This window comes from Abramis brama, assembly GCF_963993115.1.
Source record: "Abramis brama genome assembly, chromosome: 19".
In the NCBI taxonomy this organism is placed as follows: domain Eukaryota; kingdom Metazoa; phylum Chordata; class Actinopteri; order Cypriniformes; family Leuciscidae; genus Abramis; species Abramis brama.
This window is the reverse complement of record NC_139981.1, coordinates 4,210,539-4,354,717: the sequence shown is the minus strand read 5'-3', so window position 1 is coordinate 4,354,717 and position 144,179 is coordinate 4,210,539. Positions and strand designations below refer to the sequence as shown.

Below are 144,179 nucleotides of genomic sequence, written 5' to 3'. Positions count from 1 at the left end.
GTGGCAGTGCACTAAGATCACTGAATGCGGAAGTACTACGTATCAGCGTGATAATGGCCTATAGAGCTTAATAGGGAGTGGGCAGGCTCTCTGTAGACGGGCTCTGATATCACACTGAAGGCTGTTTTAAAATTAACATTTATTTAAAATAAAAGTTCTTCTTTTGGCAAAATTACACTTCCTTAATAGCCTAAACCTTCAAACCTTCAAACCTCCACCAGTTCGAATCCCTTCAAACTTAAATAGTTAATGTTTCATTATATCACTGTTTGAAAACACTAATTTTTTATACCTTTATAAAGGGCATTTTCCCCCTAATTTTATTAGCCTAAATGTATGCTCCATCTTTCATTTCAAATTCTTAAATTTGATCAATATATTCAATTCAAATAATAAGACACTAGGCTGTTACCAGTCAAATTAAATAATTTACATTGAAAAAGTATAACTGTATTAATTTGGATTATTTTAAATATTTTTGAATGTACAAAAATAAGGAATGTTGAAAAGAATGATACTTTATGAAACTAAACCGCCAGTAGGAGGCGGCAGGCGACCATCTTAATGAGCGAGTCATTGAGTCATTCATTCAAACGATTCGTTCAAACGGCTGAATTATTCAGAATGAGGCAGTTTATGAATGAGTAATTGAATCTTTGACTCAACCGATTCGTTCAAAACGCTGAATCATTCAGTAATGCAACAAGTGTTGCTGTGAGATGCGCTATGGTTCTGCTGTGATCTTTGTTTGGGACTATTTTCGCTGCTGAAACAGAACAAAAACAGTCATTGCGTCTAAAATGTAAGTAACTTAATTTTAACTATTTGTTTATTGAACTGTTATGAAACCAGTCATGGTTTCAATCTTGATGGCATTCAGGAAAACAGCTGGTAGTGTGTAGCCTAGGCTATATATTGTTTCTTAACTAAAATATGTTATAACTGCGCGAGCCTCAACAGCGCACATTAGGCCTATATTATTATCAACTATGGGCTATCAATCGCCACTTACATCAAATTAAATAAAACAGAATTATCCTCACGGTTTCAGTGATTCCCTGGTTATTTTTTATTTTTATATTAAAAATTGTTTTAATCAGGGCATTTGTCCGGTTGGGCAAGTAGTAGGCCTACAATTCTCTCTCACTTTTCCCTTAAAAAAAAACCCCACATGTGTTCCGGACACACTCTATGGTCCATACGGGTTCTGTTGTCGTACACGTCTTACTCATAGACAGTCTTAAGCCTGTTTTATGCTTCTGCGTCGAGTCGACGGCGTACCTCCGCGGACCCCTCTGCGTCGACGCGAACCCCTCTCCAACCCCTCCGCCGCAGCTCGACGCGCACCTCCAAAAAATTGTAACTACGCGTCGAGGCGACGCAGACCCCAAGGGCTGTGATTGGTCAGATTATACATCATTTCCGGAGTGTAGCTTTTCCGGTTTCCCCCTCCCGCTATAGCGACATTTTTAGCCTTTAATCACTGTTAAAAAAGGACAAAACTTAAGGTGTCATTTTGACCCCAAACTTTTAAAGAGCAATTGCATAAGGAAATATAATTTTTTTTATATGGAAAACTATATATCTTTTTTTTTTATTTACTTCTAAACTATCCATTTATGCTTTTTTTTTTTACCTATTTACTGCACAAATACATAACTAGGCCATAAATTGGCTCATGAAAAATGATTTTTAAAAGAAAAAAATCACTTAAATGATGATCATAATTAAATCTAAATAGTTTTTGGACATTGCTCTATGTGTTAGGGATATAACACTGCCATCTAAAGGTTAGTTGAAAAACTTTATTTCTTATAGGAAAGGAATTAAAGTGCAATGGCCAAAGATATCCAATAGAGGGCCATAGAGAATCATTCATTCATTCAATTATTCAACCTCCCCTCAGAACTTATATATTTTGTGATGAATATTTATGTAAACATTTTGCAATGCATAAAAAATCTGTATTTTTGTCAGAGTTAGAATTTGTTGTGGTTTTCTGATATATTTTGAATTATCTGCTTTTGCAAATTATTATATATTTTGTTATTATTATTATTATTATTATTATCTACAAGTTACCACTATGACATGACTGTAGTGTGTGTGTGTGTGTGTGTGTGTGTGTGTGTGTGTGTGTGTGTGTGTGTGTGTGTGTGTGTGTGGGAACAAGCTTGTTCCATGTTGCATATGTGACATTTTATAGATTTATGCCAGTTTAGTTGATTTTATTTGGCAATTTCTATAAAAATGCTCTCTGTTGCAGTGACATACATGTGTGTGTTTGTGTGTGTGTGTGTGTATGAGATAGAAAGTTCGTTCCACTTTGGGTTTATGCTCTAGGACCAGACCTTGATTTAAATGTATTTTTTTTTTTAGATTTATGCCAGTTTTGTTTATTTTATTTGCCAATTTCTATAAAAATACTCTCTGTTGCAGTGACATACATGTGTGTGTTTGTGTGTGTGTATGAGATATAAAGTTTGTTCCACTTTGGGTTTATGCTCTAGGACCAGACCTTGATTTAAATGTAATTTTTTTTTAGATTTATGCCAGTTTTGTTTATTTTATTTGCCAATTTCTATAAAAATACTCTCTGTTGCAGTGACATACATGTGTGTGTTTGTGTGTGTGTGTGTATGAGATAGAAAGTTCGTTCCACTTTGGGTTTATGCTCTAGGACCAGACCTTGATTTAAATGTAATTTTTTTTAGATTTATGCCAGTTTTGTTTATTTTATTTGCCAATTTCTGTAAAAATGCTCTCTGTTGCAAACACATACATTTGTGTGTTTGTTTATGTGTTTGTGTGTGTGTGTGTGTGTGTGTGTGTGTGTGTGTGTGTGTGTGTGTGTATGAGATAGAAAGTTTGCTCTACTTTTTATTTATGCTCTAGGACCAGACCTTGGTTTCTATGTAGAAATTTTCAGATTTATAATGTATTTACTTTTATTTTTTTGACAAATAAAATAAAAAAAAGTCATTTTTTTTCATTTCCCCATTCATTTTCAATGTGGGGTCATTTTGACCCCAAACACCTTAAAAGGTAATTTTTTTTTTACACACCTTTAGAACAACCAAATCAAGCCCAGTTTTTTTGTGCATGTTTAGATAGATTATTTAGGAAAAGTCACAGAGTTTCATGCCCCTGAGATGAAGTTAACACTTTTAAAAAATGAAGGAAAAATCCATTGGGGTCTGTATGACCCCAAACACTAATTAAAGTGAACACTGCACTGTTTGTGTTCAACGATGGATCAAGTTTTTTTAATATATTTTTTATATACTAAAGTTATTTATATTTTTAATTGTACTTAAAACTTTGCCCTTTGTTCTTATTCTCTTATTCTTCTATGTTCTTATTTATTGTATAGAAATTTGGGGCAATAATTATAAAAGTTCACTACTCCAAAAACGAGCAGTTAGAATTATACACAAGGTGAGATATTTTGACCACACAAATATATTATTTCTGCAATCTAAAATTTAGATTTTTATACTGCTCAATTCTTGTATAAAGCCCACAAAAATATATGCATATGTATGGGTGATAAACTGTTGTTTTTTTTATTATTTTTTATTGTGTTAATATATATGCATATATTTACATATTCATTTATCTTTTTTTTTATCAATCAATAAATAAATCAACGTTTGTTTTGCAAAAAAGATTGTTGTTTATTTACAATACAATGTTCATGGTTACATCATGGATATACAGTAATTAACCAAAGTCTGCCACTGGACACTACATTATCCTGCCATGGCACAGTTCCATGTGGAGACTTCTTTTTCTTCTGCGATTAAACATTTGCAATAAAATCATTTGTTAAAATACATATAAGGCTTCTATGATGTTTATCATGGATCGCAGTGGAACACGCACTGTGAATCCGAAATATAACGTTAGATGAGGAACACGCTCATCGCTCTGTGAGGAGAATATTCATTCTTATATGGTTATTTTTATTACTGCAGTATAATTTCGTTAAGCTCTCTGGCTGATACACACACATATAGCTTTGAAAGACGCTGGAACATTGTTGTTCAACGTCGATTAGCTCCAGCTGCAACAACACTCTCTCTCTCTTTCGCTCGCCATCGGAAATGAACAAGCGGAACCGGCGCACTGAACCAAAACAAACTAGCAAAGAGATTCGCGAACCCCACACCCCCCTAGCGTTCTGGCGGTGAAATGCAACGCAACCCGACGCAGAACTATAAACGGCCACGACGCCGTAGGAGTGACGGCGTAGCTACGCCGTCGAGTTGACGCAGAAGCATAAAACAGGCTTTATACTCTGCGTTACAGTTGGTTCAATCAACAAGGAAATAACTTTACGCGTGATTCATGTCATCGCGACATACATACTTACAGTGCGGGTTTGAAAAAAGGATGCAATCGTCCTCTGCTTTTTTCTGGGGTTCATTTTACCCCAGACGGCCAAACAGCCAAACAGCAAAGTAACTAAACACAACGAACGAAAATTCGCAAGAGCAACAAGAGATTTGAAGCTCATGGCAGACACGCCCAAGAGATGATTCGCGCTGTGATTGGCTGAATGTTTGTTCACTCAAGTCTAAGTGACAAATCAGAGAACACGGGCAGAAATATTGGCGCTGGGGCAAAAAAAAAAAATGCGGGGGACAGAATCACCTGTTTCTAAAAGTGAGGGGGACGTGTCCCCCCCGTCCCCCCCGGTTGCTACGCCCCTGCAGTTTGATCATCATTCAGACAGCAGACTTGTAGGCTATTAATAAATAATGGATACATACAAGCAGATGACAAATACGTTATAATAACCGTAATTAAACTACTAAACTATACCTGTTTCATCTCTATACAGCACTCTGACTCTGTAGGCATTATTGTCCGACTCGAAATGAACACCGTTACTGAGAGTTTCTGATATTATCATCATTCCGTGAGATGAAATTGTCCTGAGAGACTGAGCGCGAGCTCATGAAGCTCCGCCCCCTGGGTCGTCCAGCAGGAGCTTATTTGCATTTAAAGGGCACACACTAAAACAGTGCGTTTTTCTGTGCCCCAAAAAATGACAATTTAAACATGCTGTAAAAAAATATCTGTTGGGTATTTTGAGCTGAAACTTCACATACACACTCTGGGGACATCAGAGACTTATTTTACATCTTGTGAAAAGGGGCATAATACGGGACCTTTAAAAACAAAATAATTCCACCTCGTCTTCAGCGGCTGCCTCAGATTTCGGGAGTAAATAGAGAGAGCTATGTGGATTAATGCATTCAGCCACATTCTCATCTATGGCTGTGAACTCGATCAGGGCGGGTCTATGTTGAAACGGCAGTGTCTGTCAACACTCGTGGGCGGGGCCTGTGCTTAGTGACGTCACTAAAACAGCATTCTGAAAACAGGTTGTTGGGAGACAGTGCTGATGATTTATGGGGATTAATAAAAAAGGAGTGAGTGGATTTTTATCACTATTGGCTGGTTGTGTGCACACACTGCCAACACATATTTATGTCCAAACAGCATGCAAAAGTGAATTTTGCATAATAGGTTTTTAGGTAATTTGTCAATTTCTATTATTATTATTTTTCTATTTTTTCTGTTTTATTTTTATTCATTAATTTTAGTACTTCAACTTAATTAATTCGGTAAGTTTTTTTAAGTATGCATCTAATATTTATTTTTTATTTCAACTTTATTTCAATTAGCAAAAATTATTTTTAATAGTTTTAGTAACAACACTGAGCTTCAATGTAAGTCAAATCTGACTGTCTCTACAAAGAGTTACATGATTAATATCACAAATTTGTCTAGAAATTGTTCAGAATCTTAAATATTTCTCATTCACTTCATTATAACTTTGTTTGAATTATTTCAACTTTATTGATTTCCAGGTTTATCTGGTATTTTAAATGTGGTTTCAGACATTTGAACCCCAGTGTATGTCCTCAATTTAGTTGCTTACTACAGATGTACTTTACTATAAAAGCCTTCATCACCATTGGATAGCAGAATGTGGATCATGCCATTTGAAAAGGGTAAAGAGAAAGCCAGATAAAGAAGCAAGGCTCAATGTTTTCGAGTTTAAAGGGCATCTATTATGACTCTTTTCACAAGATGTAAAATAAGTCTCTGATGTCCCCAGAGTATGTATGTGGAGTTTTAGCTCAAAATACCCAACAGATCATTTTTTACAGCATGTTTAAATTGAAATTTTTTAGGGCTCAGAAAAACGCGCTGTTTTAGTGTGTGCCCTTTAAATGCAAATTAACTGCTGCTGCACGACACAGGGGGCGGAGCCTCACGAGCTCGCGCTTCAGTCAGGACAATCTCATCTGATAATATCAAAACAGAAACTCTCAGTTGCGGTGTTCATTTCGACTCGGAGTCGGACAATATTGCCCACAGAGCCAGAGAATATATGCTGTATGGACATAGAACAGGTATAGTTTAGTTTAATTATGGTTATAAGTTATAACTTATTTGTCATCTGCTTTTATCCACTAATACAAGCCTGCTGTAGCAAAACCCGTCCGAATGATGACCAAAATATACTGACGAGTTCAGTGAAGTTTATTGTACATCACACAAAAGATGAGCGTTAGTTTTACTCCAGAGAATCTCTGTAAGAGCTGAATAAACATAGTATAAGTGCGCATTAAAGTCTTATCCATAAATTCTCTCTCTCTCTCTCTCTCCCCCTTTCATTATCAACAACATACACAGCGAGTACACAAAACACTTGTTACAACTAACAGTAAACAAATATACACACCTTTTCAGTGGGTGCTAAATAAACTGGTAAACCTTATATCCGTAAAATGACTCGAAGAGCTGTCATAAAGAGCGCGCTCGCACTTTCATTCGTGTCCAGTCACGTTAGGCCTGTTGCTCCGGAGAGTGTAAGCTTGATCACAAACAGTACAGATCCATCCTCGAGTAACAACGAGAGTAAATGAAGACTGCTATGTTCATTCTTACATCCGTCAACAACACACCTCAATCGCTTAGGAGACATTCTTGTCTACAGCTGCTCAAGCGTCGAACAATGGCGGACTCTGTGTCCAGCTCACTCAGGGCGGGTCTGGGCTCAAACTGAAGTGTCACTCAACAGTCGTGGGAGGGGCCTGCTCAATTCTACATCACATTGCGCGAATCTGATAACAGCTCATTCTGAGACAGTGCTTATGATTTATTGAGATTGTAAAAAAAACACTGGGTGGATTTTTATCATTCTAGGGTGGTTTTGCTCACACACTGCCAACACACATTTATGTTCAAACACCATGTAAAAGTGAATTTTGCATAATAGGTGCCCTTTAAAAGAGAGTGGTTCTGAATGGGTGCGCATCTCAGTTGTTTGTAAAGTGATAAAGAGAGGATCTTTTCCCCCTGCTTTTCTTTCAGAGGCTTTTCTCCTGTCCTCGAACAGCCTCACATTTGGCCTTGTCTCCGAACTGCTGGAGAAAAAAGTTCACCTTTCAGGCGCTCGCTGTGCCCGCAGGATTATTCCAGCTGTCATCAGGAATCTTCCCAAATTCCTGGTTTCTGTTTTGAGGATGAGCACATACGCCGTTCTGTAGCCCCATGGTAAAAGCAGAATCCTTTAAAACTCATAACAATTCCTGTCACACTTTGATAATGTTCACAGATGGCGTTCGGTTATTGTTGTTCTTGGGGAACTGTGGAGATGGAAGCAGATGTCTAATGTTAGTGAGAGGATTCGAGCGTTCAACACAGAACATGGTGGAGTAATGGTGAAAGAGGCGAAGGGATGGCAACATAATTAAACCCTATTCCATGATAATTATTTTTCCGTTTATGAAGGAAAAGTCCTGGCTCAGGCTCAGTCCTGACATCCTTCTACAGGTGTGTGGTGGAGAGCGTCCTGTGCTCCTGCATCACTGTGTGGCACGGCAGCTGCTCTTCAGCAGAGAAGAAGGCTCTGCAGAGGGTGGTGAAAGCTGCACAGAGGACTGTGGGACACAGTCTACCCACCACCACGGACATCTACACCTCCAGATGCAGGAGAAGGGCCAACTGCATCAGGAAAGACCCCACCCACCCTGCACACACACTGTTTGTCCCCCTCCCCTCAGGCAGGAGGCTACGGAGTATCAAAAGCAGGACCACCAGACTGAGGAACAGCTTCTTCCCAGAGGCTGTGAGACTGTCAAACGCTGGAGGATCTTTGTAGCCCTCCCCAAATAGTGAATAATAGTCACCTGACTGCATTTGCACTGCACTGTCACCTTAACTGCATTTGTACATTACCTCATTTGGCTAATTTAAGCTAATTTTATTTTCTATATTTATACTTATATATATTCTTTATATTTATACATGTCTTTTTGTTTTTTGTCTTTTTTTTTTTTTTTTTTACTTATGGCTTGAAAGGGACCAGAGAAACCATTTTCGTTCCTCCATATGTACCAACATGTGTAGAAATGACAATAAAGAATCCTTGAACCTTGAACCGTATCATATTTAGTCCAATCCCATGCAAGACGATTGTTAATTATAATTTTTTTATTTATAATTCAATATTGAAGTGTTGATTTTAAAAAATACAACAGTTTAGTCTTTTATAGTTATATTGTGTGATGTGATGTTATTGTAACCCTTTTCACCATAGGCTTGTGATGAGGCAAGTACATTATACAGCAACATATAAAGTATTAAACCCTCTTAATCCTAATGCTTGGTAAAATGGTGAAAGAGATTGTATGACAAACCTGTCTAGGAACACTATGATTCTCACTATCTCTCTGCTGAGTACCTGAAGGAATAATCTTGGGTTTAAAACATATAGGATATTACCACAGAAAACACTGAGCTACACAAATACATGGCATGTGATGGAACAAACAACAAGAACGCCATAGCTCAGTTTCCTCCTTTTGTATTATGCAAAAATCACATAACATTTGAACAACAAACATGAAAAATAAAAAACCCAATTTGAAGAAAACCCCCCCCCCGGGTAATAAAGTCAATGGTCTGTGATAACCTGAGTGCACTCTTTTGTTTGTTTTGTTCTTTTAGCAGGCCTGCATTAGTTTTTTGGCGCGCTTAATGTTGGAGCTCATAGAGTGAAGAAAGCAACAATACCTCCTGGCGTGTAATGAAAAGCTCAGATCCTACCGCGTCTGTCACTCTCTCTCTTGTCAGGCGAACTCCGTTTGCAAGCGGCACAATGAGGGTTAAACAGCTTCATTCGCCCAGCACCGACAGCCAAACAGTCCCCAATGAAGAAAACATCTGCGTCAGCCAGGGAATCTTTTCTCGATATCGTCTCCTCTCGTCCTGCAGGCAAACGATGTGTCTGCGGTCACTCCCACGACCGTGTCACAGTACCGCAAAACCACGAGCTAATTTAGCCAGAGAGGCTAACAGGTCTAAGCTCGCGTCACAGTCCAAAAACACACACCTCCGGTGGTATTTCACTTTCCCTCAGTCACAAACTCCTACGCAGAGAGCGCGGTTTCTGATAAAACAAATTATAGTCCAACTTAAAGCGTTAAGCCCACAAACTCTGTGTTAATAGCAGACTAGCCCTCGTGCTCAGTTTTACTTTTCTTCTCCCTTCCCGTTTTCGTTCTCGTCCTCTTCTCTCGCGGGATTTCACATAGTTCAACAGGATACTTTATTAATCACTAAATCTCTAACATTAACAGATTGATTAGTGAGCTTTTCCTATGTGATGAACCATCCTTAAAACATTTTGAAGAAAACACAACTTAACTCAGTAGCGGTTTTTGGCACGGGCGAACCGGGCAATCGCCCGGGGCGGCATTTTTGGGGGGGCGGCGCTGCCGGCACGAGCAGAAAAAATAAATAAATAAATAAATCTGCGTCGCGAAGCGGTTTTCTATTATCTATCATTTCACTGTGTGGGGAATTGGCAAATTTGCGCCCTCTGCAGCTGCAGGCGCCCCTGCTTGCTGAGAAGATGCCGTGCACAGAAGCTGTTTGTTTGAGAAGGGGAAAGGGGAGGGGCGCGGAGGCGCGGGCGCGGATGACAGTTCACCTCTGGGTCTCTCCCAAATGGAACGGACAAGGGAGGGGGAGGGGGAGGGGGAGGGGGAGGGGGAGGGGGGAGGGGGGGGGATCCATATAGTTATCTAAGTCAGTCACACCTCGACTTTCTTCCAAATAACGCACATTTCATTCAGAATATTATAAATACAGGCCTCTATATTTCCTGCACATTTTTGTTTTTCTGAATTGTCTGAATGGCTAATAAAAATAGGTAATACAAAACGATTACTTGGTCACCACCACCAAGGTGAATTGGTTTAGTCTTGACTTCTGGTCGTGACTCGTGAGTGACAGTTGGTATGGGGGGGGATCAGGGGAAATCTGTTGATTGTCGATGTCGAGTGCCAAATAAGAGATGGACAAGAAAGGTCAAAGCCATCAGGTGCCCAATTTAGAAACGAGCGAAAGATAAAGGTATGCAACTATGTTTTCTCTGTATGATTACGGTATCCATGTCATGAATGAAGGGGCAATATTAATTGGTGGGTATAACTCTTATTTGTTTGCCTTTTTGCTATGATTCTTGCTATGCTTAACAATAATTCGGTTTTAACTCAAACACGAGATCTAATTTCACCATAATATTGTGCTTTTCAACAAAACTGTTACAAGTTCAGTTATTACACTGCAAAAAATGCTTTTCTTACTTAGTATTTTTGTCTTGTTTCCAGTCCAAATATCAAACATTTCTTAAATAAAGATGCATAACGTTATATTACTAAAGTAGTAAAATGACATAAGATATTAAGTCTTGTTTTCTGGGGAATAAATAAAAATTGAGTTTTTGCTTAAAACAAGCAAAACATGATCTGCCAATGGGGTAAGAAAAATGGGGGGGGCGCTTGAAGGGGGTCTCGCCCAGGGTGTAATTCAATGTAGAACCGCCACTGACTTAACTGTTAAATTACCAGGGCACATCTGAACAGCGCAGAGATAATTAAATGATAAATATTATTGCATATGCATTAAACACTTTATCAACCCAACAAAATACAATAACCCACATATTTCAGAAATAAGTGACTGATAGTGACTAATATTGGCTGATATTGATCAGGTCATTACATTATGTTAGGTGATGTGATGCTCTATTGAAATCAAATGTACTGTAAAACGTAGGTTACACTTTATTTCGATAGTCCACTTTAGACATTCTACTAATGCTGCCTTCTTGTGCATTCAGGAAATGTCCTTCCTCCCGCTTCTGAAGCTAAGATTACGACCTGATCGCATTCAAGTTCTTTGTTGTCGGTAAGAATAGGAATCATGGACGACATCTGGCTTATTCTTGGGAAAATCTTAAAGCCATAATTATATTTAGTGCTCCACATTCATTGACAACCATACAAACAATCACCGCGCTATAGTCATAGTCAGCTAAAGTATAGCTATAGTCAGCTTGCTGACAATTCTGGAATTTTGGTCAAATACAGGCAATTTTCTCTGTGTATGAAACATACAATATGCACCACAAAACATATCAACATGCTCACAAATGATTATTCATATATGTAAATATGCACTATTTGGTAACACTTTATTTTACAGTGTCCTTGTTACATATGTAGCACCCCCTACTTGCCTTTCTTGTAATTAAGTAGGATAAGCAGCGCTCCAGATTCAGTAACTATATGCCTACAGATGTTGAAGTTAGGCCCCTCTGGTGTCACTAAATGAATTAATGTTCTTGTAGAAAATTATAATAATAATCTATAGGCTACTCAATTATGCTTAAAATGACTGCTATAACCTCTTCTGAAAGAATAAAAGTCTTTGAAAGTGACCAAATGTAACATTTGTATAAAATTAAATTAAATCAAATTAGTTCATATAACAAAGTAAACAGTGTGTGAGTAATTCACACAGTCAATTTTTATCTCAATTCACAACTAGACACAATATCACACCCAACAGACAATAGGCTATATTATATGTCTCGGAGGAGTTTCCAACGAATTGGGATCACGCTAGAGAGACCAGCCTTCGAGTGAAATAAAACGAGCCAATGAACATTGGCATGCAACATTTGCATTCCGCAGCCCGCCTACGAGAGCGGGTATAAAGGCGGAAGCAAGTGCATACACAAACGCTTTTAGCTTCGGAGCTGACCGGTTGTGTCCTCTCTGAGTGAATGAGCTTTAAGATTGTATCTATCTTACGCATACGAGTCTGCTGTTTCGGGAAGGGATCTCTCTGTGTTGGTGGGACGGCGTTTCAGCGACCGCGCGATTTCCTGTCTGCCGGCTGCGTCTACACACTGTTAATTCAAAAGCTGTTTTCACAGCTGGTAAACGGTTGAGTGCGCACAGCGGGCTTGTAGTTTCCCCGCTGTGTTGCCGCGTTGGGTCCCTGTGTAAATAAAGAGAGTACTTTCTTCCTGAAAGAGCAACACGAGTGAAGATCGCGTCCTTTTCAGGATGACGTTTCACTCGTGTGTTTCTGGATGCGATCGTTTCCTGTCCTCATTTGATGGCCACGTTCATTGTTTCACATGCCTAATCAGTGTGTGAGACTATGTTCGTGGGTGCTTCATGTTCTCTCAGGAGTGCATGACCACGTCGGCACGTTGTTCGTCTCCCTTTTTTAAAGGCTCGAGCCGCTCAGCGTGCCGTGTGCCGTCAAGCGCCGGTTGACAGCGCGGGTTGTCACGGCAACCCAGCGCGCGTCATTCGGCGCTCAAGATGCGCGAAGATCAAGACTCGCGTGCCTCTATGAGGTGAGTCCCTTTGCTTATTTCCTGATCTAGTTTCTCTTCTGGTGCTCCAGAAGAGGGCTACTTTGGCGAATAACATTGGTGATCTGAGGGTTACAGTGAGCACGAACCACTCACTCCTCTAGCGCATCGCAAACATGCTGAGACTGTGTTTGTGGGTGGTTTGTGCTCTCTACATGAGAGCATGACCACGTCGGCACGTTGTTCGTCCTGCCTGAGGGCTTGAACGATCAGCGTGCCGTGTGTCATCGAGGCGATGGCCACGTTCACTGTCTTGCATGCCTGGTTGCCTTTCACATGCCTAATCAGTGTGTTGAGACTGCGTTCATGGGTGGTTCATGTTCTCTCATGAGTGCATGACCACGTCGGCACGTTGTTCGTCTCCCCTTTCTCGTAAAGGCTTGAGCCGCTCAGCATGCCGTGTGCCGTCGAGGCTTTGAATGGGATTTTGGTCCTTCTCATGAGGGACCAAGCATTTCACTCGGGGCCCCAGGGGAGGACAGACGTCGATCGCTACATCGGAGAGAGGGCTGTTGTACTCTGAAAATGATGCTGAGTTCCTACTGTAATGGTGTGTTCTCGTGCTGAAGATTCAGACTTGACAGCCACACTTCCTGGGTCTAAAGTGCCTGGATGCATGTGAAAAATTTTGGCAGTATGGAAGCATTTTGGTGAGGCATTATTGCCTCGCTGCTCTCATTCTCCTCATTCCAGTGCTCAGATGACAGTGATGCTGCCTTGGCCTCATCACTCTCATCTCCCACTGGGCAGGGAGGTGCGGATACTTGGACTCGATCCCCTCGGGTGTCGTTCCTTGTTTCCCCTCCCTCCTTCGCCTTGCGGCAACGAACAGCCGAACGCCTCCGTGCCTTGCCTGTCGATTGCCCCCGCGTGGAAGCAGGTTGGTGCTGCATGTCACACCCAGACTCCACTTCCGGCCACCTCAGGGCTTCCAGAGTCGAGTCCCTGCCTTCCACCTCGCTGCCCCAACCCGGGTACGCCGGTGGTCCGGGACGGCTCACTGGTACGGTTCTTCGAAGCCTGAATAGCGCTCCCAGGCCGTCTCGGTGGCTCGCCCGTACCATCCGGCTCGGCAATGCAATTCAGTTTGCTCGCCGGCCTCCCAGGTTCAGGGGCGTCCACTTTACCCGTGTGTGGTCAGAGGATGCCCCTGTCTTGCGGAAAGAAATCGACGTCCTGCTGGCGAAGGACGCAATCGAGCCGGTCCCTCCAGCCGAGATGAGGTCTGGGTTCTACAGCCCTTACTTCATTGTACCCAAGAAAGGCGGTGGGTTACGGCCAATCCTGGACCTGCGAGTTTTGAATCGGGCCCTTCACAAGCTCCCGTTCAAAATGCTTACCCAGAAACGCATCTTCGAATGCATCCGTCCCCGGGATTGGTTTGCAGCGATCGACCTGAAGGACGCGTACTTTCATGTCTCGATTCTTCCTCGTCACAGAACGGTTTGCGTTTGAGGGTTGGGCATATCAGTACAAAGTCCTACCCTTCGGACTGGCCCTGTCCCCCCGTGTCTTCACGAAAGTCGCGGAGGCGGCCATTGTTCCCATGAGAGAACGTGGCATTCGCATTCTCAACTATCCCGACGACTGGCTTATAATAACTCACTCGCAAGACCTGTTGTGCGAACACAGGGATATGGTGCTTCAACATCTCAGTCGGTTGGGACTTCAGGTCAACTGGGACAAGAGCAAACTCTGCCCTACGCAGAGGATCTCTTATCTCGGTATGGAGCTGGACTCGGTCGGCCAGACTGCGCGCCTCACGGAGGAGCGCGTCCAGTCAGTGCTCAACTGCCTCGAGTCCTTTCAAGGCAGGTCAGCGGTCCCACTGAAACAATTTCAGAGGCTCCTGGGGCATATGGCAGCCGCGGTAACGCCGCTCGGCTTGCTGCATATGAGGCCGCTTCAGCGCTGGCTTCACGATCGAGTCCCGAGATGGGTGTGGCAGAGCGGCACGTTCCGGGTGAGTATCACTCCGCACTGTCACCAAACTTTCAGTCCTTGGTTGGACCCTGCATTTCTACGGGCCGGAGTGCCTCTAGTCCAGGTGTCCAGGCATGCTGTGGTCTTCACAGATGCCTCTGCCAACGGCTGGGGGGCCACGTACAACGGGCATGCAGTTTCAGGTCTGTGGACGGGGCCCCAACTGCATTGGCACATCAACTGCCTAGAGTTGCAAGCAGTACATGCCTAGTTTTGTGTCGCCTCAAGGGGTTTCTCAAGCACAAGCACGTACTGGTCCATATGGACAGCACTGCGACCGTTGCGTACATCAACCATCAAGGTGGTCTACGCTCCCGTCGTATGTCGCGACTCGTATATCTCCTCCTTTGGAGTCAGAAGCATCTGAGGTCGCTTCGAGCCATTCATATCTCTGGTGCGCTCAATCGTGCGGCCGACGAGCTCTCACGACAACCGCCACTTCCGGGAGAATGGCGACTCCATCCCCAGGTGGCCCAGCTGATATGGGGGATCTTCGTAGCCGCTCAGATAGATCTGTTTGCCTCTCCGGATACGACCCATTGCCAGTTGTTTTATTCCCTGACCGAAGGAACACTTGGCACGGATGCACTGGCGCACAGCTGGCCCCAGGATCTGCGTAAATATGCGTTTCCCCCAGTGAGCCTTCTCGCACAGACACTGTGCAAAGTCAGGGAGGACGAGGAACAGGTCCTGCTAGTTGCGCTGTATTGGCCCAACTGGACTTGGTTTGCAGAACTCATGCTCCTCGCGACAGCCCCTCCTTGGCCCATTCCTCTGAGGAAAGACCTTCTCTCTCAGAGACGGGGCACTCTATGGCACCCGCATCCAGACCTCTGGAAACTTCATGTCTGGTCCCTGGACGGGACGCGGAGGTTCTAGGTTGCCTACCACAGGCTGTGGTAGACACCATCACTTCCGCTAGAGCCCCCTCTACAAGGCGCCTCTATGCGTTGAAGTGGAACCTATTCGTCGATTGGTGCTCTTCCCGCCGGGAAGACCCCCGAACTTGCCCGATCAGTGTCGTGCTTTCATTCCTGCAAGATGAGTTGGAGCGAAGGCTGTCTCCCTCCACCCTCAAAGTGTATGTTGCCGCAATAGCCGCACATCACGATGCAGTAGAAGGTAAGTCCTTGGGAAAGCATGACCTGGTCCTCAGGTTCCTCAGGAGTGCTAGGAGATTGAATCCTCCTCGTAATCAGCACCCTGTACCCTCTTGGGATCTGACTTTAGTGCTCAGAGCACTCCAGAATCCACCTTTGAGCCCTTGCATGCAGTCGATTTAAATATCCTGTCAATGAAGACAGCTCTCCTGCTCGCTTTGGCGTCCATAAAGAGGGTAGGGGACCTGCAGGCATTTTCGGTCGACGAATCGTGCCTGGAGTTCGCGCCGGATTTCTCTCACGTTGTTCTGAGACCCCGGCCCGGATATGTGCCCAAGGTTCCTACCACTCCGTTTAGAGATCAGGTATTGAACCTGCAAACGCTGCCCCTGGAGGAGGCAGACCCAGCCCTGGCTTTGCTATGTCCTGTTCGCGCTCTGTGCTGTTACATTGACAGGATGCAAAGCTTAGGCCAGCAGAAGGGGAAGGCTGTCTCCAAGCAGAGGTTAGCCCACTGGCTAGTGGATGCTATCGTCCGGGCTTATGAGTCCCAGGACGTGCCTTGTCCACCTAGGTTGAGGGCACACTCTACTAGGAGTGTTGCCTCCTCCTGGGCTTTGGCTCAAGGTGCCTCGCTGACAGATATTTGTAGAGCTGCGGGCTGGGCGACACCTAACACGTTCGCTAGGTTTTATAGCCATCGTGTAGAACCTGTTTCCTCCCGTGTACTCGCTTCGGCCAGTAGCGCGAGGAATTAGGTTAGTGTCGGCTTGCTACGCCATTCTCGCCCCATGGGACAGATACGTGCGTTATTCTGCTCCGTTGGTTTCCCAACAAACGGCTAACCTCGTGAGTTCCTCCATCACCCCCTCTGGCGACAGGCGAGGCGGATCGCCGGTCGCCAGGCCTTTCCTCTATGTTGAGCTGAGTTAAGGCTGGGTCCTATGTAGTGGTCCCTACGGTGACCCCATAGGTGTTTTCCACGTTAGGTTACCCTTGGCCTCATCACTCTCATCTCCCACTGGGCAGGGAGGTGCGGATACTTGGACTCGATCCCCTCGGGTGTCGCCAGTGTCGCTAGCCATTGTCTTCCCCTTGACAGATTCTATCTGTCGTCTCTGCTGAGTACGCTCCCACACTCCGGGCTGGGACTACCTCAGAGACTGCCATGTGTTCACTACCCTACAGGCTAGTGCACATGTGTTTTCCTAGTGCCTCCCTTCAGGCAGGCTTGGGCTCCGCAGTGTTCCCTTCTACATCTTGGGCACGCTTTCCCAGTGTTATCCAGTGTCCACTGAGCGGGTCTTGCGGAACAGCAGTGTGACTCTTCCAAACTAAGCTTCCGCACATAAGAGATAAGTTTCAAGAAACTGCTGCTGAAGCTTAGGCAGGGCGCTGGAAGGGGCCAGCATCATGGCGTTTTATTAGGGATCCCAATTCGTTGGAAACTCCTCCGACGAGACGTAGGAGTTCCCGAACGAAAGGCAACGTCTCGGTTACGTATGGTAACCCTCGTTCCCTGAGTAGGGAACGGAGACGTCTCGTCCCGTCGCCATGCTGCTGTACCTTAGCGGAGGACTGGACACCGTTCGGCTCCTCAGCGAAAAGAGTTTGTGTATGCACTTGCTTCAACCTTTATACCCGCTCTCGTAGGCGGGCTGCGGAATGCAAATGTTGCATGCCAATGTTCATTGGCTCGTTTTATTTCACTCGAAGGCAATTGGTCTCTCTAGCGTGATCCCAATTCGTTGGAAACTCCTCCGACGAGACGTCTCCGTTCCCTACTCAGGGAACGAGGGTTACCATACGTAACCGAGACGTTTAAGTGCACTGAAATACCACATTAAAAATGATAACGAAAAACACAAGAATGAACCTCACTGGTTCTTGCTGAAGCTCAAACGTGCTGCGTAACACAAAAGTGAACCTCATTGGTTCTTGCTGAAGCTCAAACGTGCTGTGTAACATGAGAGTGAACCTCATTGGTTCTTGCTTAAGCTCAAACGTGCTGCTTAACACAAGAATGAACCTCATTGGTTCTTGCTGAAGCTCAAACATTATGCCTAACACAAGAATGAATCTTAATGGTTCTCGCACATCAAGTGAACCTTTGAGCTTCTGTTTAACTGATGTGAGTTGATGAATATTTATATGTGAAATAAAAGCCTAAATTCAATCTATTTATCAAATGAAGTGATCATGTCTCTTCAGAAAATTTAGACTAAACTGCTCAATTCATATGGATTAGTTTTACAATCTCTTTATGAACTTTAAGTATTGAAGTGGTAGATGTGTAGCTGTCAATGGAAGGACAGAAATCTCTCAGATTTCATCAAACACATCTTCATTTGTGTTCCGAAGATGAATGAAAGTCTTACGGGTTTGGAACGACATGAGGAAGAGTAATTAATGAGTAAAGAAATCTCTTTAAAGTGACTTTGAATCTTGGTTTGAATCTTAAGGATCGTATGTTTACCTTCTTGATTTAGTCTTTGTAGCCAGATTTATTTATTATCATTTCTTATATAGTCTTACCAACATATTCTTGCCAAGAAGTGCCCACTTAGACAGGAAGAGACCATCTGATGTAAAGTACATGTTAAGTGACCAGCCTCAGTTCATTTTGTTTTTGTCTATTAATGCAGTCCCTCCACTAGAGGGAGCCTTCAAACTGCTAAAATGTGCAACCAGAGGCTGTTCTATTTGAATGGAAATCAATAGAGAAGCGCCATATTTCATTTTTGTCAGGAATAAAAATGCGGCTGTGATGTATAGAAATTTCAGGAAAAACTCTAAAATAATAAACTTTTATTATAGAAGTTAATAGTTCAAACAATCAAGGGATTATGGAAATGTGTGTAAACTTGGTGATTAGAATTTCTGTCCATCCATGACTAATGACTCGCAGGTGATATCTCACAGAAAGAAATCAAAGCAGCATATACAGTTCTGCTTATGAATATTTAGTTAGTTGTAGGTGGAGTGAAACCTGCATTTTCCCAATTCTACAGTCTTCCTTCAGTCATTGTTGTGTGCTTTTTTTCTTCTCCATTTGTTTGTAGGAATTTCTGTAAGTCGCGTCTCAAAGGTCCATCAGTCTCTCTTGACGAGTGGCAGAAAAGAAACCGCCTTGCCTATTGACGCTTTTTTAATGTGCCAGACATTTTCCGCAGAAGCCCAATGCTCTGATTTATTTATTTGTTTTTATTGTTATATATATTTGTTGTCATTTCATATATTTGCTCTTTGTCATTGTTATAAAGAGGATCATTGGTTCATGCTGCTGGTTAGTTGCTCACTGAGAAGTCTGATCTGCTTTTGTGTGTTTGTTTCTTCACTGTGTGTGGTGTGCGTTTGTACTGCATGTTTCATCTGGTGTTGGGCTAATTATCTATCTATATATATTGATATAAGTGTGTGTGAGAATTTGCATGATCTGTATTCTCAGTTGAGTTTAGTCCTTTACCTCAACCAGCGCTTATTCACCTAGTACTTACAGCTAATATAGTTTTAGTTTCAATAGCTAGACAAATTTGTCTAATTTACTAAAGTTGAATGTTTGATTCGTTTCCTTTCCACTCCCTTGTACAGTACATTCAGTTATATGGTTGTACATAATTCATTTTTCTTTGTCGAGGGAAAACATTTCTTTGGCTTTTCTGTGAAGAATTGCAATTCCATTTTTTTTAACATTAAATGCATATAAATGGGCACATAGATAAAAGATTTTATATTTTGTAAGCAGGAAAATGTCCTTCCTTAGAGAAACTGATGTTCGACTGAATGTTGTGATCTTTCAATTGGTTTTGTTCATTTGTTACATTGCTTACAGTTTTATAACCTTTATACATTTAAATAAAAAACAAATTACTTTATTTGTCTGTCTCTCGATCTCTCTCTTAGCATTATTCCTGCTCATTTGCAGGGTCCGCTTTACACACGCAATTCAAATCTATAAACACTGGTAAATGTAAAATATAAATCTTATCTATAAATCAATGCTTCTGATAGTCAATGACATGATCATTTAAATTGATTTAGATTTTTGTTCTTAAACTTACTTTCCAAGTCAGACATTTCTGAATGTTTATCATTTATTTTTAAAAACTCAGTCATGCAAGCTATTTATCAACAGAACTGTTAGCAATACAAGCTTTACTTTTTGTTCTTTTTTCTTTGGTTTATAATCCGTGTCCTGTACAGGTCATAAGTAAAAATTATCGTAATATAAAAGAAAAAAATGGAAATAAAATGTGTGGGAATGTCAAAAATATCACTTCAGTTCCCGTTTGTTTTCGGTCTGCCTTTACAAACGAGTAAATCTATAGATACCATACAGCATTCATTGGGAAAAAGGCATGTTTCTGCTTTGAAAAACACACATCTGGCATCAACAATCATTCCAATATAGAAGTCCCAATTTATACACTGAAAAATGTATATTATGAATCTAAAAAATATTTTCTACAACCCCAAATCAGAAAAAGTTGGGACACTGTACAAATTGTGAATAAAAACAGAATGCAATGATGTGGAAGTTTCAAATTTCAATATTTTATTCAGAATACAACATAGATGACATATCAAATGTTTAAACTGAGAAAATGTATAATTTTAAGGGAAAAATAAGTTGATTTTAAATTTCATGGCATCTACACATCTCAAAAAAGTTGGGACAAGGCCATGTTTACCACTGTGTGGCATCCCCTCTTCTTTTTATAACAGTCTGCAAACATCTTGGGACTGAGGAGACAAGTTGCTCAAGTTTAGGAATAGGAATGTTGTCCCATTCTTGTCTAATACAGGCTTCTAGTTGCTCAACTGTCTTAGGTCTTCTTTGCCGCATCTTCCTCTTTATGATGCACCAAATGTTTCTATGGGTGAAAGATCTGGACTGCAGGCTGGCCATTTCAGTACCCGGATCCTTCTTCTACGCAGCCATGATATTGTAATTGATGCAGTATGTGGTCTGGCATTGTCATGTTGGAAAATGCAAGGTCTTCCCTGAAAGAGACGACGTCTGGATGGGAGCATATGTTGTTCTAGAACTTGGATATACCTTTCAGCATTGATGGTGCCTTTCCAGCTGTGTAAGCTGCCCATGCCACACGCACTCATGCAACCCCATACCATCAGAGATGCAGGCTTCTGAACTGAGCGCTGATAACAACTTGGGTTGGGTTGTCCCAGTTTTCCAAAAAGAACTTCAAATTTTGATTCGTCTGACCACAGAACAGTTTTCCACTTTGCCACAGTCCATTTTAAATGAGCCTTGGCCCAGAGAAAACGCCTGCGCTTCTGGATCCTGTTTAGATATGGCTTCTTTTTTGACCCATAGAGTTTTAGCCGGCAACGGTGAATGGCACGGTGGATTGTGTTCACGACAATGTTTTCTGGAAGTATTCCTGAGCCCATGTTGTGATTTCCATTACAGTAGCATTCCTGTATGTGATGCAGTGCCGTCTAAGGGCCCGAAGATCACAGGCATCCAGTATGGTTTTCCGGCCTTGACCCGGCCTTACGCACAGAGATTGTTCAAGATTCTCTGAATCTTTGGATGATATTATGCACTGTAGATGATGATAACTTCAAACTCTTTGCAATTTTTCTCTGAGAAACTCCTTTCTGATATTGCTCCACTATTTTTCGCCGCAGCATTGGGGGAACTGGTGATCCTCTGCCCATCTTGACTTCTGAGAGACACTGCCACTCTGAGAGGCTCTTTTTATACCCAATCATGTTGCCAATTGACCTAATAAGTTGCAGATTGGTCCTCCAGCTGTTCCTTACATGTACATTTAACTTTTCCGGCCTCTTATTGCTACCTGTCCCAACTTTTTTGTAATGTGTAGCTCTCATGAAATCCAAAATGAGCTAATATTTGGCATGACATTTCAAAATGTCTCACTTTCAACATTTGATATGTTATCTATATTCTATTGTGAATAAAATTTAAGTTTATGAGATTTGTAAATTATTCCATTCCTTTTTTACTCACAATTTGTACAGTGTCCCAACTTTTTCTGATTTGGGGTTGTATTAAGTTGTGTGTGTGTGTAGCCTATGTATGTGTGTGTATATATACACAAATTACTCAACTTTTTGTTGTACTTATATTTTCACTGTATTTATTTATTACAGTTTTTCTCAATTGCTAAAACAATTTCTGAAACCTTGCTCCATTTTCTGAAAACATTAAACACAAACATTAAACCTCTGACCTCTGAAACTTTCACCTCAAAACAGTTTTACCTGCGTTCAAAATCAAACACTGCTCTCAAATCATAAGCAAAGTGATCAAAATGATATACACTATCAAGCAGTCAGTAAACAATACACCAAAAAATAAAAAACATTGTTCAAAACATATAGTTCTCATGGAGATGTATATTTTTAATCTCAAAACAAATTTCATATGTTTCCGTCATTGTCTTTTGATGAACGAAAACATGTTCTATCATAGTAGCTCAAAAGTAATCAGAAATTACTACTCTGCTTTGCTCTTTGCAATTTTTTGGTTCTTCCTCCTCCTTGTACCCTATTTTTACAGTACTGTACCCTGCATCTCACAAACTTGTCCTTTATCTCTGTAATTCTTGTTCTTTGTTGATATGAACCTGCAACCAGTCAAAATCTATTGAGCAGTCAGTGCTGTTAACAAATGGAAAGCACAATGTTCAGGGCCATACAATTTGTTCATTGTACAGTATACAGCCTACAATGCACTGTACTACAGTATACAATACTAAAAGGGACAAAAATCAAAGGAGTAAACGTGATCAGTGTGCTGCTTCTTGTCTTTGGGCATCATTTGAAACAGGTTAAATCAGTTTTGAGTGGTTGTGTTCAATTAATGACATGTGTTCTCTATTTGTATTTGATTGTTGCCGCTTTTGTTTACCAGTATGGATGACATGTGCATTAGAGTGCAGAATGTGTTTTGAGAATGAGAATGTGTTTAGAGTTTTGCTGAAAAGTGAGATCTGCAAATTGTGTTTTACCATGTGAAATGGTTTAAGGCATTGACAACAGATTTTAGCACAATTAGCTAAATGAGTTCAGGCAACTGAGAACTTTGTTCAGCCAATGGGTTTTAGTGTTTTAGCAATTGAGAAAAGCTGTAAATTTTGCCTTTTTGAATTGAAAATATGCTATAATTTCCTTGATTCATTTAGAGAGAATGCATGCATAATTAAAAATAAAATATTATTTGCAAATAGTTACAATTATTTCACTAATACAATAAGCCTTTCTTTCTTTTTCTTTATTCCCTTAAATCGCTTTTATAATTAATTAATTCCTTTAAATAATAATACCCAATTTTAGTTTGGGCTAAAGCCCCGAATATCCACTGACCTTAGAACCGCCCCTGCCAACAACCCAATGAGAATATATCCTTGTTGTGTAAAACATCCAGAGGTGGACAGTAACAGAGTACTGTACTTAAAGGGATACTCCACTTTTTTTGGAAATAGGCTCATTGTACAACTCCCCCAGATTTAAACAGTTGAGTTTTACCGTTTTCGAATCCATTCAGCCAATCTCCGGGTCTGGCGGTACCACTTTTAGCATAGCTTAGCATAGATTATTGAATCGGACAAGACCATTAGCATCTCTCTCAAAAAAATGACCAAAGAGTTTCGATATTTTTCCTATTTAAAACTTGACTCTTCTGTAGTTACATCGTGTACTAAGACCGACGGAAAATGTAAAGTTGCGATTTTCTAGGTCTTCTAAATGCGAATTTTGTCATTGTTTTGGTGCACACTAGCTTATAGATAACAGTAAGGCAAACATATTCATACTAAAAGCCAAAAAACTTTAAATATGGCACTATTTGAGGGAACAGCCATTTGGGGGTCCAAAACCATTGTGGACGTTATTGAGTGCACTTATTCAATCTCACATTCAATCCCACTACTGGAACTGTGTTCTAGAAATAAATTTGATATTGATATGAGGGTAGGAAGGCAGACATAGATTCAGAGGCATAAGGTACTGTAAGTATTACACACAACAATGCAACAATAATAAAACAATGCATTGACATTTACTTTTGATACTTAAGTATTTTTAAAAGCGAGTACTTCTGTACTTTTACTTAAGTAAAAATCAGTCTTTACAACTTTTACTTGTAACGGAGTAATATTTGACCAGTAGTATCTGTACTTTCACTCAAGTAAGGAAGTTGTGTACTTTGTCCACCTCTGAAAACATCTGTTCATAATCTGTGATTACAATTCCAATATTGTCTGACGTCTGGAATAACTCTGCACTGATCAATCCGCATTTTTAAGACAGCTAATTTTACAGTAGGCTCATATTCAAAATGTCCTTCTCATATAACGCCAACGACCGCACAAATGGGCTGCCTTTGTGAAATATAGCAGACCACCGTTTTAAATAACAGTTTTAAAAAGGTGGCCTGCTATTTTTCACAAAGGAAGCTCAGTCAGTCAGATAGATAGATAAAATAAAAGTAAAAAATAATCCTGTAAAAAAACGGTAAACTACTGGCAGCTGTGGTTGCCAGCATCATACTGTGAAAATACGGTGTGTTACTGTTTTTGAAATTAACAGCTAAATACCATTTTGACAACTACAGTATAAAATTGTAATTTTACAGCACGGTATTTAACAGCTATATGCTGTAAAATCAGTTTTATACTGTAGCTGTCAAAACAGTATTTAGCTGTTAATTTCAAAAACATTAACACACCATATTTTTATGGTATGATGCTGGCAACCACAGCTGCCAGTAGTTTACTGTTTTTTTTACAGTATTATTTTTTACAATGACACCCCAATAATTTCAATTATACATGCTATTATAACCCTGCACTTTATTTTTGTCATGGATTACAAAAAAGGAATAAAGCCAAGTTAGGATTTTTATTTTTTTATTCTGATACAACACCAGATAAATTATGCTCAATTATTGTGAACTAAAACAGGCAAATAAAAAAATACAAGTAGTCAAGTAATATTCAGTGCATACAAATAAGCACCCATCAAAATGCAAAAATGGCTTAAGAAAAAGCAAACAAATACACAATATATAGAATTGACTTACCTGTATATGAAATACAAATCTAGTCTCAAATGAGGCTTCAGCAAACATTAGCCCAAAAACAGTTGCACTAAAACGAGGTAATTATTTAAAATAATTAAATAATAAATAAAAAAATCTTAAATCAGGCTATAAAAAACACTAGCTTCAGCAAACATTAGCCCAAAAACAGTTGCACTAAAATGAAGTAATTATTTTAAATAAATAAAAAAACCATGGCCACCATGTTTCTGAAAACAAACCGCATGTGTGGGGAGTGTCAGCTACATTTTAAATGAAGTGCCACTCAAAGTCCATAAGTCTTTTTAAAAGATTTGATACTTTGGTACAGACGGTTATGGTCTTCTTCTGCACGGTTTTCCCATATTTTTTTGGACATCACTTTACCCCTTGCAGCTTTGGTCCCCTTTTCTGGATTAATTCCAACAAAACGTCTGAAAAATAAGAGGAGAATATCTTCAGTGAACAATGATTTAAAAGGAATAGTTCACCCAAAACATTAATTTATCCCATAATTTACTCACCCTCAAACCATCCTAAGTGTATATGGCTTTCTTCTTCCAGCCAAACACAATCAGAGTTATATTAAATAATATCCTTCCCAGCTTTGTAATGGCACTGAACAGTGTCAAGTTTTTGAAGCTCCAATAAACGCATCAATCAGTCATAAAAGTAATCGATATGAATCCAGTGGGGTTAATAAATGTCTTCTGAAGAAAAGCCATGCGTTTTTGTAAGAAAGATATCTGTATTTTATAACTTTATAAAATATAATCACTGGCTTCTGGCATGGCCGTATGTGTGTTCATGATTGAGTTGAGTTCTGGCGGAAGGGTGACCTCTGACCGGACGCATGACGTAGAACGTATGGCGAAGACGTAGCGAAAGCTTAGGTTAGAATTGATGAACGTGGAAGTGCAGAGGATAGAGCAAAACACAAAATGCCGGTCATGAATTAGAAGTCTAAAAAGAGACGTTTTGAAAGAAAAGGACTTTGATATAAGATTTCATATGTCGGGTCAGAGGTCATTCTTCCGCCGGAACTCGACTCTCTCATGAACTCGCATACGGCTGTTGCCGGAAGCCAGTGATTATAGTTTATTAAAGTTATAAACAGAGATATTTTTCTTACAAAAACCCATCGCTTCGCTTCATTAACCCCCTGGAGTCGTATGGATTTTATGATGGATGGATGCGGTTTTTGGAGCTTCAAAAACTCGGGATCTATTCAATGCCATTGCAAAGTTTGGAAGCCAGTAAATTATTTTATATAACTCCGACTGTGTTCGGCTCAAAGAAGAAAGTAATATACACCTAGGATGGCTTGAGGGTGGATAAATTTATTCCATTGTCACCATACTAAAACTAACATATTAATTAGAAATAAAGCCAAACTTGTTACCTTTGAAGGAATTCCAGTGTGGATGCTGCTTCCTCTTGGTACTGCAAATTAAAGATGTAATACAAAGAGAACAATGCAGCAAGTCCAGAGAGAAAAGTTGGCTGCACACCCTCGCAGATTATTCGGCCTTCCAGGCTGATCATCCATCGTTTCATCCATTGCCCCGGATTATCACCTGGACCATAAAGGAATGGATAAATTAATGTTTATTCTATGATCTCTGGAGAGCTTGGTGTAGAAAAGGTAGTGAGAAATTAATACATTATTTTATAACCTGAAAAAAGGCACACAATGTCATGTCTTACAAGATAACAAGACCTACAATATCTCTATAAAAATAAAAAAAGGAAAAGGAAAGCTTGTTTTAGTATGTTTTTAAGCTTCCGAAAGGGAAAAAAAGTTTACAATACAATAAAGTGTAGTGATTGTGTTGTAAAGACTCAGCTGTGATGAATAAAAATGTCCTCAAATTCAAACCAGCACAGTGCAATAAAACATGATTCAAAGACAGTAAACTCTAGAGTGAAGCACATAAATGTGAATCCTCTCATAATAGTAAAACTTGTGTGAGCCTTGTTTTAGTGAAACAAATTGCAGACATGTCTAATATCACAGGTAGACAGGTCACCTGATGGAGTTTTAGGACACCATTAGGTCACTTGATGGAGTTTTTTCGGTTTCTTGCCACTGTTGCCTTTGGCTTGCTCAGTTGGGGATATTTTGGGGATATTTAATTTTATTCTATCAATCAATAAATTCCACTAGAAACAAACTTTGTTGTATTATTTTATTTTAATTTAATACTGTGAAGCTGCTTTGATACAATCTGTATTGTGAAAAGCGCTATACAAATATACCTGATTTGATTTGATTTGATTTGATTTGATTTAATATGATATACTTACCCGTCTTTTCGAGGTCAGCAGGAGTGGCAGACATCTATTATCAAAGATAACAATTTAAGACAACTGACAAATCTTAATGTGATACTTGCTGATGTGATAGAAATATTTTATGTAATGGGTATTTTCAAGATTAAATGTACAGAGAAACGCAGACTAAGGATGCTCAGGTCAAAGGCCATATATACTTAACAAAAAGTGCTTAACAGAGTAGAACTAACAGTCATATGACTAGCTCAGATCATTACAAACCAATCACCAGAACAAATCACAGTGAAGAAGATTTGAGTGACATTGATTTTTACTCAACTGTATGATATAAATGAACATGTATCTTTCTATTCAGAAGATTCACTTGGTTGTTGTGACCAGTGATCTTCCGGCCGTGAATAAAACTTCATTTCTACAAAGAGCAACTTGGGAGTCGTGTCAGGTATTTGCTGCGCAGCTGAGAAACAGATTCTACGCTCAAAAGAAAACAAAAGAACATCAAAGTGTGATTGAGGTAGTAATAGAAGTACTAAAGATTCTACGCTTAAAAGAAAACAAAAGAACATCAAAGTGTGATTGAGGTAGTGATAGCAGCTTCATCGACGGGACGCCGTCACCTTACTTCAGGGAAGTATTGTATTGTATTGTATTGTATTTTTAACAACTGCAAGTTGTTTAAATTGTCCGTGGTAAAGAAGTTCGTATTAAGTATTTCCACGACAGTTTTGGCGAGCCTAAGCCAGGAGGCCTGAGGATCTGCTCCCTTCATCGGCGGGAAATGGAAGTTCTCTTACGAGAGGTTCTCTCGTATTGCGTAAGTAGCTTACGCTTCGGGAAAGTTCTCTTTCTTCGAGATCTGAAGCCAAAAAATTATTATACATATAATTTTATTCCTGAGATCTCAGTTCTGATTATTATTATTATTATTACTATTATTATTATTACTATTTCATTCAAACAAAGAGCAAGATGTAGTCTGTCTTACCTTACAAGTTCTTCGAGGCCGTGAAAGGATTTGTCCCTCCTCCGGCGGGTTTTGGTCAATTTGAAACGGGAGAAAAATGTCCCCTCTTGTGATTTTATCAATAATAAAAAGGAAAGAAAAAACGTACTCGGTTACCTAATGTAATCTCGGTTCTCTCTAGAAGAGGGAACGAGTATTGCGTAAGTAGCTTACGCTTCGGGAAAGTTCTCTTTCTTCGAGATCTGAAGCCAAAAAATTATCCTTAATTTTGCATTTATTGTCAACGCAGTGCAGCGGCAGGCAGACCAAAGCAAGCTGTATAAGCGTGCTCATTGGCTGCCAGGCGGCAACTGCTTAAGCCTACCAGTGAGCCCGGCGTGACGTCACCAGTGAGCCCGGCTTCGCGCCCTCCACACCCTTCTAACCGTCAAGAAGGGTGTGGCCAGTGTGTATATATTGAGAGCTCACAGGCTGAACTCTGATTTTCTTGTCTTCAGCGAAGCTCTTCGGATCGCTGGATCTTGAGAAGCCGCCGCCGTCGAAACCAGCGACCAGCAAGCTTAGGACAGCGCCTGAGGAAGCCGGCCGCCTTCGCCGCCTTCAGCCATCCATGCCTGCTACGCTATCCGGCGACATATCCTTTTATTACTGCTGTGTGTGTTTGCCCTGCGACACACACTCTCTCTCACTGTTCTAAAAGAGCACGAGGCGTTTTTGTCAAAATGCCTCGTTTTTCCTGCGGCTCGTGCCGCGCCCCGCTCAGCAACGGAGACCGCCACCTCTTCTGCGCTCTCTGCCTGGGCCGCGAGCACGCCGCCACCGCACTCTCTACGGGCGGCTGCCCCGAGTGCGAGGAACTTTCAATGTCGACCCTGCGGGCTCGACTTGAAGTTTTCGACCAAGCTGTCGCTCCGCCTGTCCCTGCCGGGCCGCACAAGAAGAAGCGCCGCTCGCAGAGACCACCGGAGACTGTTGTGACTGAGGAGCTCGCCGGAACCTCTCCCTCGAGCTTCTCTCTCGCCCTCTCCGCCCCCCCCTCCCGGCCGCTCAACCGCTGGCTCTCGTCCGCGCCGCCGCCGCGTCAGAGGATGAGGCGAATGAGATAGACACTCTCCCTCTGTTCGAGCCGCGCTACTGCGCCGCTCACAAAGGATGGCAGAAGCGGATGGTCTCGCAGCGAGCTTCCTCTCCCTCTGTTCGAGCCGCGCAAACTGCGCCGCTCACAAGGGATGGCAGAAGCGGACGGTCTTGGAGCTCTCTTTACTTTACAAGAAAGCTACTCCGTCCTCGCGCGTCACTCACCGGCGAAAAGGAGAACAGAGTGTTTTCGTCCCGCTGTGGCCGGACCTACCTCCATTTCTCAGTCCCCTCTTAAGTTCAGGCGACTGGAATTGTTCATATCGCAGTGTACGAGCCTGTTATAAATAGCCTGTCAATCAACCTCTTTTCTGGGTTTGGATCTGGACATTGTGGCAATGACGGCCCGCCTGTCGACACAGCGCGCGCGCTGCATTCGACACCTGGCCGCGTCCTTCCAGCCGGGCAGCACCGCACCTCTCAAGACATTTCAGAGGATGCTGGGTTGTATGGCTTCAGCTGCAGCAGTGCTTCAGCTGGGTCTGTTACGTATGCGCCCGCTACAACGCTGGCTGAATGCCCGAGTGCCTCACAGAGCCTGGGCTTCCGGCATCCCCATCCGGAGCGATGGTCTCTGCATGCATGGGTAATCAACGGATACCCGTTGACCTGCCAGAAGGAGTCGTGAACACGATCACGCAGTCTAGAGCTCCCTCCACGAGACAGCTCTATGCGTCCAAGTGGTCTGTGTTCTCTAAATGGTGCGCTACTAAGGGCTTTGATCCACGCACATGTGGGGTTCCGCAAGTGCTCTCCTTCCTACAGGAGCTGTTGGAAAAGGGCAGGTCCCCTTCCACGCTCAAAGTGTATGTGGCAGCTATTGCAGCGTTCGCTGAGACGACGCGCAGCCGGGCAATCGGAAGGAATGAGTTTATTATCCATTTCCTCAGAGGAGCCAGGCAGATGAATCCCCCGCGGCCCCCCTCGGTTCCTATTTGGGATCTGTCCTTGGTCCTGGAGGCCCTGAAGGCTTTTCCTTTTGAACCGCTTGAATCTGTGGATCCTAAGTACCTTTCGCTCAAAACCGTTTTTCTGATAGCTCTGTCTTCAGTAAAACGCGTGGGGGATCTGCACGCGCTATCTATTAGCCCTGCATGTCTTGAGTTCGGACCGAATGACTCTAAAGTCATTCTCAGACCGAGACACAGGTATATTCCCAAAGCGATTGGTACCCCCTTTAGGGCACAAATCATCTCCCTCTCGGCTCTGCCAATATCCGATAACGGGGACAGTGATAACCTCCTATGCCCTGTTAGGGCGCTGAGAGTTTACATCACGTGTTCCGCCGCTTTCAGGCGGTCCGAGCAGCTCTTTGTTTCTATTGGCGGACGCACCAAGGGTCTCGCCGCCTCGAAACAGAGCTTGCCCAGGTGGATAGTGGACGCGATTGCAGCAGCTTACGCCTCCAAACACCTGCAGTGTCCTTTGGGTGTCAGAGCCCACTCCACTAGAGGCATGGCCTCTTCGTGGGCCTGGTCCAGCGGAATTTCTATTCACAATATTTGTATGGCGGCGGGCTGGGCCTCCCCATCTACATTCGTGGGTTTTTTTAACCTGGAAGTTCCCGCCCTGCAGGCTAAACTGTTATCAGTATAAGTGGCATGTATGCTGCCCAGTCGCTTATGCGCAGACTATGTCCACATACTGGTTAATTTTCTGGTTGGCACCAGGGGAAGGATTCTTTTCCACAAATAGACCAGTGTTTCTGCTCTATTCCCTTTCCCTATACGTGTTTATGCACTGTGTGGGCCCGCGCTGCCGGCCACACCATTTCCACTGACGTATACAGACCGGCTATGCCGCTCTATCATTTATGTGAAGTGAAGTGAAGTGCTTAGTACAGGTGTGGGCCCGACCGGCCACCTGTTTCAACGTTATGTTTTTCCCCGGTCTCCCTGGGATTCATGTGTTGGATGCTCGGCGTGCACGGCGTTGACAATGGGTTCCCGAAGCGTAAGCTACTTACGGAATACGAGAGAACCTCTCGTAAGAGAACGTACTCGGTTACCTAATGTAACCTCGGTTCTCTCTAGAAGAGGGAACGAGTATTGCGTAACCTGTCGTGACGCGCCACGAGCTTTTGCGCTTCAGACTATGAAAACCAGAGTTCAGCCTGTGAGCCCTCAATATATACACACTGGCCACACCCTTCTTGACGGTTAGAAGGGTGTGGAGGGCGCGAAGCCGGGCTCACTGGTAGGCTTAAGCAGTTGCCGCCTGGCAGCCAATGAGCATGCTTATACAGCTTGCTTTGGTCTGCCTGCCGCTGCACTGCGTTGACAATAAATGCAAAATTAAGGATAATTTTTTGGCTTCAGATCTCGAAGAAAGAGAACTTTCCCGAAGCGTAAGCTACTTACGCAATACTCGTTCCCTCTTCTAGAGAGAACCGAGATTACATTAGGTAACCGAGTACGTTTTTTCTTTCCTTTTTATTATTGATAAAATCACAAGAGGGGACATTTTTCTCCCGTTTCAAATTGACCAAAACCCGCCGGAGGAGGGACAAATCCTTTCACGGCCTCGAAGAACTTGTAAGGTAAGACAGACTACATCTTGCTCTTTGTTTGAATGAAATAGTAATAATAATAATAGTAATAATAATAATAATAATCAGAACTGAGATCTCAGGAATAAAATTATATGTATTAAATAGAGTAAGAAATATCCCGCATCCTAAGAAAATATTAACAAAATCATAGTAATGCTGTGTTCTCCCAACAAAATCACCTGTGAAATCGATATGCGCGCATTACTGGATTTTAGCAGACAATGGGCACAAAGTGTCAAAACTACAGTTAATACCGCAGGAAGCTAGGTACCTTGGTCACCTCATTTCAGCAACTGGTCACACGCTAGTATTTGAACCAACTGAAGAAGTTCCGAAAATTTCGAAATCCGTCACAAAATCCCAAATGATGTTATTTCTGGGAGTTACGGGATATTGTAGGCCAGGGATCCAAGATAAAGCAGAAATTTCAAATCCTTTACTAACAGCACCTCAGGAGCAGAAAGCTCTAACTGACAAATAGGTATGGACTGACAGGACTGGACTGAAAAGGAATGACAGGTTGCACTTGCATAAAAAAAAAAAATTCAATTGGCTTTCTCAAATGCACCATTCTAACACAACCCCACGGTGATCGCCGTCGACCGATCGCATATTACTCCAAACGATAAGACACTGTTGTAAGTGGAATGCCACAGTGCCTTCGTTCGGTAGCGGCCGCAGATTAAGTTGTTTTAGCGTACTCGGTTTTGGTGACATTCCACCTTTTAACTGTGTTTATTCCACATGCAGTGCACGCTCTGCTAATGCAGTCACGAACGGCTCATTTAACTGCCACCCGTTCACTGCACTGGCAGAACGTCTCACTGATAATATTCAGTGTCACACTGAAATGGTGCACCATACTAAATCCATCCACATTGCTACAGTACTGAGGATGACGGAGATCCTCATGACTGTACAACGCATTCAAAATTAATTATGTTGCTCAAAACCTACAAATTCCTTCAGAAATTAAAATTGTATCCAAATTTCACAAAGTGGTCTCACGAGGCAGACCACATCTCAATTGGCAATGAATGATCAAACTGGAACTTCCTGGGAGGCCTCATGATTTACAGTTGTGGCAGAGAAACTGTTAGAACTGTTACATCTGCGCAGCGAATAACGTGGAAAGATGAAGTAAGCCACATACTTACTCCGCCTACCCCACAAAAGAACTTCTTTTTCAGCACATCATGATGGATTTCTTCGAGTTGACACCATGACAAAGTTGTATATATTGTCTTGTAATTGTTAACATGTTTTCAAAGTGGGTTGAGTGTTTCCCCAAATAGAAAAGCTGATGCTACGGCTGACAAAATTGGCAAGCGGACTGAGAATAAATAAAAAAAAACTCATCCACAAAAGTTGAGGCTCAGTGGAAAGGGCAAATCAGACTGTAAAAACCAAATGGACTTGATGGCCATAAGAGCCCGAAAGCGGCCCGGGACAGACCTCACCCCACAATAAAATTCTTGCAGGTTGGCCTATGGGAGTGGGAATCAAGCCTCCTCCCCAGGAGGACCTTGCGGCAGTCGATAAACAATTGAGAAAGTATATGATGTCTTAAACTAAAACTTTCAAATATACCCAATCGCAGGTGAAAGCTTCTTTGCCGGTTTTAGGTGACAAACCCCAACATTCCTACGAGCCAGGACAGTGGATCTGGGTCAAAGACTTCCTGAGGAAGGCATGGCATTGTCCAAGGTGGTTGGGGCAATGAGATCATCCTGACAACCAACACTGCCATCAAGGATGCCGAGCGTAATACCTGAATTCACGTGTCGCACTGCAAACCTCCCCAACCTGATGGCATGCAAACTGAATCGAAGAAATACACCAGCCGAAAAGAAATCGCAACATCTTGGAGGAAGAAAATGCTGAAGAAGAAGATGCCAGACAAGCATGGGGTCTGAGATCAACCGTGGGCCAGCAAATGATTCTGATTAGTGTGACAACAATAGTCTCTATTCAAGTAATTTTGATTATCTAAATTTTTAGGATTAATTCTAAAGTTCGTTTTATGCCTTTGTTACTTACTCTGCTTAGTACTGAGAACGGGCGCGCTCAACTCCCAAGCCGTTTATGGGTGCGAGTTATAAAGAATTTATCAAATAAAGATGAAAAACCGCACTCTCTAGTCAAATCTCATATATTTATTTATACCATGTCCACACAGACGCGTTTCAGCCTAAGCCATCATCAGTGTGTGGTGAAGATGGCTTAGGCTGAAACGTGTCTGTGTGGACATGGTATAAATAAATATATGAGATTTGACTAGAGAGTGCGGTTTTTCATCTTTATTTACTTACTCTGCTTATCATAGCACTTGTGGTTTTATATAGGCTACTGCCAGATGTATTCATGCACAAATGAGAAAGTTAAGAAGTGTTAAGCAAGAAAGAAGGACAGTGTGTGTGTACAAATGATTAAGTTGGAGAAAAATGTCTTTGATATTTGGAGAGCAGAGAGAAATGTTGACGTCGAGAATTTTAGAAAGAAACTATAAGTAGGGGAAGATGAAGGTTAAAAGCAGGTCATTATATTGAGAATGTGATCGTGTAAAAAATGATCAGATGGGGGAATGTGATAGAAATATTTTATGTAATGGGTAAGTTCGTTTTACTATGCCTTTGTTACTTACTCTGCTTATCATAGCACTTGTGGTTTTATATAGGCTACTGCCAGATGTATTCATGCACAAATGAGAAAGTTAAGAAGTGTTAAGCAAGAAAGAAGGACAGTGTGTGTGTACAAATGATTAAGTTGGAGAAAAATGTCTTTGATATTTGGAGAGCAGAGAGAAATGTTGACGTCAAAATTTTAGAAAGAAACTATAAGTAGGGGAAGATGAAGGTCAAAAGAAGGTCATTATATTGAGAATGTGATCGTGTAAAAAACGATCAGGGGGGAATGTGATAGAAATATTTTATGTAATGGGTATTTTCAACATTAAATGTACAGAGAAACGCAGACTAAGGATGCTCAGGTCAAAGGCCATATATACTTAACAAAAAGTGCTTAACACAGTATAACTAACAGTCATATGACTAGCTCAGATCATTACAAACCAATCACCAGAACAAATCACAGTGAAGAAGATTTGAGTGACATTGATTTTTACTCAACTGTATGATATAAATGAACATGTATCTTTCTATTCAGAAGATTCACTTGGTTGTTGTGACCAGTGATCTCCCGACCGTGAATAAAACTTCATTTCTACAAAGAGCAACTTGGGAGTCGTGTCAGGTATTTGCTGCGCAGCTGAGAAACAGATTCTACGCTTAAAAGAAAACAAAAGAACATCAAAGTGTGATTGAGGTAGTGATAGCAGCTTCATCGACGGGACGCCGTCACCTTACTTCAGGGAAGTATTGTATTGTATTGTATTGTATTGTATTGTATTGTATTGTATTGTATTTTTAACAACTGCAAGTTGTTTAAATTGTCCGTGGTAAAGAAGTTCGTATTAAGTATTTCCACGACACTGATAACGTTGATAATATTCTACAGAGGTAAAAGGCTTTTTGTACTCATAGTTTATCCAAAATGATCATTCTCTCATCATTTACTCACCTTTATGTTGATTCAAACTTGTATGACAAAAAATATGATATTTTGATGGGAGTAAATGATGAGAGGACTATCGTGTTTGGTTGAACCATTCCTATACAGGTGTTCGTTGTAAGAACTAAAGATAAACTTACATTTTCTTGAAGAATGAGTCCTTCTTGCTTTTCCATGAAGTGAGCCATTAGGAGTTGAACAATGTGGTAAGATGAATCAATGGGTTCATCTTTGGAAAGGATTGACTTGACTTCGGTAGGCTTGCTTTTAAAAAAACTCAACTTAAATGAAGCTGATCCGCAAAGCTCTGGGGATATTTTGATGGACAATCGCTTTACAAATGGTAAGACACTGTGCACGTGTTGGGGTTGGCTCAAATTTTCTCATTTCATCTGCAAGCACCCTGACCATTTGTCGTCTTGCTGGTGGTGAAGGTCTCTTCTCAGAGGAGATAGCAGACTGAATTTCTGCAGGCATGAGCTGCCATGGTACCTGAAAGGTATTTGACCACGATTTCCTAAAATGGGATGTAGATGGCTGACTGTCTTCAAGACAGCTTGATTCTCCATCAGTAGTTACCGACATATTAGAAGAGCATGGCTGTGGTGAGGAGCTCTCAGCTGATAAGGAAGGAGTGTGCTGCATGCTGGTGAGATCCAAAGTGACAGTTTCTGACTCTATGAGAAATACAAAATATCAAACATGTAGTTAAAATCCACTTGATCTGTACAGACACAACTTGATATATACAGAATAAAATTGATACAATTCCACACACGGTAACAATGGCCGGTTTTCTAGAAATGTAGACAAAACTATTCACATGTTACTACTGGGGTGAGTGCGCAAGCAAGCAAACAAATTGTTTAAGTGAAACTGAGTAACAACGCTCATATCTGATGAATTGAAAATTATAACCCCATTAACATCTCTCAACAACCCACTTTTACATCTTCAGCCATTTTAAAATGAATAGAAATATAGATGAAGATGTGAGATTATAATTACCCATTTTAAAAGCATTGAGAAGTTTTCTGAGTTTTATAGTTGGTAGTATGTCACTGATGTCTTGTTGTTAAACAAACTGAAGATCATCTTTGGATTCCAATCCAGAGTCTACAAGTTTGTCAATCAAAAGCTGTGTGGTGTTCTCATCATTTGACAGCAAAGCCCAGCAAGCTTTTCTGCTACAATAGCAGGAGGGAAGAGCTCACCAGCACGAAGAAACGCCTGCAGAAGCTGATGTCTTTCTGAGAGAGTAAAGCACAGATTTTTAAAGTTATGTAGTTTTCTTACACACTGTTTGAAATACATGTGCTTACTTTCGAATCTTAATGTCCACAAACGGATGATTGGTCCAAAATGAATAATGAGCTCTAGGTAGTGGCTAATGTAATGATGTTTAGGTCTGAGAGAGTAAGTGGGAAACATGTGTTTCCTAAAATGTAGGTACTCATCAATCAAAACTCTCAAATACCCTATCTTACCATTGTAAATGGCTGGTGCGCAAACAAGTGCAACAATTTCCCTTAACAGTAAAATTAGTTGCCAAACTTCATTCACACCAGGTGATTCAATTTTGTCACCAATTAACATTGGCAGCATCCTCAAAAAACACCAGTTCTGTACAGCATGCCCACTTAGCTTCTCACTTCCTGGGTTAATCTCACACGGTCTGTCACAGTTGTCATTACCTAGAAACTTGAACTGACTAATCCTTCGATTCAATTCCAGGTATGTAAACTGTCTGTCAACCTTTACAAGATGTTGTATACATAAAGCAAGGTCATACGACACGACCAGGGCTGGACTGGGACAAAAAATCGGCCCTGGCATTTTGGCCCAGACTGGCCCATATGATCATAAACACCACCCATCTTTGCACGCCCTTAAATATATGCATACCAACTCCTATTCCTTAAAACCACGTAATGAGTGAGTATAGGAACAAGTGAGAGTTAACCGATGAAATAAGTAAAAATTTGACATTTATTAATACAGTTGAACTATACTCCACAGTGATGAATCCTAAAACAAGCTATAAACTGCACTGGCATAGCAATACCAGTGTTTCTTACAGGATTTTTGGTAAAACTGTGGTGGGTGGACCTCGGCATGAACCCCCCCCCCCCCCCCCCCCCCCCGTAAGAAAAGTTTGTGCATTTTAATGTTAAATTCATCAATCTGGTGCACTTTGAGAGTTCAAAATTAAAATCTCCAACCCATATTCAGTGTGCAAATTAAACAAAGAAAAACTGAAACCTCTTTTAGTTACAGTGTCTATTTACATTACACTACATAATAATAGTTATAATATTAATCCTAATAGCCATATTTTGTAAAACAAATGCACTAAAAAATAAAGGAAACTTTCATAATTAGTTTTGTACCAATTTCTATACTTGAAAGAGAAAAGCACATGATCTTTTATTTTGACGCAAACTGCATCAAGCTTTTATTTTGGCGGAAAACATGGTTTACAAACGCCTCTCATTAAATTTCTAGTGAATTGCGGTAATCGTCAACTATGCAGATGTGGAAATAATCTGTAACTGGGTTATGGGTAGTGGTGGGCAGATCGAGGCTTCGTGAAGCAATGAAACAGTTGAAGCAAATGTGCCATATTGTTTCGAGGCTTCGAATCAATCCGACACTCGTCTCAACGGTGACACCTAGTGGTCACTTGCAGGTGTTGATCTGAAACAACCTTGACGAGCCATTAAAAAAATGTGGTGTTTTTTATTATTGTATTTTTCTAATATGTGAAGCTTGTAACCTATAGGCTCCTCACTGTGCATAATGTTATTTTGGTCCTGAAAAATGAATATTAATAAAAGAAATCAAGCCACAATGTCTCACTTTTTTAGAGATTTTTATTCAAAAATATTAATTTCTCTGCTGTGGAAGGACTTAGCCTACTTTTTTTTTACAGATAATTTCTCCAGCCTTTGAAAAAATCCTCTCACAAGGGGCACTTGTTGCTGGCATGCAAAGATATTTTTTAGCTTGGACATACAAATGAGGATTAGCCTACTGCTCTCTCTTTCCAGTTTAATTTAAATTCCAGTTAAATTTAAATGTAAGCCTAAATAGCCTATAACTAAATCAAATCGCACTATGTCACTATATCACCAAAAATCCGCTATCTCAAAATCAAACTCCTCTCAAAAAAACCCAAGGGTCAATATGCGTTGATTTGACTTTTATACAGATGTGTGATTGTGTGGTCTGTTCCCGACCGTGTCAATCAAACGCTGATTCGGCGGACCACACCTGATGAAACACTTAGTGAAACACTTCGAGGCTTCGTTTGGCCATAGTCACGTGACATGGGTGTTTTGAATCACGCTTCGGATCAGTGTTTCGAAACATTGCTTCGGGATCTCGCAAAGCTTCGGAACGACTATTTTGCGTCAGCCATCCCTAGTTATGGGTTCCTACACTCATGACATGGCCTAAGTGTTTTGAAAGTAGTTCTGCTTACCGCAGGCTCTACACTTTCTCATCTCTCTCCTGATCCTCCTCACTATCATCATCTGCCACAGGAGCTGATGAAGGTCAGAAAACATTATTTTGACACAGTTTACAGTTTCTGCTTTAAGGGCCTGTTTCTATTTTTTCACACTATTTCTCTGCACATTCCTTGCGTTTCTTCTCCATCTCGCTGACTATTTTGACAGATACACACTGACACTGCTGCACGCTCGCTCACTCGTTTAAAGTTGTGATTGGGCCAGCCCAGTGTCAATCAAGAAAAGAACAAATGGGCCGCTGATCTACGTGTTTCATGGGCTGGTCTGTCAGAAAAAAAAAAACTAACGCTGACTTTTTTTGACCAATGCATTACACCGGCACAAACCCAGCGCCGCCAATTAAGCAAAACAAAACAAAACAAAACGAATGGGCCGCCGATGTACACATTTTATGGGCTGTAAAAAATAAAATAAATAATAATAATAATAAAAATTATGTATGAGTATGAGATGTATTGGCCCAAAAAGCACGTCGGCCCTCCGGGAAAGTGCCCGGTATGCCCGATGGCCAGTCCAGCCCTGGACACGACACCTTCAAACAAATCATGTCCAAGGCACGGGGGCAACCCTCGCTGAGAGACATGATAGAAGGAGAGCTCATTGAACAAAGAGTCAAATTTGATGCCTCCACTATGGGCCAAACCCTTATCAAGGTTCTCAACATGATGTTTGTAAGACTCCGCTGTATGAAATGTGGCTCTGGAAAGTGGATCTTCCTGAAAAGTATATTTGTCAATTTCACAATATCTGCAAAAGTATCTACTTCTGCTGAAATTCTCCAGAAACCCACCAATGCTATGTGAGCCTAAATTGTTACCAGCTATTGCCTGCAAGATTCCTTTAACGTTCAGTCCGTCTGGAAGATCTATGCCTGTAGTCTCAAGGTCTTTAAGGTCATTGACTAAGTACCTCATGACCAATTCTTGACCAAAGTACTTTAAGTCTTGTTTCCTGCAGAGAAACACCAGTTGCATTTGGTCAGTACTTGACCTATTATGAGGAAATAGATCTGCTAATGTGAGGTACATAGCTAGAATTTTATGCTTTTTCTTCCCAGACCCAAGAGGGTTCGCAACCTCAAAAGCATCTTGATTTAAGACCAAGCCTAATGCAGATTCATCTGCGTGATGCAGGTTTGCAGTTATGTTTTCACCATCCCACATCCTTTAAAATGTCCTTCAACTGGACACGACTGTGCACATCATTGTACTGTTCTCTTACAGACTTGCAGTGAAGAAGAGATTCAATTGTTTTTTTTTACTGGTACATTCTGCACAAAACACTCTTTACCTGCTTCATTCTCTCCTAGGCGAATAGGCACAGGCTCAACATAATGAAAGCTTTTCTTGAAAAATGTTTTTCTTCGCTGATCTGATCTTAATGTATGGATATTACAGGATGTAAAAAGATCTTCAGCTTTAAGATCGTCAAGTACCATTTTTATCATTGCTTCTGGAACATTAAGTGAGATTAAATTTTCCTGAAGTCTGAAAAGCAAATATGGGACTGATTGATTTCATGTATTGACTGCATGTCTTCAATGATTGTCTGAATGACTGAGGCTGGAACCAATTTCAAGAGAACAGAGCAAGATTCCTTAAAAACAAAGTGTTGTCAACATTTTCATGACTAACATCTGGTTCCTCATAATTTTTACCAGCATCAGTCTGTGAATCAGACTGAACATCAATGTCCTGAATCTGAGAGCAGCTGGCTTCAGGGTTTGCTGTAATGGAGTCAATTAGGCCTCCTATATTTTCGTTATGTTTTCTGGACAAATGAGAGGTAAATGTTGATTTAACAGTAAATGTTTTACCACACTGCTTGAAAGGGCATGTGACTTTTCGTCCCTCTTTAATGTGCATTTTGACATGAGAAATAAACTCAGATAAAGAAGAACTTTTGGCCCTACACAAACCAACATGACATTCCAAGGAAATGCCCTATATCCTTTATGGTGTCTGTACACGTGAGATTTCAAACCAGCATGTTTTTTAAACTTCCTATTACAGTTAAGTAGCCTATGCAGCAACGAAATACAATATTTGAGACATTGCTGTGTATTTTCATATGTTTCACATAGATCACAGGGGTATCACATGTTTTCCCGCAGAGCTGACAAGGAAACATGTTGTAAAGAACAGATAGATTCTCTAGTTAATAACTACCGAAGCCATCGATTCTCGTTAAAATACGTTATAAAATGGCTGAAACAGATGCAATGCAAGACTCTGTCATGCTGCTAATTTCTGCGATCAAGCCAGCAGCGGTTTGCATCATAGACTGTAAAAAAATATGGACGTAGTGTCCGTGACGTCACCCGTAGGTTTCTGAAGACCGTTTTTGAAGCCTAAAGTGGGCGTGGCCGACCGTCGCCATCTTGGTAGCGCGTCACTCCCGAATTTATTTATTTTTACAGTCAAACAATGAGCTGAGGTAACGTGACGGCTAACAGACAGCAGACAAACGGCTAATAATGACTAATGACCACAGCAACGGGAATCCACCTGTCACTCAAAAGAGGACACCCTAAATTTCACCCAGAAATTTTAAGGCTTAATATAATTTAAACGGATGAGTTATAAAAAAATTCACCCCCCCTCACAGTTGTCATGAAGGGGAAAATAAGCTATATAGACCAAAGCCACTTTTTGCACCAGGCTGTAAAGGTGTTTTTTCTGCTGTAAAGTTGGCCATTTTAACATGGGGGAGATACAGATTTGACTCACTTCTGCACCCAGCCTCAAGCGGCCAGTCGATGAATTGCCGTTGAATTCACTTCCGTGTTGGTTTCAAGAGAGAGACAGGGAGGTTGCCTTGGTTTGCATAGGCACGTTTACAGTAATTAGACAAGAATTAATTTTTTTTTCATACCTCACTTACCATTTACTGACAAAAAAGATTTGCACATGTGCCCGTTTCATAAACACTCATAATTCAAAACTCAAACTTCATAATTCACTTGCATGCTTGACAGTAGGCTACAAACGCGTTATGAGTGTAGGGCCTACGTGCAAATCTTACCCGTTCACTAACCGGCTTCTAATTAAAATTACAAAGGATTCACTGGATCTTTTGTTATTTTATAAGTAGGCTAGCCTACTTGATAACAGGGCAATTAAAATAAGCGCGGAGCGGCAAATTAGGCTACACCGGCAGATAATATAAAATGTCTCTCATGGACTGAATGCGCACGTTAACATTAACTTACCACACAAGAAAAAAAACTATTGATTTCGTTCATTCCCATTCATCTTGTACTTGGATAAAGTTTGGTAAAATATGCAGGTTGAATGAAAATTAGGGATTCTTACCTGTGTGTGTGATAAGACGGCTGTATGACGGCAGTCTGAGCTCAATCTCACTCGGTTGATCAATTATTTGCCTAGTTAAAACACATAATTTAATGGAGACATCTGATTTAAATCACAGAAGCTTCATTAGATGTTTAAGATGTTATATTTTAAAGTAATAGGTCATTTAAAGATAATACAATAATAAATCGTTGCAAACCTACCTCATTCAGATAATCCAAAATGCCGCCTTGTGCACATTGGACGAAAATAGGTAGGCTACATAATACTGTTAAATAACAGTGACAAACTGTTGTTGGTCGACCACGCAACCCGAAGTGAACAAGTCTTCATGCATTGTAAAAAAAAAAAAAAAAAAAAAGCAACTAGCTGTTATTACATGAAGACAGCATTTTGCTGTTAAATTTCCTTATAAATAACTGTTAAATAACTTGTAGGCTATAGCCTACTTGAAAGGAAAACACATTTGCAGAGTAAAAATAGAGTTTGTGTTTTTGAATCATATTTTTTTCTAGTGGGCTACATCTTAAAATATAGAGCTCATGACAAATAAAAGTTCCAGATGGACAAACATTAAATGCAAAAACCAGTGTGAATAACAGTATCTTAAAATAAACTAGAGAGTGGATACACAGATATGGCCTATTTATGAATGAAATCCATGCATTTATTTGTCATTTAAACTGATGCAAACAGGGAAAGAGAGTAGAAAAGACTTATTATCCTGTCGTCCCCTCTAGTAGACAGCATTAAGTATTACGGCCTTCATTGCTCAGATAAAGTCTATGGATTTTTGGGGAAAGTAAGTCTGACCAGTTAGAAAAGATATAAGCGAGTCAGACCAGTCTTAAGGTCTTTAGTGGAAGTTTTTGAAGAACCTGGTAAAAAAGAATAATCAAATACATAGTTAAAAAATGAATTTGCTGTATCTGGAATTTTTATTTCTAGAAAATATTCATATCATTAAAATTGCACTGAAATGTCACTCTTTAGGCTACATGGTCGTCTTCGGATCGTAGGCTACCACACAACACAAGTCTTGTACGTGACCATTCAGCACATAGTTATAGGCATCTAAAGATTTATATGCCCTCAGTTTCTCTTTATGCTTGGTTTCTCTATCAGGTAGGTGTAGAAGTCAGGCCACTCAACCGGAGGTAGCGTTAACGTTAATCCTGTCAGATCGTCCATCCATTGACTGAGCGTGTACAGGTCGGCCAATCTGGTTATGTCCGTTAAAATGAACTTTTGCAAATAACAATCGCGGTCCTGGACAGTGAGTGACCTTACACATTAAGATAAAATCTGATTTTCTCCAGTCATTGTTAAAAAGCAAGCTAACAAAACTTGCAAACTAGGGTTATAGTGAAGCGGCCAGGGGAATCGTTCTGCCTCCACCTAAGCTCCGCCCAAAAAAACACCATGTTTACTTACTGGAAAGGGGTCTATTGATGTGGTGTGATGTGGTGTGATGTGGACATTGATGTGGTGCTGACAAAATGTGTTTTGTGTATGTGTGGTTAGGGGGTGGGGGTGGGGGGGGTTATTTGTATGTTTTTTAATGGACTGCAGATGTAAATTAGCCTGTGGCTAACTCTAGTACAATGCATCAAATGGTAACATTTATGTTGGAAATTGTACATGGTCCTTAATAAAACAATTTTTTAAAATTTGTATCATGTTCAGCCTATTATTGATTTCTATTTCCACTTCCCTTTTATCCAAAGAGACGGAACTATTTGCACTGTATTTATCAATGGGAAATACATCATGCTAAAATAATCTGTCATATACTGTGGCTCACATTAATGGAGTCACACTTGCAAGTCGCAGGAGTACGAATTACGTGATCAGCAACATATTTCTGCTTAAAGTAGGAGAGAGGCCGCACTATGCATAAATGTACTTTTATTTCGTCTGTGCAAATAAAAGTAAATGTATGCATAGTGCGGTTTCTCTCCTACTTAATGCATTCTAATTATCTAGGCCAGCACTCTTAAAGTTTAATAGTATATGCATTGAGTGAAGCCTGCTCCTGTCCTCACTTACATATTTCTGCTTCAAATAGTGTGCGTAGTTAACAGTGAGTGGTGGTTTCAGCCATTATTTTATTAAAGTGTATTTGTCAGTGCCGCACTCGTACTGACTCTTATTCTGCCTGACAGAAAGAAGCTCGTAGCTTACTGAAGGCGAAGCGTTTTGACCAATCAGATGAAAGGGGCGTTTCAGCGCTGCCCACGTGTGCAAATGAAATATCGAACCCATAAACCGATTTGTAAACCACAAACGAAAAATGAAAAATCGAGCCAAAATCTCATTTTTCGTTTTTTAACGAAAAACGAATAAAAAATGAATAAACGAGCTGGTTTTCATTTCTCGTTATTCCATTCCAAACCGGAAATGAAATGATCAAAAAGTATTCTGATCAAATCCAGTAATGTTTTAGGTTCTAACATATTATAAAATGCTTCTCTTGCCTGACATAAAGAATGGTTAAAATGGCCACTTCATGCTTATCTATATGTTTTTCGTATGCCTTACATGTTGGAACGTGTCTATATGTGTTTATCTGTATACAGACTGCATTAGTCAAGGTACATGTTGTTAAGAAGAGCAGCTGGGATCTGAAGCCAGAATTCTGTCTTGTGTTCTTGCTGACGGATCACAGACGAGAGGAAATGTCCACAGATATAGGTATTGTCTGGAACAGGCCATGATGGGATCAAATGATCTGCTTTTAATGTGCACTCAGTGTGGATTCAGCATCACATTAAAAGCAAAAGAGTACACAATCATTTGGACTACTTTAATGGTGATTTGTGTATGTGTGTGTGTGTGTTTTCCTTTTTGGTGAACTATTCCTTTAGCATTGTTAAATGCACTGATAGAAATATTAAATTCAATTAAATTAACTATGAGCTAAAGGAAGGAACAAACATGAAGCTGTAAGCACCTGCAATTATCCAAACGTTGAATGTGAACACCTTGCATTCAAGCGTTTTGATGGTGAAGATAAACAAATGATGAATCTTATTGTGCAATTGTGGGTCTGCATATGCATGTCTTGAAAGTCATCTTCTCCTAAAATGGAAATTGTGGTGTTGAGGAGTGGCTTGAAAAGTTTCTATAAGAAGTTTCAGATTTTTAGTTTCTCATTCAGTTTAGACTCGTCCCTTCGGTGCCTGGGTTCTGTGTAAGTTCACCTGTTTACTCTCTTCTTTTATTATATTTAGAGCACAGAGCGGTTTGCACTGAGGTAATCTGAATATAATCCATGCAAAGGCATTATGATGATACTATGAGTGAGTATTTTAGCTTGTAGAGATGCCTGAAATGTTTCAAAGAAAAATTTCACAGAAAAGATCACTGGGTTTTTCATGTTTGTTTTATAAATAAAAGTTCAAACTGCATCTTATGTATAGATTTTATTTGGTTTTTATTCAACACAATCCTTGCTAAAACTGGAAACACATTTGCTGCTACTGTTATTGTTAGTGGCTTGGAATGAAAATGAATTTGAAATATTAGAACTGTTTTTGAATGTATTCAGATGTGTGTAATTGTGATGCTTGCCTGTTGAATAGCAATTCAAATGTTTGGTTATTTCAAGAAAAGATGATATGAAGAGCCATCTGAAATTTTCTTTTAGAATCATCATTTTTATCAAGCTTGCATATTTAAGTTCAGTAATTTCACTGAAATGACAATTCATAGGTAATTTTAAGTGAAATTACTGAACTTAAATATACGAGCTTGATAAAAATTATCATAGAAGAAAATTTCAGATGGCACTTAGAGGCTTTTGCATCTGAACTCTTCATATCAAGGTCAGGTTTATGTTGTCATACAAATATTGATGCTTCTGTTTATGAAATGCTATGCAGTATACTAAGTCTATATATGACATTTAAGTATATGAAATGTAATATTGAATTGAATAATTCCAATAATTGTTTAAAATTATAATTTAAATATGATTGTCATGCTATTTAGCTGTCAGATGTTCAAGCTCTGCTTCGCATCGAGGTCCTTATATAATTATTAGAGCAAAAATTATTCAGATATATATTAATAGCATAATTTGACTTTTGTTTTTGATCAGTTGTAATATTAGTTGTAATGCACACACATACACAAAATTACTGAACAATTGTATTATACATATTTTGTATAATCAGATTCAAACAATTGCGTGTTAAATAGAATTTGAAAATCAATATATGACCTCTTGATACAACATTTTAACAAAAGATTGGATCAAGACAGTACTTGTGTCCTCGTACAAAATACTCATGCATGTTAATAAAACTAATAATTTTCTCAAAACTGATAAAATATTTAGTATAGGGCTGCAACTAACGATTATTGTAATAATTGATTAATCTGTCGATTATTTTTTCGATTAATCGATGAATCGGATAATAAAAAAACATTAATTTCCAACGCTTTATTCAAAAACAGAACTGACAGTGCAAATCCACAGTGCAAAGTGCACAAACAGGTTGCTTCTTGAACATCCCTGGGCTGTTAAAGTAAAATACAAAAAACATACACATACTTTACATCTGCCAAATATATAGGCTTTTTTAAAATAAAGTGCACAAAAAGATTTGTTTAAAGGGAGAACAATAAATAATTCATACAAAATAAAGAAAAATACCAATCAAAAAACTTAACATGATTTGTTTGAACATCAGAACTTGTTCTCTACACTACACAGACGCACACACTCACAAACATGGTTTTGGGGTTTTTGTCAAAGATGTTAATCTTTAACAAAATGTTTGACATTATTTGACAAGCGCATGCACACAAAAGACAAGTCTCGCGCAGTCGGATAATAGTTAATAATAATAGCAATAATAATAATAATAATGATAACAGAAGATAATATCTCTAGTCTATCCTAATATTAATTATAAATACAATGTATATAAAATAAATATACAATAAAATAAAATAAAAAACAATAAAAACAAATACAATGGATTGACCACCTGGTATGGTGTATAAGGTATTTTGCAGCTCAGCCTTTCCGAGCATATAGTGAAGTTTCTCTGAGTCATTTAGAGTAAAGAATGAAAAATTCAGTGCTGCAAATTATGGAAAAAATATTCTCCTTGTAGTGGTAGGCTACTTGGGACAGACAAGAAAGTGTTTTCATCTTCTGTCTATCTGATTCAAATCACAGTCTGCTAATTCAGTGGTAAGAATTTAATTGTTGGTTGAATTTAATCGCTGCAATACGTTTTTATCAAGTAGAATAATACAGCATACTCATGCACATATAGTCTCAGCTATGACTTTTTGCTATTTATTTCAGAGGGAAAAAATCAACTGTGCAACGAATGACTTTACATCAAGTCAGCTCGAGAATTTTCGTGTGAATACATACGCAGGTCATGTATAGTTGGAACTCAGCAACAGCCAATGAAATTGAAGCTTTGTTGGCGCTGTCCCAGTTGCTGAATTACCACTACAGCCAATCAGATTTTTTCTCATTATTATTGGTACTGTATGCTCGTCTAGACTTGGGTTTGAATCCCACTCATTGCAATCCTGAGATATGTTTTTATGCAACTCTGAGCCAACATAAACACAAAAACACACCCCATAGCATAGTTTATATCTATCATACAAAATCATTCAATCATTAGTCAATTGATTTTATATTTTTTCTTTGCTTATTGGCCAAAGTAGCTACAGCATTAAATCAGCACCATGGACAGCGAGAATAAGATTAGCAGACATTTACAGAAACAAGATAATTTTTTCCCCTTTCATTTTCCCTTCTCTGCCACCCATCTTTGCTTTTCCACCTCATAAAAAGCAGAGTCTTGAAATTCTTTCCAGGTCATCTCTTTGTCCATACCCTGACCTTTGTAAATAGAAAATACTTTTGAAGGACAGTAAATATATTTCCCTGGTACCCCAGGAAAGCCTGTATGTATATGTGGACTATTTAGGCCCTGCTTCAGTTCCATTTTGCAGAATCTGCACAGGCGACCAGTGTGTTGAGTGTCAGATCTCTTCCGGTTTGGCTTCCCTTTCTCCTCAACCCGTTTTTTTGTGGCTTCCAGTTCCCTTTGAAAGAACTCGGTCTCCATAAAATCTTGGAATGGCATTCCTAGGTTTGTTAGTCCTTCTCCACTGTAGGTTTTAAAAACTTTTGTGGAACAATAGAAGTACCTAACTGAACCTTGCTGATAGAAGAAGTGGATGGAGGAGCCATCGTTCTCGTACCGAGATTTGGGCTGTCCTCAGGCAAGACAAGTCTTTGTTTGCTTCTTCTTTTATGTATGTTGCTGCTGCTGCTGCTGCTGTTGTTGTTGCTGCTGTCTCACCATTATTTCCTCCCGATCTCACGGGAAAACGTACAAATTCTACGAGGTGGCTAATTCGTACGAATTCATACGACCTCATTCGTACGAATTAGTACGATTTTTGCAAAATCGTACATATTTTACGAATTGCCCAATTCGTATGAATTCATACGAATGACCTACCCCTGACCCCGCCCCTAAACCTACCCATCACGTGGGTTTAGACAAATCGTACAAATTCGTACGAGTGAGGTCGTACGAATTTGTACAAATTAGCCATCTTTTTATCATTCGTACGAATTCGTACGAATTCGTACGAATTGGTCGTGAGATAGTGTTGCAATTTTCTCAATGGCCTCGTGAGTCAGTGGTGTGGTCAGAGAAGGTGCAGGTGGGTGTACAACTACTGCTGGGGTCACTGTCATAACCGGAACACTGGTAGTGTCACTACCCTCTGTCAGTGAATACCAGAGTTGCTGTCTCTCAAGAAGTTTTTCTGGACTTGTGTTCTGTGTTCTGAAGAACTGGTGTTTAAGAGTTTAGCTAAGTGCTTGACATACTGTGTAATGTGCAGTTCTGTGGTTGAATGGAGCATGCTGTTGGGATCAGTACAGGAGTTATGAACCATTGCTGCGAGATCCTGATCCACAAGCTTAATCATGTCCTTCTTGCCATGGTGTTTCTTCAGTAAGGTGTCAATGGCCTTCTTCATTGAGGCTGTCCACCTTTCGTGATCCAACACAAACACCCTACCACCAGTCTTCACAGGTCCAGTGCGGGTGCTAGTTGGTGAGGCCATCATGGGCAGAGGTGGTGTGGATGTGGTTCCTACATCAATCACAATAATATATAATCAGTCTTTGACCTAGATAATAAATACTAGCAGTATTTTTGGCATGATTATCTATGAATGTTCACCTGTCTCTGAACGAGGCTCAGCGCGGCCAGCAAAAGATGAGGACAGCAGGGGCACAGGCTGGGCGCTGGTGGTTACTATAACAGGAAGTAAATATTTGTAATTACTTTTTGAATAAAGGAAAAATAAAAGGTGTTTATGGAATGACTTTGTGTGTTTATCAAATTGCTCACCTGTCTCTGAACGAGGCTCAGCGTGGCCAGCAAAAGATGAGGACAGCAGGGGCACAGGCTGGGCGATGGTGGTTACTGTAACAACAACAACACAAAGTAAAACATTTTGTTAATTTATGGGTAAAAAGTCTGCTATCAGTATCTTTTGAGTTCCTGCATCTGTAAATGTTTACCTGACTCTAGATGAGGACTAGGAGTCACATCAAGAGCAGCAGAAGGGTATTGAGACTGGGCAGTGGGTGGATCAATCTGCTCAGCTAGATTTACAGGTTGAGTGGTCTTGGTCTTGTGCTTTTCCCAGTCCAGAACAACAGGGCGGCATCCAGGTTCAACATACTCCAGCCCAAATCTTTCTCCAGTTTTTACGTTAGATACCCGAAGGGCAGGATACTTCGACATACCTAACAGCCTTTCTGAGACGGTATTCAGATCAGCAATCAGAGAGGGATCAAAGGCTCCTGGAAGCCGAATACTTGACTGTTTCAGATCCACCAGACGCTGAAAATTCCAGCGTGCCACTCCTGTCATCCCCTGGGCTTAAAACGTGAGGAGACACGTGTGCCAGTGACCCACTGAGCCTGGTGGAAGTGGTACCCCTCCTGCTGAGATGTTCCTCTTATGGGGATCCATATTGGAACTTTGGCCCCCTCGCCCTGGACGTGGTTAAGTTGCAGTGTTCCACCATGCCTGTATAGGATTTAACCTGCAACCTCTGGATCACTTAAACAGCCCCTCAGAATGTGAACGCGCTGAATGCACCATGTGTTAAGCATAGAGGGTTTGTACAGGGGAACACCATTTGGATCTGCTGCCAAATGAAAATGGTGTATAACATCCTCAACCCTCCTCAGGAGTTCTCCAGGCTGTGGGATTTTTGTTCTGCAGTGCTGCAGTGAATGTGCTGCTTTGTGGGGTTGGCAGGCTGAATCCCACAAAATATGTATGCATCCTTGAGCTTCTGCAGGTCTTCCTGATCCACCAGACTGACAGCAGCAGACAAGAACTGGGAGAAGGAGCTGTAAAGGGTGTGATGCTCTGAAACACACTCACGGAGGAGGAGCCTCATACAATGGAAGTGAGATCTGGAGGCACAGGTGTTCTGTAAGTTTCCGGAAGTGGCTTCAGCAATAATGGCATCCGTAGTCTGCCATGCTTCCCAGTTCAGGTGCTCTGTTTTGTGAGGGTCTGGCACTCTGAACGGTGCACAACAATCTCTGAAAAAAACAACAGAATTAATGTTAATGCTGCTGTAGCAATCAGTCAATGGATCTGTTCATCAGTCAGGATAATGTGATTATCAAATGTGCACATTTTTCCATGTGATATATCTTAGGCAAGGTATGGAATTATCAATCCTGTAATATTCTTATAATCATTTTCACAATGCCCCATGGCCTACCTGTCTACCCAATGGTACTGTGCTTTCTCCACTTCTGCCATCCTGTAGCGGTTTGCGAGCCCCCTGTACATGGGCTCCAGTGATTTGTCTGTTTCTGACTGTACCATCACCCATGATAAGATCATCCAGGTTGGTGTGATCGAGCTAGAATCAGCCAATCGTCCAAATGGTTGATGCTTTTTTTGTCCATACCTTCCAGCCTCAGCATCTAGGATATTCTGGCAACTGAGGAGGTAGGCCAAGTGTGCACGTTCATATTTTAGGTGCATCATTTCCATTACCTGATTGGCCATGTCTGTGGGTGATTTTCCTGTACGCCGCAGTTCATCCAATAAAGATTTACAAATAGCCTTCTTATAAGTAAGAACTGCTGGCAACAAGTTTGTAAATCTTTTGGGGAGCTTTTCCAGCCACTGCGGGTTGTCTGCAAACCATCTCTTTTTGCAGACTTTGCAGCACAGACGTGACGAGAATAGGTAGTATTGACCCATGATGCCTGTAATCACACAAGGTCTACCAACTCCTGCAGATGTCACCTGTGGCTGTTTACACTCATCATTGCATGGCAGAGCATAGTTGTTCCTCAGCCGAGCCATCAGGGTATCATTTTCAGGCTTCCAAATGGAAAAAGGGATGAAGCTGAAAATATTTTGGAGATGGCAGATCAGTGATGGTGTCCATCAGCTCTGGCTGAGGAGGTAAATGCCACAATGACACAGTCTTCATGGGGTTGCTCACAGGAACCGAGCCAGGCCATAGACCCATGGATTCCAGCTCTGTCTTCATCCAGATCCTCTGCTGTTGGGAACACTTCCACTGGCGGACATCATGGTCATAGCTAAGTTGTGGAGGAGGATTTCTGGGATGGACTGGTGCACCTGGTTATGATTAAAATGAAGGCAGAAGAATAGCTACATACTTTCTTCTATCAATCAGGCAGATGTTTGAAGAATCATCTAGATGCTTACTTTTTGTTGTCAGTTGTGAAGGAGCTGGATTTGGCTTTGACAAAGCATCAGGAGCAGAGGACCATGGCTCTACAAATACATAGACAAATAATATAATAATAAAGGTCTTTCTTTTAAATTAAGATAATAAAAAAGAAGCAATCAAAAACTCAGAACAACCACATTCATAATGCAGACATTTGTTAAGCTACATTAAAAACTCGTTCATTAAATGAAGAGCAAGCAATTGAACAAGAAAAATGCTTGGAAAATTGTAGTATTTTGCAGCAGCAGAGTAGAGCAATCATCTTACTGTGTGATGCTTCAGCTATGTGGGAAGTGGACTCTGAAGAGAAAATATATTAACCCAGTATTAGTATTAACTCAGCTTCATTGAAAATTCTACATTTGTCAAGTCTATGTGCAGTACACCCTTAACCCATCTTTAACACATTCCGTTCTCTCACCTTGAGTCGAACCCGATGGATCTTTCTTCACAAGAAACATCAACTCTTCAGGAATGGGCACAGGTATTGTGGGGCACAAGGGTGGTGCTAAAAAAAGAAAATATAAAAAAACAAAGATCAATACCATAGTACATGAGACAAACATTTGAATTGATGGCCAGAATTACAATGCATTTACCATGAACTGGTGTCACTCGCGGTTTCTTTTCAGCAGGTGATTTGGAGAGGGAAGCAGAAGGTCCTGTATGATAAACATATATATATAAATATATATAATTAGGCATATTAGGTTTAAAGACAAAAACACCCTAATCTTACTTCACATGCTTGTCTTATAAAAATAAAATAAAATTACATATGCCCAGGAGGGATGTGAACAAAACATGCAAGAACATGCATTTCATCATATGTTAGTAATATTTACAAGTTGACAAAAGCGAGTACTTACCCTGATTGTGGCAGGTATCAATTCATGAAGGGGAAATTAATTCATAGTCCACAGGGACATTTAGTATAATGCCAACGGCAAACGCATTGTTAATGGAACAAGGCCAGAACATGGCCAGAACACTGAGAACACAAGGATGGGGCAGGTGCAAATCCTGCTGGAAAATGAAGGAAGCATGAAGTGCGCTGAAAATGTCCTGGTAAACGGCTGCGTTGACTCTGGATTTAATAAAGCACAGTGGACCAAAGTCCTCTTTTCTGATGAGAGCAAATTTTGCATCTCATTTGGAATCCAAGGTCCCAGAGTCTGGAGGAAGAATGGAGAGGCACACAATCCAAGATGCTTGAAGTCCAGTGTGAAGTTTCCACAGTCTGTGTTGGTTTGGGGAGCCATGTCATCGGCTGGTGTTGGTCCACTGTGCTGTCCACCCAACACAGCCGTCTACCAGGACATTTTCAGAGCACTTCATGCTTCCTTCAGCAGACAAGCTTTATGGAGATGCTGACTTCATTTTCCAGCAGGATTTGCACCGCCAAAATAACCAAAACCTGGTTCAATGACCATGATATCACTGTGTAATTACTGTGTGATTTCATGTAATATTCTAATTTTTTGAAATCCTGTTTTTGTGGGTTTTTATGAGCTGGAAGCCCAAATTATGTACAAATAAACAACTAAATACTTGAAATCGTTTAAGTTGTGGGCCCTGAATCTATAATCTATGGAAGTTTAACGTTTTGAATGGAAATATGGAAATAAATAAACTTTTCCATGATATTCTAATTTTTTGGAAAGGGTCTGTATGTATATATATATATATATATATATATATATATATATATATATATATGTTATATATTATGTCTCTCTGTGTGTGTATATATATTTAGAGAGAGCGAGAGAGTGAGTTTACATTTATATTACCAAGCTTACACTACAAATATCATGGTCAAAACATAGTTACTACATTAAGAACAATAGAAAATTCTTTTTAAAAATTAAAAACATCCACAACCGAAAAACAGAGCGAGTAAAGCTGGTAAGATAACGTTACGTAGCAACCACGGAAAAACACAATGTAAACACAAAAAACACAACACGAAAACGTACTTGGTTACTAACGTAACCTCGGTTCTCTCTAGAAGAGGGAACGAGTACTGCGTAATATCTTACGCTAGGGGAAAATCTCTTTTCCGCGAGATATTGAAGCCAAAAAATTATCCTTAATATTGTATTAATGTAAAACGCGTTGCGGCAGCATGCAGACATAGCCAGGACGGATTGCGCGCCTATTGGCTGCTCTGCGGCAACTGCAGCAGCCTATCGAGAGAGGCCCTCATGACGTCAGATCCAATGAGGGCGCTCCTCGCCCACTGCGTCACGTCCCGCCGAAACGGCGTGGCTAGGGCCTATAAATATAGCTCGACAGGCTGTATAATCTGTTTTTTCATCGCCGAAGCGAACCAGAGCGCGTTGCAGGCACAGCAGAGATACGCAGTACTCGTTCCCTCTTCTAGAGAGAACCGAGGTTACGTTAGTAACCGAGTACGTTCTCTTACGAGAGGTCTCTCGTACTGCGTAATATCTTACGCTAGGGGAACACAATGCAAAACGCCGTGCGTGCTGAGATCCAACACCAAAATCCCAAGGGCAGGTGCCCGGGGCTCATACAGTGCAAAATCATCAGGGACTCGCAGAGAGTCCGGGAAGGAGGGGCTAGAGCAGCATCATTCCCGTAATAAGTAGCGTCCTATTGAGCATATTATATCAATAGTGTTCCACACAGTCTGACTGATGAACACGACGCGGTACTCGCGCTTTTAGCCAGAACTGCAGTGGGCGCATGCGAAGCAGACCCAACTGGAGTACTGATGATGCTGAGGCCATGAGACCTAGCATTTTCTGAAACTCTCTGAGCGGGACTGTAGTGCCGTAGCGGAAGGATTTCGTTGTGCGCTGAATATTCATTCTGCGCTGTGGCGATAGTTGTGCTGTCATAGACAGCGAGTCCAGTTCTGTGCCCAGAAAAGATATTCTCTGACTGGGGGACAGTGAACTCTTCGCCCAATTGACTTTGAGACCTAGATTCTCGAGATGTTCGAGTAATATGGTCCTGTGTTCTATGAGCTCCGAGTGTGATCGAGCTAGAATCAGCCAATCGTCCAAATAGTTCAAAACTCGCATGCCCCGAAGTTTCAGGGGTGCAAGCGCCGTGTCCATGCACATTGTGAATGTACGGGGTGCTAGGGACAGGCCGAAAGGCAGGACTGTATTGATATGCCTGGCCCTCGAAGGCGAATCTCAAAAATCGCCTGTGACATGACGCTATTTGTATTTGGAAATACGCGTCCTTCAGATCTATTGACATAAACCAGTCCCCTTGGCGAATTTGCGTGAGGATTTTCCTGGTTGTGAGCATTCTGAACCGGCGTTTCGAAAGCACTCTGTTCAGCTGTCATAGATCTAGAATGGGTCTGAGACCCCCGTCTTTTTTCGGTACCAGAAAATATCTGCTGTATAGACCCCCTTCGCTCTGAGCTTGAGATAAAGGCTCTATGGCCCCTTTGCTCAACAGTTTCGCTATTTTGGCTCGAAGTAGATGTGCTACTTCCTTTTCTACTGTAGTTTCGATTCGCGCTGCGTAACGGCGGGGGCGTCGAGCGAACTGTAGCGAATAGCCTCTCTTTATAATGTTCAGCACCCATTCTGATACCCCGGGAAGCTTTTCCCACACACTTGCATGAATAGCTAGGGGTTGAATGAGATCTGGGCTCTCTTTAGTTCTCCATAAATTAATGAGAACATTTCATTTAATTGAAAGGAGGGTAATTTATGGAGAACGAAAGAAATAGATTCATTCAGTGTAGACATAATCACTAATTTAGTCATTTCGCATGCGTCCGATGTAGAAAAAAATGTACAAAAAGCAACATATGATGGTAGAGCTTTCAGCTTATAGATTCCCCTATCCTAGAGAGAGTTAAGTACTAATGTGGATTTCTGTCTAGATATGCAATAAACATTTTGCAAAAGAAAACCTCAAAAAGTTAATCTAATATTAAAGTTAATATAGATCAAATAAGACAGAAACACATGCCCGTTCACCAGTCATTTTCCTCAGCTGTAGGCAAAGGCAAGTTTCAAATCAGTGTTTCTCCTGGGAGACTAGCCTAAATTAATCCCCTAGTTTTAGAAGAGGAAGTTGCTCAACTGCATTTGAGAGAAAATCTGTCTGGACACATTTGTGAGAAAATCGAGCCGAGAGATCTCATAAAAAGCCAAGTGTCACACAATCATAACAGACAGATGTGCATTTGTATGCACTAGATTTGGTATTTGTTCAAAGGTTACATGCAATTTGTAGGATGGTTTGTATTTATTTGTGAAGTATTATCTTGGCTCATTTATTTATATTTGTAAAACACAATACATATTTATTACTCCACTGCATTTTCACTCAAACTGACCTTTGTACTTGCACATTGCTTTCTGTTTGTTTGCTAGTCGAGTTTTCCTTTGCAAAGCAGATCGAGTTTGTTTGCGAGTCGAGTTTTCCTTTGCGAAGTAGATCGAGTTTGTTTGCAAAATGCTGGATTTGTTTGTTTAATTATGACACATAATTCGCTCCATAGTCGCGCGACACAATGAATCGATAATGAAATTAATCGATTTAATCGATTCGTTGTTGCAGCCCTAATTTAGTAAATATGTTGATTAAATAACATTCAAAATTACTGATAAAATAAATCATAAATTGTTTAGCATTTTGTAGTACTTTATAATTTATTTACATTTTTGTAGTGATGTTTCTAAACGCTCCATCTGTCCTGTAATTTTGCCGCTCTGCTGGAGATGTCTGCCAGTTCTACATCTGATGGGCTGGAACTTCATCAAGTAAATATTTTTCTTAACTGTAGGCAGATGTTCTAAGAATGTAAGAGTTGTTCAGAGACAAAGGAAGTCCACAAACATTAGCTCTTAAGAGGAAAACCCCCTTAATGCTGGCCCACATAATAAATTATACAACAATGGATGGATTTTAGATCATCCATCATACATTTGACATTTGGTATTTGTGTCTGGGAGATGTGTTAAATCTATTTATAGACATGGAGTTTTGGCCTTCTAGGCTGTGTTAGTTGTTACACTTGTGTGCAGTCAGTGTAATTTCTGCAAATGCTGCTGCATCGGTGCGCATTTGATAAAGTTTGATCAGACTTGTTGCAGTTTTGCTGACCTGTGATGGTCATGGTTTACATAGTAAACATAAAGTGAACATCAAGGAAACATAAAGGGTGCCGTTTGGTACAAGGCCCTTGTAAGGATATAAGTATAAGTGGTCGTAGTCCCAGTAACGCACACAAAACGTACTCGGTTACCTAATGTAACCTCGGTTCTCCATAAATTAATGAGAACATTTCATTTAATTGAAAGGAGGGTAATTTATGGAGAACGAAAGAAATAGATTCGTTCAGTGTAGACATAATCACTAATTTAGTAATTTTGCATGCGTCCGATGTAGAAAAAATGTACAAAAAGCAACATATGATGGTAGAGCTTTCAGCTTATAGATTCCCCTATCCTAGAGAGAGTTAAGTGCTAATGTGGATTTCTGTCTAGATATGCAATAAACATTTTGCAAAAGAAAACCTCAAAAAGTTAATTATAGATCAAATAAGACAGAAACACATGCCCGTTCACCAGTCATTTTCCTCAGCTGTAGGCAAAGGCAAGTTTCAAATCAGTGCTTCTCCCGGGAGACTAGCCTAAATTAATCCCCTAGTTTTAGAAGAGGAAGTTGCTCAACAGCCTGGACACATTTGTGAGAAAATCAAGCCGAGAGATCTCATAAAAAGCCAAGTGTCACACAATCATAACAGACAGATGTGCATTTGTATGCACTAGATTTGGTATTCGACACAATGAATCGATAATGAAATTAATCAATTTAATCGATTCGTTGTTGCAGCCCTAATTTAGTAAAAATGTTGATTAAATAACATTCAAAATTACTGATAAAATAAATCATAAATTGTTTAGCATTTTGTAATACTTTAAAATTTATTTACATCTTTGTTTACTAATTTGCACATATAATGTAAGAGCCTGAAAGTGAGTGATGTTTCTTCAGATGTTCTAAGAATGTAAGAGTTGTTCAGAGACAAAGGAAGTCCACAAACATTAGCTCTTAAGAGGAAAACCCCCTTAATGCTGGCCCACATAATAAATTATACAACAATGGATGGGTTTTAGATCATCCATCATACATTTGACATTTGGTATTTGTGTCTGGAAGATGTGTTAAATCAATTTATAGACATGGAGTTTTGGCCTTCTAGGCTGTGTTAGTTGTTACACTTGTGTGCAGTCAGTGTAATTTCTGCAAATGCTGCTGCATCGGCGCGCATTTGATAAAGTTTGATCGGACTTGTTGCAGTTTTGCTGACCTGTGATGGCCATGGTTTACATAGTAAACATAAAGTGAACATCAAGTAAACATAAAGGGCACCGTTTGGTACAAGGCCCTTGTGTGGTAAGGATATAAGTATAAGTGGGCGTAGTCCCAGTAACGCACACAAAACTGTAGATCTCATATCTCAACCTGACAGTCTTTACAAACATTCTCTGTGTTATTTTTAATTCACAAGATCAGTGGGAAAGTGGAAAGATTTCTGTGTCCTTTGATTTATATAATGAAATCCCTACTACCTTAATATATCTGTTCATTCTTTCTTAAAGCTAACATCATATTATATTTACAATTCTGTTTGGTGATGTGAGTGTTGCAGAAACTTAACCTCATTGGTTTCTTTTTTCAGGGAATGAGGAACTCAAGCATGGAGAAGGATTGGGGATTACTTGGATTCCTTGTTCTGTCATTATGTTTTCTCGTCAGCAATGGCCAAGAACTTGGTAGGGGCAGAATTGACTAGATCATACGAGATGATTATGTTCAGTTTTGTCTGATTGTTGCTCAAATAAAAAGTCTGTTTTCTTTCTCTCAGTCTGTAAACGGGAGACAGTGGCTGACATTGTATTCCTGGTGGATGGCTCTACCAGTATTGGGCTGGACAACTTCCAACAAATCCGTGAATTCCTCTCCTCACTCGTAGATAACTTTGAAGTTGCTCCTGATAGGATCAGGATCGGTCTGGTTCAGTACAGTGACACGCCGCGTACTGAGTTTTTGCTTAACACTTACCAGAACAAAGAGGAAATTCTCAACCACATCCAAAATCTGAATTATAAAACCGGTGGGATGTTTACTGGCCAGGGTTTGGAGTTCATGCTGAACCAACACTTTGCTGTAGAGGCCGGAAGTCGAGCACAGCAGAATGTTCCTCAGATTGCCATTGTTATCACAGATGGTGATTCTCAAGATGAGGTTGAGTCACATGCTCAGAAGCTAAGGCAAAGGGGAATCGAAATATACGCCATAGGTATCAAAGATGCAAATGAGATGTTACTGAGACAGATTGCGAACGAGCCGTATGATCAGCATGTCTACAGCGTATCAGACTTTGCAGCTCTGCAGGGAATCTCCCAGAGGGTAATCCGGGAATTGTGCACCACTGTGGAGGAAACACAAAAAGAGGTCCTCCGGATGTTAAGAGGTAACATTACATTGAAAAACTTCCAATTGAAAACTCTTGAGTCACAGCTTTACTGGACATCTGTGTGAGAACTACTGAGAGATCAGTAGCCAGTAGCAACAAACCCCGTTAAGCTCTTATATTAACTTTGAATGTTAGCTTGACAAAAGCCCCTTTCAAACAGTGCGATGATCCCGGCAAATTGCCGGGAAATTGCCAGAACGCCTCCTGTGTGAACGCAAACACGACCCGGGATTGATGCCGGCATCGATGCCGGGTTGGGGACCTAGTAACATTACCGTGTTCAGTCCCGGAATGCGCGCTGTGTGAACAAAAGCCGTGTCGTAGTGATGACGCTGAAGCCGGGATCGTTCGCCAGCTAGTGAAACAGTACGTAATGCGCAAGTTTATGATCGAATCAGAGAAAAAATGCACAAGCGTGATTTCGCAGCTCATAAGCAAACTTAAGACGCTGCTGAGACATTACAAGCAGAGGTGGGCACAAATACATCAAAAACTATTTTGTTACAAACTACAAATACTGGCTCATGAAATGTAACAAAATAAAATACAAAATACTGATGTGAAAAATGTATTTAAATAAAATACAAGTAATTAGTATTTTGAGAATACTCCCACAATAATCTTAAAGGGTTAGTTCACCCAAAAATGAAAATTCTGACAGTAATTACTCACCCTCATGTTGTTCCAACCCCGTAAGACCTTTGTTCATCTTCGGAACACAAATTAAGATATTTTTGATGAAATCTGAGAGCTGGATCACTCCTCCATAGGCATAAGGCATTATAACTTGCTGGCCCAGAAAATGTATTAAAGCTGCATTATGCAGCTTTGCCGATTTCTTCGCTGTTTTCTCGCTTTTTGCTCGCGGGTTTCTCTATAGAGCTCCCCCTACAGCTTCGGAATAGATATTTGACAACACTGTCGTCAAAATTCGTTGGCTCGTCCCATCTTCTCCCGCTGGTCATGTGCATTTGTTTTCAAAGAGCCATGTCCACTGAGGTATGTATAATACACAGAAGGCTAGCATATAAATGTTTAGATAGTATATGTGTGCAGTGCCTTAAAGCAGTTTGTTACATCGCGAGACCTGATATCACGCGATACCCGCCGGCCCAAAGTTGCAAGGGTGGTTTTTCGTCTCACAGGCGCTCGAGGGGTGCGAGAAGACCACCATTCAACCCGAAAACAGTCATATAACCATTCCAATGACTCCGAAGCTGTTCGGTTAAGATAAAAAAGTTACTTAGTTCACCTTTAAAGACATCGTTAATATAGTCCAAGTGACTCCAGTGGCTCAATCTTAAGTTTATAAAGCAACGAGAATACTTTTTGTGCGCAAAAAAACCCGACTTATTCCACTATTCATTTCCTTCTCTCTGGGCCTCGAGTTATTTCACGTAGTGTAATAGCGCAGCACGTCTGTGTTGCACGTCACACGCATCACACACATGACCAGCGTCGGCCAATAGTGAGCCTACGTGTGACGTGCAACACAGACGCGCTGCGCAGTTATACTACGTGAAAAAACTCGAGGCCCAGAGAGAAGGAAATGAAAAGTGGAATAAAGTCGTTATTTTTGTTGTTTTTTAAGCACAAAAAGTATTCTCGTCGCTTTATAAACTTAAGATTGAGCCACTGGAGTCACTTGGACTATATTAACGATGTCTTTAATACATTTTTTGGGCCAGCATGTCTTAGAAGCCTATGGAGGAGTGATCCAGCTCTCAGATTTAATCAAAAATATCTTAATTTGTGTTCCGAAGATGAACGAAGGTCTTACGGGGTTGGAATAACATGAGGGTGAGTAATTACTGACAGAATTTTCATTTTTGGGTGAACTAACCCTTTAATGCCGTTTTTAAGAGGAGCAGCGCCACTTCTTCTCCTGTGTTCAAAACTCATTCACTTCTTGGAGGGAGCCCGGTCTACAGGGTGTCACGTGATTTTCGTGCATCTAACCTGGACATTGCCATTGCCAACATCAGACCGAAAATATGGCAAAATCGTTTACTATGGTGATAAGCATATGGTGATTTTTGCATATAAGCATATGGTGATATTTGAAATACTCTAAATACACTCCCTCAAAATATTTTGTTACAAACTACATTTTATTTTTTCCACACCTGCAAAATACAAATTACAAAATACACAAAAGCAATTAAATACGTATTTAAAATACATTTAATTGAAATACTGCCCATGTCTGATTACAAGTCACATCGATGTCACTTGTCTTTGCGGGATTTTTACGAGTTGTGTGTGAATGCACTCTCTGATTCCGGAAAATCACTGGCAGTGTGAATGAACCAAAATCAAACGAACCTGGGTCAAATCCCGGGTCACTTTATCTCTGTGCATTTTCCGGAATCTCTGTGTGAAAGGGCTAAAGCCTTGCCTGAGAATTTAAAATAGTTTGAGCCTGAGGGTTAGCTTGAAATCCAAAGGTTATATATTAGGAAGTTTGTAGTTTGAACACTTGGATCAAATCAAAAACATTCCAAGCTAGATTTGACTATTCTGTCAATGTAATTTTGTTTTTTTAGGGGATTTTTGATAATGTCATATGTAAAAGTCTGATCATTTAGAAGGAACTAAAGCATACTAAGTCAGAACAGCCTGTAGAACTGTTGATTTTGTTGCATGTAGCTTGAAAACTGTAAGAGGTGTCATGGATCAGAAGTTTTTCCATTGAGTGTAAGAAATTTTTCTATGGGAAAATCGTGATTACTTAAAGACTGAGCAGCTTGAGTTAGAATAGGTTGACATTTATAAGGCCCTGTTTACACTAGGGGTCGTACAGACTAGTCGACATTAATGCTCTGCCATGGACGCTTTAAAGGAGAACTCCGGTCAATTTTAACATTGAGCTCATTTATTTGTAAATTTGGAGTGCTGTCAATACAGAGAACAACGACAAAAATCGGTGTTGCCTACACCGTGTTATCCTCTTTTTAAAATTTGCACCTTGTTGACTTCAATGGGGCAAGTTTTAAACCTGCTTTTAGCCTCTTAACATCCTTGATGTGTCATTACAAGTGCACAGCCAATGTGAGTGATTCCTTCAGAGTGAACACGGTGAATCTGACTGCAGTAGATGTTAAAGATATGAATAAAAATGATGTTATTTCAGCCAGCGCACATACCTGTATTTACATCCTGTTTTCGGTCGAAGTCCATAGTAATCGATTGTCGAGTTCACGCGCGTGATCATAGGTAACTAAACCTATGCGCGTGAACTCGACAATCGACTACTGTGGACTACGCTGGATAACATGATGTAGGCAACACCGATTTTTGTCGTTGTTCTCTGTATTGACAGCACTCCAAATTTACCAAAAAATGAGCTCAATGTTAAAATTGACCGGAGTTCTCCTTTAAGCTTGACATCAACTAGTCGCTGATCAGGGCCTATAGAGGGCGCAAAAGGATAAGAAATGTTTTAAGTCCGTTCCTTTTCCAAACAGATAAAATGACAAATAAATGCATAATCCGAGAACGCTCCACAAGAAATGTTTGATGCCCATACCATCTGGATGCTCCAAATTGATCGGGTAAATGCACGTTTGAAACACTTATTGTACACTTAAGTTAATCGCCCTGCTGCATTGTAACACACACGTACAGACAGCGCTCACATCACGTGCATATCGCGCACACACAGAAACATTCAGTAATGCAGAAATGTATCTTCAACACTGTTCTGTGATTTATCTATAAAATAGCTTAGAAACGGAAAAGTTCTAACATATATTTCTCAGTAACTAAAACCCACAGCTTCACTATTAGTAGAGAGACGTTGCCAGGTAGAATTAATTCACACGCATTAATTCGCTCTCTCTCTAATGTATTCATATAAATGTCATATTTACTGTGCTACTTTATCTGTATCTGATTTACAACAAGCAGTAATCCGTGAGAAATATAATGACCCAAAGACAAAATAAAAAATAAAAATAAGCTGTTATGGAGCAATATCCTTGTGGGCAGCGCTGTGTCATGCTATAAACGTGCACAAGGCCGCATTCAGTCTCAGCACGAGGTTCAGGCTTATTAATTAATGACATCATCAGCGACTAGTCCATGTCGACTCGACTTTCATTACGTAAATGACGACTTTAAAAATCTGAAGTCGTTCAACGGTCAGGGTATATTCTGGCAAACCGTTTGCCAATCACGTCTAGCAATGGCAAAGCAAACTGTGGTACACGCCATTTACCAACAAGCGATGGGTAATTCGCAAAGCACAATGTTATTTTCTGTTTTCCCAGCACGCTACCATAGAACGGCATAAAGTAAGCGGTTTGAGAAGTAAGAGGCGGGGCACCAGTTAAAAAATTTCAAAGTTAAAGTTCACGCAAACAGGTATTTATAGACAAGGTTTGGTCAAATATTGATTGTTTATAGCTGAATTAGTTATATATACAATTATACACAACCGATTTTATTGGTTTATAGCCTACAGCAATCTTATTGACGTCTGGTACGAGTTTATGAATGATCTATGACGCTGTTTGGCCGTACTACAGAAATATTAAGTGATAACCATGACGATTTCAGTAACAATCAATTGGATAATGTTTTGATGAACTTACGAATCAAGTTAGATGAAGTTACTGTAAAAATGTATTCGTATAGAGCTCAATTCACATCGTTTTCGTTTCAAAGTTTTACAAAAAGTCATATTGTAAGCTTTATTGAGCAGGTTTATGGCTGGACGATATCACGAAATATGTTGCTGATAAATGATACACTGTTTGAGAGTTAGCCTAGTTATAGCCTACTATTAAATTAATTTACCCGATATATCAGTGCCACTTTTAGTGGGCAATGAGCATGACTGCATGAAATTACTGGCATGTCAAAGTCTGATATAGACAATATTTTTCCGCATGCTATGCATGGCTCCGTAATTTTACTTCATTCATGCTTCTTCGTTTTTCCATTAGGATCTGTGAATAAACACAACATCTGGATTTTACACAGATGGCGTAGGCCTAATAATTCACTGTATTTCAGTAAAACATCAGATAAATCCGAAAGTGTGATTTATTTTATTTTAAAGCAAAACCACCGTGACAAATAAGACAATAATAGGCTACCAAATAGAATACAATCCCTGCATGGCCATTGGGTTTTGTGCGTTCAATGGGAATAAAAAACGCGCAGTGCTAAAATGTGAAAATAAATAAAGAATTTTTTTTTTTTTACTAAAACAGATGTTATTATGTCGATCTTTAGCAAATATTATTATGTATACACGTGCTCAAGAGCGTATTTAAGCAATAGGCCCACATGTTCATATCACTTCTCTGCTGGGTATTTTATTATTTTATTATATTATAATTTTACAGATTTACAGCAGTGGTTTTTATGGTTATGCAGCTAGCTATATGTGAGTGTTAATATTTGAAACCATTTTTACATACATTACATACGGAGATTAAAACATGAACACACAATGCGGGGGTGGATAAATAAATAATTGGATTTTTAATATGATGTCACAGTTGTAGGGCCTATGTTAACCGGTTGACACTTATTAGAAAACATGAATCTTTAAAAAACAGGGCTTTACAGAACCAAAACCAATATATAGGCCCTCATATTTTATTAACAGGTAAACAACAAGGAAACATGAGTTCGCCATTAAACATTGTATTTGCACTTTGTACCAAATAATTGGACAACAAATCTCGTTAAAAAATGACAACAAAAAACGGTCGTGCTTTAGAATTTATAATCAGCAGCTTACATTCTTACAGTGAATTATCATCAATTTGCGTAAAATCATCCCGAGTTTGTGCTGATCCACGGATCCTGATAGAAATATGAATAAGCCAAGTGAATGACGCGCTAATGACGCGTGTCTTAAGAATGACGCGTGTCTTAAGTACAATAAAACAATAGTCAATAGATCTTAACTAAAATTACCATGGTAAACAGATAATAATACGATTAAAGTTAGCATTTAATATTTCTTTAATAAGGCCAAATCATTCACAAAATCGAAAAACTCTGCAGGACAGCAGCCCTCCAGAACCGAGTTTGGTGACCCCTGGTCTACTCTTCACCAATAAGATTGCGGTATTATAAACCAATTAAATTGGGGGTGGGCGGAGCGACACGTGTTGACCCGCCCAAATGTGTCGCCCTGCCCCATCGTCCAGACTGCACTCTGGGGTACTTGGTTTATTATGACCATACAGCCCTTTGACTGGATTATTTCTTAAATAATTATATAAATGTATTATTTGACCTACACATTTAGTTACGTTTGCATATGTTTGAAAGTGTATATTCGCTTATTTATCCGATTTAAAGAACTTAAAAAAATGATTTTATGTCATTTTACATGGACAATATAAAAGGTTACTAATGTAACGAGCAGAAATTCTGCACCAGGAACGATATACCTACACACTGTATGCCTACCATATGCAATGTGTAGCCTATAGGCTACTGCAATTTTTTTCGTATTCTCAAAGCTTCTAAGAATACTCTCAGAAAGCTCATAATTTATCTTAAAACTTATACGTAGGAGTCTTCTACGGATCTGAAAGCAACTCCGAGTGAGGAAAAGACAAAAACGTTATAAAAAATATGTGATTTTTGTTATAACTTTATGTCTGATAACTTTCAGTAGGCTGGACCAGAAAAGCACGAACACGTGGATTAAACAAATCACAGTTATTAAAACTATATTGACAGTCAAAAAGTTTTGCTTATAAATGTATGTAAAATAAAGTAATAAAGAACTTGCGATTATTGTAGGCTGCAATAACGCAGCCGGTGTGAAAGCACAATGGGCACACGCGCAGCAAACGCTCTTCCGACGCGCCACAGGCATGCTGTATGAAACCGGCCTTAGAATAATTTTAATGTGGTGGCTATCGGGTGCGGATATCTATAAATCAGAGAAAATTATGTTGCGGGTGGGTGGCGGTGCATTATTAATTAGAAGCAGCCGATTCGGGTGACGTTTAATATGATCCGCGGATCTAATGTATAGCCTCAGTATTAAACGACCAAGCTTTAGATGATTTTTTTCCACAGAAAATGAATGACACAAAACCGTTTAAAACTTAAAAACCATACATATGAAATAATAGCCTACAATAGAATGCGTTATGCAATGATTTAATAAATTCTGTTGGTTGGAAGTCTTATTTCTCTGATGATTGGCTACACTGAATTTCTGATAAATTCTATAGTTCATAAAACGTCTTAAGTGTGGCTTATAGGCTACCCTGTACCATCTGGAAGCCTTACAGCATGGCCACCAGTTTGAGAACCACGATTAGGCTAAAATCTGTGGACTTTACAATTATATTACAAAATGGAGGTGTGAACTTAAAGATATTAAATTCGATATTTTATTAAGATATTACATAAGAATGGGGTTGCTCATGCCAATATCTTATATCGTTGGATTCTTTATTGGATTATAGGCTATTCTATGTTCCAAATATAATTGCTTTCTACTAATTCAGCTATAAACAATCAATATTTGACTAAACCTTGTCTATTAATACCTGTTTGCGTGAACTTTAACTTTGAAATTTTTTAACTGGTGCCCCGCCTCTTACTTCTCAAACCGCTTACTTTATGCCGTTCTATGGTATCGTGCTGGGAAAACAGAAAATAACATTGTGCTTTGCGAATTACCCATCGCTTGTTGGTAAATGGCGTGTACCACAGTTTGCTTTGCCAATTGCTAGACGTGATTGGCAAACGGTTTGCCAGAATATACCCTGACCTTCAACCCCTAGTTTACTCCTGGTATTAAGATGCTTTTTTGTCGATCGGATCACAAGTGGACAACGCTAAATACAGGGGTCTAAAACGTTTTGATCTTGTCCACTTTCAACCACTTCCAGAGGTAGTCGAATGCATTTGACCGGATTGCTATCATAGTATAAACACTCATGTGGTCGAATGCGTTTGAACAGCCACAAAAGACGCCTACTCTCTGTCTACTGACCTAATGAGTAAGCATAGTAAGCTAGAAAGACGGGATTTAAACTTTGTCGGATGAAGACTACGGTGGCCGAGAGAGCTCAACGCGCTGCAACTGAAGAAAACACATGCAAATAGAAAAAATACCCGCAAATTAAGAAAACATCTTCATCAGTTTCACAACACATGTGTGCTCCAAATACTCACAACACAACCAAATACAGAAACGCGCTGCAAAAGATCACAACACAAACAAATACAGAAACGCGCTGCAAATAGGACAGAACACAACGGAAATGTTTCCGGTGAACCCAAATAAGTGACGGACGGACGGCTGGGACGTGCTTATTGCTCGTGAGCATTACTTATGCCCTACTCTCTTAAAAGGGCAGACGGCAGAGCCCTTGAATTGGGCACTTTGGAGGGAGCGGGGCACTTGTGTGCCATGTTGATGAAGGGAGCAACCAGAGAATGTCTAAGCAACGAAAGACAACGTAATTTCCTCATTATTTTCACCTGGGATGTTCCCGTGACAACGCAGCGCGTGTCCATCAGCTGAATAGCTGTTCTTACCAGAAATATAGTATTATTGCTGTTAACATAACTGTTGCAAATAAATATACATTTTATACAACAAAGTTTTTAAAATATGCGTTATATCTGTGTGTGAGTGTCTCAACTTTAAAACTTGCCGTCTCATATTTGGACCCTAGCTGCATTCTAACATTTCTTATGAAACTTATTTTAACATAACATGACAAAATGTGTACAATGTAACTGATGTATAGATTAATGTCTTTCCCTCATGTTCTTTTTCTCTATCTTTATTTATTTATTTATTTTTAGTCTTCAGCTCATTGTTCTTTTTAGTATTCTTATGACATTGAACGTAAATACATTTTGTATATTGTATACAAAGTTGTATGTCATAAACGTGTCATCTCTGTATGTTTTGCAAAAAAAATAAAAAAAAATAAATAAAAGTAGACAGCTGTAAGCACGTCCCAGCCGGGTCCGTCACTTATTGGGTTCCCCGGAAACATTTCCGTTGTGTTCTGTCCTATTTGCAGCGCGTTTCTGTATTTGGTTGTGTTGTGAACTTTTGCAGCGCGTTTCTGTATTTGGTTGTGTTGTGAGTATTTGTAGCACACATGTGTTGTGAAACTGATGAAGATGTTTTCTTAATTTGCAGGTGTTTTTCTATTTGCATGTGTTTTCTTCAGTTGCAGCGCGTTGAGCTCTCTCGGCCACCGTAGAAGACCCAAGTTTGGTCTCAGGATGAAAAACGTACCAAACTCAATGTTCTATATTCTATATATATATATATATATATATATTCACCCTCCCCTCAAAGAATTCTGAGCAGAAGTTGTTGAAAGTGGACAAAAGAGACGGATTAAAACACCAGGTGTAAATGGGAAAGCGTCTCCCTTGTCTACTTGTGATCAACCAAAACGCATCTTAATACCAGGTGCAAACAGGGCCTAAATGTTGTGGAATCTCAAGTTAAAGCAACAAGGCAACATCATGACAGTAGCATGTTCTCAGCAAATACTGATTTCATCCTTAAAATTATATTTCTATTATTATCTTTGTACAAACACAAGAATTAAAAGCAGAATTCAGTGGTCAAAGTTCTAACTAAAACTCTTCCATTTGCTGCTCTAGGCTGCAACGATACTGCTCAGGCAGACATTGTGCTCCTTGTGGACTCTTCTGGTAGCATTGGAGACAATTTTAAAGAAGTGAGGAAGTTCCTCCATGCTTTTGTGGACAGATTTAACCTTAGACCTGACAAGGTTAGAGTGGGACTTGCCCAGTTTAGTGACAGAACATACCAAGAGTTCCTACTTGGAGACTATTTAGATAAGGGAGACCTGCACCAAAAGTTGGATGATCTCATCTACCGTGGAGGAGGCACCAAAACCGGTCAGGCCTTGACTTTCATCCGTGAGAATTACTTCAACCTGGCCAGAAAGAATATCTCTGGCATTGCCATAGTCATCACAGATGGGGAATCAAGTGATGCTGTAGATGAACCTGCCCAGAGACTACGAAATATGGGAGTTGCCATCTTTGTCATCAGGGTGGGAACAGGCAACATGGAAAAGCTGCGCACCATTGCTAATTACCCACATGAAGAGTTCTTATTCAGTATTAACAGTTATCAAGAACTGCAAGGTCTTCAAGAGAGTCTGCGCAACAAAGTGTGCTTTACTGTGGGCGTCCAGTCAGAAGGTAACATTTTACCTTGTATGCTTTCCCATTTGTGTTTATACAGTGGGATTGTTGAATATAAAAATCCTTAAAATGAATACAAACAAAACCAAAACTTTCCATAAATGTACACTGTAAAAATATATGTTCATGATTTGTTATCACAACATTTTTTATTTAGTCAAATCAAATTAGATAATTTATGTGGTTCAGATAACATAATATTTTTAGTTTATGTTGATTAAACCAATCTCCTTCATTGTATCAACTCAAATTTTTCATTTTAATAAACTTAAAATTGAGGCAACCAGGTTACTTACTTTTTTAAGTTGAACCAACAATCATTTTTTACAGTGCACATGCTTTGAGTCCCATCATACTGTTAATCTGCTGTTGTCTGCACCCTAGTGTTTAAATTGTTTAGATATAAATAATTTATTTGTTTCCATTCTCTTCAGCTTTTTTGAAAAAATATGCTGATATCTTCATACTGGTTGATAGTTCAGCATCTAGACAAGAGCAGCCAATAATAAGGACTTTGCTCTATAGACTGGTCAACCAGCTCGACATGGGAAAGAATGCTAATCGTGTCGGCCTGGCTCAGTTTAGCGAAAATGTCAAAGAGGAATTCCTGCTTAATACTGACAAGACCAAGAGTGAGATTGGGATAATGATGCGCAACCTTCAGCTAAGGCCTACAGGGAAGCGTAGAATTGGCCATGCAATTGAATATGCTCGCACAAATTTCTTAAATAGCGCTGCTGGAAGCCGTATATCTGAAGGATTTAAGCAGTTCCTGTTAGTCATTGCAGCTGGAGTATCTGATGATGGTGTCATCCAAGCATCCCGTAAAATTAATAAAGAAGCAGTGACGGTTCTTGCTGTTGGCTTAAACAACGCTGATTCGTATGAGATGAAGGACATCTCTAGTCAACAGCACAGCTACAAGTTAGTAGGCAACATTCAACCAGTGCTACAGAAACTTAAGTCTGCCATTGACACATGGGAGGACGCTGCTGTCACAGAGGGTGAGTGTGTGCATAATCTTATATTCTTTCAATAAAATTCATAGTGTTATTAAACTTTTTCTGCCTTGGTTTGGGTTTTAATTATGACTGGATTTGAAAAACTATTATGTATTACATAATCCAAAAGACTTTGGTTTTGTAAAGTTCTTGTGTCTTTTGACAGAGTGCAAGTCTGACGTGGTGGCAGATATCGCTTTTATTGTTGATCAGTCCAGCAGTATCAGATCCAAAAACTTCCAACTTGTGCGCAACTTTCTCGAGAGCACCATCAGAGGTCTCGACATGGGCAAGGGAAAAATACAGGTAGCTTTGATCCTCTATAGCGACGTCCCTCGAGCTGATGTGTACTTGAACACCTTCGCTGATAAGGCTGACATCCTGCGCTACATCAGTAGCATGGCATATGGTCGTGGTAAAACATACACCGGAGCTGCTCTGAAGTTTGCCAAAGAGCATGTGTTTACCAAAGCAAGAGGTAGCAGAAAAGATCGGCATGTTCAGCAGGTTGCTGTTGTTATCACCGATGGAAAGTCCACAGATGACGCGGCCAGTGCTGCAGCAGATTTACGGCGATCAGGCGTCACTGTATTCGCACTTGGTATTAAAGACGCAAAAGAGGATGACATGAGAGAGATTGCATCCTACCCACCAAACAAGTTTGTGTTAAATGTGGAACGCTTTGATCAACTAAATTCCCTTGCGAAGATTTTAACCAAAACACTTTGCAATGAAATCACAGATGCCATCATACCTAAAATCCCATTTGACACAATATTAAAAGGTTTGCACAATATTTTTAATCCTTTTCTTTTTTTTTACTAGCACAATGTTCAACCTGTTTCACAATTCCAATTTCATAATGGAATACTCTTTCACTACTTTGTAGGTTGCAAGCAAACAGTCAAAGCTGACATATACTTCCTTGTGGATGAATCAGGAAGTATATCCTATACAGACTTTGAAGATATGAAGAAATTCATTAGTAAATGGCTTGATGTGTTTGAGATTGGGAGTAACAATGTGCGCTTTGGAGTAGTGAAGTTTGCAAGCCATGCAACCACAGTTTTCCGATTACACGACTATAGCACAAAAGCTGGTGTGAAAAAGGCAGTGAAGGATCTCGTTATGAATGGAGGGGGCACCAGGACTGATCTGGGGTTAAGAGAAATGATACCGCTATTCAAAGAAGCTGAAACAACACGTATCGAAAATGTTCGTAAGCTGCTGATTGTAATCACAGATGGCAAATCAGCAGGGACAATAGAGCCGGTAGATGTTCCTGCTAACATACTGAGAACAGAACAGGATGTCACCATTTATGCTATTGGTGTGAAAAATGCATCTGAGCCCGAGCTCATTTTGATATCTGGCAATGAAAAAAAAAAAAGAATGTATTATGTCAAAAACTATGATCTTCTCAAGGATATTAAGAAAGACATCCTTATAGAAATATGTTCCCCTGAAGGTAAGAAATTCAATTTATGGCATATGTTTATATGGTATGTTTGCACTGTTACTTGATTTGCACAATATTATGTTTGCACCGTTATTTGATTTTCACAATTTTTTATTAAATTTGGTGATACAATAATAACGATGCGTGCCTATAAATGACTGCCAGTGTCCGATTGTTGTTTCAAGATTCTTTTCACAGAATGAGTGTTCACTTTATAAATTTCTTGTTTTTAGGTTGTGAAGGTCTTGTTGCAGATGTTGTCTTCCTGATTGAGGGATCAGAAAGTGTTAGCACTGAATGCTTTGAAAACATCAAGGAAATAATGCAGTCTGTGATAGAAAAGTTTGCGATTGGACCAAACAAGGAGCGTGTTGCAGTTGTTCAGTATGGCACAAACACAGAAGAGGAGTTTTCCTTGGATACATTTGATGATAAAGCTAGTTTATTACAGGGAATTAGAAACATCAAACAGAAGAATGGAAGAACTTACACTGGAAAAGCACTTACAGAAGTATTGCAATCTTTTGTCAAGACTAAAGAAGACCGCTCCAGTGCCTTGAAGTTCTTGATAGTTCTTACAGATGGAGATAGTAGGGATGATGTAAAAGAACCTGCGAAATTCCTGAGAGACAATTCCATCAACATTTATGCCGTTGGTATGAGACATGCAAACAGATCTCAGATTCATGCCATTGCTGGATACCGTGACCGTGTGTTCTTTGAAGACACAGTTCCTACCATGAAAGAATTAGGTGGTGAGGTTCTTTTCAAGATCTGTAACAAAGGTATGTAAACAAAATCTGAGATTTTTGAAAGAGATCACATTATGTCGGTAACCTCTTTTAGTTGATGTTAAAGTGTAAGTTGCAGGTTAACCACCACAGCCAATTAATGTGTAAATTAAAGTGCTCTATATGTATATATTTAATTATTTCTGTCTTAAAATGCGTTAAAATAACATTTATTGGGGTTTCTTCGAAGGTAGCGTGTTTTTTCAGTAACTGGTGATGACGTCATAAGAGGAACTCGCAACCCATACTCTGCTAGATTCTTACTGTATTATGGCTATTTGGAGAATGACTGAGGATGTGGGAAACCATCAAATTATTTATGGACCACAGCCCTACAATTTTTAACTGGTCAGGCGTGAGAGAGGGGAGGAAATTGCCAGGACCCATGGCACTCAAAGAGTTATTAATGCTTGGTGTGAGGAGAATGAGTGGAGGGTTGGCCAGGTGTCCTGGTGAGTAGCTACGTTAGAGCTAGTCTAGGCTAGCCTGGTGCAAACTTAACCCGGATAATATAAGGGAACAAACCAGTCTTTTCAAAATCTTGCCGTCATGTAGAATAGCAAGGAGGGACAATGACTGAAGACATTATTTACTTACATGGTGTCAGTCCAAATCAGAGCTGTAGAGATGCACACACTGCACAGGCACCAACCGCTAGTCTCATCGACGCCTCAAACGTCATGTAATACCCTTCCTCAATCCACGCTTTATCAATTTCTCACGATTTAATTAGCGATGTTTATTGTCAGAAAAGAAAAAGAGAGATCGATGTCTCCATCGCTGTGTTTGTGTGGGCTATGCCACCCAATTGAATTAGCAGTGGAGAGTAGCCTATGTGCTGCCGTGAGGTGAACGTGTTTTGGAGTTTAGTGGAACAGCTCGACCTGCGACCGGCTGATCTGACGTGCCTGAACCCGGTGCCTGAACCCGTTTGTTTTGCGAATAGCTTATTCTCATTTCAGGCAGGATCACGGTCCCCTTGAAGTCAGCACACACGAGTAGCCTGTGTTTACAGTTGAGTTATTTTATCCATAATTTTTTTTAACAAATAAAACATACAACCAACTTTTCTGTAGTTATGTAAGGCATCTATAGCTTTCAAAGAAATACAACATTGAAGAGTACCATACTTAATGCATGAGTAATTACATTTAGCTGCTAGCGTACTATTGACTATGCCGGTAACTCTACTAGTGAGTTCCTCTTATGACGTCACGCCGCATCTAGTGGAAGGGAGCGGGAGCGGTTAAAACCACTGTTAAAAGTGCCAACTTTTCATATTATATTCAGCATTTTGGTATAAAAAACAATGGTGGGCGGTTCTTATCTTTATGTTTAATAAACACATTGCATTATCTTCGTCAAAAAAATTTAACCTGCAATTTACACTTTTAAGTTTTGTGTTTTTTAGTCCATGTTTGTTAGCTTTGAGGGCATCTACTGCTAGTGTACTCTTAAAAGTTTTTTTGGGTGAACTGTCCCTTTAATGTGTACATCTTCTAAAAGATTGTCAGTTTTCATGTGTATTATAGTAAAAACCAAAGCCAGAGTGACTTTTTCAAATGACTTCTTACATTATGATCATTTATCTTTCCAGAATGCAAGACACCCGAACTGATTGACATAATCTTCCTTTTGGATGTCTCTGGTAATCCCAATAAAGATGGTTTCAAGGAAATGATCCACTTAATATCATATGTGGTGAGCAAATCTGTGGTTGAAAAAAAACGGGTACAATTTGGCGCCATCACCTACTCTAACAGCCCTCAATCCGAGTTCACCCTGAAAGAGTACAACAGTCAGGATGATGTTCTGAGGGCTATCTCAAACCTCAAATCTTCAGGGGGCAGAAGAAACACGGCCCGGGCCCTTAAATACACACTCTCCTACTTTAACACAACTCATGGTGGACGACGGCCACGGAATGTACCCCAAGTGCTAATTCTGATTACAGATGGCAAGGTTAATGATTTAAGTGAACTGGACACTTGGCCTGAATCCCTGAATAATTCAGAAGTCAACTTTTTTGCTATTGGTACTGAAGATGCAGATAAGGTCCAGCTAAGGGAGATGGCAGGAGAGAAAGGACGAGTGCACTATGCAAACACCTACCTGGATCTGCATGGACTACAAAAAATAATAACCCGAGAGCTTTGCCATCTTACCAAACCAAGTAAATTTCTTATCACCTTTTATCAGTGCTTGGGAATAACTAGCTAAAATGGCAATGCAACTAACTTAGCTACATTTATCAGTTGTTCAGCTGTTTTTAAAATTCTGCAGATTTTCTAATAACAAGCTTCCCTGTTAAATTGATGTCACAACTCCAGTTACAGATCATTTGGAATTTTTTTTCTCTTTTATGTTGTATTAAGTGTGAATGAATCTGTTCACTTTTAATGCTGACATGCTATTTGAGTTCATTTGTTAAAAAAAAAAAAATCTGAAAATGTATGGCACAAAGATTTTGAACAAATTAACTTAAAGCTCAACGTCTGAATGTTCTTCTGATTAAATTATTTCAAAGGAATGTTACTGTATTTAAAAATAGGTTGACCACTTAAATAGCTTAAATGTATTCAGCCACTTTTTGTCAGTAACTGCGTATTAAATAGATTAATTTCTGCATAATCACTTCATGCATCTAAGTTGATCGGATGTCCATTTATACTTAAATCTTTCACTGCAAAATAGATATAAATCTGACCTACTCTTCTCATGTTATGTGGCAATATAATTCAGTTTAAAGCTCTATCTATGCCCCATATGATGCTTAGTGTTTGTGTTTATTAGTTGTTGTCTCCTTCACACATGTGGAGTTGCATCTTGTATGTGTCTCATTCTACCTTCTGAGATACACTCACCTAAAGGATTATTAGGAACACCATACTAATACTGTGTTTGACCCCCTTTTGCCTTCAGAACTGCCTTAATTCTACGTAGCATTGATTCAACAAGGTGCTGAAAGCATTCTTTAGAAATGTTGGCCCATATTGATAGGATAGCATCTTGCAGTTGATGGAGATTTGTGGGATGCACATCCAGGGCACGAAGCTCCCGTTCCACCACATCCCAAAGATGCTCTATTGGGTTGAGATCTGGTGACTGTGGGGGCCATTTTAGTACAGTGAACTCATTGTCATGTTCAAGAAACTCGAGCTTTGTGACATGGTGCATTATCCTGCTGGAAGTAGCCATCAGAGGATGGGTACATGGTGGTCATAAAGGGATGGACATGGTCAGAAACAATGCTCAGGTAGGCCGTGGCATTTAAACGATGCCCAATTGGCACTAAGGGGCCTAAAGTGTGCCAAGAAAACATCCCTCACACCATTACACCACCACCACCAGCCTGCACAGTGGTAACAAGGCATGATGGATCCATGTTCTCATTCTGTTTACGCCAAATTCTGACTCTACCATCTGAATGTCTCAACAGAAATCGAGACTCATCAGACCAGGCAACATTTTTCCAGTCTTTAACTGTCCAATTTTCGTGAGCTCGTGCAAATTGTAGCCTCTTTTTCCTATTTGTAGTGGAGATGAGTGGTACCCGGTGGGGTCTTCTGCTGTTGTAGCCCATCCGCATACCTCGGTTGTAACGAGTGGTTATTTCAGTCAAAGTTGCTCTTCTATCAGCTTGAATCAGTCGGCCCATTCTCCTCTGACCTCTAGCATCAACAAGGCATTTTCGCCCACAGGACTGCCGCATACTGGATGTTTTTCCCTTTTCACACCATTCTTTGTAAACCCTAGAAATGGTTGTGCGTGAAAATCCCAGTAACTGAGCAGATTGTGAAATACTCAGACCGGCCCGTCTGGCACCAACAACCATGCCACGCTCAAATTTGCTTAAATCACCTTTCTTTCCCATTCTGACATTCAGTTTGGTGTTCAGGAGATTGTCTTGACCAGGACCACACCCCTAAATGCATTGAAGCAACTGCCATGTAATTGGTTGATTAGGTTAATTGCATTAATGAGATTAATAGTAATCCTAATAATCCTTTAGGTGAGTGTATTTGTAGCTATATGCAATATAGAAGTGTTATGCAGAATATGCAGTATTCAGCAAAATCTGAAGTGACCAAGTTTAAATAAACCCTAAATCATAAGTTGCTTGCCAATCTAGTTTCAATGTTGCTTCCTCAACACTGTCTCAATTAATGTTGTTTGTCCTAATGTTTTTTTGTTTCTCTTTCTAGTTTGTGAGAGGGAGCTATCAGACCTGGTTTTTTTAATTGATGGATCAGAGACTATTAAGGGACCAAGTTGGAAAATTATCAGACAAACCATGATTGGCATTGTGAAAGAACTGAATATTGCTCAAAACAAATGGCGAGTGGGTGTCGCCCAGTTCAGCGATGTATTCTTGCCTCAGTTTCACCTGCACGATTGGACTAGTTTTGATGAAGTGGAGAAAGCTATAAACGAAATTCAGCAAAGAAAGCAGGGCACACATACTTGGGGCGCCCTGCATTTAATTAGACAGTACTTCACAAAAGAGAATGGATCCAGAATAGATGAAGGAGTCGCTCAGAATCTCCTGCTGCTTACAGATGGAGACGCTACAGATCAAAAAGACTTGAATGCATTAGCTTATCTCAGAAAAAAGAAAATAGAAATAACTGTTATTGGGGTTGGCAATGAAATAAATAATACATCTGAGCTGGTTGAAATAGCTGGGTCACCTGACCGGGTCCTCATTGAGACTTACGAAACCCTTCAACTGAAGACAACTATAAAGAAAGTGTTTAGTAAGCTCTGTGAAAACAATCCTCCCACATGTAAGTAATTACTTTTTATACTATAATTGATAATTATTATTATAAACTAAATACTTTACATATCAGTATCACTGTTTGTAAACTTGATGAGCTGCCGCCTGTTTCCAAATATGACCATTAAAATGCTGCCTTATGTGGGAGCTCAATAAGTTTTGAATTTAGAGCAATAGTTATAGGGTTAGTTCACCCAAAAATTTAATTTATGTCATTATGTACTCACCCTCAAGTCATTCCAAATCCGTAAGACATTCATTCATCTTCGGAACACAAATGAATATATTTTTGATGAAATCTGACAGTCTCTACGCAACTACCACTTTCAAACCCCAGAAAGGTAGTAGATACATAATTTAAGTAATCCATGTGACTCTAGTGGTTTAACCTCAGTTTTATGAAGCAACGCAAGAGCAGGCATTGTTACATGAACTCATGTTGGACATTAGGCTAATAAAAAATACACTTGAAAGTGTCAGTTGCACAGCTGTCAGTGGAGGGACGGGAAGCTCTTAGATTTCATCAAAAAGATCTTCATTTGTGTTCTGAAGATTAACAAAAGTCTTATGGGTTTGGAACGACATGAGGGTCAGTAATTAATGACAGAATTTTCATATTTGAGTGAACTAACCCATTCTTAATGGTCCGTCATTAATAGGTAACTACTGTATGGTAGTTGATAGTAGTAGCTGAAGTGTTAATGTAGTACTACACATTTTGTCCTGCATTACTTCCTGCATAGTTACCTATTAATGACGGGACATTTTTCTAGTGTTACCAAAAAGTCTTCTAACATGGTAAATGGTAATATACTGTGTAGACTGTTCTATACATGTATTGTATGCATGGTATTAATGATAATGATGTAAACTATTTTGTCTATTCCCTTTCTTGAAGATTGTGACCTATTGTTTTGTTTGAACAGATTGCAATATTGACATTGCCTTTGGGTTTGACTTGTCCAAGCAATTAAGCCTGTTGAGGCCTCAGGCGGAAGCCGCCATCCACCAGATCTCCAAGATGGGTGATCTGTGTTGTTTCAAAGTGGACCAAATTACAACTAGATTTGGCTATAGGCTAGTGTCTGGACGAGATGGCCGTGTTCTGGAGGAATTTGGCTTTGACAAGTACAACGAGGATGTGGTCAGGAAAGTGATGTCATTGAAACCTTCGGAGCCCCTTGCCTTCAACAAGCTTCTGTTAGAATCCTTCAAAGGAATGTTTGTCTCCTCTGAAGCCAAGGCAAAGGTGGGAATGTGTCTGAGATATAAAGTTGACCATCAAAATGATTGTCAACTATATTACATTCTTTATATGAATGTTCCCTTAATTACACAACAGCACCTCTGCTGATGTTATTTAAAAATCTTTTGTTTTTGTGATGTTTTACTGACATAGAAACATAGTTATTATTTATACAACCAAAGAAACACTATGCACTTTTATTTGCTATCATATTTGGTAACACTTTATTTTAAGGTGACGTTGTTGCATCGCACTTAAGGACTGACACTAATATTATAGCACCAATAATATAGCACTAATATTAATTATTAACTGCTTACTATTTTAGTTATGTTTAGGGTTAGGGCTTGGTTTTGGGTTAGTTGCTTGTAATTATGCATGATTTACTGTTATTACTATATTAAGTACATGTAGTAACATGTAACTATGTCACCTTAAAACAAAGTGTGATATTTTACCCAAAATGGTGAATTAAATTGCATCTGTAAGAGGACTATTGGAAAAAATATATACATTTTAAAAATACAAATATGGTTGGGAAATCAGATTCAGCATTTTGATCACTTAGATCCATATTGGACACCTAGATTGCATTAAAGCAACACTAAGTAACATTTTTTACCTTAAAATAATGTTTCCAAAATCGTATCAGTGGTTCATCAAGTCGTAACAGGGTGAACGGCACTTCTGGATTCGCTTTGCAGCCCTATATCTGAGACATAAGAAAACTACAAATTTGACTTGCTTTACGTCAAGCGTTACAATAGTCATCATTTAGTTTTTCTTCGTTTCTGATGTCGCAATACATCATACTTTCATGAAATCATGCAACATACTCTACCTTTTCTGTGGACATCGTTCATTCCAAAGCCGGTGCTGGATAAACAGCGGGCGTGCGTGCGACGATAGGCTGCGGGTGGCGAAATTATTTACGACAGCGGTAATAGACAATTCCGCTTCTAACCTGTAGGGCGACCGAAGAGGAAAAGTTCCTTAATGTTGCTTTAAATATTTATTGCTCATTCAAGACAACCTGAGACAATGAAACTCAGAGTTCACACAGAATGATGCTGCTAAAACCTCTGACATTTCATTGTATGTTTGTGTCTAGGTTTTAATAATCTTCACAAACGGGTTGGATGATAGCATTGAGCATTTAAAGGAGAGTTCAGACAGACTTAAACAAAGTGGTAAGTAGCAAAAAATATCCCAAAGTATTTTAAGATAGATCCACCCATTCCTACACTAGAGAGATTCCTTGATTTGTTCAGTTTAATGCAGAACTATAATTCATTTTGTAAAAGGATATACGTAGTTACCCCTCCCTCTCCATCTGCAAATCTGAGGTTGCATATTGATTTTGTTTTGAAGCACTGCCTTTTCTCTTATTAGTACTGTAGTCTTTCATAGCCCCCATGTGTTTTTTTTTGGAGGACTTTTCCCCCATTTAACCTGAGCGAAGTCAAAGTGAATTGAAGTCAAGTTTAGAGACTGTGACCCTGAACTTGAACCATTTCAAAGCTATTTGTGCTTATTTCTGATGTGTAAACTAGGGGTCAGCGCACTGCTGATTGTGTCTTTGGAGGGAGAAATGGATGTTCAGCAGCTGGAATTTGGCAGAGGTTTCGGGTACATGCAACCACTGACCTTCAACATGCTGAACTTAGGCAATGCTCTTATGAAACAAATTGTAAGTATGAAAGGGACATAATGATTCGATTTGATTTCTACAAGAAGCCCTTCAAGAGACCCATATGTAAATCACATATGGACAGAGGCGGACAGAGTACACAACTACATTACTTGAGTAAAAGTACAGATACCCCTTGCTAAATTTTACTCAAGTACAAGTAAAAGTACTACAGTCAGATGTCTACTTAAGTAAAAGTACTAAAGTACTTGTTTTTAAAAGTACTTGAGTATCAAGAGTACAAGAGTACATTTTCTAAATATTGCATTACTACTGCCACAGTGCTTACATTGGTAAACACAGCAAACACTTCAAGCGAAAACTATCATTAACTTGTTCAGAAAATTTAAATAGTCTGGCGAGGTGGGGCCACGGGTTGGCACATTCCCGGGACGCAATATTTTTTTTCCCAGGATGGTAGGGGAAGACTCATGAATATTCATTAGGGAAGTCATCCCTGATTGGTCTGATGACCTACCCCTAAACCTACCCGTCACTGGGGTTCTTATGACCTCCCTAACCCCGCCCCTAAACCTACCCGTCACTGGGGTTAAGACCAATCAGGGATGACTTCCCTAATGAATATTCATGAGTCTTCCCCTACCATCCTGGGAAAAAAATTTTTTCGCTCCCGGGATGGACCTGCTGCGTCTTCATCCATTGTTTCGTCCATGGTTTCGTCTCTTATCTAAATCTGACCATGGAGTTGACTTTAGCGGAAAGCTGAAGGTGATTGCTGATAGGCTGTCCCAATCAGTGGCGCCTGCACAATCCAATCACGTTTGAGAGGGAAACAACAAATTGAGGGTTTCCGAGATTTTTCTTTTTTCCTTTTTTTAAATTTTTTTTTAGAAGAAGTAACGGGTACTCACAGTTATGGATAGAAATATAGTGGAGTAAAGAGTACAATATTTGCCTCTCAAATGTACTTGAGTAAAGTCATGAGTACTCCCCAAAAATGATACTCGAGTAAAGTACAGATCCCTCAAAATTGTACTTAAGTACTGTACTCAAGTAAATGTACTCCGTTACTGTCCGGCTCTGCATATGGATGCTAAATTTAAGACACATTTCCGCTCGTAACTTCATGAAACATAAATCGATCGTGAAAAATGACATATCGTTATTTACAGCAGGAGCTCACGATTAAAAAGAGCCCATATCTCAATATATTCCATCAATCAGATCTGAAGATATTCCTCATGGCGTAAGGTTTTCGCTTATAACTTCATGATGCATGCACAGCTCGTAGAAAATTGCACAACATTATTTTCAGAAGACTCACGATTAAAAAGAGCCCAAACTCAGCATAATCCATCACTCAGATCTAAAGCTATTCCTCATGGAGTTGTAACACATGAAACCCCGCAGGCGCACACAGAGCCTTGTATACAGATGGAGCACTGATGTTGTGTTTTAACTCAATGAAGCATGCATAAATTGTGGAAAATGCCACATCGTTATTTACAGCAGATTGGTAAGATTAAAAAGAGCCCAAACTCACCAAAATCTGTCACTCAGATCTAAAGATATTCCTTGTGGACTTCTAACACATGAAGTTGCACAGGCACACCAATGAAGTAGTAGTAGTATGCTATGTTGTTTTGATGTGACGTTTCAGCTCATATTTCCATGAAACTTGCATGGATTGTGAAAAATCGAACATCTTTAGTGACAGCAGATTCTCTAGATTACAAAGAGCCCAACATAATCCATTGCACTGATCACGATATATTCCTCACGAAGTGATGCATTCTTGGCTAAAAAAACAAGTCTCTCATCTTTCCGGGGTGCTTTCCAGTGTTCCCGGAACCGTCCGTGCTCGTTTTCAAACGTGGAATAACACAAAATATGTGTCATCTTAAAGCTTAGAATCTCATCTTTTTAAAGCATCTAATATTATAAAATAATATAAAATATTCATTATCATATTTTGCCTTGATTAACACAAAATTGGTGTCATTTGAAAGCTTAGAGTCTGAACTTTACTGAATGTAGCCAATTTGAAAAGTATTGCAGAGTTATTTGCTGATAAATAGAATTTCTTTTTTTCATAATCTTTTTTTTCATACTTTTTTGTACTATGTACTGCAATGTGTCAAAAATATCATACAGCTCATCATTCACAGATCATTGAAAATGGCACTTCATTTTTTACAGCATATTATTACAATTAAAATGAGCCCAAAATGAACATGATCTATTGCTTTTATGACAAGATATTCTTCATGGAGAAACAATTTAAAAAATGCCCATTAGGGGGCGTCAAGGACTGAACAAAAAGGCTATCTTGGTTCCAAATGCTGTAACTTTTGATTCCTTGATCCAATCCAATTTTCCTCCTACCTTATTTCCTTCCTGAGTTATTCCATGTCAAATAAGAAAGATATGCAAAAACATAATAAAAATTATATATATATTTTGTCTTTTATCAGCCGTTTCTCGGCAGGAGAATGTCCAAATGTAATTTAATTTATATTTTCCAAAAATTTGAAAAGTGTTCTTTACGATACCTACCTTTTGACTATCCTTGCTATAGTTTTGAAGTTATGAGTCTTTAGTTTTGTGTATGTCAGTCAGAAAACAACCATTTTTTATTGCCTTCCAAATGTGTGAGGACTAAACAAAAAGGCTACCTTTGTTCCAATTGCTGTAACCTTTGAGTACTTTATGCGATCACCACAAAATTTGATCCAGATGCAGCTCACATTTAGGGGAACTTTTCCCCTACCGTATTTCCTTCCCGAGTTATTGCATGTCAAACAAGAAAGATATGCAAAATCATAATAAAAATTATATATATTTTTTGTCTTTTATCAGCAGTTTCTTGGCAGGAGAATGTCCAAATGTAATGTAATTTATATTTTCAAAAAAAATATGAAAAGTGTTCTATCAAACAATACCTACATTTTGACTCTCCTTGTTATAGTTTTGGAGTTATGAGTCTTTACTTTTGTGTGTCATTCAGACAAAACAACTTTAAGGATTTAGGGTTTAGGACTCGCAGTTTTCAACTCTTGCCAAGCTTTTATTTTTACACCATCTGCACAAGTTGCATCAATGGCTTGGCAGCTGTTCTGAAAGAAATTTTATAATTGAAACTGAATGTTTATTTTGTGTATTTTAACTGCAGACTTTTCAAAGCTATTTTCCTTCAACTTGTGTAGATGTGCATCGTGTAGTGTTGCGCATGCTGTTGCGCTTTTTCACTCTCTCATTAAATAAATGAGCAATTTGAATTTTTTATGCTTTTCATTTGGCCTTTGTTTCAGGAGCCAGATTTTACATCCTACAGAAAATTATATATTGCACAAATATCAAATATTGAAATGTATTAATATTACCATGAACTACTTTGACACAGTGATATGCACAATTATTAACATCTTTGATTTCCACATTGTGATCGACACAAACCATTTCAACTGGACCAATATTTAAAGTAGTCTGGATTGTAGCTTGTGTAGATGTGTTTATAGTTTTCAGAGATGTCATGTCCGTGTTGCCAACTGTCTAATTTGGCGAGCTTCTATGAAGTGAATTTGTGGTAAAATACCCTAAAATTTAAATGCATGGCCTGTGACTTCAGCAGCAATAGACGAACAGTTCCATACATTGTGCGCCTTTCTCTCCCCTCAGGAAACAGTGGCGCTGAGGGAATGCTGCAATGTTACTTGTTCATGCACTGGTGTACCTGGACCACAAGGACCCCCTGGAGAAGCGGGTCAAAAGGTCAGAGATCCTCAATATGTGGATTTACATCATTTTTCTTGTTTCGTTCATCTTCATTGGATTTTTTCTCACTGAGCTTGACACATTATGCAAAGGATAAATGCATTTCTGCTTTAGAATTTGACTTTTCCTTGAAGGCAGCATCATTTCTACTTATAAATTCTACTTATGTAGGGCGCACACTCAGTTTTCTGTGTCAGCATCCCTTTTTTTGTTTTTATTATTTAGGGCTCAGATGGTCAGAATGGTCATCCTGGATTTCCAGGAGATGATGGTAGCATGGTAAGTAAAAGTGTAAGCCTAATATATGCTGTTATTCTCAATATGTGTACTTCATATTCCAATTCAGCAACTTCAACATTAGTAATTCAGAAGATGATGTATAGCTGATATCAGTAGTTTAGTAGTTTGTTTCGTATGCAGTTTTGCCCTATAACCTCATCTGTAGCGATGTGTCGCTGAAGATATAGGACAGAATACAGGTTTTAGAGAGGATGTACACTGTATATGCCATGGATAAATATTCTCTCTCCCGGCATGTGTCTGGCAGGGAGAGCTAGGACCACCAGGGCTGAATGGAACTAAGGGATATAACGGTTGCCGTGGAAACAGAGGAATCAAGGTAAAGTAATGTGGTTATCATTGGAGATGCATCTCTTGATGTTGTTTGTATCAGTGCAGTTTTCTGCTTGGAATTTCTGTATTTATCTCAGAATGTGAATTAGCACCGTGTGTCTACAAAAATAAGATTACATACATAGAGACCATGAATCAAATTGTTAATGTGAAAAATAAAAAAGGTTTAATATTTTGTTATTTAGTGCAAACACATTCAAGCATTTAAGTGTGACTTAATGAAATAATTTTTTGGGATACATCTATCTGCATGGCTAGGGTATGTTAAATCAGATAAGATCGTGTTTTACTGCCGTGCTGAATAAAGGAAATGTTTTAAAATTTTAAAATCTCATTTCAATAGGGTCATCGAGGCTACACTGGAAATAAAGTGAGTAACATGAGTTGTTATATTGTTTACTGCCTGTTAGGTCTATTATTGCTCCCACTTAAACAATTACTGTTTGGACTAAATATAAGTAAAAAAAGACACAAAAAAGTGCTTTCTGAATGCTTGTTCTGCTGTTTTTTTATTTTTTATTTTATCTGCAACTACAATTTAGAGAGCACAAAACACTGTAATGGTTTTTAATGAGTATCTTTGGCTTGTTTTTAGGTAAATAATCAACATGTTAAACAGCTTACAAGACATTTTTATGAGAAGCAAAATTACATGGGATATTAAGAGTTTTATAGATTTTTTTTTTTGCAATGACAGAAGATGGTTTTTCATGTGTTTTATACATATATATATATATATATATATATATATATACATTTTTTTTCTTCTTTTTTTTTTTTTTTCTGGAAATTAAGTCCAGATGCATAAATATAATGCTTTTTGCAGTGAAGTTAATGGTTTCCTTGAGGGCTTTTTCCAAGCATGCAGATGTAATGTGTAGGGTCACAAACGAGTACATGTTTGTTCAGTGGTTGTTGATTACTTCCCTAAACATGACTGTAAGTGTGTGTGACCCTTTGACCTCTGTCTGACAGGGAGGAGATGGGGAGATCGGGCTGGATGGAGTGGATGGAGAACAGGTTATTTCTCTTACATTCACAGTATCTTAAATGAATATGATGAATGTTCCATTAATCAATCTATATTAATATTATATACAAATATTGGCTGAATGTTTTGCATTTAAACTGTGAAACTGTTTTAAAAAGTTAGCAAATGAGCAAAACACTAGGTTGTAAATTTAAGAGCAATAAAATGTGCATTATACAAAGAAATAATTTATGGCTAAAGTTTAGTGATTGTTTAGTGATCTTCGAACGTGACTGAATAAATTCAATAATTTTCATAACGCAAAACTCATGTTATCACCTCGACAAAACCAATGGAAAAAAACACAGAAAATATTTACAGATGATTGATTGCACTATATAGCAAATGTAATGCTGTATTAACCGTTAATGTTAAATACGGGCTGAAAAATCTACTGAGAGGTTTGGAAATTTGAGTCTGAAAAAGTATGGAATTTTTTTAATTAACAATGTCTGTGAACCCTGCAATATGCAGATATATGCATCAAAATATTTTTAAGATTTAGGAAGTTATGCCTTCTATAAGCATAACATTCCCTCTTTCAATGTGAGGCTATCAGTATTTGTTGCCTGTTATATCATCCACTAAGCGTAGTTTTGGACAAAGGACATAGTTTTGTCCACTTAGAAAAGAAGTAGCAAGCCATTCCTCAACAAACCGCATGATCTGAGGAAGTATAATATGTGAAATATCCCTAACCATAAGTATGAGCAATATTAACAGTATAAATAAATGTGTTTAAGGAATATTAAGTGCTGCCTTGTAAACACTGCAATAAATGAAACCCAATATAAGTGACCTATGAAACTGCAAGCACACATTGTCGCTGGATGAGTTATTGAGTCATTTGATTGGCTGTACTCACTATTTCTGTTGTGTGCAGGGCGATGCTGGTCTACATGGGCTTCCAGGACCTAAAGGAGACCCGGGCAGTGCTGTAACTACACAACCACACACGCATCACAAATGCCATCTGGTTTTGTTTGATCACAGATGCCTGCTTATTACTGTTAATATAAGCAGAAAGAAAATGTAAAAATAACTTCCTCACTAGCTCATGTTATTTTTGTCTTTCAGGGTGTGAAGGGTTTCAAAGGGAGTTCTGGAACTAAGGGACACCGCGGTCTGCGAGGAGATCCTGTAAGGTGTTCCTGTGTGTTTATAGTATCGTTTTAAACGTCTAAACAACCTGACTTGATTTGTCTGTATATGATTCTCTGTTTACATTACAGGGCGCACCAGGAATAGACAACAGAAATCCAGGTCCAAAAGGCGAGAGAGGAGATACTGGGCTCCCGGTGAGGGACCTTTTTTTTTCACTCCTTCTGGAAGATGTTAGCACTGTTTGTTTGGGTGAGAGGGACAGATTGTGTTTCAGTAGTGATCTGTTGTAGAATTACGTTCGTCCTGTGTGATTATATAAACACACTACTGTAAAATCCTCCCATGCGGCTTTGTATTTTTATAGGCTCTCAAAGCTCACCCTTGTGATTTAATTATATATGTTTGTTTAGCATTGTTCATTTTAACACCACTAACACACATGGCACTGATCCTCTGAAATGACTTTCCTTCTGATGTTACCAGTTGACTGTTTTTTTTTTTTACTTACTTTGACTGTTTTTAATTTAAAAAAATCCAAATTAAGAGGTTTAAAGGGGACATATCATGCCAAATGCACTTTTTTAGCCCTTAAATGCATTTTGTTGTATATTTGGAGTGTTTAGAAGTACAGAAAATATGAAATTATTCTCTTCAGGTGCTTCGTTGATATCTTTATATTCTGTTTTGGTCATATTTTTCAACCTGTTCTGATTTTTCTGTTATCTATGACGTTTTTTGAACTATTACGTCACAGTATTTGCAGCGGAACTGCCAAATAAGGACATTGACTTCCGGCCCAACACTTCGAGCAATCCGCCATTTTTATTTCTCGCTGCAATTTTGTAGTCCAAGCTAAAGGATGCAGAAGTTACGAGAGGGTAAGTTAAAATGTTCGGTTGTTGGATGTAGTAACCCACACGCTTCATTACACCGTCTAATGTAGATGAACTGCTGCGCGTGACAGGGCGCATGTTTAACTGAAAGAATGAGCAGAGAGAGAGACCCGGTCGCGCGCGCGCTCACTCTCTCTCTTCAGAGCCAGGCGAAAGTGTAAACAAGACATCGTCTCCAAACTAGACGCTGTCTTGCTCTCTCTCCCTCACACATATTAATCAAAATAAATCGACACGGTGGTAAAAGGTCGGAAGACCAAAGTTTCATGTGTAAATACAGTACACACCATTGCAATACATCCATATGAAGACGTTGTTCTACAGGTTCGTCGTCTTCATTTTCATCTCGCTCCGGCTCCGACTCTGGCTCGAACATGTAAGGCTGGCTGGACAAGTCTTCCGTTGTTGACATTTTGTTAATAACGTGTGAATAAAAAGTTTCTGTGCCGCTAGATAATCGTATCTCTGCTATCAAACTACAAAAATGGCCGAACGGGGTGGAGTTGAACCGAGCGTGGGCGGGGTATGAAGTGTCTCAATTGTATTTAAAGAGACCGCACCAAAACGAGTTGCTCTCAGACGCACATCAGAAAAGGGGTAGAAAAGGGGCCTGTGGAGCTATAATAATGAGGAATTCAGACCCAAGCCATTGCAGTTCCGCTTTATATAGACTACAAATGTATGATTTATATGTAAAAAGGAACAATTTAAAAGCATGATATGTCTCCTTTAACAAAAGAGGAGATTTAGGTGATCAAGTATCAGAAACATATCAGATTTAGAACCACATTTTTCAGGATGTTACAAGAATATCTGATGTGTAACCGATAACAGTAAGAGTGTGTTATGACTGTGTTTTTTCTTGTCAGGGTGACCAGGGGCCTGTTGGAACCCCAGGCAGATTTGGAGATAACGGTTATCCTGTGAGTACATGTACTAGTACTGTGGTAGCTTCTAACTGTACCCATAGCTTCTGTGCTATTCAGGTGTCGCTCATTCCTTGTGCGATTGATCAATAATCATGCTAAAACATTTGTACACAATATCACATAACATTTACATGCGTTAGAGGTATATCTAGACTAAGGTTCAAAAGATTAGGAACACGTTTGTGTTAAGAAATGTATAATTGTATTCAACAAGGATGCATTAAATTGATAAAAAAGGACAGTGAGCACATTTATTATGTTATTGTTATTTTAGATAAACGCAGTTCTTCAGAATATTTGTTCATTTTAAAGGATTTTGAGAAAAGACCCTGTAATGCAGTTTCATGCACTTTTCATTACGCAACACAACTATTTTCAGCTGTGATAATAATAAAAAAGGTTGATTGCCAAGTCGGCATATTAGAATGATTTCTGAAGGATCATGTGACACTGGACTGGAATAGACTGGAAGACTGGAATAATAACTATTGTTATTACTTTAAGTTGTAATAATATTTCACAATATTACTGTTTATATTACTGTATTTTTGACCAAATGAATGCAGCCTTGGTGAACATAAGGTATTTCAAAAACATTAAAATATCTTACTGATCACAAACTTTTGAACTGTTTAGTAACACGATGGTCCTGATTTGTACGTCTGACGTTTGGTGTGAGATATACAGTATTTAACATTTTCTGCCTCAATATCCTTCATCAGAAGAGAAAATGCATTAAATAAGTTTAAAAGCACATAATTCTTTAGATAACTTGTATTTTGGTGTACTTTGATAGGGTGTTCCAGGAAGAAAAGGCCCACATGGATTACCGGTAATGTAGCATGAAGAACATACATAGAATTCTGTTCTATGTCATTCTGTTCTATTCTTTTTTCTTTTTTTTAAACCTGTTCTATTCTACTTGGTTGTATTTGAATTTAAACAATTTCATTCTCTTTTAATCTTGTTTATTCTAATCTACTCTTTAATTCCAATTCTGGTGTTTATCATATTCTTGCATCCTGATTTATTGTTGTTGTTATTATTAATATTATTATTAGTAACTTGTGTTATTATGCAATCTATTTCATTTTTTAAATATATTCTGTTCTTCTCAGTTCTATACTAATATACTATTCAATTATGTTTTTAAATAAGTCTATTCTTTTTCTGTTCTAACATTCTATTCTCTAATCTATTATATTCTGTTCTTTTCTAATATAGTATGTTCTGTTCATTTCTGTTGTGGTAATGTGTGGTTAATGTGTGTGTCTGTAAAGGGTGAATCTTCAAATGAGAAAGGAGAACCCGGAGAGCGAGGGCCTCCTGGTTACCCAGGACAAGTGGTGAGAACTGGGACCGTTCACCCTCATTTAAAAAGAAACACAGACAACAGATTTCAGATGATATAGTGTTGGAATTGATGTGTTGTGTTACGCCTCTCTAAATCTTGCCTGTTCAGGGTCCACCAGGTATTAACGGGGCTAAGGGAGTAAAAGGTCATTCAGGTGTACCTGGAATTCTGGTGTGTATTCGATTGTTTAAACTAGATGCATGTTCATGTATTACCCTTAGAGCAAAACATATATGATATAGAACACATCTGTGAGAACCGTCTGTGTTTTCATAGGGTCCGTTTGGCCCTCCTGGAGATGAAGGTTTAAAGGGAAATCGAGGACACAGAGGGCCAAGGGTATGTAAGACTGATGCATCATGTTTTCTTCCTCCTCCTTTTTTTTCTTTTCCTGAAAAATGCATTTCTTAAAGTATCCCTATAATGCTCTTTCAAATAATACATGCAGTGTGTAATTCCAGTCTTATTTCCAAATTTGCATAATGGCAGCCTATGATCTTCATTGGCTGCCCGCGAACAATGTCTACTTTGACCCTCAAACACTGTAGTTGTAGTGTTGTGCAGGTGTGTGATGTATATTATTTTGACCTTGCATGTAAACCTATTGTAGCGGACCTCCTAAAAAAAGTAGGAACCTTTAAAATGGCATAATAGGGGCACTTTAAACTTCTGTCTTCTGAGTGATCAAGTCTGAATACCAAAAGCATTACAAAGTTTGACTGGCTTTTATTTAGGCAAATTAATACCTGGTTCATGTATAGTATATTATGTAATACTTCTGTGGTCATATAATGTTGCAGAGCAAATTTGTGCTCCTCTTTTCTCAAGTGTGCCTGCTTGTGTTTAGGGTGTACCGGGTGACACAGGGATCAAGGGAGAGCAGGGGCCAAGGGGATTCAAAGGGCCTCCGGTCAGTTGGTGCATTTGAGCATCTTTGAATTTTAAAATGTCCATCTAAAGCATGTGGAATAATTAGGTGTGACTTTCCAATGTAATGTATGACTTTTATATAAACAGGGACAAGATGGAAGAGATGGTTACGGACCTGATGGGCCCAAAGGACACAAGGTACCTGTGATATGTACATTTACTGAAAAATCTGTTTCAGGATCATATCCTTAAAGTTTTTTTAACCATATTTTCCAGAATATAAGTCACTTTTCATCGTCTGAAACATGCTGCGATTTAGAGTACATTCCAAAACGACTTTTAAAAATGCAATCAACGTCAAGCACTGTAGACTTGGAATTAAGCCTTTAAGCCATTTGATTCACAGGACCGGCAAGACAAATCTTTACTCTTATATGTCAGGAGAGAAACTCTGAGAAGATGTTATATTCATGCCAGGTCTATGCGTTTCCGTGTTTCTCTGCCGTAGTACAGTAAGATTGAGCTTAAATACACAACTGAGCGACTTTCGACTTTCTTGTAAGGTAGAAAAACATATTGTTTAAAGATGGAACGTATATGCTAATGCTTACACATGATACAATCCACCTTCCACATTAAGAAACTATTTCTCAGTGTATATTAGTGGTATACAAATGGTACATTTGCATCAGTTGAAACATTCCTTTCCTTTCAAAGAGCATACCAACTGTACACATTTGAAGTATCATCATCATTGGAACAATCTGCTAAGTGAACATTGCATTTTACACATACCTTTAAGCAGAATACATGATCCTCCCAGCTACCCTCCTTGTGTCTAAAATATGTTCCTTAAACACATGTGTCCATGCAATCTATAGTCTAACTCGTGCATTTTAAACTTCATAAGATAATACAACTGATTATGAATAGTAAAAAAGAATAATAATACAGATACATAATATTAAATAATGAAATTATATTCAAAGATGAAATTTTAGTCTTCAAGCACACATAACATAAGCAAAATACGATAACTTGTTTTCTCTCTCAATTTCCTTTGTGTACTTTTATGGATATTCATTTAACAGAATACATTTGCTTTTAGGGCGACAGTGGATTCTATGGCCTCCCTGGTTTGCAGGTGTGTTAAAGCTAATCAAACATGAGCTCATCACTAGGCATTTTATGTAATCGTGTAAATGTTAATAATAATAATTAAAATATAACGTTCTTAATAACAATGATAATAACAATAGGGTGAGGATGGTACCAAAGGATCCAGTGGAGGTAAAGGACATAAAGGTCATCGAGGAAGACCGGTACGACTTCATTTCATTTTCTTTTTGCTCATTTGTTAACCTTTTGAAAAGTTAATATCCAACAAAGCAATCATGTTATTTGAGCATGTCTTTTTCGATGTACTTGCATAATAACATTATAGAGAAGGTTCTGTAAGTATGCAATATCTTATAAAGTTAATGAGTTATGCTGTGTTACTGTATGTATTGATGTGATCAGGGGAACACTGGGCGTCCGGGTTCTCCAGGTGATCCAGGAGAAAAAGGGATGGATGGACACAGGGTCAGTCATTTGCATATGAATAATTCACAAAATGATGTCAGTTTATGAACATGTAAATCATGTGTGCTGATGATTTACTGTAAAATGCTTCTGCTCATCTTTATTTCATTAATTGTTTTTGTAATTGTTTATTTAACTCTATTTTATTTTTAGGGTGACAAAGGACTTCCTGGAATCAGTCCGATGCCTGTAGGTTCATATTACTATAAATGATCTTTAAACAGTATTAAATTACTCGGTTCAAAAAAAGTTATTGTTTTCTTTCTATCCTCCTTTTCTGCTTCTCAACATAAAGGAATGTGACCTGGTCGAATACATACGCAAAAACTGTGGTAAGTTTAGAGCACTTCTAATGTCCAAAGAATTCAAAGCAGAATGACTGATTGAATTTGATTTCATTGAAAAAAATTTTTTTTTGTCTCTCCATGATCTCTTAGTCTTGCCTTTTAGCTTGTTAAACCTTGAAATCATTTTAAAAGTATCTACATTTTATCTTTCATTTTGTCTCCACAGCTTGCTGCACTGGTATGCTTTGACCTTTACTTCAACTACATTGCAATGCCTTATTTATCAATAACTTTTAAAATCTTTCATAACTACAAACTTTTTACAAATAGTTAATTTTATTGTTTTTTTTGTTTTGTTTTCCCAACAATGCTTTCAGGTAACCGTTCCCAGTGTCCAATTTACCCCACAGACCTGGTGATAGCCTTTGACATGTCTGTAGGTGTATCTTTTGAAGTGTTCGAGCGAATGCGTTCTGCTGCTCGCTCCTTACTGGAAGACATTTCCATTGCTGAGACAAATTGTCCAAAGGGAGCTCGAGTGTCTGTGATCTCCTACAATAGCGAGTCCAAGTACCTGATCCGTTTCGCAGACCACCTTAAAAAGAAGACTCTTCTGGAAGCTCTGAGATCAATTGCTGTAGAGAGAACCACAAAAATCAGGGACATCGGACAAGCCATGAGCTTCGTGGCACGAAACGTCTTCAAACGAGTCCGAAAGGGCAGGCTTATGAGGAAGGTTGCTGTATTCTTCACGAACGGGCCATCGAATGATGAATCGAGCCTCGCCACAGCGATGCTGGAGTTCAAGGCTGCAGACATTGGCCTCGGAGTGATCGCTCTACGTCCCGCTGAGGACGTGAGGCGAGCAATGCAGGTAGATATGAAAACAATCGGATTTGGATATGCCAATGTATTTAGTGACTGTGATGACAAAAATTAATAATACATTTTCGTTGGTGGCTGAAAGCATCAACAAATTAGGTCAGATATCTAATAATCTAATAAATAATCTAATAAACAAACATACAAGATCCGAATTTTGAATTCTATGGATGTTTGAAGTCCATAGAAAAATTTGCAGATTTTTGTGTCCTCCATAGAATTGGAATGCCCATCATTTACAAAGTTCTATACATCCACATGCAATTTGTTTATTGGGGTCATTTGCTAAAGTTCTCAGTTTAAAGTTTAAATCCCTTTCATGGAAATTCCTCCCAAAAGCTGTCAGATTCCTGATCATTTTTAACAGCCCAGACAGAATATGTTCCCACAGAAATCTTCATTTCTACAGAATCTGGATGCCCATGATTCACACACAAATTTCTCAAAACGGAAATTTCAAATTAAATATTTTCCACAGAATTCTTCAAATCCCACCCTTGGACTAGACACTGGGAAATAAATGCATGAACCATATTTATGAACAATAGTTATTAATTCACCTCAAATGTTTTTCTCAGGTTGACGACACAAGAAGCTACATTTATGTTGATGGCAGAGGAGTGAATCGCATTAAACAGTGCCTCATTTGTTTTGGTAAGCTCCAGTGCAGACACACACAACAGTTTTAATATATTTTTAAAATATGATTTATTCCTGTGATGCAAAGCTGAATTTTCAGCATCATTACTCCAGTCTTCAGTGTCACATGATCCTTCAGAAATCATTCTAATATGCTGATTTGCTGCTCAAGAAACATTTCTGATTATTATCAATTTTAAAAACAGTAAGTGCTGCTTCATATTTTTTATTCTTTGATAAATAGCAGCATTTATTTGAAATAGAAACCTTTTGTAAAATTGTAAACGTCTTTAGTGTAATTTTTGATCAATTCAATGCTTGATTAAATGAATGAAAGTGACAGTGGCTCTGTTTGCACGCTCCTTGTGTGAAGTCTGTTTCAAAATGTAAGCGGCATAATTATGCTATACCTCCAAAAATATATAATCTTATTCAAATTCAAAGGCAGCAGCAAGTATCCATTACGGAGAAGTCAATTCCATAATGCATTGCAAAAACGTTCAGTAAATAATATCCAGTCATGATGGTGGACGAACTTAGAGAAATGTTGATAAAAAATCCAAAGAATTACTATTTTGACCAATATTTCTGTGCATTATTTTTTTGTATGCTTACTTCCCAATGCTCTTTTCGTATGATGCACAGAGTTGCTGCCCATGTAGTGTTCCAAATCAGTCATTTATGCGGTTGTTTCAGTAAGGATGCAGCTGCTTATGTAGGAAGTTAACATGTAAATCCATAACATGGATGTCTTTGATTACAAACCAGCTGTTTTTTCTCCCCCAGACCGTTGTGACCCAGACCCGGCGTGTGGTTTTATGATATAAAACCACACTTTTTGAAGCGTTTCAATCAAGTTTTTATAACATGGATGTCTTTGATTACAAACCAACTGTGTTTTTTCTCCCCCAGACCGTTGTAACCCAGACCCGGCGTGTGGTATAATCCCACAGCCGCCACCTCTACAGATGGATCTGGACCTGTCTTTTCTGATGGATGGGTCTAATAACATGAACCCTCAAGAGTATTTAGGAGCGAAGGAGCTTGTTCTGTCTCTGTTAGACCAGATCGGTGTGAGCAACGAGCCGAGCAGAGCGGACAGGAAAACCAGGATAGCCGCTTACCAGCAGAGCTCCATTTACAGCTTCTCTTACATCAAAGAGGAGTTCAGCTTCACAAAGTATAAAGATCGCAGTATCATGAAGCGGCATATTTCTAGTACACTGAAGCAAGTGGGCGGGACATCCCATCCGGAGTTTGCTTTGGAGTGGTTGATTACTAACATTATGCTTAGAGCAGAGAGTCCACGAAGCAAACGAATGGTTGTGACTGTTTTTGGTGAAAACTCTGAGCACAGCAAAGCTCAGCTTGATTATTTGTCTAGATTATGTAAGTGTCAGAATGTTGTTATGTTTATCCTCATGGCGGGACAGAGATTCGACTGGACCCGGATGCAGCCGCTCACCAACTCTCCTCTGGAGCAGCATCTGGTATTCCTGGATGACAGAGAGTACGCCACACGCTTTCTATGCGCCTTCCTGAATATGCTCCACAGTAAGGAATATTCATAAGACCGATGCGATAGAATTGCTTACTAACCTGGTCTGGTGTTTAAACTTGTAGACTTTTTAGCATTTTCTATAAAGATAACCCAAAAACTTTCTATTATCTGCTTTCCTTTTTCTCTGGAATTTAAAGGGATAGTTCACCCAAAAATGAAAATTTGCTGTTAGTTTACTCACCCTAAGGCCATCCAAGATGTTGGTGTCTTTTTTCTTCTTCTCCTTAGAAAAGTAAAGATTTTTAGCTGAAACCGTGGTCCTTGGTGATTCATATAATGCAAGTCACATATAATGGTTACCATCACTTTGAGAGTCAAAAAAACATATACAGTCAAAACAAAATGAATACTGACGATACATTGATGTCTTATGAAGCAAAGTGATCGGTCTGTGCAAGAAACTAAACATTATTTACAGCAATATTACCTGTAATCCAGAGCCTCGGCAAATGATCCTAAGTGTTGCTTGCGCGATCCCAATTGGGAAGATTGACTTTTCACAGATGTCCTGGGTTTGAGCTCCTGGGCGTACGTCATACTGTGTCAGGAAGCTTGCGCTACAGACTGTCGTGAACGCACTCAGGATCATTTGCAGAGGTTGTGGATTACAAGTAATAATGTTGTAAATAATGTTCAGTTTCTTGCACAGACCGATCACTTTGCTTCATGGAGACCTCAGTGAATCGCCAAGAGTCACGGGTATTATTTTTGTTCAGCCTGTACATGTGTTTTTTACTCTCAAAGTGATGGTAGCCACTGACTTAATATTATATTAATTATTTTTAGCCATTTTATATTATATGCTATTATAGGCATTATATGAATCACCGAGGAACACGATTTCAGGTAAAAATCTTCTTTACTGTTCTACTGAAGAAAAAAGACATCTACATCTTGGATAGCCTGAGGGTGAGTAAATTAAAAGCAAATTTTCATTTTTGGGGTGAATTATCCCTTTAACAGATGCTTACATCCTCTTTCATCATTTGCAACACAAACATTTACATCTTAAAAAACATGCTGTAGTGTTTCATCACCCTTTCAAGTAGTAGTATTATTTATTATATTGTTTTTATTAAAATTTTGAATTTTCTGTTTATAAGTAATTTTGTTGTTGTTGTGATTTTCAAAAATCAGTTTTAGTTAAACTATAAGAAAATGAGAAATGTTGCCTTGGCATCTGGCTGAAATTAAATGAGTTGAAGTTTAATTGTATTTTATTTTAGTTAACAGTTACTGTTTCATTTCAAGTAATGAAAATGTTTTTTTGTTTTTTTTCATGGTTTAAGTTTTAATCAAACTTTAGTTGAACTTTTTATTTAGTTAAACAACTGCTGTTGTTTTGTAGGAGGACTCTTACCCCGGTCAGTGGTAGAGACCCGTGATTGTCGTGGTTTTGTGCCGAGGCCTGTTGACTTTGGGCAAGAAACCATAGAGAGGTAATCTTTGAACATCTAATCACAAAGGTTGGCTTATTTTCAAAAGCATGTGTTTGTGTAGACACTGTGCGTGGTGTGACACGGTTGGTTAAGATCTGGGCTCAGTAATCCAGATGTTGTAAGTTTGAACCCTAACTAGGGTGGTCTAAATATTTTACTGTTGACTTTTGAGTCTTTGCATTGTGCCAAAAGTGTAGGCCGTGCTTGGCCCCATGTAGAGCTAAGTGCATCTATTTTTACTGTTGTTTCTTGCTAACCTGATTAAACACAATAGCAAGGCGTGAAAGCATTTCTGTGAATGAAACTAGAAAATAAGAATTAACTCCAGTGATATTCTCATGAATATTCTCTGAATCCATCTAAATGTGTTTCAGAGTTATTCTACCCACTGATGTGCCCACCGAAGTGCCCACCGAAGTGCCCACCGAAGGGTCCACCGAAGAGCTCAGCACAACAGAAGAACCTCTGGAGGAATATGATGATTATGATGAGCAAAATACAGAACCATTCGCTGGACCCAATCAACTTGAGGACACTGAACTTTTTACAGAAGAGCACATAAAGGACCACACAGAGCCTTCAAAAACTAAAGGTGCTGAATCCAGATCTTCCTGGCCTCATATACTGTAGCTGCTCTTGCTTCTTTGAAGTTGCACAGTAGTCTCTGGCGCAGTAGTGTGCATGTATCTGCTCCCACATTAAAAATGCACAAGCTGTTTTCTGACATAGTTCAGTATTCAGTGCCATGGGGAATTAGTGGACTGTGTACTGTTTGTTTCCAACAGCACGATGCTTCCTTGAAAGAGATCCGGGCCGTGTTTGTGGATCGTATGTGTCTAGTTGGCACTACAGCCAGCAGAGTAAGAAATGCTTGCACTTTTGGTACGGTGGTTGTGACGGAAATGAAAACCGATTCTTGACAGAGGAAGAGTGCTCTAGAGAGTGTGGGTCCACAGGTAAATTCACCACAGCTTGTTCAATGATATTTTGGCTTTGGTGTGTAAGTCTTCAGTTTTTTTTCGGGGTTTTTTTTGTATTATTATTATTATTATTATTATTATAATAATTATTTACTTGTTAATAATTATTATTATTATTACATTTGAATGTATAAATATACATGTGTAATTATATATAAATATAATTGATCGCCTTGCGCTTGAAAATTTAAATTGGCAAGGTTTAAACCTGGCCCGTCAACTGTCCAGACTCCCTAGTTCTAGTTCAGTATTCATTGATGTTGATGTTTTCACCACAATATTGCATTGTTAAAATTCATAAAAATATTACCGGCCAACTGGCGATTAACACTGTTTCATAGACTCGCCAACACTGATTTATACTCACATTTTGCGCTTGACGAGTGTTGATTTTAAGACCAAACCATAAAATAAAACATTTTGCATCCTTGATTCACTAAAACAGTTATGCAAATTAAGTAACAAAATGAGTGCAGAACTCAATATCCATGCAGCAGTGACAAAAGAATAACTTAAATACTCACAATATCAACTTGTACACTGTAGCACCCAGTTAAGTTTGTCTGTGGGTGGTTTGTGAATAAGATGCGCTAAAATACCTCATTAAAACTCAGTTTTGTTTTCTTTTTGCTCAGACATTTGCCAGCTTGAGTATGACCCAGGAACTTGCTCAGACTTTGCGATGAAATGGTTCTTCAACGTCCACAGTGGTGAATGCGCCCACTTCTGGTATGGAGGCTGTGGAGGGAACAGCAACCGGTTCAACACTCAGGAGGACTGTGAGAATCGCTGTCTCAGGGCCAAAAAAGCATCTCCAATGAATTTCCAATGAATGCAAAATACATTTATCTACTTTTGGCAGCTTCTGTATTCATGATCGTATTCTCATCATTGATTATCAATTGGCAGCCCTAGAGACAAGTCTTGAAGTTTTAGCTAAATGTATTTGTTCAGATGAGTTAATGCAGGCCTAATGATTTAACAATCATTCAAGTCATTGGCTAAGACAATGTTTTTGGACAGCTTACATGAACAGAGTGCAATTTGGTGCTATTAGTGGTGCAGAAAAGGCATCTTCACCTTTAACATAAACCTTTTTTGATCACCTTATAAAACCTGAATTTCACAATATATGAGTTGGACTGGCCATGCTTTATTAAAGGCACTGTTAAGTGGAATAAAAATATTATGAAATTAAGAATGTGTTGTACTTCATTTCTATTTTAGAAATCACTACATTTTGACAGTTATAATCAAAGTAGTCTTTAATGCACGTTTCAGGCTATATGATGTTTAATAAGCACTAAACAACAAACTGTTTGTTTAACCCTCACATACCAAACATTTACATTGCATTCAAGGTTCTATCAGTCCTCACTTGGCCTGGGAATTGAACCCATTGCCTTGCCGTTGCTTGTGATATGGCAAGTATTGATATTGATATTATCTTCCTCCTAAAAAGTGTTTCTGGAAAGCCACTGGATATAAGATCAGAAAACTGGGAATTGAGACTAACTAAACATTGGGAATTGAGAAAGAAAAACATTATAGGTCATCCAAAACAGTCAGTAACAGCTGGAAAAACCCAATTTTCCTGCCAAAATGAAAACACTTGATAGTCTGATCTGCTATTGCACTTAGGCGTAACGTAAACTTGGAATACACATATAACCCAGAGGGGCTGCATATGGAGTAACACTGGGGTGTCCAGCCGCAGGTGGAATATTTCAACCCCAGGGGTGGCAAGGTGGCTTGCCGAGGGAAAGACACATGCTCAGAGAGGCTTACAGTGGAAATACACATGTGGGGGTCGCCCAGAGGGGGAACCATGCACATGGAGGCACCTAGCCAAGCGCGAAAGCTGCCAGTAGCATAACTCTGGCGTTGACGTCGACAGTGCTGGAGGAGACTCAGGGCTTATTAGGCTCACCTGAGGAAATATCGCACGTATCCCATCTATGGAGAGGAATGGCGAGCAAACGAAGACACCTGAGCAGAATCTAGTACCGGCTAGTTGAAGCGAGTACATGAGAAGAAACTGGCTCCACTCGGAGATTATAGAATCTCGCGAATGTGTTAGGTGTCGCCCAGCCTGCAGCTCTACAAATGTCTGTTAGCGAGGCACCATGCGCTAGAGCCCAAGAGGATGCCACACTCCGAGTGGAGTGGGCTGTCACACCAAGGGGGTATGGTCGACCTTGCTGCTGGTATGCCAAAGCAATGGCGTCCACTATCCAGTGAGACAACCTTTGCTTGGAGAGAGCCTTTCCCTTCAGCTTCCCACCATAACAGACAAAGAGCTGGTCTGAGGTCCTGAAACACCGCGTTCTGTCTACGTAAGCATGGAGGGCGTGTACTGGACAGAGCAGTGCCAAGGCTGGGTCTGCCTCCTCCAAGGGCAGCGCTTGCAGGTTCACCACCTGGTCTCGAAAGGGAGTGGTGGGAACCTTGGGCACATATCCAGGCCGGGGTCTCAGGATCACGTGAGAGTTAGCCGGCCCGAATTCCAGGCACGCTTCGTCAACCGAAAATGCCTGCAGGTCCCCTACCCTCTTGATGGAGGCCAATGCAACCAGGAGCGCTGTCTTAATTGACAGGAACTTCAGTCTCCTCGCTCCCCTCAGGAACCTGATGATCAGGTCGTGCTTTCCCAGAGACTTACCATCAACTGCATCGTGATGTGCGGCAATGGCGGCAACATACACTTTCAGGGTGGAGGGAGACAGCCTTCGCTCCAACCCTTCTTGCAGGAAGGAAAGCACGACACTGATCGGGCATTTCGTGGGTTCTTGATGTTTAGAAGATCACCAGTTGATGAAGAGGTTCCACTTCAACGCGTAGGCATGTCTCGTGGACGATGCTCTAGCGGAAGTGATGGTAGCCACCACCGCTGGTGGTAGGGTACTCAAACCTGCCTCGTCCCATCCAGGAGCCACACGTGGAGGTTCCAAAGATCGGGACGAGGGTGCCATAGGGTGCCCCGTCCCTGAGAAAGCAGGTCCTTCCTCAGGGGAATTGGCCAGGGAGGTGCTGTCGCGAGGAGTACTAGTTCTGAGAACCAGGTCCGGTTGTGCCAATACGGGGCAACCAAAATGACCTGCTCCTCGTCCTCCCTGATCTTGCGCAAGGTCTGCGGAAGAAGGATCACTGGGGGAAACGCATACTTGCGTAGGCCCCGCGGCCAGCTGTGCGCCAGTGCATCCGTGCCGAGCGTGCCCTCGGTCAGGGAATAATACAGGTCGCAGTGGGATGAGTCGTGGGAGGCAAACAGATCTACCTGTGCGTCCCCGAACTGATCCCAAATCAGCTGGACCGTCTGGGGATGGAGTCTCCATTCTCCAGCGAGAGACCGAAGCCGAGACAGCTCGTCGGCCGCAAGGTTCAGGTCTCCCGGGATATAAATGGCTCGAAGCGACCTCAGATGCTTCTGAGTTCATGAGGAGGTGGTGAACGAGTTGCGACATACGGTGGGAGCGTAGACCACCTTGATGATTGATGTATGCTACAGTTGCGGTATTGTCTGATCGGACTAGTACGTGCTGACCCTTGAGCAACGCACGGAAGCGGTGCAGGGCGAGACGTACAGCCAGCAACTCGAGGCAATTGACATGCCAAAGGCGCTGGGGTCCTGTCCAAGAGCCCGCGGCAGCATGTCCATTGCACATGGCGCCCCAGCCCGTGGTGGAGGCATCTGTTGATACAACAACATGCCGGGAAACTCGTTCTAAGGGCACTCTGGCCAGCAGAAAACTGAGGTTCGTCCACGGGGTGAAGGTCTGATGGCAGGCTGGAGTCACTGGGACTTGGAGCGTGCCGTGTTGCCATGCCCACCTCGGGACTCGATCGTGAAGCCAAAGCTGAAGCGGTCTCATATGAAGCAATCCGAGCGGCGTTACTGCGGCTGCGGATGCCATATGCCCCAGGAGCCTCTGAAATAGTTTCAGTGGAACCGCACTCTTGCCCTCGAACTGGCGAAGACAAGTCAGCAGTGACTGCGCGCGCTCGCTTGTAAGCTGCGTGCACATGGCGACCGAGTCAATCTCCATACCAAGAAAAGAGATCCTCTGCACGGGGCAGAGTTTGCTCTTCTCCCAGTTGACCCGAAGGCCCAGACGAGCTAGGTGCCAGAGCACTAGGTCCCTGTGTTCGCAAACCTGGTCTCGAGAGTGAGCTAGGATCAGCCAGTCGTCGAGATAGTTCAGGATGCGAACCCCGTGTTCCCGGAGGGGAACAAGGGCTGCCTCGACGACTTTCGTGAAGACGCGAGGAGACAGGACTAGCTCGAATGGGAGAACCGCGTACTGGTATGCCCGCCCCTCGAAAGCAAACCGTAGGAACGGGCTGTGTCGAGGTAAGATGTAGACATGGAAGTAGGCGTCCTTCAGGTCGATCGCTGCAAACCAATCCTGTGGCCGCACGCACTGGAGGATGCGTTTGACCGTGAGCATCTTGAACGGCAGCCTGTGAAGGGAGCGGTTCAAGACGTGCAGGTCGAGGATTGGCCGTAACCCACCGGATTTCTTCGGTACAATGAAGTAAGGGCTGTAGAAGCCGGACTTCATTTCGGCTGGAGGGACACAGCTGCATCGCGACCGGGCGAACCCCAGTGTACCCACAAGCAGCGGCCGTATCGAGGGGAGGAAAGGCGGAGGAGGTCGACGAACGATCGCGGGAAGACAATGGTTTCTTCCAGGACCGTGTGACCTCCTCATGCACATCCGGGAAGAAAGGTATTGGGGTTGGACGCCGACGGGGGTCAGCGGCCGCACCCAAAAACCAATCGTCCAGCCGCGAGCACACAGGGTCGGGTGGCGGGGACCACTCGAGCCCAATGGCCGAGGCTGCCCGGGAAAGCATGGCCGTCATCTCGGGATCTGACTCGGGCAATGCTGGCACACCCGAAGGTGGCAGCACAGCCGAATCATCACTTCCCGATGACTCCTGCCCACCTTGTGATGCAGCGATCGACATTGCATCCTCATCTGGAGCGCCAAATGAGATTCGCGGGGCCTCCGTAGAGGGACCAGCGATCTCAGTCTGAACACTCGCGGGTACCGACACTGGAGAGGGGGGTGTGGACCGTGGATGAATCGGCGGTTTGTTCCACACCGTCACCCTCAGGTCACCCTGGCCACCAGCCGAAGTACAGCCTCTCAGGGAGACCGTAGATCGTGGTGTGGATGAGGGGACTCTCACTCGAATGAGCTCATTGAGTCTCGACCGTAGCGCGGAGATGGTCATGTTCCCACAGTGAGAACATGAGTCACCCACAAGCGCTGCTTTAGCGTGATCAATGCCCAAAAACACAAAGCAGCAATTGTGCCCATCAGAAGAGGAAACATTGCAACCGCAACCAGAAGTGCACGGGCGAGGCATCTTTAAAAAGACGTGCCGCGTGCAATGCTCTTTTGTAAGAGGAAAAACTCTGCGGATGTTGAAGCGACCAGGGAGAAACACACTATCTGTCAGATCACTGACCAGATCAGCAGGGTAATGTGCACTCGCTGGAGATCGCCGTCACACCAACACCGGAGAGTTCGCTCGTCTCGAAGATGAAGAGATAACTCAGGAATCAGGCTTCTATGGAGTGAAGAATAGCTCTCGGCTCCGAAGCGAAAACATATCTGCGTGTTGCCAGCGTACTTCCTTATATACCCCCAGGGTGGGGCGGAGTTACGCTATGCAAATTCCGCAGACCCATGGCATTTCATTGCCATTGGCTCGTTTTATATACTCAAAGGTGATAGGCTTTCTAAGCGAAACCCCATTCGTCGCCAATCCGACGTAACTCGGAGTGACCACGAAAGGGAACCATATTTACTAATTTTATTTCTTAAAACATTATTGCTTCAGCGAGTCTCTGAGGGTTTAGATGCCTGAGGACGGTGATGTCCCATGTTAAAAGCTGAAGTGTGTTTCTAAATGTTCAAATACTTTCTTCCTATCCCAGTTTAATAAAGAGGCTGCTCATTGCAGAGCCATGGGTTGAGCGTGAAGTCCAGCTCCGCCTCTTTAGATGTAATTTGGGATTAATCGGTGGGGCCAGAAGGTCCGGCCACACCCTAACCCCACCCATAACTCCATCCCTCCACCCATTAGATCCACAGAGGTGGAGCTGGACTAGGTCAAGCTCAACCCATGGCCTGGATGTATTTTGGCTCCTCACTGAGCACCACTTCATTTAATATGCAGAGACAACTAAAAGTAAACCATTTATAGCTTATAGGTTTGTCCAACCAATGGCAGACAGTGGGAGTGAACACTGTCATTAGCTTTGCTATTCTATATTCAGCTTTATGAGGTGTCACAGTAACAGCACAAAAGACTTTTTCAATTCCATTTCATAAGATTTAATGACAATCAACGGGTTCAGGTTAGTGTGGTAAAAGCACACAGTAAAATTGAGAACGTAGTACAGTGATTTCAGTCCGTTAACTTGAATCCCACAATTTTTTCGACCACCATTAACTTTCCTGTCAGTTTAAGTGCAATCCTGGAGGCCGGTCAGAATCCCCCGTGGTATTATTGCTGATGTGAAGCATGTTCAGCCCTTGTTTAGAGAGGAGGATAGTCTCCCTCAGAGACGCTGAGAAAGCACAGGGAATGTCCTTAAGAGAAACATCATATTAGCACTAAACAGAAGCTCTCTGATTGCCAGTCCACAGAGAACGTTCTATCATTCATCAACAAAAAATTCTTTCTCACGCCATTTAAAATGGCTGACACCAGGACTGATATCATAATGAGAAAAAGTAGAGGGGCCTTTCACCCAGAACGCGTTTTTACATTCCACTGCTCTACTTTTCCATAGTTTTTCAATGTAAACATACTAGATGGACGTCTTTAACCATTTTGCAGCTTCTCGGACATGAAACGGCATTCTAAAAAAGCAATGTTCTCTAGACTTTGCGCTTTTTTTCTTTAATTACACTGATCTCTGTTTCGGTTTTTTTAACAGCAAAAATGCGGTCTGTGTGGAACCGGCCCTTTACAATGTTTAATGCACTCAGCCCTACTACTACAATACCTTTTATTAAACAATAAACACTATATAGTCTGAGGAAATATACACAACCAAACTAAAGTATGATAATAGTGTAGTATCTAGCAGTAATTGGTTCTTTTTTTGTCAATTCATGTTTTTCAGTACCATGACAGTAGCTCAGCTGGTTTCAAAAGTGTAGTTTTTTCAAAAAACAAGCTGCTCTGTACAAGTATCAAGGCAGTATAACAAACCCAACCGCCCCCCCACACACACACACACACACTTTTTTTTTTTTTTTTGTCACATTATATCACCCATAATCAGACACACTCTCCTAACATTGGAGTGTATTCAGTGAATTCATTTAGTGCAGCCCCTGCATGGCATTTTAACTACTTCTTTAGTGAAATATTTGGTTAAATGTTGCTGTATTTTTAACTTGGTTATATAAATGAGTGTATTCTAGTTTGTTGTTGTATTTAATGGAAATGTATCTGTTCATATTTAATGGAGAGTGTTCATCTATCTATAAATCCTAACTCAACCAGAGCGGCTGAGTCCTTAGCCACTTTTAAGAAACGGCTGAAGACGCTTCTTTTTCGACAGCACTTGATCCAGTAATACTAACACTTTCTCTACTACTCTATTCTGTTCTATAACTACCAAAAAAAAAAGTTGCGTTAGATTAAACTGAGAAGGGTCATAGCACTTGCATTTTGTTGTCCTACTGTTAGTTTAACTGCTTCTATTGTTCTCATTTGTAAGTCGCTTTGGATAAAAGCGTCTGCTAAATGAATAAATGTAAATGTAATGTAAATGTAAATTACAGGAACGTCTGTCTGTCTGTCAGTCAGTATGTCTGTTATTCGCATATCTCTCGAACCGTTAGTCCGATGGATTTCAAACTTGACAGGTGTCTCGCTACAGGCACGAGTAAGTGCAGTGCCAAGTTTGACGTTGTTTGGATGAGAAATGCAAAAGATATCGTTAAAAATACCAGTAAAAGAAGCACTTAGAAGGTTGTGGTTTAAAAATAAACATTCTGACATAAACACTCTGTCAGCTACACTGTTTACTTCTGAATATTATATTTTATTCACGGCCATCATTTGTAGTAGCTTATTCACAAACTGTTGCTCAAGCATAGCATTTTTTCGGAGTTCACTGTGTAGCCTGCTCCCTGAAATCTGTAAGTCACCTACGCCGTTTACTTCTGTATATTATATCTACTAGTGCAAAATGCCCGTGCAAAATCAGTTTTTGAGTCTGTTTTTAGTAGCCTAATTGTTGGTTTGATGTGTTTGAGTGCTCATTGTTACAATTACACAGCAAAAGTTCAGTGACATTTTTATATGTGCATGGTAGAAAGCACAAAGTGAACTCCCCAGAAAACACTATGCTTGAGCAAACAGTTTGTGAATAGGCTGAAAAATCAGTTTTTGTGAGCTGATCGCCGTCAAAAAAGTTCATGAGATATTTCTTAGCGATGGCTGATTTCAACAGTTTCAATATGATAAAAAATAACTTTTATATTGATTCAATGGATTAATTGCATTTTGAAAAAAAAAAGTGTCATGAATTTATTGCATTTTTGGGGAAAATAATCCGTTTTTATAATAAATCTTTGAAAATCAAAATCTGGATTTGAATTTTTTTAATGTTATTATAACCTAAAGATGCTATGTGAAAGTTTGAAACAGAAAATAGTGGTTTTCATCTTGTCACTTTCTTGGTAAAGAAAACACATTTTTACTCAAATGAATCAAAATGGATTTATCACATTTTGGAACCAAACTATAATATTCAAAAATAAACAGTGTAGCTGACTGAGTGTTTATGTCAGAACGTTTATTTTTAAACCACAACCTTCTAAGTGCTTCTTTTACTGTTATTTTTAACGATATCTTTTGCATTTCTCATCCAAACGTCAAACTTGGCACTGCACTTACTCGTGCCCGTAGCGAGACACCTGTCGAATTTTAAATCCATCGGACTAACGGTTCGAGAGATATGCGAATAACACACACACACACACACTTGAAACTCTTCAAGTTATCCGTAAACTCTCTCTCTCTCTCTCCCTTTCATTATCAACAACATACACAGCGAAGTACACAAAACACTTGTTACAACTAACAGTAAACAAATATACACACCTTTTCAGTGGGTGCTAAATAAACTGGTAAACCTTATATCCGTAAAATGACTCGAAGAGCTGTCATAAAGGGCGCTCTCGCACTTTCATTTCTTCGTGTCCAGTCACGTTAGGCCTGTTGCTCCGGAGAGTGTAAGCTTGATCACAAACAGTACAGATCCATCCTCGAGTAACAACGAGAGTAAATGAAGACTGCTATGTTCATTCTTACATCCATCAACAACACACCTCAACAACACACCTCAATCGCTTAGGAGACATTCTTGTCTACAGCTGCTCAAGCGTCGAACAATGGCGGACTCTGTGTCCAGCTCACTCAGGGCGGGTCTGGGCTCAAACTGAAGTGTCACTCAACAGTCGTGGGAGGGGCCTGCTCAATTCTACATCACATTGCGCCGAATCTGAGAACAGCTCATTCTGAGACAGTGCTTATGATTTATTATGACCGCCGCTAGCATAGCTAGCGAAAGCGGTCATATAGGGATTGTCAAAGTTTTTTTTTTTTTTGTCATCTACTGAATTTTTTGTCAACGATACCAGGGACACCGAAACACCGAACATGAAATTTGGTGGGCATGTAGCCCCACTAGACTTTTACGGAAAAATTTCGTTTGGTCCCCGGGGGCCACTCCCCCCCCGCGCTGGGCCCCCCCAAACCCAAAAAATGCAGTTTTTCCTAAATAACTACCTGAACCGTGGCACTGAGGATGAAGAAATTTTTATGGTATGTTGGTCTTAAGGGCCCACATCAACCTAGCCCATAATCGATTGTCAAAGTTTTTTTTTTTTTTTTTTTCGTCATCTACTAAATTTTTCCGTCAACGATACCAGGGACACCGAAACACCGGGGAACATGAAATTTGGTGGGCATGTAGCCCCACTAGACTTTTACGGAAAAATTTCGTTTGGTCCCCGGGGGCCACTCCCCCCCCGCGCTGGGCCCCCCCAAACCCAAAAAATGCAGTTTTTCCTAAATAACTACCTGAACCGTGGCACCGAGGATGAAGAAATTTTTATGGTATGTTGCTCTTAAGGGCCCACATCAACCTAGCCCATAATCACTCATTTGTGATTTGCGCCCCTCCCATAAAAAATGAAAATGCAATATTACTCTGCTTTAATCGCCCCTATCTTCAGTTGAGATGTTCAGAACTGCACCATATTTCATGTGTATGATTAACTTGACATCCTCTGGGGGTATGCTAAGTTTCGTAGAATTTCATCCATGGGGGGGTATAAAATAAATTCATTTATGTGCACATTTAGTGACTGTACACTCATCGGCCTATAGATGGTGGTGTTGAGCGAAGGGTTGCTGGTTTAGGATGATACTGTCACTAAGGTTGCCAACTGTCCCGAATTAGGCGGGACGTCCCGCATTTTGGGCCTAATTTATTTGTCCCTTGCGTGACCTCCCGTGTCCCGTTTTTTGACAAGCTGATAAACCACTGACTGATACAACAGCAACAGCAGCGGTGCTGACCACGACACTTGAGAATGTTCACCGACACCTGTCATCATCCAATCACAGCTTTTTTTAATCACTGTTTTGAGACAAATCATTGTTTGATTTGCGAACATCCTCTGCTGTCTGGTCGCTTCCGCTTCAAGCCGGACTCGTCTCGCGCTAACGGTAATTTCCTTTCACTGTCCACGTTTTGATTTCGGCTAATCAATTTTGGCGAATGCAAACAACGTGATTATTGTTCATGAGTCTAACATCCAGCCACGCAAGAAAACATGTAATCTACCTGAGGGAATAATATGCTCAAAAAACATTTCTGATTATTATTAATGTTTTAAAGCTTTTAGAAAGTACATAGAAAGCTTTTGTAACATTATCTTAACTGTCACTTTTGATTAATGTAATGCATCCTTGCTGAATAAAAGTAGGCAATTACTTTCTTTATTTTTTTCCCCAAAAAATAATCTTACTAACCCCAAACTTTTGAACTGTAAGCCTAGTGTATAATGTTAAAAAAGCTTTCTATTTTAGATAAATGCTGTTATTTTGAACTATGGTTTGTTTGTAATGTGACTTTTTTCATGTATGACATTAAAATTATTTTTAGAATTAAATACATAAATAGGTTAAGCAATACAAATGTGTTTATGTCTGATAACCTTTTAAACACAAACTTAACTGCAGACACTGAAATGACGTACACTGTGTGATACAGTACAAATATTTTGAGTGTCCCTCATTTTCCTATAAATAACCACGATTGTCCCGCATTTTCCTTTTCTGAAGTTGGCAACCCTAACTGTCACACACACACATGCAGGAATACAAACAAACGCAAGCATGCACACACACTGACATCCACACGCACAGACACACACCCATACACACACACATACAAATCCACATGCACAGACACACACACAAACACACACGCGCACACACATGTACGCACGCATACATACACGCACAGACACACACATACACATCACACACAGACAGACATGCACATACTACTACTTTTTTTAGGTATATACATAAACACGCAATACAGCCAAATTGCTCCACGTCATTTCTTTTTGTGGAAAGCTAGTGCAGGCCTGAGCGGCGGTCATATTTTGTACCGCCATGCGGTACATCTAGTTGAGATTGTAAAAAAACCACTGGGTGGATTTTTATCATTCTAGGGTGGTTTTGCTCACACACTGCCAACACACATTTATGTTCAAACACCATGTAAAAGTGAATTTTGCATAATAGGTGCCCTTTAAAAGAGAGTGGTTCTGAATGGGTGCGCATCTCAGTTGTTTGTAAAGTATGAGGCGCCATGTAGGATTTAAATCAAACTTCGCTCATCAATACATACATAACACACGTGCATATACACCTATAAATTACTCGCATATACATGTATACTATTGGATGTTCAAAATACATATATGAAATACACGTGCACACTAATATGAAATCCATACCAATACATGTTAGTCATGAATGCATATACACTTGTGAATAACTTGCATATACATATAAACTTGACGCACGCATACACCTATAAATACTCGCATATACATATAAACTTCCATGCATATACACCTATAAACACTCGCACATACATATAAACTTCCATGCATATACACCTATAAACACTCGCACATACATATAAACTTCCATGCATATACACCTATAAACACTCGCACATACATATAAACTTCCATGCATATACACCTATAAACACTCGCACATACATATAAACTCGATGCGCGCATACACATCCATAAAACACTCGCGCATAAATAAAACGTGGATGCATGCTTTGTGTATATGTATATGCGAGTGATTTCATATGTGAATGTGCGTGAACTTTTCAGTGTAAAAGGAAGTCATTTGTGCGTACACGGAATTAACCTGCCTTTTTGATAGTTTGTTTTCCAATTTGAAATGAAATAAGCATAAACGAGAAAACAGCCCCTTTATTCGTTTTTTTCGTTTTTTTAAAAAAAAGAAAAAAAAAGCCTAAGCCTCTTACGCTGTTGATTTATATTTCAAACAAGAATTCGACATTTGCTCGCAATGTTTTTCTTACAAAAAACCTCATCATTTTGCAGGACAATTGTCTATTACAGTATACAACACAGATAGAAGGGTGCCAATAAATCTGTGGTGATATACAACACGCTTTAAGAAAAGTTTATTTCCATCACACTGTAAAGTGTTTTTAGATATTAGCCTACATATAGATTACATATAACAAAGATTTTACATATAAACTGGGTCAGCATACTGTTAATTACAGTTAGTACCATGGGAAGTATAGGGGTGCTGATGTGACCCCTGGAGTGGAGCCCATGAAGAAATATGGTTGGGGATAAAAGTTCACACAAACAAAACCAAAAAACTGTGGTGTTTAGCCTATAGGCATACATATTACGTGTGTTTGTTTTTATTTATGCTGTATTATAAAATACCCATATTATAACAAATAAATAAAATATATTTGGAAATTGCCCTTTAAAACGAAGGCTCGGTTTGTGGTTCACAATTATTTGATTAAAAACAACAAAAACAATAAAACAAAGACAAAGTCACTTATATTAAACACTTTTTTATTGATTTTTTTGTTAACAGAAGTTATCTAGCACCTTTAATTGCCTTCGCTATCTTCCTGTCAATCATCTCATTCTCGCGGGTCGCGGCTATGATTACAGTTTCAGTAAAAATGTATTTCTCCATCATCGGTACCCACCCTCAGCCGATTGGCATTACAGTATTTGCAATCACCATCCCGTGTCAAAACGGAGCGTCTAAAAGAAAAGTTCTGACTGCTGACTGAACATTGGTCAGTGGTCTCTCCCGCTCGGCGCTGTCAAGCGCAGCTTCACCACACAGATTTAACTCCGCACAGCTAAATAAAACAGGCTGGTGGCAGACTAATAATTAATATTTCTGATGTAAAGATTTCTGTGAAACGCGTAAAGTTGCACAGAAGAAAGTCCAATAGGACCTGCCCTGTACAGTTTAAGAATCTGTAGCCATAGTAGAGGACTATTATTTTGTTGAACAGACCCGAGCGACAACTGATGACGTCACATGCTCAGACTTGCTTGACCAATCGGCGGAAGGGGGCATGTCAGGCCGCCCACATGTGGAAAACGAATTTTGAAGTCATTAGGCTTGTTCGACTTCATGCAGCTCTGCGCAGACCGATCGGCGGCTGACTTGAAGCAGTGCATGCCGGTTAGAAATTTTGTCCGACGTCCGACTTGATACAGCGCCGACGCCACGTGACTGTGACGTATGCCATCAAAGTACCGCGAGAGCAATTCGAGAGTAGCCTCATTATAAACATATATGGATACAACTCCTCTGTGGAGAATAACATGCTTCTTGATACCATAGAGGATAAAATATCACACTGGTTGAACAAATACCCGTATGCCTCTTTAGTTGTGGGAGGAGACTTTAATATAACGATGAATAATATGTTAGACAGATGGCCACCAAGGAGGTCAGGGTCTCCTAACTCTGTGTTAAATTGTCTCATGGATAAATTTGACCTGGTTGATGTTTGGAGGGAACAGTTTCCAAATGTCAGACAGTATACCTGGTCCAATAAGGACTGCTCAAGACAATCCAGAATTGATTTCTGGTTGGTTTCCAGATGTTTAACGAGGAACAATATATCTTAGTATCAGTAACACTCCATTGACCGATCACAAAGCAATTTACCTCTCAATAACTCTGCCCTCGGATCAGTCCTCTGTTCCAAAAGCATCATTTTGGAAACTTAATAGTTCCCTACTTGAACATGATCAGGTCAAACAAAGAGTCAAAGAATTGATTGAAAACTTTTGGATTAAAGCAGACTCTCAGAAAGATTATGGGACAAATTGGGAGCTTCTAAAATATGAGTTGGGGAAATTTCTCAGGAGGTTTGGTGGTGATTTGGCCAAGAACAGTCGAGCAGTTGAAGACGAGGTTATTGAGAAGCTAGCATTTCTTTCTCAAAAAGAGTCTCTATCCAATGAGGAAAGATGTGAATATACTAAATTACAAAATAAATTAGATGATATTTATAAATCAAAAGCTAAGGGAGCCTACATAAGGTCAAGAAAACGATGGATGGAAGAGGGTGAACAAAACTCAGCCTACTTCTTTAGACTTGAAAAGAGTAAAAATGTACTGGCTACTGTAGATCAAATTAAAGTGGAGCGAAAAATCATTAAAGATCCGAGAGAGTTAGCCGTCCACTGCTATAATTTCTATAACAATCTATACACTTCTAATTACTGTGAGGTAACAACTAAATCATTCATGACCTCTATTAGCCAATGTAGAACTATATCCCCAGAAGACAGAGACTATTGTGATGATAGCATTACCGAAGAGGAGGTGTTGAAGGCGATCAAAAATCTCAAAAACAACAAGAGCCCAGGGTGTGATGGTATAACTGCTGAATTGTACAAAATGTTTGATAAATTACTAACCCCCTTTCTGGTGAAAGTTTTTTCAGAGAGCTTAGAGAAAGAAGTTCTTCCAACAACTATGACACAGGGTGTCATCACATTGATTCCAAAACCAGAGAAGGACAGAGACTGTCTAGAGAATTGGCATCCAATCACTCTATTAAATAACGATTACAAAATTTTTGCACTAGTTTTCGCTAATAGACTTAAAGAAGTGTTAGACTCTATTATAGATGAATCACAATCTGGATTTATGAGGAAACGACATATTGCAAATAACATTAGATTAGTGCTGGATTTATTGGATTATAATGAGCTTATCACTGACAACAGCTTTATTCTGTTCCTTGATTTTTATAAGGCGTTTGACTCGCTTGAACATGGTTTTATCCTGCAAGCACTTAAAAAATTTGGATTTGGCAATGGCTTTTGCAGAACTGTCAGGACCCTGTATGCAAATGGTAGTAGTGCAATAAAATTGAAATTTGGTACTTCCCCTAGATTCAGAGTGTCACGTGGAATCAAACAAGGCTGCCCAATCTCCCCATACTTGTTTTTGATCGCCTCTCAACTCTTAGCTCTACATGTCTCTAATAGTGCCCTGGAAGGTATAACATTGGCTGAGAGAAGTATCATCCTTAGTCAACTGGCTGATGACACAACCATCTTCCTGAGAAATGCATCCCAGATCCCCCCTGCAATAGAGTTGATCAGACGATTTTCACAAGCTTCAGGTCTCAAATTAAACTTAAGAAAATGTGAACTAATGGCAGTTAAAGAATGTGAAGTTTTAACTATATGTGACATCCCTGTGAAGGATCAGGTTACATACCTGGGAACAATAATAACTAAAGACCAAAATATAAGAAGTCCATTGAATTTTAGCCCAATCATTGAAAAAACACAAAAAAAGTTAAACTCATGGCTACAAAGAGACTTATCCTTAAGAGGAAGAGTGTTACTGTCAAAAGCGGAGGGAATTTCCAGACTTGCTTATTTGGCGGCCTCTTTGGATGTTGATTGTGGGGTATCGAAAAGAATTGATGATATGCTGTTTAATTTCGTGTGGAAAAACAAAACTCATTATGTCAAAAAGTCTGTAATAATGAATACAAATCAGTGTGGGGGCTTAAATTTTTTGGACTTCACAACCTTAAGCAATACCTTCAAGATCAACTGGCTCAGACAATTCATTAAAAATCCAACATCACTATGGAATTTTATTCCGAACTATATTTTCTCTAAAATCGGTGGCCTGAATTTTCTGTTGTTATGCAATTATAATATTAGCAAAATCCCAATCAAACTGTCCAATTTTCATAAACACATGCTTTTGTCGTGGTCTCTCTTATTTAAACATAACTTCTCACCTCATCGATATTACATTTGGAATAATAAGGACATTCTCTACAAAAATAAATCTTTATTTTTTGAAACCTGGTATAGAAATAATATTTTACTTGTTGGCCAACTCTATGACACAAATGGCAGACTGTACAGTTATTCAGATTTTTTGCGGAAATTTCAAATTCCTGTTTCAGTTAAGGAATATGCAATTGTCTTTGATGCAATTCCTTCTGGAATCAGAATGCTGCTGGGAGGCATTCATTTCCCATGGCCACTGACTCACAATATGGATTTATCTGATACTGCTGTGGGGAGTTTATGCTTTTCTGCGGTGCACCAGACTAAAAATAAAACAATTAGGACTTTATACCAAAAAGATATTGTTACTATTCCTTATATAATCCCATATTGGAACAGATTAATAGAGAATGTCCCTTGGAAAAACGTTTGGTCTTTGCCTTTCAAATATATGCTTACTAATAAAGTGAGAGAAGTTACGTTTAAATTAATTCACAGATTCTACCCAGCAAAGTGTGTGCTTAAGCGGTATAAACCAGATATTGAATCTGAATGCTCTTTCTGTAAAAGGTCAGATGAAGATATTTCCCATTTATTTTGGAAATGTTCCTATACAGAAAAATTCTGGTCAGATGTCCTTGAATTTATCCAAACCTATCTCATTACAGATTTCTCATTTTGTTTTAAGGATGTTTTCTTTGGTGTAGTCGACCTTAAGACGGACAAGGAAGGAAAATATTTCATTATTAATCTTTTATTTCTACTTGCTAAATATCACATCCATAAATGCAAGTTCAGGGGCTCTAAACCTTTTTTTCCTGTATTTGAAAGTGAAATGAATGAATATTTGGACTCCATAAAATATTCAAAGAACTGTAAAGCTCTGAAGACTGTGCAGATATATTCAAAACTTGTGACGTCACGTGACTGAATGAAACTCTTAAACTCTTATAACTGTAAGTGATACTATGAATTGGACTACTTGTTGACTAGCCTTGCTGGACTTTGCAGACTCCCTGGAATGTTTTATTTGTATTTTGTAGTTGTGTGTATGTGTACTTGTATGTGTTGTTTGTAACTGCAAATACTGTCAATAAATTAATAAAAAATAAAATAAAAGTAGTTGCAATGTTATATTGTGTCATGTTTATCAAATTAAAACTGATTAAAAAACGTAGACTCCACTTTCATTGATACTAGCTTATGTTGAACTTTATTCTTGTTCAAACAGACGCTGTGTGAAGCAGTACATAAAGTATTGAATGAAAATGTCTGTGAAAAATCTGTGTATTATTTGGCAAATATTGCATTTATTTCACTTCAGCTGTGGTAAAGTATGCAAACACCACGTGAGCGGTCACTATGGGAACCAGAAAGTGTCCGACTTCACATCTCCGTTTGCAGCTCCTTCCCGCCTGCACACGGCTACTCTCGCCGATCGGTTGCATCCAGCCGCAGCCGATGTCGAACACACCTATTTATTCGTTTTTTGCCTGTGAACTAAAAAAACGAAAAATCAAGCCGAAATCTCGTTTTTTTTTGTTTTTGTTTTTAAACGAAAAAACGAATAAAGGGGCCGTTTTATCGTTTATGCTTATTTAATTTCAAATTGGAAAACAAACTATCAAAATGACACAAATGACTTTTACACTGAAATGCCTTCCGGTTACACCATATCATATATAAACGCTAGGGGCCCTATCTTGCACCCAGCGCAACTGACTTTGTACACTGACGCATGTATCATTCCTATTTTGCACCCGCGCAAAGCGCGCTTTTCCCTCCACAGAAGCACGTCGCTAAACTAGGGAATGAACTTGCGCTCCCTGGGCGGTTCAGCGCAAAAAAGGAGGCGTGTTCCGGCGCAAACGTTCCTTCATGCTATTTTGCAGATTTAGAAAACAATTGCGCCACTAACCAGGAAAAAAATAGTTTAAAGTCAGTGGCGCGTTGCGCATGTTATTCATATGCTATTTTGAGGGCGCATGCTTGGCCATAATCAATGTAGCGTGTGCATTCTCATCTACACAGAAGCAGCAGTTTTCATTTTTGCAAATCATACATTATTACGATAGATAGATAGATAGATAGATAGATAGATAGATAGATAGATAGATAGATAGATAGACAATTTATTATAAAAGCATACATCTAGCTTACACATTTACCCAAATTATCATACGCCTTTTTAACCGAAGTTAATTTGGGTGGGTTTCTCCATCCCAAACGTCCCTGACAAGAGCGTTGCTCTCCTCGGCTGTGAACCGCTCCTGGCGCGCGTCTGGCAAATCCGCCGTTATAATAGGAATCCGCTTTAGAACAAAGCGCGTCTGCTCTTAAAGGGAATGTGAGATGACGCTCTGATTGGTTTATTTCACGTTACGCCCAAACCACACCTATGAATAATGAAGCTACTTCAGACCAACCCATTTTAGATTTGCGCCTGGCGCAAGAGTCATTTATCCCGCCGGGAAAATAGCAACAGCGCCAAGACCCGCCCACAAAGGTACTTGCGCTTTGCGCTTTGACACTTGCGTTTCAGATCGTTAAAATAGGGCCCTAGATGTCTTATGGCGCAGTCACTTCCGGCATCACCGTTCGGCCATCTTGTCACAGTGAAGCTGTGAATTAAGGTGAGTGATCAGCACGCACACAAATCCTCTTATCTCGCTGAAATCTTGACGGATTTACAAACGGTTTGGTTTCTTACAAATGTTATTAACGTGGCTATAATTCCGAATGCTTGAACATGTATGTTATAATTATTCATATGTATGCAGTGTATGTATGCAGTGTCATAACTACATCTCTGACGTTTATAACAAACCAAACCGTTTGAAAATCGGTAGAAAATTGAGCAAGTTATGGTTATTTAAAAGTACATGCACCATTAAACAAGTGAGCGAGCACACTGTGGCAAGATGGCCGCCACGTGCGGACGTCGACCTCCATTGGCCAGCAGCGCGCACGAGACATCTAGCCTTTATATATGATATCTATGGGTTACACCATAGACTGTAAAAAAAGATGGAGGACGCCCCTTCGCTCTCTTCCATTGATGAGAACTGAAGCCGCCAGAGTCCCGATATGGCGCTGACATATTGGAACTTGAGTCTGCGCAGTAGCGATCTCGGGACCAGACATGCGCAGTAGTGAGCAGGAAGTAAAGCCGCAAAATCAACGCTCCGCCCTCACTCTCGCAGAATGCACTCAGGGAGAGTGGATTCTGCACACTTTTTTAAAAATTGATTGCAATACGACAAGAGGCTTGTTAAAATAAAGTAAATACAATCTCCTCAGTCTTCCGAAGATCCCGAAAAAAATGTCCGTTGGTGCTTCAGTGACTACTTCGCTCGAGAACCTGTCAATCACAGCTGTCAATCATGACGTTACACCACCGCATCATGTAACTAACTAAAAACCAACTTATTTTTGAAACAGACACTTGAACTTACATCAGCGTGATAAAAACGACAGCAAATGAAAGAAACCACCTTTGGAAAAAAGATATTTGAAGTGTAATTTAATTGTTTAGTTGGTCTCACGTCCCGTTGAATAATATGGGGAGGCGGGGCTTATGACCTATACTAGGACCAGTCACCGGGGGGCGATCGAGACGTTTTGGCTTCACTTTTCAGGGCTTGTGCGGCACGCTTGGGTTACACCAGAGCCCGTCTACGGAGAGCCTTGGCACTTCCTATTAGCCCCATTGTATCGATCTTGGTTGCAGTTCCATTAGAATTCCACTGGAGGTGATCGCGGGCGAGTGCAGACTGAATGGGAGTCTATGGGGCTAGACGGCTAAATGTGTCTCTTTCACCCGATTGCCGTTGAGAAATCTCAGATTTTATTGTAGGTTTTGCAAGTTCAACATGGGTTATAGGTCGAAAGTTGAATGAACGAGTACTTATTTCTTTTCGATTTCTTACAGGCTGAGTTGTTGTTGCCCATAACACGCTAGCATTCTGCTAATGACGTCAGCATTCTGACGTCATTGACATTTTAAAAGACTTTTTAAACCAAATAAGTGACTCTAAAAAATCTAACACCCAGCAATGTGTAATTTCTTTGCATCTCCTTTCGAATACAACATTCAAATTACTAGACAAAAAATTATATCCTGAGAAAAGTGGATTTTGAGGGTTTTTCGCCATAGACCTCCATTCATTCTGCACTCGCCTGCGAGCGCCCCCGCATGGACAGAGACGTGTTACTGCAGCCAGTCCAGAAACCGGAAGTAAGCAGAGAGTGCCAATTCTCTTCCTATTAGACATTCTCTGGTTACACTGACATGCCTTCCTTTTACACTGAAATGCCTTCCGGTTACACTGAAATGCCTTCCTTTTACACTGAAATGCCTTCCGGTTACGCTGAAATGACTTCCTTTTACACTGAAAAGTTCACGCACATCCACATATGAAATCACTCGCATATACACACAAAGCATGCATCCACGTTTTATTTATGCGCGAGTGTTTTATGGATGTGTATGCGCGCATCGAGTTATATGTATGTGCGAGTGTTTATAGGTGTATATGCATGGAAGTTTATATGTATGTGCGAGTGTTTATAGGTGTATATGCATGGAAGTTTATATGTATGTGCGAGTGTTTATAGCAGGTGTAAATGCATGGAAGTTTATATGTATGTGCGAGTGTTTATAGGTGTATATGCATGGAAGTTTATATGTATATGCGAGTATTTATAGGTGTATGCGTGCGTCAAGTTTATATGTATATGCAAGTTATTCACAAGTGTATATGCATTCATGACTAACATAATATGTATTGGTATGGATTTCATATTAGTGTGCACGTGTATTTCATATATGTATTTTGAACATCCAATAGTACATGTATATGCGAGTAATTTATAGGTGTATATGCACGTGTGTTATGTATGTATTGATGAGCGAAGTTTGATTTAAATCCTACGTGGCGCCTCATAGTAAAGTGATAAAGAGAGGATCTTTTCCCCCTGCTTTTCTTTCAGAGGCTTTTCTCCTGTCCTCGAACAGCCTCACATTTGGCCTTGTCTCCGAACTGCTGGAGAAAAAAGTTCACCTTTCAGGCGCTCGCTGTGCCCGCAGGATTATTCCAGCTGTCATCAGGAATCTTCCCAAATTCCTGGTTTCTGTTTTGAGGATGAGCACATATGCCGTTCTGTAGCCCCATGGTAAAAGCAGAATCCTTTAAAACTCATAACAATTCCTGTCACACTTTGATAATGTTCACAGATGGCGTTCGGTTATTGTTGTTCTTGGGGAACTGTGGAGATGGAAGCAGATGTCTAATGTTAGTGAGAGGATTCGAGCGTTCAACACAGAACATGGTGGAGTAATGGTGAAAGAGGCGAAGGGATGGCAACATAATTAAACCCTATTCCATGATAATTATTTTAAACCGTATCATATTTAGTCCAGTCCCATGCAAGACGATTGTTAATTATAATTTTTTTTTATATAATTCAATATTGAAGTGTTGATTTTAAAAAATACAACAGTTTAGTCTTTTATAGTTATATTGTGTGATGTGATGTTATTGTAACCCTTTTCACCATAGGCTTGTGATGAGGCAAGTACGTTATACAGCAACATATAAAGTATTAAACCATCTTAATCCTAATGCTTGGTAAAATGGTGAAAGAGATTGTATGACAAACCTGTCTAGGAACACTATGATTCTCACTATCTCTCTGCTTATCAATGAGTACCTGAAGGAATAATCTTGGGTTTAAAACATATAGGATATTACCACAGAAAACACTGAGCTACACAAATACATGGCATGTGATGGAACAAACAACAAGAACGCCATAGCTCAGTTTCCTCCTTTTGTATTATGCAAAAATCACATAACATTTGAACAACAAACATGAAAAATAAAAAACCCAATTTGAAGAAAAAACCCCCCCGGGTAATAAAGTCAATGGTCTGTGATAACCTGAGTGCACTCTTTTGTTTGTTTTGTTCTTTTAGCAGGCCTGCATTAGTTTGTTGGCACGCTTAATGTTGGAGCTCATAGAGTGATGAAAGCAACAATACCTCCTGGCATGTAATGAAAAGCTCAGATCCTACCGCGTCTGTCACTCTCTCTCTTGTCAGGCGAACTCCGTTTGCAAGCGGCACAATGAGGGTTAAACAGCTTCATCCGTCCAGCACCGACAGCCAAACAGTCCCCAATGAAGAAAACATCTGCGTCAGCCAGCGAATCTTTTCTCGATATCGTCTCCTCTCATCCAGCAGGCAAACGATGTGTCTGCGGTCACTCCCGCGACCGTGTCACAGTACCACAAAACCATGAGCTAATTTAGCCAGAGAGGCTAACAGGTCTAAGCCATAGACAGTATATAAACTGGACACAGCGACCCCATTGGATTCAACGGAGACAAGTGAAGTCAATTAGAAGCACTAACTTCCTGATGGTCGAGCGTACTGTGCAGACTCAAACTGAGCTTGACGACGTAGATGTGACGTGAGCAACCCGTCTGTCTTCTAGTAGCTGTGCCAAGAAAAATCTGAATCATTCCCTACCGAAACTTGCAGAGACGGAGAGTGTGAGTAGGAGGTGTCCATGAGCTAGGAGCAGGAGAAACTTTTGCTAAGTATTCTGATTAATTACTTTGTCATTTTGCCTCCACATCCCCCCGATTGCCCGTGAGCTTCTCCTCCTGTCCATACGATAATCTCTCTACTGTGCGACAGAGAGTCGCGTGGTTATGACGCAATCGTTAGCCTATTTTTACAAAAACTGCATCTACGGGGCTTTCTTTAGAAATAAATAATGGACAAATGGAGTCTTTAAACGCCTCAGATGTAAAGTTATTCGCTGTCAAAGTGACGCCAAAATGAATGGGAGTCAATGGGATGCTAACAGCAGGTGATGGTCTGCTAGCCAATGGCGGCGCCCGGGAAAACTTCAAAATAATATAAAACCCTGCCCACCTGGTCTAAGGTCGCGTCACAGTCCAAAAACACACACCTCCGGTGGTATAGAGAGCCTAAGTCCCTCCCCTCCACTTCTGGCTCATGGGACCTTACTTCGGAAAAAATATGTATGGTAGTCAATGGCGAGAGACAACTTATCTTTGTATTCCGTCTGAACTGTGCCCTGAATTACACATATGATGTTTGTCAATTTAAAAGATAATTATGAAAGTCAAGAAAGTCGCAGTTTGTAAAACAGAAGTGTAACATTTAGTTTTATGTGAAAATCGCTCAATGAACTACATCTCTCGTCTCGCACTATGTACGTCATAAGATCCGTTGCTCGTATGTGTGCAGTCTGGTACAAAACACTCAGGCATGACGGCGTAATGTTACGATTATAACGTAAGACTATAGAAACAGACAGACGTTAGCTTCAGTAAAGTTAGCTTCATTCATTGAGAGAAAAGGTATGACGTCACACGTGCGCCTTTTGGGTTTGTAGTCTCTGTAATTACGTATTTTCACAGTCTTATACCTCAACAGTTTTACATCAAACTGAGGGAAAGTGAAATAGAGAGCCTAAGTCCCTCTCCTTCCGGTTGACCACCATGGGACCTTACTTCGGAAAAATATTGTATGGTAGTCAATGGCGCGAGACAACAAATATTTTGATCTCGTTTGAATTGTGCCCTGAATTACACATATGATGTTTGTCAATTTAAAATATACATTTTAAAGTCAAGAAAGTCGCAGTTTGATGTAACATAGTTGCATAATTATGATAACTATCACATAGTTGATAACTATCACATAGTTCAACAGGATACTTTATTAATCACTAAATCTCTAACATTAACAGATTGATTAGTGAGCTTTTCCTATGTGATGAACCATCCTTAAAAGGCATGATGGATCCATGTTCTCATTCTGTTTACGCCAAATTCTGACTCTACCATCTGAATGTCTCAACAGAAATCGAGACTCATCAGACCAGGCAACATTTTTCCAGTCTTCAACTGTCCAATTTTGGTGAGCTCGTGCAAATTGTAGCCTCTTTTTCCTATTTGTAGTGGAGATGAGTGGTACCCGGTGGGGTCTTCTGCTGTTGTAGCCCATCCGCCTCGAGGTTGAGCGTGTTGTGGCTTCACAAATGCTTTGCTGCATACCTCGGTTGTAACGAGTGGTTATTTCAGTCAAAGTTGCTCTTCTATCAGCTTGAATCAGTCGGCCCATTCTCCTCTGACCTCTAGCATCAACAAGGCATTTTCGCCCACAGGACTGCTGCATACTGGATATTTTTCCCTTTTCACACCATTCTTTGTAAATCCTAGAAATGGTTGTGCGTGAAAATCCCAGTAACTGAGCAGATTGTGAAATACTCAGACCGGCCCGTCTGGCACCAACAACCATGCCACGCTCAAAATTGCTTAAATCACCTTTAATTCCCATTCTGACAATCAGTTTGGAGTTCAGGAGATTGTCTTGACCAGGACCACACCCCTAAATACATTGAAGCAACTGCCATGTGATTGGTTGATTGGATAATTGCATTAATGAGAAATTGAACAGGTGCTCCTAATAATCCTTTAGGTGAGTGTATCTCGTAATAGAAGCTACTATGACACTTGGATGTCCTAGTGTATCATATGTTAATATGGATGGAGCTCTTCTGACTCTTTGAGTTCTTCTGGTCAGAGTCTCAGTCTTTGTACCATCTTGTAACATTTGAGTCTCCTCATTAACAACTTCATTTCTTGGAGTCTTTTCTCTCGTTTCACCTGTCTCATGTATCCCTGTTTCTCTTGTCAGCTCAGCAGACTCTGGTTGATTCCCTCCTTTGTCTGCTTCTGTGTCCTCTGTAACCTCTTGTCGTTCAGTCACCTCATCCCATATCATATCCAGGTCCAAGCTAAATGGTTCTGATATTTCTTCTTCTACTCCAATCCTGGTAGCTCAGGCAGATAAGTCATAGCACATCTCACTTTCTTCATCCTCAGAATCTGTGTACTCTTTCCCATGACAATCATCTGTTTTTTCTTCTCCTTTGTCCTTATTTTCTGGTGTCTCCGATAAAACCTTGCCTCTCTCTGACACACGGTTTCGAAGTTTATGAAGCCTCTTTCGTTTCTTTCGAAGGACTCTCATACCAGGTACAGGGTCAACATCAGGTGTCAGTTCCAGGCATGCATTTTGTCCAAGAGGCAGGATGTGATTTCGGTGGAGAATTTTGATAGGTCCATTTCCATCTTCTGGTTTCAACCGAAACACTGGTAAGTTTGACATCTGTTTGTCCACCACATAAGGATTTGAAGCCCAGCGGTCTGCTAACTTATGCTTCCCCTGCAACCCTAGGTTCCTTATCAAGACTCTGTCTCCAGGCAGCAGCTGTGAGAACCGAATCTTCTGGTCATACCTCCGTTTATTGCCTTCGTTCTGCTTGGCAGCAATGGACTCAGCAAGTTCATATGCAGCTTTTAACTCCTTTCTCATCTCAGTTACATACTTTAGGTAAGTTTCCTGCCATGTGTCATCGTTGGACGTCCCAAAACACAAATCCACTGGAAGCCTCGCCTCACGCCCGAACATAAGGTAATAGGGCGAAAACCCAGTGGCTTCATTTAAAGTGCAGTTGTAGGCATGGACAAGGTGTCCAATGTGCTGACTCCATTTCCTCTTATTGCTTGGCTCCAGAGTCCCGAGCATGTTTAACAAGGTCCTATTAAACCTCTCAGGCTGGGGGTCTCCTTGAGGATGGTAGGGCGTAGTTCTTGATTTTTCAATCCCAAGTGTGCCAAGTACCTCCTGTACAAGCCGACTTTCAAAATCTCACCCTTGTTCGCTGTGCATCCTCTTTGGCAATCCATAATGGACAAAGTACTTCTCTATCAACACCTTCGCCACAGTAGAGGCTCTTTGGTCTCTCGTTGGAAAAGCTTGGGCGTAGCGTGTATAGTGATCAGTGATAACCAGGACATTTTCTGTATTGCTTGAATCGGGTTCAATAGACAAAAAGTCCATACAAACAAGGTCTAGTGGTCCATCACTTTGCAAATGAAACAGTGGAGCAGCTTTCTTGGGTAGCGTCTTTCTCTTTATGCAACGGATACAGGACTTGCAGTAGACTTCCACATCTGATTTCATCCGTGGCCAGTAGAATCTATCTTTAATTAGGCCGTAGGTTTTGTCAAGGCCTAAATGACCACAGTCATCATGCAGAGATGTCATTACCATCTTCCTATACTCTTCTGGCAAAACTAGCTGAGAGCGAGATGGTTTTCCAGGAGGACTTGTGACTCGATACATGACTCCTTTTCATATCTTTAACCGATCCCACTCTCTCAACAACAGAGGGCAGGTTGGATGCTTTGTCTTGTCAACTCGTGTCAAATCTCCTTTGTTAAGAGCTGACCACATCTCGCCAATACCAGGACATTCTTGCTGAGCATTTGACAGCTCAGTAGAACTCAAAATGGGCATCGCCTTTACACTCAAGGTAGACATATTACAGTAGGCTTGCGGGACAGCATGTGAAGAGGGTCCCAATTGGTCAATTGCCCTACCAGGACATGGATTTCTACGTTTATTCACTTCAGCCATCTGGCACATGGCTCTCACACCAGCTGCAGATATGTCTTTCCACTCCTGTACTTGAGTCAGTGTAGGGGGTGGCCGACGAGAAAGAGCATCTGCATCAATGTTTTGAACCCCTGACCTGTACTTGAGACTGAAGTCATACGTAGACAATGCAGCAAGCCAGCGGTGACCTGTGGCATCCAGCTTGGCCGACGTCAGCACATAAGTCAATGGGTTGTTGTCTGTTCTCACTTCAAACTTCGTCCCATACAGGTAATCGTGCAGTTTGTCCACAACCGCCCACTTCAAAACCAAAAACTCTAATTTATGAGCAGGGTAATGTCGCTCAGATGGGGTTAGGCTTCTACTGACGAAAGCAACGGGTCTTAACCCTTCACCTTGATCCTGGTATAACACGCCCCCTAGCCCTTCTTGGTTGGCGTCCACATGTAACACATAGGGAAGCTGTGGGTTTGCAAAAACTAACACCGGAGCTTGAGTAAGCCTCTGCTTCAACTCTACAAAGGCTGCCTCACACTTGTCATCCCACCTACTACCAAAAGGCTCTGATGGGTTCAGGTAGAGGTTATCCCGTTTTCCCTTAGATTTCTTGGCAACTGGTGGGTAGCCGGACAACAGTTGGTTCAACGGATAGGCAACTTTGGAGTAATCTTTCACAAAGTGTCTATAGTACCCACAGAAGCCAAGAAATGACTGTAAAGCAGTCACAGTGTTTGGTCTGGGCCATGTGGTTACTGCTTCAGTCTTCTCTGGATCGGTAGACACTCCGTCTTGAGATATAATGTGCCCCACGTAAATCACTGATGGTCGACAAAACTGGCATTTATCCAGCGTATTGTAACGTGCGCGAGGGAGGGGGGATCTGTGGCGTGTGCACGACCTGTGATTGACAGTCAGATCTCACACCCCCCTGCGCTGATTGGACCCGATGATCCGGGAGCGGTGGATTTTTGCAAAACAAATAACACGCTCCAGGTGGAGTTAGAAGCTCGGGTTTTTTTCTAAAACCATCTTATTTATGTTGTTCTGTCGGATTATAGTGTCGATTTCACTGAATATGATCAAAAAAATGTTGCAGACGGCAGCTTTAACAGATTGATTAGTGAGCTTTTCCTATGTGATGAACCATCCTTAAAACATTTTGAAGAAAACACATCTTAACTGTTAAATTACCAGGGCACATCTGAACAGCGCAGAGATAATTAAATGATAAATCTTATTGCATATGCATTAAACACTTTATCAACCCAACAAAATACAATAACCCACATATTTCAGAAATAAGTGACTGATAGTGACTAATATTGGCTGATATTGATCAGGTCATTACATTATGTTAGGTGATGTGATGCTCTATTGAAATCAAATGTACTGTAAAACGTAGGTTACACTTTATTCCGATAGTCCACTTTAGACATTCTACTAATGCTGCCTTCTTGTGCATTCAGGAAATGTCCTTCCTCCCGCTTCTGAAGCTAAGATTACGAGCTCATCGCATTCAAGTTCTTTGTTGTCGGTAAGAATAGGAATCATGGACGACATCTGGCTTATTCTTGGGAAAATCTTAAAGCCATAGTTATATTTAGTGCTCCACATTCATTGACAACCATACAAACAATCACCGCGCTATAGTCATAGTCAGCTGAAGTATAGCTATAGTCAGCTTGCTGACAATTCTGGAATTTTGGTCAAATACAGGCAATTTTCTCTGTGTATGAAACATACAATATGCACCACAAAACATATCAACATGCTCACAAATGATTATTATGACCGCCGCTAGCGTAGCTAGCGAAAGCGGTCATATAGGGATTGTCAAAGTTTTTTTTTTTTTTTTTTTTCGTCATCTACTGAATTTTTCGTCAACGATACCAGGGACACCGAAACACCGGGGAACATGAAATTTGGTGGGCATGTAGCCCCACTAGACTTTTACGGAAAAATTTCGTTTGGTCCCCGGGGGCCACTCCCCCCCCCCGCGCTGGGCCCCCCCAAACCCAAAAAATGCAGTTTTTCCTAAATAACTACCTTAACCGTGGCACCGAGGATGAAGACATTTTTATGGTATGTTGGTCTTAAGGGCCCACATCAACCTAGCCCATAATTGATTGTCAAAGTTTTTTTTTTTTTTTTTTCGTCATCTACTGAATTTTTTCGTCAACGATACCAGGGACACCGAAACACCGGGGAACATGAAATTTGGTGGGCATGTAGCCCCACTAGACTTTTACGGAAAAATTTTGTTTGGTCCCCGGGGGCCACTCCCCCCCCGCGCTGGGCCCCCCCAAACCCAAAAAATGCAGTTTTTCCTAAATAACTACCTGAACCGTGGCACCGAGGATGAAGAAATTTTTATGGTATGTTGCTCTTAAGGGCCCACATCAACCTAGCCCATAATCACTCATTTGTGATTTGCGCCCCTCCCATAAAAAATGAAAATGCAATATTATTCTGCTTTAATCGCCCCTATCTTCAGTTGAGATGTTCAGAACTGCACCATATTTCATGTGTATGATTAACTTGACATCCTCTGGGGGTATGCTAAGTTTCGTAGAATTTCATCCATGGGGGGGTATAAAATAAATTCATTTATGTGCACATTTAGTGACTGTACACTCATCGGCCTGTAGATGGTGGTGTTGAGCGAAGGGTTGCTGGTTTAGGATGATACTGTCACTAAGGTTGCCAACTGTCCCGAATTAGGCGGGACGTCCCGCATTTTGGGCCTAATTTATTTGTCCCTTGCGTGACCTCCCGTGTCCCGTTTTTTGACAAGCTGATAAACCACTGACTGATACAACAGCAACAGCAGCAGTGCTGACCACGACACTTGAGAATGATCACCGACACCTGTCATCATCCAATCACAGCTTTTTTTAATCACTGTTTTGAGACAAATCATTGTTTGATTTGCAAACATCCTCTGCCGTCTGGTCGCTTCCGCTTCAAGCCGGACTCATCTTGCGCTAACGGTAATTTCCTTTCACTGTCCACGTTTTGATTTCGGCTAATCAATTTTGGCGAATGCAAACAACGTGATTATTGTTCATGAGGCTAACATCCAGCCAGGCAAGAAAACATGTAATCTACCTGAGGGAATAATATGCTCAAAAAACATTTCTGATTATTATTAATGTTTTAAAGCTTTTAGAAAGTACATAGAAAGCTTTTGTAACATTATCTTAACTGTCACTTTTGATTAATGTAATGCATCCTTGCTGAATAAAAGTAGGCAATTACTTTCTTTATTTTTTTTCCCAAAAAATAATCTTACTAACCCCAAACTTTTGAACTGTAAGCCTAGTGTATAATGTTAAAAAAGCTTTCTATTTTAGATAAATGCTGTTATTTTGAACTATGGTTTGTTTGTAATGTGACTTTTTTCATGTATGACTTTAAAATTATTTTTAGAATTAAATACATAAATAGGTTAAGCAATACAAATGTGTTTATGTCTGATAACCTTTTAAACACAAACTTAACTGCAGACACTGAAATGACGTACACTGTGTGATACAGTACAAATATTTTGAGTGTCCCTCATTTTCCTATAAATAACCACGATTGTCCCGCATTTTCCTTTTCTGAAGTTGGCAACCCTAACTGTCACACACACACATGCAGGAATACAAACAAACGCAAGCATGCACACACACTGACATCCACACGCACAGACACACACCCATACACACACGCATACAAATCCACATGCACAGACACACACACAAACACACACGCGCACACACATGTACGCACGCATACATACACGCACAGACACACACAGACACACACATACACAAACACACACACATACACACACACACAGACAGACATGCACATACTACTACTTTTTTTAGGTATATACATAAACACGCAATACAGCCAAATTGCTCCACGTCATTTCTTTTTCTGGAAAGCCAGTGCAGGCCTGAGCGGCGGTCATATTTTGTACCGCCATGCGGTACATCTAGTTCATATATGTAAATATGCACTATTTGGTAACACTTTATTTTACAGTGACCTTGTTACATATGTAGCACCCCCTATTTGCCTTTCTTGTAATTAAGTAGGATAAGCAGCGCTCCAGATTCAGTAACTATATGCCTACAGATGTTGAAGTTAGGCCCCTCTGGTGTCACTAAATGAATTAATGTTCTTGTAGAAAATTATAATAATAATCTATAGGCTACTCAATTATGCTTAAAATGACTGCTATAACCTCTTCTGAAAGAATAAAAGTCTTTGAAAGTGACCAAATGTAACATTTGTATAAAATAAAATTAAATCAAATTAGTTCATATAACAAAGTAAACAGTGTGTGAGTAATTCACACAGTAAATTTTTATCTCAATTTACAACTAGACACAATATCACACCCAACAGACAATAGGCTATATTATATGTCAAAATAAATGAATGTGTTTGTCACACTTCCACTACAGATAAACTGATCACAATAAATCACAGTTCCCTTTCGTTCGGGAACTCCTACGTCTCGTCGGAGGAGTTTCCAACGAATTGGAATCACGCTAGAGAGACCAATTGCCTTCGAGTGAAATAAAACGAGCCAATGAACATTGGCATGCAACATTTGCATTCCGCAGCCCGCCTACGAGAGCGGGTATAAAGGCGGAAGCAAGCGCATACACAAATGCTTTTAGCTTCGGAGCCGACCGGTTGTGTCCTTTCTGAGTGAATGAGCTTTAAGATTGTATCTATCTTACGCTCTACGAGTCTGCTGTTTCGGGAAGGGATCTCTCTGTGTTGGTGAGATGGCGTTTCAGCGACCGCGCGATTTCCTGTCTGCCGGCTGCGTCTACACACTGTTAATTCAAAAGCTGTTTTCACAGCTGGTAAACGGTTGAGTGCGCACAGCGGGCTTGTAGTTTCCCTGCTGTGTTGCCGCGTTGGGTCCCTGTGTGCTTCAGCACAATAAAGAGAGTACTTTCTTCCTGAAAGAGCAACACGAGTGAAGATCACGTCCTTTTCAGGATGACGTTTCACTCGTGTGTTTCTGGATGCGATCGTTTCCTGTCCTCATTTGACGGCCACGTTCATTGTTTCACATGCCTAATCTGTGTGTGAGACTACGTTCGTGGGTGGTTCATGTTCTCTCAGGAGTGCATGACCACGTCGGCACGTTGTTCGTCTCCCCTTTTTAAAGGCTCGAGCCGCTCAGCATGCTGTGTGCCGCCAAGCGCCGGTTGACAGTGCGGGTTGTCACGGCAACCCAGTGCGCGTCATTCGGCGCTCAAGATGCGCGAAGATCAAGACTCGCGTGCCTCTATGAGGTGAGTCCCTTTGCTTATTTCCCGATCTAGTTTCTCTTCTGGTGCTCCAGAAGAGGGCTACTTTGGCAAATAACATTGGTGATCTGAGGGTTACAGTGAGCACGAACCACTCACTCCTCTAGCGCATCGCAAACATGCTGAGACTGTGTTCGTGGGTGGTTTGTGCTCTCTACATGAGAGCATGACCACGTCGGCACGTTGTTCGTCCTGCCTGAGGGCTTGAACGCTCAGCGTGCCGTGTGTCATCGAGGCGATGGCCACGTTCACTGTCTTGCATGCCTGGTTGACGGCTAATCAGTGTGTTGAGACTGCGTTCATGGGTGGTTCATGTTCTCTCATGAGTGCATGACCACGTCGGCACGTTGTTCGTCTCCCCTTTCTCGTAAAGGCTTGAGCCGCTCAGCATGCCGTGTGCCGACGAGGCTTTGAATGGGATTTTGGTCCTTCTCATGAGGGACCAAGCATTTCATTCGGGGCCCCAGGGGAGGACAGATGTCGATCGCTACATCGGAGAGAGGGCTGTTATACTCTGAAAATGATGCTGAGTTCCTACTGTAATGGTGTGTTCTCATGCTGAAGATTCAGACTTGACAGCCACACTTCCTGGGTCTAAAGTGCCTGGATGCGTGTGAAAAATTTTGGCAGTATGGAAGCATTTTGGTGCCAATATGGCAAGCCAAACATGCCTAAATCTGCAGAAGTTTTTCCTCTCTCACTACCCCTGCACATTCAGTGCACGTGGGTAGTTCTGATTCGGGGGGGAGCTGCGCTTAGTGACTGACCGTGATTAGTCACAGCGCCGGCCCTCGGTCAGACGATGTCCACACTGGTGGTCCAGAAGCGCCTCAAAACCAGCCCGCTCGGAGTTTGTTTCCCCCCCAACAAAGGGAAGGGAAACGACCCTGAGAGGAGCGACCCGGAGTATGTGATGTCTGCTCTTCGGGAGTGCGTGTCATCACCACTCCTTCCCCTGGAGGAGGGCCGGGTGGAGAATTTCGTTTCTGTTCCGCCGCTGGTTATTCAGTCAGCGGTACCCAAAGTTTGAGCAGTCCACTTCCTCTGAGTCACTCACGGGCCCCAGCGCTCAGATGACAGTGAGGGCTACGGCCTTGTCACTCTCGTCTCTCGCTGGGCTAGGAGGCAGAAACCAGGACTCATTGCCCCCGGGCCTCGCTCCTCGTTTCCCCTCATGGTCGAATGGTCGAGACTGGTAGTTCAGGACGACGCTCAGTTGCCTCGCCGCTCCCAGTCTCCTCCGTCCAAGAGGGCCAGGATGACAGTGCGCGCCGCAGTATTGCCTCGCCGCTCTCATTCCCCTCATTCCAGTGCTCAGATGACAGTGATGCCGCCTTGGCCTCATCACTCTCATCTCCCACTGGGCAGGGAGGTGCGGATACTTGGACTCGATCCCCTCGGGTGTCGTTCCTTGTTTCCCCTCCCTCCTTCGCCTTGCGGCAACGAACAGCCGAACGCCTCCGTGCCTTCCCTGTCAATTGCCCCCGCGTGGAAGCAGGTTGGTGCTGCATGTCACACCCAGACTCCACTTCCGGCCGCATCAGGGCCTCCGGAGTCGAGTCCCTGCCTTCCACCTCGCTGCCCCACCCCGGGTACGCCGGTGGTCCGGGTCAGCTCACTGGTACGGTTCTTTGAAGCCTGGATAGCGCTCCCAGGCCGTCCCGGCGGCTCGCCCGTACCATCCGGCTCGGCAATGCAATTCAGTTTGCTCGCCGGCCTCCCAGGTTCAGGGGCGTCCACTTTACCCGTGTGCGGTCAGAGGATGCCCCTGTCTTGCGGAAAGAGATCGACGTCCTGCTGGCGAAGGACGCAATCGAGCCGGTCCCTCCAGCCGAGATGAGGTCTGGGTTCTACAGCCCTTACTTCATTGTACCCAAGAAAGGCGGTGGGTTACAGCCAATCCTGGACCTGCGAGTTTTGAATCGGGCCCTTCACAAGCTCCCGTTCAAAATGCTTACGCAGAAATGCATCTTCTAATGCATCCGTCCCCGGGATTGGTTTGCAGCGATCGACCTGAAGGACGCGTACTTTCATGTCTCGATTCTTCCTCGTCACAGAACGGTTTGCGTTTGAGGGTCGGGCATATCAGTACAAAGTCCTACCCTTCGGACTGGCCCTGTCCCCCCGTGTCTTCACGAAAGTCGCGGAGGCGGCCATTGTTCCCATGAGAGAACGTGGCATTCGCATTCTCAACTATCTCGACGACTGGCTTATAATAGCTCACTCGCGAGACCTGTTGTGCGAACACAGGGATATGGTGCTTCAGCATCTCAGTCGGTTGGGACTTCAGGTCAACTGGGACAAGAGCAAACTCTGCCCTACGCAGAGGATCTCTTATCTCGGTATGGAGCTGGACTCGGTCGGCCAGACTGCGCGCCTCACGGAGGAGCGCGTCCAGTCAGTGCTCAACTGCCTCAAGTCCTTTCAAGGCAGGTCAGCGGTCCCACTGAAACAATTTCAGAGGCTCCTGGGGCATATGGCAGGCACGATCGAGTCCCGAGATGGGCGTGGCAGAGCGGCACGTTCCGGGTGAGTATCACTCCGCACTGTCGCCAAACTTTCAGTCCTTGGTCGGACCCTGCATTTCTATGGGCCGGAGTGCCTCTAGTCCAGGTGTCCAGGCATGCTGTGGTCTTCACAGATGCCTCTGCCAACGGCTGGGGGGCCACGTACAACGGGCATGCAGTTTCGGGTCTGTGGACGGGGCCCCAACTGCATTGGCACATCAACTGCCTAGAGTTGCAAGCAGTACGCCTAGCTTTGTGTCGCCTCAAGGGGTTTCTCAAGCACAAGCACGTACTGGTCCATACGGACAGCACTGCGACCGTTGCGTACATCAACCATCAAGGTGGTCTACGCTCGCGTCGTATGTCGTGACTCGCCCGCCATCTCCTCCTTTGGAGTCAGAAGCATCTGAGGTCGCTTCGAGCCATTCATATCCCTGGTGCGCTCAATCGTGCGGCCGACGAGCTCTCACGACAACCGCCACTTCCGGGAGAATGGTGACTCCATCCCCAGGTGGTCCAGCTGATATGGGGGATCTTCGGAGCCGCTCAGATAGATCTGTTTGCCTCTCCGGATACGACCCATTGCCAGTTGTTTTATTCCCTGACCGAAGGAACACTTGGCACGGATGCACTGGCGCACAGCTGGCCCCAGGATCTGCGCAAATATGCGTTTCCCCCAGTGAGCCTTCTCGCACAGACACTGTGCAAAGTCAGGGAGGACGAGGAACAGGTCCTGCTAGTTGCGCCGTATTGGCCCAACCGGACTTGGTTTGCAGAACTCATGCTCCTCGCGACAGCCCCTCCTTGGCCCATTCCTCTGAGGAAAGACCTTCTCCGGGGCACTCTATGGCACCCGCATCCAGACCTCTGGAAACTTCATGTCTGGTCCCTGGACGGGACGCGGAGGTTCTAGGTGGCCTACCACAGGCTGTGGAAGACACCATCACTTCCGCTAGAGCCCCCTCTACAAGGCGCCTCTATGCGTTGAAGTGGAACCTATTCGTCGATTGGTGCTCTTCCCGCCGGGAAGACCCCCGAACTTGCCCGATCAGTGTCGTGCTTTCATTCCTGCAAGATGAGTTGGAGCGAAGGCTGTCTCCCTCCACCCTCAAAGTGTATGTTGCCGCAATAGCCGCACATCACGATGCAGTAGAAGGTAAGTCCTTGGGAAAGCATGACCTGGTCCTCAGGTTCCTCAGGGGTGCTAGGAGATTGAATCCTCCTTGTAATCAGCACCCCGTACCCTCTTGGGATCTGACTTTAGTGCTCAGAGCACTCCAGAATCCACCTTTGAGCCCTTGCATGCAGTCGATTTAAATATCCTGTCAATGAAGACAGCTCTCCTGCTCGCTTTGACGTCCATCAAGAGGGTAGGGGACCTGCAGGCATTTTCGGTCGACGAATCGTGCCTAGAGTTCGCGCTGGATTTCTCTCACGTTGTTCTGAGACCCCGGCCCGGATATGTGCCCAAGGTTCCTACCACTCCGTTTAGAGATCAGGTAGTGAACCTGCAAGCGCTGCCCCCGGAGGTGGCAGACCCAGCCCTGGCTTTGCTCTGTCCTGTTCGCGCTCTGCGCTGTTACATTGACAGGACGCAAAGCTTAGGACCTCAGACCAGCTCTTTGTCTGTTACGGAGGCCAGCAGAAGGGGAAGGCTGTCTCCAAGCAGAGGTTAGCCCACTGGCTAGTGGATGCTATCGTCCGGGCTTATGAGTCCCAGGACGTGCCTTGTCCACCTAGGTTGAGGGCACACTCTACTAGGAGTGTTGCCTCCTCCTGGGCTTTGGATCAAGGCGCCTCGCTGACAGATATTTGTAGAGCTGCGGGCTGGGCGACACCTAACACGTTCGCTAGGTTTTATAGCCATCGTGTAGAACCTGTTTCCTCCCGTGTACTCGCTTCGGCCAGTAGCGCGAGGAATTAGGTTAGTGTCGGCTTGCTACGCCATTCTCGCCCCATGGGCCAGATACGTGCGTTATTCTGCTCCATTGGTTACCCAACAAACGGCTAACCTCGTGAGTTCCTCCATCACCCCCTCCGGCGACAGGCGAGGCGGATCGCCGGTCGCCAGGCCTTTCCTCTATGTTGAGCTGAGTTTAGGCTGGGTCCTATGTAGTGGTCCATACGGCGACCCCATAGGTGTTTTCCACGTTAGGTTACCCTCCGGGTTAGCCAGTGTCTTCCCCTTGACAGATTCTATCTGTCGTCTCTGCTGAGTACGCTCCCACCCTCCGGGCTGGGACTACCTCAGAGACTGCCATGTGTTCACTACCCTACGGGCTAGTGCACATGTGTTTTCCTAGTGCCTCCCTTCGGGCAGGCTTGGGCTCCGCAGCGTTCCCTTCTACATCTTGGGCACGCTTTCCCAGTGTTATCCAATGTCCACTGAGCGGGTCTTGCGGAACAGCAGTGTGACTCTTCCCAACTAAGCTTCCGCACATAAGAGATAAGTTTCAAGAAACTGCTGCTGAAGCTTAGGCAGGGCGCTGGAAGGGGCCAGCATCATGGCATTTTATTAGGGATCCCAATTCGTTGGAAACTCCTCCGACGAGACGTAGGAGTTTCCGAACGAAAGGGAATGTCTCGGTTACGTATGGTAACCCTCGTTCCCTGAGTAGGGAACGGAGACGTCTCGTCCCGTCGCCATGCTGCTGTACCTTCGCGGAGGACTGGACACCGTTCGGCTCCTCAGCGAAAAGCGTTTGTGTATGCGCTTGCTTCCGCCTTTATACCCACTCTCGTAGGCGGGCTGCGGAATGCAAATGTTGCATGCCAATGTTCATTGGCTCGTTTTATTTCACTCGAAGGCAATTGGTCTCTCTAGCGTGATCCCAATTCGTTGGAAACTCCTCCGACGAGACGTCTCCGTTCCCTACTCAGGGAACGAGGGTTACCATACGTAACTGAGACTTTTTTTAAGTGCACTGAAATACCACATTAAAAATGATAACGAAAAACACGAGAGTGAACCTCATTGGTTCTTGCTGAAGCTCAAACGTGCTGTGTAACACGAGAGTGAACCTCATTGGTTCTTGCTGAAGCTCAAACGTGCTGCGTAACACGAGAATGAACCTCATTGGTTCTTGCTGAAGCTCAAACATTATGCCTAACACGAGAATGAATCTTAATGGTTCTCGCACATCAAGTGAACCTTTGAGCTTCTGTTTAACTGATGTGAGTTGATGAATATTTATATGTGAAATAAAAGCCTAAATTCAATCTATTTATCAAATGAAGTGATCATGTCTCTTCAGAAAATTTAGACTAAACTGCTCAATTCATATGGATTAGTTTTACAATCTCTTTATGAACTTTAAGTATTGAAGTGGTAGATGTGTAGCTGTTAATGGAAGGACAGAAATCTCTCAGATTTCATCAAACACATCTTCATTTGTGTTCCGAAGATGAATGAAAGTCTTACGGGTTTGGAACGACATGAGGAAGAGTAATTAATGAGTAAAGAAATCTCTTTAAAGTGACTTTGAATCTTAAGGATCGTATGTTTAGCTTCTTGATTTAGTCTTTGTAGCCAGATTTATTTATTATCATTTCTTATATAGTCTTACCAACATATTCTTGCCAAGAAGTGCCCACTTAGACAGGAAGAGACCATCTGATGTAAAGTACATGTTAAGTGACCAGCCTCAGTTCATTTTGTTTTTGTCTATTAATGCAGTCCCTCCACTAGAGGGAGCCTTCAAACTGCTAAAATGTGCAACCAGAGGCTGTTCTATTTGAATGGAAATCAATAGAGAAGCGCCATATTTCATTTTTGTCAGGAATGAAAATGTGGCTGTGATGTATAGAAATTTCAGGAAAAACTCTAAAATAATAAACTTTTATTATAGAAGTTAATAGTTCAAACAATCAAGGGATTATGGAAATGTGTGTAAACTTGGTGATTAGAATTTCTGTCCATCCATGACTAATGACTCGCAGGTGATATCTCACAGAAAGAAATCAAAGCAGCATATACAGTTCTGCTTATGAATATTTAGTTAGTTGTAGGTGGAGTGAAACCTGCAGTTTCCCAATTCTACAGTCTTCCTTCAGTCATTGTTGTGTGCTTTTTTTCTTCTCCATTTGTTTGTAGGAATTTCTGTAAGTCGCGTCTCAAAGGTCCATCAGTCTCTCTTGACGAGTGGCAGAAAAGAAACCGCCTTGCCTATCGACGCTTTGTTAATGTGCCAGACATTTTCCGCATAAGCCCAATGCTCTGATTTATTTATTTGTTTTTATTGTTATATATATTTGTTGTCATTTCATATATTTGCTCTTTGTCATTGTTATAAAGAGGATCATTGGTTCATGCTGCTGGTTAGTTGCTCACTGAGAAGTCTAATCTGCTGATCATTTTGCTTTGTCGAGGGAAAACATTTATTTAGCTTTTCTGTGAAGAATTGCAATTCCATTTTTTTAGGCATATAAATGGGCACATAGATTTTATATTTTGTAAGCAGGAAAATGTCCTTCCTTAGAGAAACTGATGTTCGACTGAATGTTGTGATCTTTTGATTGGTTTTGTTCATTTGTTACATTGCTTACAGTTTTATAACCTTTATACATTTAAATATAAAAAAAATACTTTATTTGTCTGTCTGTCTCTCGATCTCTCTCTTAGCATTATTCCTGCTCATTTGCAGGGTCCGCTTTACACACGCAATTCAAATCTATAAACACTGGTAAATGTAAAATATAAATCTTATCTATAAATCAATGCTTCTGATAGTCAATGACATGATCATTTCAATTGATTTAGATTTTTTGGTCCTTTTTGTTCTTAAAGTTACTTTCTAAGTCAGACATTTCTGAATGTTTATCATTTATTTTTAAAAACTCAAAGTCATGCAAGCTATTTATCAACAGAACTGTTAGCAATACAAGCTTAACTTTTTGTTCTTTTTTCTTTGGTTTATAATCCGTTTCCTGTACAGGTCATAAGTAAAAATGATCGTAATATAAAAGAAAAAAATGGAAATAAAATGTGTGGGAATGTCAAAAATATCAAGTGAATGTCAAAAATATCACTTCAGTTCCCGTTTGTTTTCAGTCTGCCTTTACAAACGAGTAAATCTATAGATGCCATACAGCATTCATTGGGAAAAAGGCATGTTTCTGCTTTGAAAAACACACATCTGGCATCAACAATCATTCCAATATAGAAGTCCCAATTTATACACTATATATATATATATATATATATATATATATATACATTCATATTTATTTTAGTCAATTTAATAGATTAATATATCTAGCTATTTAAAAAAAAAAAGTTTTAATTCATTTATCTGTTTTAATCTAATTTATAACATTGTGACGCATATGCATACTATAATGAAATATTTGTGAATTGTGATATGTACTTGTGATGCTTTTTTTGTCAGAATTACTTTTGCATGTGTTTAATGGTGTAACTACGGTATTTACCAGCAGGGGCTTAATTGTTGATGCAAACCTGACAAAGAACGCGTAAAGTAATTACTACCAGAGCTTCTCAGTGATTATAGTCCCGTCCGAATGTGCCATCTCAGTAATCATTACGGACAATGTAGGTAAAGATTACAGCGACTTTTACCTTCTGTAAAAAGGTCCGGAAAAAATTACCTCAGGTAAAAGTTTTCCACGTTTTTTTAAGTATGGAGGTGCTTGAAAAAGCATTCATTTCGGATCTAGGCGGTGGGACAAGTCTGTGGCAAAACTCAAGTTTTTTTTCCACATAGCCTAAGTTACCATTCAGATCAAAAAGAAGGCCGAAAGCACTTGTCCGAGGCACGAAACTTATTTTAGCTTTAGCAGAGAATGGCTTTAGTTAAGTGCCTATTACCAACAGAATCCAATCAGAATCGTATTAATTTAATTAATAAATCTTTCGACCAGAACTAATATAAATCTATGGTGTCCCCAGAATGTGTCTGTGGAATTTCAGCTCAAAATACCCCCTAGATAATTTATTATAGCTTGTCAAATTTGCCCCTTTTTGGGTGCGAGAAAGAATGCTCCGTTTTTGTGCGTGTCCCTTTAAATGCAAATGAGCTGCTGCTCCACCCCCGTTCAGAAGAGGCCGATCCTTTACATGAGCTTTGGATGCTTCGGCAAAAACAAAACGCGAATAATGTCACTCATCCAGAATCTCAGAAATAACCAGTAGCAGTGCAGCCTTATGGGTCCGTGTACTTTTTGTTCATTTAATTTCCTGTTTGGAATGGAACAACGAGAAATGAAAACCAGCTCGTTTATTTGTTTTTTAGTTTAGTTTAAAAAACGAAAAATTAGATTTTCATTTTTCGTTTGTGGTTTACAAATCGGTTTATGGGTTCAATATTTAATTTGCATATGTGGGCGGTGCTGAAACGGCCCTTTCATCTGATTGGTCAAAACGCTCCGCCTTCAGTAAACTGAGCTTTTCTTTCTGTCAGGCAGAATAACAGTCAGTATGAGTGCGGCACTGACAAATGCACTTTAATAAAATAATGTCTGAAACCAACACTCACTGTTACTATGCACAATATTTGAAGAAGAAATATGTTTGCCTGTCACGTAATTCGTGCTGCTGCAAGCAACCCCAATAATGTGAGCCATAGCCTATGACCGATTATTTTAGCATAATGTATTTCCCATTGATAAATACAGTGCAAATAGATCCGTCTTTTTGGATAAAAGGGAAGTGGAAATAAAAATCAATAATAGGCTGAACTGTACCATGATAATATGTCCGTAATATTAGATGTCCGTAGATGACATACCCATAACTGTTACATTAGAGTTAGGGGATAACACAGTTTGTACAGTATTGAAATCATTATGTCTAAAGTTCCCATTAAACATGAAAACCCACCAACCCAATGGGAATATATCCTTATTGTGTAAAACATCCAGAGGTGGACAGTAACAAAGTACATTTACTTGAGTACTGTACTTAAGTACACTTTCTGAGTATCTGTACTTTACTTGATTTTACTGTACTTGAAACTGATTTTAATTTTCAACGTTGGGTTTGGTCTTCTAAATAAGAATTTTGCCCTTGTTTTGGTGCACACTAGCTTATAGATAACAGTAAGGCAAACATATTCATACTAAAAGCCAAAAAACATTAAATCCCACTACTGGAACTGTGTTCTAGAAATAAATTTGATATTGATATGAGGGTTGAAAGGCAGGCATAGATTCAGAGGCATAAGGTATAGCCTACTGTAAGTAATACACACAACAATGCAACAATAATAAAAATAAAAAAATGCATTGACATTTACTTTTGATACTTAAGTAGCCTACTTTTAAAAACGATTACTTCTGTAGGCTACTTTTACTTAAGTAAAAATCGGTCTTTACAACTTTTACTTGTAACCGAGTAATATTTGACCAGTATATCTGTACTTTCACTCAAGTAAGGAAGTTGTGTACTTTGTCTTTGTCCACCTCTGAAAACATCTGTTCATAATCTGTGATTACACAATTCCAATATGAATAGCCCCAGGAGGCGTCTGGAATAACTCTGCACTGATCAATCCGCAATTTTAAGACAGCTAATTTTACAATAGGCGCATATTCAGAATGTCCTTCTCGTTTAACGCCAACGACCGCACAAATGGACCTCCTTTGTGAAATATAGCAGACCACCGTTTTAAATAACAGTTTAAAAAAGGTGGTCTGCTATTTTTCACAAAGGAAGCTCAGTCAGTCAGATAGAGTGATAGATAGATAGATAGATAGATAGATAGATAGATAGATAGATAGATAGATAGATAGATAGATAGATAGATAGATAGATAGATAGATAGATAGATTAAAAGAGATTTTTAAACATCTTGTGTGGAGAAAATATTGTTTGTTCTGGGCAGTGTGGCAAAGCCATGGCAAAAAGCAGGATAACTTGTAGCTATAGACTACTTGAAAGGAAAACAAATTTGCCAAGTAAAAACAGTGTTTGTGTTGTCGAATCATTTTTTTTTTTTTTTCTAGTGGGCTACATCTTAAAATATAGAGCTCATGACAAATAAAAGTTCCAGATGAACAAACATTAAATGCAAAAACCTGTGTGAATAACAATATGTTAAAATAAACTAGAGAGTGGATACACAGATATGGCCTATTTATGAATGAAATTCATGCATTTATTTGTCATTTAAACAGATGCAAACAGGGAAAGAGAGTAGAAAACACTTATTATCCTGTCGCCCCCTTTAGTGGACAGCATTAAGTATTACATTAAGTATTACGGCCTTCACTGCTCAGATAACGCAAGTCAAGGGGAAAGAAAGTCTGACCAGTTAGAAAATATACAAGCGAGTCAGACCAGTCTGAAGGTCTGAGCTGAATTTGGTGAAGCATTAAAGTTCTAGGCGGAGTCATAATGTTCAAATATGCTGGCTTTCTTAAGCCAATATAATAAAGAAAACTCAGTATGTAATAAAATTGTATTAGTTTTATAATAAAACTAATAACATTTTAAAGGTAGCCTATGCCGTGCTCTTCAACTTACATGATTTTAATTAATCCCAAACCTGGTAATTTTGTCAGTATTAATGTACATTCACTGATTCTAGCTTCTCTCTTTTCTGTCTCTTTCTTTTCATGTGAACTGAGTAGGCTACACATGCTTACATTCATAAATATAAATTTTATTTCTATTCAATTTTCAAAATTATTTATAGCCTATATAAAAGACGAGAGTGGTACAGTTCAGCCTATTATTGATTTTTATTTCCACTTCCCTTTTATCCAAAAAGACGGATCTATTTGCACTGTATTTATCAATGGGAAATACATTATGCTAAAATAATCGGTCATAGGCTATGGCTCACATTATTGGGGTTGCTTGCAGCAGCACGAATTACGTGACCAGCAACATATTTCTTCTTCAAATATTGTGCATAGTAACAGTGAGTGTTGGTTTCAGACATTATTTTATTAAAGTGTATTTGTCAGTGCCGCACTCATACTGACTGTTAGTCTGCCTGACAGAAAGAAAAGCTCGTAGCTTACTGAAGGCGGAGCGTTTTGACCAATCAGATGAAAGAGGCGTTTCAGCACCGCTCACATGTGCAAATGAAATATTGAACCCATAAACCGATTTGTAAACCACAAACGAAAAATGAAAAATCGAGCCAAAATCTCATTTTTCGTTTTTTAAACTAAACTAAAAAACGAATAAACGAGCTGGTTTTTCTTCCAATATTTTACATTGGACATCAAGTGGTGACCCAGCATAGTTCCAAACTGTTTATCATACAAAACTAAACAAGAATCTCCTTAAACTCCATAAAGATGAATCGACCCTATCAGAACAAACTTGATGACCCACCCGTTGAGAACTAACAATATAAATAAAACACTGTTAAAGATGGAACGTGTCTATATGTGTTTATCTGTATACAGACTGCATTAGTCAAGGTTCATGTTGTTAGGACGAGCAGCTGGGATCTGAAGCCAGAATTCTGTCTTGTGTTCTTGCTGACGGACCACAGACTGAGAGGAAATGTCCACAGATATAGGTACTGTCTGGAACAGGCCATGATGGGATCAAATGATCTGCTTTTAATGTGCACTCAGTGTGGATTCAGCATCACATTAAAAGCAAAAGAGTACACAATCATTTGGACTACTTTAATGGTGATTTGTGTATGTGTGTGTGTGTGTGTAGTGTGTGTGCATTTTAATCATTTTAGAGCTTATTCAATAGCAAAAATAACCATGTACATTCATGGAACGACCTGTGGGTGAATAAATGATGAAACGTTTTCCTTTTTGGTGAACTATTCCTTTAGCATTGTTAAACGCACTGATAGAAATATTAAATTCAATTAAATTAACTATGAGCTAAAGGAAGGAACAAACATGAAGCTGTAAGCACCTGCAATTATCCAAACGTTGAATGTGAACACCTTGCATTCAAGCGTTTTGATGGTGAAGATAAACAAATGATGAATCTTATCGTGCATGTGTGGGTCTGCATATGCATGTCTTGAAAGTCATCTTCTCCTAAAATGGAAATTGTGGTGTTGAGGAGTGGCTTGAAAAGTTTCTATAAGAAGTTTCAGATTTTTAGTTTCTCATTCAGTTTAGACTCGTCCCTTCGGTGCCTGGGTTCTGTGTAAGTTCACCTGTTTACTCTCTTCTTTTATTATATTTAGAGCACAGAGCGGTTTGCACTGAGGTAATCTGAATATAATCCATGCAAAGGCATTATGATGATACTATGAGTGAGTATTTTAGCTTGTAGAGATGCCTGAAATGTTTCAAAGAAAAATTTCACAGAAAAGATCACTGGGTTTTTCATGTTTGTTTTATAAACAAAAGTTCAAATTGCATCTTATGTATAGATTTTATTTGGTTTTTATTCAAGCCTCTTTTTGTGGGTTCAGATCTCTCATGTTCACTAGCCAGTATTTTCATAGACTCAGGCATGATCCTAAATGCATTAGGAAAGTAGCATGCTGGCACACACAATCCTTGCTAAAACTGGAAACACATTTGCTGCTACTGTTATTGTTAGTGGCTTGGAATGAAAATGAATTTGAAATATTAGAATTGTTTTTGAATGTATTCAGATGTGTGTAATTGTGATGCTTGCCTGTTGAATAGCAATTCAAATGTTTGGTTATTTCAAGAAAAGATTATATGAAGAGTTCAGATGCAAAAGCCTCTTAGTGCCATCTGAAATTTTCTTCTAGAATCATCATTATTATCAAGCTTGCATATATAAGTTCAGTAATTTCACTTATTTTAATTGTCATTTAAGTGAAATTACTGAA

General features: G+C 40.4%; 2 protein-coding genes across 2 annotated transcripts in view; both read left to right on the top strand.

The window, feature by feature from the left end:
* The first annotated feature begins 45,444 nt into the window (after positions 1–45,444).
* LOC311069463 (collagen alpha-6(VI) chain-like) lies at positions 45,445–99,838 on the top strand. The gene is made up of 41 exons (XM_084092642.1): positions 45,445–45,473; positions 58,773–58,866; positions 58,959–59,567; positions 69,198–69,767; positions 70,205–70,774; positions 70,938–71,555; positions 71,661–72,239; positions 72,464–73,015; positions 74,619–75,194; positions 77,227–77,808; positions 78,728–79,050; positions 80,159–80,237; positions 80,601–80,737; positions 84,377–84,469; positions 84,698–84,751; positions 85,020–85,091; positions 85,449–85,673; positions 86,081–86,125; positions 87,019–87,072; positions 87,213–87,275; positions 87,368–87,433; positions 89,002–89,055; positions 89,858–89,893; positions 90,342–90,407; positions 90,524–90,586; positions 90,692–90,754; positions 91,263–91,325; positions 91,433–91,483; positions 92,394–92,429; positions 92,545–92,607; positions 92,807–92,869; positions 93,023–93,058; positions 93,165–93,201; positions 93,383–93,394; positions 93,534–94,030; positions 94,617–94,692; positions 95,590–96,231; positions 97,587–97,677; positions 98,052–98,269; positions 98,463–98,633; positions 99,293–99,838. Exons 2-41 carry the CDS (start codon positions 58,776–58,778, stop codon positions 99,487–99,489), a joined length of 8,493 nt encoding a protein of 2,830 aa, XP_083948768.1. The 5' UTR covers positions 45,445–45,473; positions 58,773–58,775; the 3' UTR covers positions 99,490–99,838.
* Positions 99,839–143,489: 43,651 nt separating this feature from the next.
* The window catches only part of LOC311069910 (collagen alpha-6(VI) chain-like), a 59,855-nt gene continuing 59,165 nt past the window's right edge, over positions 143,490–144,179 (top strand). The window contains exon 1 of the mRNA XM_084093468.1: positions 143,490–143,518. The gene's annotated coding sequence lies outside the window, so the exon portion shown is untranslated. The remainder of the gene's footprint in view (positions 143,519–144,179) is intronic.

Excerpts from the sequence above, each read along its gene's own strand:
- LOC311069463 (XM_084092642.1), top strand. The coding sequence starts at position 58,776 with ATGAGGAACTCAAGCATGGAGAAGGATTGGGGATTACTTGGATTCCTT. Across the intron at positions 92,430-92,544 it reads ATGGCCTCCCTGGTTTGCAG|GGTGAGGATGGTACCAAAGG; the intron begins GTGTGTTAAAGC and ends TAATAACAATAG. Across the intron at positions 97,678-98,051 it reads GGGCAAGAAACCATAGAGAG|AGTTATTCTACCCACTGATG; the intron begins GTAATCTTTGAA and ends AATGTGTTTCAG.